General features: G+C 42.4%; 3 protein-coding genes and 1 long non-coding RNA gene across 5 annotated transcripts in view; 1 reads left to right on the top strand and 3 right to left on the bottom strand.

Moving 5' to 3' along the window:
* The window catches only part of CTSO (cathepsin O), a 21,238-nt gene extending 9,442 nt beyond the window's left edge, over nt 1–11,796 (top strand). The window contains exons 4-8 of the mRNA XM_060011922.1: nt 1,076–1,243; nt 2,560–2,681; nt 7,005–7,168; nt 7,736–7,828; nt 9,933–11,796. Of these exons, the coding sequence (XP_059867905.1) occupies nt 1,076–1,243; nt 2,560–2,681; nt 7,005–7,168; nt 7,736–7,828; nt 9,933–9,967 (582 nt within the window). The 3' untranslated portion in view covers nt 9,968–11,796. The remainder of the gene's footprint in view (nt 1–1,075; nt 1,244–2,559; nt 2,682–7,004; nt 7,169–7,735; nt 7,829–9,932) is intronic.
* Nucleotides 11,797–13,933: 2,137 nt separating this feature from the next.
* Nucleotides 13,934–34,237, bottom strand: TDO2 (tryptophan 2,3-dioxygenase). The gene is made up of 12 exons (XM_060011921.1): nt 34,114–34,237; nt 33,785–33,890; nt 32,351–32,441; nt 30,329–30,399; nt 29,203–29,330; nt 27,515–27,701; nt 26,179–26,286; nt 19,023–19,134; nt 18,351–18,408; nt 16,917–16,996; nt 16,254–16,344; nt 13,934–14,519 (listed from the first exon to the last, which is right to left on the bottom strand). Exons 1-12 carry the CDS (start codon nt 34,146–34,148, stop codon nt 14,366–14,368), a joined length of 1,221 nt encoding a protein of 406 aa, XP_059867904.1. The 5' UTR covers nt 34,149–34,237; the 3' UTR covers nt 13,934–14,365.
* A 5,866-nt stretch (nt 34,238–40,103) lies between these two features.
* On the bottom strand, nt 40,104–44,223 carry LOC132425692 (uncharacterized). Its single transcript, XR_009519475.1, has 3 exons — nt 44,004–44,223; nt 43,703–43,860; nt 40,104–40,327 (listed from the first exon to the last, which is right to left on the bottom strand). It is a non-coding gene; the product is annotated as an uncharacterized lncRNA (long non-coding RNA).
* Nucleotides 44,224–81,066: 36,843 nt separating this feature from the next.
* GUCY1B1 (guanylate cyclase 1 soluble subunit beta 1) lies at nt 81,067–128,838 on the bottom strand. Of its 2 annotated transcripts, none has more exons than XM_060011919.1 (14): nt 128,792–128,838; nt 128,154–128,227; nt 115,103–115,203; nt 113,475–113,593; nt 100,052–100,249; nt 96,925–97,155; nt 95,540–95,656; nt 94,437–94,570; nt 89,923–90,120; nt 86,691–86,928; nt 85,626–85,766; nt 83,845–83,999; nt 83,420–83,546; nt 81,067–82,304 (listed from the first exon to the last, which is right to left on the bottom strand). In XM_060011919.1, exons 1-14 carry the CDS (start codon nt 128,792–128,794, stop codon nt 82,281–82,283), a joined length of 1,860 nt encoding a protein of 619 aa, XP_059867902.1. In that variant the 5' UTR covers nt 128,795–128,838; the 3' UTR covers nt 81,067–82,280. The 2 variants fall into 2 exon arrangements, with proteins under 2 accessions (XP_059867902.1, XP_059867903.1); XM_060011920.1 differs by lacking the exon at nt 128,792–128,838 and adding an exon at nt 128,571–128,785.
* Between the last annotated feature and the right edge of the window lie 15,341 nt (nt 128,839–144,179).

Here is a 144,179-nt window from a genome sequence, read left to right as displayed (position 1 = left end):
GGATTAAGACAGTTCCACCCAGTTTCAAATCCCACTCTCTGCCTTTCCTGCAGTTCTTCCTTGTATAAAATTCTTGATACTTTCCTTCCACCTCCTCCCTTTCTTGTAGGACCAGCCCTTTAATTCTTTTGCTCTAGTTTGTCCAGTGAGGGGAAGTTAAGAGTCCCAGACTCAGGAAGATCGTCGGCCAGTATCTCAATGAGGAACGAGCAGTAGAGGTCTCCATCATTGGGACATTTCCTGTGTTGATAACTGTGATGGGCTGAAGAGTCATTCAGCCAGTTCCTGAGTCCGTCCATGAAAGGGACCAACGTAGGCATGTGCGTCCTCACCCCTGCTCACCTCATCCCTGCCTTCTAGCCGGAGGGGGGGAGGTGGATGGCCAAGCAGAGGAATGGAAGAACGGGCTGGGCGTTGGTACACACCTTAGATGCAAGCCACCTGTTCAGTGAACTGGCTCGATTTTTTTTTTTTAATGTATTTTACTGAAGTATAGTTCATTTACAATGTTGTGTTAATTTCTGCTGTACAGCAAAGTAACTTACTTATACATATATATATATTCTTTTTCATATGCTTTTCCATGATGGTTTATCACAGGACACTGAATATAGTTCCCTGTGCTGTACAGGAGGACCTTGTTGTTTATCCATCCTACACATACTAGTTTGCGTCTGCTAATCCCAAACTCCCACTCCATCCCTCCCCCATCCCCTCCCCCTTGGCAACCACAAGTCTGCTCTCTGTCTGTGCAGACTCATGTTTTTAAAAAGACCGTCAGTTCAAGTGTGTTCCCAGTCTCTAAAATTCACTTGTATTCTGCATCGTCTTACCTGCAATAGTGATACTACCAATTTACCTTTAATGAATAACTAGATTTTGATGCTTCCAAGAGAATTTTGGGTTTCGTTTCGTTTTTTCAACTAGAAAGTCGACGGGATTGGCGTTTATATCCTGTGAGCCTGGGCCTCCAGACTGCCCACTTGATTTGATCATCTGAGGTATCAGAGATGTTGGCAGACTTGATTTGCACGTTATTTGATAGCAAGTACTGTTCCTGTTTCTCTTCTGGCAGTGCGGCGGATGCTGGGCCTTCACCGTGGTAGGAGCAGTGGAGTCCGCGTGCGCCATAAAAGGGCAGCCTCTGGAGGCACTGAGTGTCCAGCAGGTCATAGACTGTTCATACAGCAACTACGGCTGCAACGGAGGGTCCCCGCTCAACGCTTTGAACTGGCTCAATAAGGTGACTAGGTCCACAGCCTTTTAAGCTGCTTGTTTAATGCACATTCAGAATTCACAGACAATCTACTCTCATTTACTAAATAATGTTTTCAGGGTCGGCAGTGTAGCTAACCAGAGCTTGAATTAATCAGAAGACTTCCCAGTGTGACCATATCCGGAAATAGAGTCTTTAGGAAGCTCTGGAGGTTAAATGAGGCCATAAGGTTGGACCCTGACCCGATCGGACTGTGACCTTGGACTTCCAGTGTCCAGAACCGTGTGAAAATCAATTTCAGTTTTTTAAGCCAAAAAAGAAAAAAAGAATTGCTTCTGGGCAGGTCAGCCATCAATAGTGAAACCAAAGTATGAAAAATCTTACCTGCAATCGGTGTTCAGAAAAATATTTATGTTTATTTCCTCACATTACTTAACAGATGCTTCTTTTTTTGCAGATGTGTGTCACATGACTCAAAGCTGAGAGCGTATTCATTTCCGTAGAATTTCCGAGTGTTCAGGTTTACCGGGGATTAGCGGTCAGCTGATCGGGTGCTCTCTGTAGGCGCAGGGCTGAGCCCACGTTGCGCGTCAGTAGCTGGCATGGGGCTGCGCCCTGTCTCTCCCCCTCCAGAGGCTTCCCCAGCACTAAACACCCTCTGACGCTGTCCTAGGTCCAGCAGCAGTGGCGTGAAGCCAGCGATGAGGTGTTGTGAAAGCTTGTCACGACAGCGCTCCCCAAGCTCCAGGGCCCCCCTCTTACTCATTTGCTGTGTTTTGAGTCACCGCACACCGGACGCTGATGCTCTGTACATGTTATGGGCAGCAGTGGGTAGAGCGTGTGCCCGTGCTCGCATAAGCCCCGCTCTCCGAAAGGGAGGGTTCGGTCCCGACGACTGTACAGGTGTGTGGCATTTGCCAAGTGAATGGCAGCGAGAGAAGTGGATGGAAGGATGCTTGTGAGCACAACGCAGGACCACTGCCCTGCCTGAGCCTCAAAGGCTTGGCCACCGAGAGCCAGAGCCATGGAAGGAGAGCAGTTTACACGCCTGTACCCTCGGGAGAAGGAGCGCCAGACTTTATCATCAGATCACCGGGGGTCCCGGGAAACGGAACACAGGAAACACAGGAGCCAGAGACAAAGAAAGACATTGAGTTTAAGTACCTAGGATGTCCTTATAAAACACCTAAAGCATTCATTTAAGATTTTCATAACCCAAAGAATACCCACACGATGAAGGTGTGGCCCAGGCTAATCTTATGTTGACACATGGTAATAAGTTCTATTTGATTTCTGACACAACCCCGTGACAGAGATAACTTTGGGCACGCATTTTCTTTTAGATGCAAGTGAAGCTGGTGAGAGATTCAGAATACCCGTTTAAAGCCCAGAACGGTCTGTGCCGTTACTTTTCTGACTCACATTCTGGATTTTCAATCAAAGGTTATTCTGCCTATGACTTCCGGTAAGTGTCTCCCTCTGTTGTGGTTCCCTCTGTATCTCTTAATTTATTATCTATTGATTATTTGGAATGAATAAGTTGATTGACAGCATCACTTCCTACTCTTGTTTTACAATGGCCTTTTTACTGAAAATTGGTAATCAACGTGGAGGTCTATGTACGTTGTTTCTTAAATACAATCTGCTTTCTCCCACGTCATTACAAATAGAAACAACACACTTAAATTAACACGTTCCAATCCAGTTTAAAGTATAACTGACACTCACCACCTCTTACCAAGTTTAAGTGCCACACTTCCCTTAGCGTATTTCAGTCTTACTCATGAATCAATGTAGACTCCAGCTAACGTCAAGCCGTCTACGTACCAAGAAGCATTTTTGAACGCACTCTGTGTTCCTTGCGTTTCTCAAGTGATCAGCTGTAAGGAAAACATGAAGTGCAGTTTTCACGTGAGAGGCAAGAAGGCAGAGCACATGAAGAGCAGGTGACGTAGCACATCCGTAGGCGCGATGGGGAGGCCGGAGAAGAGGACTTGTGTTGGGACTGGAAGGGTACAGGGACTTTGGACAGATTCAGGAGAAAATAATCATTTAAAAATTCTTTAAAAACTCAGAGCCGGCTAGAGAACCATTACGACCATTTGATTTCGTGCAAAACAGGTGCTCAGGGATGAGGAGAGCCACGCAGCGCCTGGCTTCATTTTTTAAAAATATGAAGGGAGCTTGTCACAGCGTTTCGAAACAGAGAAAACAGAAGGATTAAAATCAATTCAGCGAAGGTGACAGGTTGCCCTACTACTTAGTAAATATAAAAGGATCTCTGGGTGCACATGGAGTCTCCCCATGGGATCTCAAAGAAGTCACGGGCGCATCTGGATCCTTGAGCAAAACGGAACCCTACTACGCCAGCGTCCTTGCGTCCGCGGACGGCCAACCGGCCCCGGCTCCCGTCTGCGGGAGGGGCTCTCACCAGGCGGCCTCAGGCCCCGAGGGAGAGGCACAGAACCCGCGATAAACGGGCAGGGTTGCTGAGCACGTCGACCCCCACCTCCCTTGAGGGTGAAGCTCACGCACTTTCTAAACAAGCAAGTGCGTCTCTAAGCTGTCAGCTCCTGGAGAGTCTAAGGGAAGCGTCTGCACACGAAGGAACTGCATCTTCAAAGTGTCATTAGAAAGGACTCAGGGCATCCCTTGTCATGAGGAGCAGACTGAAAAAGTTAGGAAGAAACAAAAGAATAATAGGCACTAGTCTGAGTCAGAGAGAGAGGGAGAGGGAGAGAATGCAAAGGTGACTGCTTGGGGTCTGAAGCAGGATTCCTCCAGCCCTTGGATTAGAAGGCAGAGGACCTTGTGAAATCCCTCACGTTACAGCGAGCAGTTAACTCTGAGAACACAGCGCCAAGCTCACTGCGTTAGACTCTGCAAGAAGAGCTTCCTTTGATTTATTCAGTTATTCGTATTTACTGAACCCTGTTTTAGGTTCTGGGGATTTGGCAGTGAACAAAACAGACAAAAATCCTGTCCTCAGGACTATATTTTAGTGATAGAGACAAGAAATAAATGAAAGAAATAAAAGTATGCCTGGTCTGTTAGATGAAATAGCTTTAAAGAGAACAAAGCAGCCGTGGGGTGAAGAGGAGACACGGGAGGGGTGCACAGTCTCGGGACGAGAGCCCAGGGAGAGGGTCCCTGAGGAGGTGGCCTTTGAGTGAAGACGTAACCCTGCAGATACCTGGGGAAACGTGTTCCCAGCAGAAGGAACTGTACATGCAAAGGCCCTGAGGCAGACAAGGGTCTGGCATAGTTAAAGAGCAGTAAGGATGCCAGTGTGACCGCCACGGAGAGAAGAGCAAGATGGGCAAGTGATGAGGTGACAGGTCGTCAGTGATAACCTGAGCAGTGTTACGAGAATGACCTTAGACCTGGTGGAGACTAAAGCCCCACAGGGTATACGGAGGGATGTTTCTGAGTTTGTACAGAAGAGCATCACAGGGGACTCCGGGATTTTTGCCCTGAAAGACTGAAAGGATGGAGTCGCCATGAATAGAGCTGGGAGAGTCTACGACAGAACAGAGAACATCAGATTTGTAGGAAGTGACCCCAGGAAGCACCGGGAGGGGACTAGGGCGTGAGACAGCAGGGAGAGCCGTGTGTCCTCGGGACACAAATTAGGTCTGAGGGTAAGTCGGCCCTCAGTCCTACTGGGGGCCTCTGGGATGCAGGGCAGGATGTGTGTGTCAGGGACGATGTCCCGCCGCAGTTGGTGCACATCACGTCCCAGGATTCAGTAGCTGAGGGCGCAGCGGAGGTAGCAGTGGGACATGGGCTTGCTTTCCAGGATCTTGAGGGGAGAAGGGCCTCAGGCAAGAGCTGCAGGGTCTCCTAGTGGGACCCAGTCTGCCTGGCCACACCGCAGGGTAAGGGCCGGAGGGTGTGGGAAGGTCCCCAGGCGTCTGCTGTGACCCGGCGCTGGGCAAGCCCCTGCCCTGGAATGTTACCGCTTCCATAGGAGGACCTGAGCCGCAGCCGCAGGGCCTGGTTAGGGCTCATGTCAGGCCAGTTCTGAAGCTCATGCTTTTCCCCCGACCTCTATTTGTACGGTCATGCTCTCTTAGTTTTTGAGTAGTCTCAGACAACATCAGCCCAGGGCACAGCTACCAGCCAAACACTTCATAAAATCTTGTGGTGACTCTAAAAAGATCTAAAAGAAAAAACCACACTGAGTCATAAAAGCAAAATGATCGTTCGTACTCAGGCTGCCTTCTGCATTTTTGCTCATTACACCTCAGGAGAAGCATCTCAGGAGTCAAACTAGGATATGAGCATCACTATTTAAATAAACGGAAGGGACAAACATCACATGATATCACTTAGATGTGGGTTCTAATAAAGCATACAAAGGAACTTATTTACAAAACAGCAACACTCACAGACACAGAAAACAAATTCATGGTTACCAGGGGACAGGTGGCAGGGGGATAAATTAGGAGTTTGGGATTAACATGCACACACTACTGTATGTAAAGTGGATAACCAGCAAGGACCTACTGTAGAGCACAGGGAACTCTACTCAGTATTCTGTAATAACCTAAAAGGGAAAAGAATCTGAAAAAGAGTGGATACTTGTATAGGTATAACTGAACCACTTTGCTGTACACCTGAAACTAACACAACGTGTATCAACTACGCTCCAATATAAAATAAAAATTTTTTTAAATAAAATAAAATATTTATGGGTGAAACAAACAAAAAGGGAAAGAACCTACTACATATAACAAGAGACTGAAACACTAGGAAGCAGTATACCACGCTGAATTCTAGGGAGGTTGAGGTGCAAACCTACACACTTACCCAGGGTCTGCAACAGGTAAGACTCGCCTTAATCACCAAATCTGGATGACAGTAAAGATTAGGAGAATTCTCTGAAGACTGCGAGATTTGTATTTTACTGATGTGTAAAATTGTTAGTAAGCTCATGCAACAAGGTTTGATAATTTGATAGTCGTTCCATATTGGGCTAAAAATGGAAATAAAGATACTGTTCGGAGCATATTTTCACTTGTTTCCAGCCCACACTGCTCTGAAAGACAAGTGACCGCAGTTCTGGGGCTAAATGGAGCCTTTCCCTGCTGGTCTAGACCGTGGCGTGCACTCCTATTTCCTATCTTCCAACAGCTGTGCAACCTCCCTCGTCCTGCCTCGAGCAGAGATGATAACTAAATCGCTTCCATCAGCCCCCAGCGCTCATTGCCCTCCAGCTTCTGTCCCCCCCGCCCTTCTCCTTTCCTCACACCGTCCCTGTAAGGTGTCGTTGATGTCCTGTATCTACTGTATAGCTTTTGTTACCTTCAAAAGGTGGCGGGACTCCCCTGGCGGTCCAGCGGTTAGGACTCCGCTTCCACTGCAGGGGACACGGGTTCGATCCCTGGTCCAGGAAGATCCCGTGGGCCGCATGGTGCAGCAAAAAAAATAAATAAAATGGAAAAAATAAAAGGTGGAGGCAGACTTCCCTGGTGGCGCAGTGGTTGAGAGTCCGCCTGCTGATGCAGGGGACACGGGTTCGTGCCCTAGTCCGGGAGGATCCCACATGCCGCGGAGCGGCTGGGCCCGTGAGCCATGGCCGCTGAGCCTGCGCGTCCGGAGCCTGGTGTCCCACAGCCCTCCTGGACAGCCAGTCTTCCAGACTTCTTTTAGCCTCCATCGATTAGGGCTTGATAATTGCAACCACACCTACTCCTACCCATATACAGATTAAATAGATCACTTTTATAAAGTATTTGTACCTGAAAAACTAAACTTCTTAACCAAACATTTCCTCTTTTGGTAGTGACCAAGAAGACGAAATGGCAAAAGCACTGCTTACCTTGGGCCCTCTGATAGTGGTAGTAGATGCCGTGAGCTGGCAAGATTATCTGGGAGGCATCATACAGCATCATTGCTCTAGCGGAGAAGCAAATCACGCCGTTCTGGTAACCGGCTTTGATAAAACAGGTGAGTGCTGGTGAGATGCGACCAATTGCTTTGCAGCTTGAACTCCAGCTTGACAAGTGATTGCCATCCTTTAAGACGCGGAAACCTGGTCCTATTACGTCTAAGTCCTCATGAGCTTTACAACTTTTCACTAAACTTCCAGGTATACACGCCCTGCGGGTCCCACTGTCAATCTGGTAGATGCCTCGTTGAAATGACACTAAATTCCTGATCTAAATAATGGGCATTCTCCATCTGGAATGTTTAGGGTAACTGCTGGGAAAGAGAAGTACTTATACTTATCTAAGGATCCTTTTTTTTCTTTCTTTTCCTTTTTCTAAGTCCCTGGAAAAGGATGTGTGTTTTCATTTTCTGCAGAAACTGCATTAAGTGAAATGAATTCAAACACATTTTCCATTGATGGGCGTGTGACACTAGTACTGATCAAGTTTACTTGGCTGGTTTGTTAGCAGTTCATTACATTTTTTATCTTTTTCTTAGAGCCACTGTAGTTTTCAATAACTGAACTTTAAATAAACATTCTTTCACCACAAATAGGTTCTCCAGGGTTTGTTTCATGTTTTTTAGGAAGTACCCCGTACTGGATCGTGAGGAACTCCTGGGGAACTTCCTGGGGCATAGACGGCTGTGTCCACGTAAAAATGGGAGGAAACATTTGTGGTGAGTCGTGAGTTGATATTCAAAACTCCAGGTTAAATGTCAAGGGAGAGACTGTGAATAGATTAAAATTATAGCCCATCCAGTCCATAGTGTGCGTCCAGGATACTTAGATCACTTTTACAGTAAGAATTGTCATCCTTTAACTAATTGATAAAAATACAACAGTGTTTTTTAAAAAAGACACTACTGTACACATTCATGTTTTTAAAAGGAAGAGGGACTGTAGTAAAAACCAGTGTAATGAGCAAAACATTGTAAGACATGGCGAAAATTTACCAAAGTTAACTACTTCCAAAACCAGAAAAAACTCCACTTAGGAGGCTGAGCTTTTCCAGAAATGTCTCCAATTCCAAATTTACTTTTTATAATTGCATTACTTTCCATTATTTTATGTATTATAATACCTTCTCTAGGATCATCAAGAATCACTTTTTCTTTGTATCAAAATGGGTGAAAATCTGAATATTAGGGTTGTTTCTGATTTAATATGCCCCTTGTCACCTACAAAATTCTAGCAAAAAATTCTACTCACTGGAATTGAGAGGCTTAAAAGAATGCCAAACATGCTCTTTTGTTGAATAACACTTTTTATTAATTAACAACAAACCAAATTAAGAGAGCTATTTAAGTATGTTAAACGTATTCTAAAATCCATATTCAAATTCTGTTCTAAACTTTTTGATCTAGAAAATCAGCATATTTTCTGAATCAAGTTGGACCCAAACTATGCTGTGTGTACAACTTTTTACAAATTGTAGAACAGCCCAGGTTGTGATATTTATGATAAAAGAGAGTTATGGATGGGCTTCCCTGGTGGCGCAGTGGTTGAGAGTCCGCCTGCCGATGCAGGGGACACGGGTTCGTGCCCCGGTCCAGGAAGATCCCACATGCCGCGGAGCGGCTGGGCCCGTGAGCCATGGCCGCTGAGCCTGCGCGTCCGGAGCCTGTGCTCCACAACGGGAGAGGCCACAACAGTGAGAGGCCTGTGTACCGCAAAAAAAAAAAAAAGGAGTTATGGAAAACTTTGAGAGCTTATATTTTGATTCAGTCTAGCGACGACAGCTCAGTCGTTCCACAGAGCCGCATCCGTGTAGTTTAGTAAATGGCCTGTTCAATCACCCCAGTAAACAATTTTTCATAAATTATTTATTAACAAGAGTCAGCCTCACAGAAGCTTTTCAGCCAGAGCGCGAGCACCCCGCCAGGCCTCTGCGTTCAGCTTCACTGGGGCTCTGCAGATAAAGGGCCGCTGCCACTTCTGGAAGCCCTGCTGCCCCCACAGTTCATCCCCAGCTGCGGAGTGAGGGGCCTGCATCTGGCTGAGGGGCGGCTGCTTTCACAGCCCTGGCAGGGTTGCTGCCAGGACGTGATCCGGATGCTGGTTCAGCATCACTGCATCCCCACCTCTTCCCAGCCCCCGGCTACAAAGGGTGAGTCGGGATCATCTTTGCCCTGTACCCGTCTCCCAGTTTAAGTCTCCAAGGCCTGCCTGGTTCGTCATTATACAGGAATCCAGATCCCTTCTGAAAGGGAGTATTTCCTGAAAGTTACATCCCTGGGATGGTCACATTACTCTCACGACCAGCTGCGGAAGGCAGGTAGCATTCCGTGGCCCCAAGAGATTTCAAAGACGCAGCTAATCACAGAGGAATCCAGTCCTCAAATAGGATGTTTGATCACTTCCGCCACGACATTCTGATCTGCGACCGCAGAGCACGCTGGTGATTTATTGAAATGTTGTTGAAGTTCAAATCTTAGAGTTTAAATTTTCAAATTGTGTTTAAAATAATCCTATAAATTATCGTTTTGCCTCTAAGCAATATGTATGAGTGTGATACAGATCTCAGATACATTCACCTGTTCAGTTCATAAGTCGTTTGGGGATTTTTAATAGTTTACTGAAATAAAAATATTAGGTATCTCTTCTTATATCTGCGTGTGAGGTTGCCGTGTCGCTGTGGACAGGTAGCTATCAATCACCAGTGAGTGATTTTCTTAGTAGATACTAACTCTTTCCGAACCCAAATGAAGATTGTTTTAATTTGCTATTTAAAAGGCATATAAGGAGGAAATAGAGTAGTACTGATCGTTTCCTTTTTCTCAGGTATCGCAGAATCTGTTTCTGCTGTATTCGTGTGATACGTTCTCCAGATCAAGAGACAGATACGAAACCGAAGGCTCGTGATGAGATGTGATACTTCATTCTTGGCAATTTCATCTTTAGGCTTTTGCAACTACCCACAAAAGACAGGCTCCAGGGCCTGGTCCTGCTGAAACTATTGATAAGTTGTAGAATATTCTCTTCTTAGAGAGAGATGGACAAGGTCAGTAGGAAGAAAACCAGCACCATGGCCTGGGACGAAGTCTGTGGGACAGTTTCCTACTGGGAGGACGGTCAGATTAGGAGGTATTTTAGGTCTCTTCACTCTGAAAAGGCTATTGTCTGATTTGTTTGATCATTGTTTCTGTTTGCCGTTTCTTTATTTTTAATGACGTATTTCCAATAGGATTAAAGAGGTGATAAGAATCCCTTTTCCTTTATGGGATAAAATCACCAGCCCAAGTGCCCTGCATACAGGAATAGCCAGCCTAGAACTAGGTGTGCCCCTCCCAGTTGTATTCCCAGCCCTCCAGCATGGAATTTCAAAGGAATGTTGAAGGGCCAGTTGCTCTTCCCCAGCACAGGGTGCCGACCCGTGACCTGCGCAGATCACGTAGAAAGAAGCAAAGAGACAAAGTTACTTTTTAAGGCAGACAGTTAGCCTGATTGAAACTAAATGACCAATATGGCAACCAAGTGATAGGAAAATCTCAAGTAGCCTTGCCTGGAAGACAAATTATTTGGGGGTTTCACGGCCCGGAGGGTTCCAGTACGTTTTATTTCCTCCTTTGTTCTTGCAGATTGAGGAGCGGTGTGTCTTCTCACATTTTCTCACTCTTTCCCTTACTCTTGGCCGTGAAACTTCTAAATCCTCCTGGTGGTGCGGCTTCCCTGGCGAAAGAAGTCTCGTTGTTTACTTTCCGTTTCAATTTAGGGCCATTTATCTGGCTCCAGTTGTCTCTAAGCCTTGATCAGCATCAGGACCTCACCTGTCTGTCCGCCCATCATTTGGACGCACCACCTCTTTCAAAGTTCAACCTCATTAATCTGGTATCAGCCAAAATGTGTTTCCCAGCCTCTGTTGTCCCAGTTTTCTGCTTATTTTTCCCAGACTCCATCCTAACTACTTTTTCGTGCGTCCCTTTGGCTTTCCACGTGGTCCCTGGTCCTCGAGGTCCAACTCCTCTTTCGCAGGGTCATTATGCTTGGCCGTGTAAGAGCCTCAGAGCATGAAAGCTGCTCTTCTGATTGAATACAAGTACAATCGTACTGTGTGAGTTAAATGACAAAGTTGTATCAAGTACTACGTATGTAAGTATCTCCTCTCTCAAATTCTCGGTCGCAGTCCAGTGTAGACTATCTTAAAAGCATAATTGTAGAGGTGGCAATAACCACTGAAAAAAATTGAGACATCCCATTTTTCCTCTCACGGTTGGCCTTTATTTATCACTCTCCTTATTAGAAGAAAATCAAAAACAAGACATTATTTCTTTTCCTTACACCAACAAGAAGCAATTTCAAAAGAGTATGTGTTGACTCAGGTTTAGAAATGACAAGTTGATACTCTGTTTGACTAATATTCTAAATATCCAGCTATGCCACAAAGGACTTGTGTCTTGATTGTTCCAGTTCGTGTTCATGTACTAATTACTGTAACGTGTGAACACTTTTCTGATACTCTTTTACAAAGATCAATATCCTTCTGAATTACGAAGGGATGAATACCTCTCGGCTCTTCTGGATTTTGATAACATTTTTAATAAAACGACCTGTATCTGACTTTGGGTTAAGAAGACTCTGTCCATGTGTATGGCTTACGTTTTGTGAACACAGTGTTAATGCGGTTCACATTCACACAAGAGTTTTCTCAGCTCCAAACCCATATATTTAATGTTTGGTTTTCTCCATAGACATCTTAACTTCCATGTCTGCAAACTATCTCCTTCCCCTCCTCAAAACAACAAAACGAAAAACCTAAAAAACAACAACAAACGCCCACACCTCCTGGAGTCTCCGTTTCGGGTGACAGCATTAGCATCGTGGAATAACCCAATCAGTAAAATTGAGGGAAATCTTAGATGTTCCATCAGGTCAGCTACACCTGAGGACCAGCACCTAATCACCCACCTGCTCTCCGTTTCCTTCCTCCATCCTTCACTCGCTGCACGTTCTTCAGCATCTCGGACCCCCACTGCTCAGGAGTCGACCCACCAGACCCCTTGTCCCTCAGTCTGGGGCTTCTCGAGTACGGCCCCCAGACCAGGAGCCACCCGAGGACTTGGAAACTGTTTCGTCAGCCCCCCGGGTGTTTGTGATGGACGGATTGACGATGCATCTGCTCTGTGTCCCCGGGGTTTGCATTTCTAAAAGACCCCATTTTCATGTTATCCCTCTGGTTTAGCCCATTCAGGGGCTCCCGGTGCCTAAAAGATAACATATCAACTTTTCTAAATGAGCTTTTCCCAAAGAGGCCCCTTCCTGCCTTCTCAGCCTCACCGTCTGGTGTTCCACGTGGGCGTGCGCTGTGCCCCCGCACTGACCAGCTGCTGGACGTTCGCCCTTGAGGCCGAGAGGAGAGCAGTGAAATCTTCACATAATAATTAGGAGTCATAATGAAAATAACCAAGATGTTCCTGGGTGTGATTTCACTGGGATCTCAGAGTAAATACTAAATTAGCCCTACAGGGATTCATGATTCATTTAAGAATTATTGAAAGTGGGTCGTAGGCACTAGAAGCAAGTTTAAATGGGGCAAGGGTACTAACTGGCATTATGAGTGGTTTTGACATTTACATAAGAATTAGTGATACATCATTTGAAAAAAACTACACCTATATAACCTAGTCACACCAAGAAACAGAGATAAAAATAACTAAATCAGATCATTCATTTAGTCTATTAAAAGAACGTGCCTTGACAAATAGCATTTATTCCAGGATTCCAAGGCATCTTGATGGACGGAATATCCAGTAACATATTTCTTCATTACTTCCTGAGAAAAAGCCAAGATTATAAGTATTTTATCCCAATACATAGAGAGGAAACTGGGGATTAAACTGGTAGTTTGGACCAAAGTAGATAATTAATAGATGCATTTGATCTCAAACTTGCTGACTTATTTCAAAGGGAGTGTCATTGGCCTCGCTACTTGTCTCTGGATTTTTCAGCTTAACCACCATCTGGTACCATGTACCTGTCCCTGCACACACACACACACACACACACACACACACACACACACACACACACACACACACACACACACACACACACACACACACTCACACACACGCCATGGAGGCAAAAGCAAGTATATGTAAGTAATGTAGAGACAAACTAGACAATATGATCCTTATAAGAAAATTGTAATTGAGACCAAAGAATAGCTCACTTCCATCAAGAACCTACTGCTTGCTGCAGATGAGCACCCTCGGTCAAGGTGGCTGCGCATTCCAGAGTTCTTTGATAATATTTTGTACTCCCCTCATAACAGAAATTTCACTAGGTATTGACAGACTGAGCTAGAAAAAGAAGAAAGGAACTCCTGTTGATCTAAACTCTTGATCTAACCCATTTTATGCCAAACGAACCGGGTCATTGCTTCCTCTGTTCACCTCTCCTTTCCTCTGGAAAGAACACTCCCCGCTACCTCAATTCTGCAGTGCGCTAGGGTGGGCTCTGGCTGCCAGACACGTGCCTTGGGGCTGGGGGGAGTCCAGAGGTGCAGGAAGAGGGACACAGCCTGAGGATGGAGCCGGTGCCCACAGGGCAGAGCGAGGCCAGCGCCGACAGAGAAGAAGAGGTGAGACAGGTCCTCCAAGGTTTGGGGAATGGCGTTCTCCAGGAGCTGGATCCATCCCCGTGCCTCCAGGCTCCCCAAGCATCTCTCACTTCTGGGAGCTATGGGAGAAACTGCCCAATAAACCCCCTGCAGGTAAGTTTCCGGTAGATTTCTGTCCTTGGTCACCAAGAGTCCTAACAAATACAATGTTTCCAAAACAGTATATGTCAAAAGACTAAAGTTTATTTACTATTTACAAAACTTTTTGACTGAACACATCTTTGTACAGAATGACACATTTTATTGCATAAAATATTTGAAGTAGCTGAAGTTTACAAGCTTATAAGGTATGAAACTGAGAAAATTATTATATTAAATGGTTACATTAAGGTAAACACAGGGACATTGTCTCTAATAGGAAAACACTAGGTACAATGTTACAATGTAACTGAATTTCTTACTGTTGAGTCTGATATCATCACAAACATGAGGTAATAAAATTATTTTTAGGTTGAATCAGTGCTACAGTGCTATATATGCTATATATATGTATAACATATATTACATTAGGAGTCTGCGTAGTCATGAAAATTCATAGACAATAAAGACCGCAGCCTGAGAAATCAATGTTCTTCATAAATTTTTGCAGATGATTTCAATCTGATTCATCACTGCTGAAGTAAGAGCTGTCACAATATTCAGCTGTATAAAGGAACTTATGGATAACTGGGTTCATCTTCGGTATCCAGTGTCGGGGAACCAGATATGTTGAGAGATTAAATAAATCTACAAACACCTTGTACCTGTCACTGGAGAAGCACATATATACAGATGTTTTAGACTTATTGACATGAAAGATTTTTAAATTTCTCAAATAATGATATTTTGCCGTAAATAATTAGTATTCATTAGTATATGTTCCATGTTGTGTATATCAAAGAGTATTAGTATTAAGATTGCTTCCTTTTTATTCCACATCCAAGGTTCATGCCCATAAAACCATATTACGTGTTTCGGTGATCCGGACCAGGCTGGTCCACATTAAAACCTAGAGCTTTATTATTGTCATGCTACCTTCATAGATAAGGGTGTGTCCTAGTTTCTGACTTTTAAAGGACAGGATGCAAAATTATAAATTGAAAGCACACAGAATTCCTAGTTGTTCATCAGAAAATATTTCCCACCCATTAAGTTGTTGCCGGATAAGTGACATGAGTGCATTAATAAATTGAAATGCCATCTTAGATTTATAATAAATATCTATGAGAGTGATTTTCACATTTAAAATTGCCATGTGTTTGTTAGTCAACTATTTTAACTTGCAGTTTTATAGCAGAAGAGCATTTGTCTTTGCAGTCAAATTTGGGTTCAAATTTTGCTCTTTCATTTGCTACTCATGTGACCCTGGGCAAGTTGTCTAAAGCTCAGTGTTTTGGTTTCTAACTCTGTAAGATAAAAACTACAATCCCGTCCTCTAACCAGGCCTTTGTGAAGATTTAATGAGAAAATGACACACCAGGAAGGCTGTTTGTGTTCACTGTTCCCACCACCCCTGATGGCTGTGCTCGTTTCGTACAATCATTTACAGTTTCATGCTGCTTACAGAATTTACTCCCAGGAAAAGAGAAAATGTGTAATGACTGTGAAAATTCAAACCAATAACTTTTGTGACTCATTCAGCCTAGCGTTTATTCCCGGGGAAACTGAACATCTCTACAAATGATGAAAATAGAAACACTGTGTTTTATAACTTAGTCCATCAGGTAGTAAGACTAGGGATGAAAATAGTGAATTATAAGGAATTTTGGAGTCACTTTGCTGTACAGCAGAAATTAACACAACATTGGAAATCAACTATACTGCAATAAAATTTTAAAAAAAGAATTTTGGAGACTAAATCTAATTTATTCTTGATTCTCCTTTCCCACGGGGCTCTGTAAGTTTCCCAGTTTTCAGATGTGTCTGTCTATCTGTATATCCATCTGTCTATAATACTGTGAATACTAAATAAAGTAAGAACATGAATGTCCTAGAAATCTCTCTAGCATGTTTGAAGTGCTCAGTAAATGTTGCTTTCTTTCCTTGTAAACAATATAAAAAGGCAGTCTCCGGAGCACATGGGAGTAGTTTTTATCCTATACAAGAGAGTCATCTCGGCAAACAAGAACCTATTTTCAGCTGTGTCATTCATCTGGCCAGGAGGACTTTGGCGGAATCAATGATACCCATTTTAGTCTAGCCCAGACCTGAGCCAGAATAAGTTGAAAACGCTTCTTGGGTTACCTGGTTCCTGCCCTCCCAGGTCATGCAGACATCGGTACCCCGCCCCCTCGCATCCCAGGATGCAGTGATGAATTTCCAGAACTAAGGATGTTTGCAGTGACCTCCGAAGGCTCCCACAGGAGTCCCTTAATCTAAGGATACATGGGTTGCCGGCAGTCCAGACAGGAGGGAGTATAAGTGACTTTTCCTAGATAAGGCGCTTCTCCGTGGGGAAAAAGGCGATGGTGGGTCCCCGAGATGAGGAGGGATGCCCGGCTTACCTCACTGTGGAGCGCAGGTACTGGTACCCCGAGGACCCGCCGGTGCCCGCCTTGCTGCCCAGCATCCTGTGCACCACGCACACATGGTTGTCTAGACAGACACACACGTTAGCTCCACGTGCGCCAAGGACAAGGGGTCGGTAACGATTATCACCTCCCCTTATCCCTCAGCCGTGTGGAAGGCTCAGGTGTGAGCGGATGAGGGTGCGGGGCGGTTGCCCGGCGCCCTGCCTGGTCCAGGCTGCGCGGGGCGTCCGTCCATCCTTACGCACGCTCAGCCCTCGGACGCCGTGGGCGGAGCCCCTGCGACTTACATGAGCCCTAGCTACTCGTGTCGTCATGGGGCCCTTCCTCCATGAACTCGAACTATTGAAATTATATTTTCAAGTTGTACTGACGCCAAGAGGAGTGCATGGCTATTACAAGCGAAATCTGCTTCGACCCTAAGCCTGCTTGTTTCTTCTGTTTATCAAACACAGCGTCTTCCTGGGCCCACAGAGGAGCCGTGAGCCCTGGGCACTGCGCCTGCCGCGCCCTGGATGGGTCGGCCCTGAGAGCCGCTGCTCGGCTGCTTTTATGACGGAGCCCCACCCCGACCCACAGCTATGGGGGAGGGGAGGGTGCCAGGGAGGGAGCAGCTCTGGGGGGTCCGGGGGGACTTACATCTCCACTTGGTCATGAGCGAGTCCATGTCCATGAGGGAGGTCAGCAGCTGGAAAGGGACCTGGAACCTGGGCTCTTCCCTGGGGCAGAAAAAGAATAATAATAATAGTAAATAATAGTAATAATAAGTGTTCAGGCAAGTCCAGTGTGTCAGGAAGAACACACATTCTACCATCTGTTGGGCCTGAAACAAACATCCCCTTTGCCTCTTAGGAGCTGTGACAGCTCTGATCTCTCTCCCAGGCTTAGTTTCCTCATCTCATAAAAGGGCTTAACACCACTCATGTTGCAGCATGTGTGTAAGAGTCTAGAACATTCCTCGATAGATGTGAAGTGACCCGCCAGAGTCGCACCTCACACCCGTTCTCATTAAAGGCAGACACGGACACCATCTTGGATTTTCTAGCCAATAACAGTCAGAAACTTCTTCCAGGCAAAGATGTTAAAATGTGAAAACAAAGACTGCTTGTTACAGCTCCCTCTGATATATGTTTCCTTTTTCATCTAATCCCCCAGCTCTTTCAGTGCATTTTCTGCCGAGGATACATAAGCCTGAATAGCGTATGCTTACTAACATTTGAGGAAAACAGAAGGGTTTTTTATGCTGCCATTCTGAAAAATAGATGGGACAGGATTAAAAAATAAACCCAAGTAAGTAAGACATGCAGTAAACACAGATTTTTTAATTTTTTTTTGCATTTTACTAGTGTGCTATCTGTTGCTCTGACACATTTAATCTATGAAACACAAAGATGGGCCGTTCACCCACGTGGCTAGGAGGACAGGACGTGGATGCCCCAGACACTGTGGATGGTGAAGACAGACGTGAAATTGCTGAACAAGCAGAACAACAGTTTATAAGGTGTTTTCACTTCATTGTTTTCATCTTACAAAACAGGAATAACAACATCATTAAGTGACAGAACCCATTTCGTGGCTGAGTTTCTGAGACAGATTAAACTTTGTGTCCTTAGGACACTTAATGGACATAACACTCTGCAGAATTTAATGAAAAGGATATTGATTAATTTGTGTGTGTTTTTATGTTTTTTTACCCACCACAGGTATAAAATTGGACTCTTACTATTTAAAATAAAGAAAAACCTCATGAAACTTCACGATTATTTTCTAAGCTTCCCCCCCGCCAAATCTAAATGATTTTTTTAAAACTATGATTGCAATGTATAAGCTTTATACTGGATTTATTATCTGTATCTACTCCTCCATTTTTACTTCTAATTCACCTCTTTTGAGAATTCCCTGGCGGTCCAGTGGTTAGGACTCAGTGCTTTCACTACCAGGGGTACAGGTTCCATCCCTGGTTGGGGAACTAAGATCCCACAAGCCGTGCGGCACAGCCAAAGAAAACCAAAAATAAATAACTAAAACAATCATGCTGTATGCCTTAACTCTCCTCTTTTGATTTGCTTTTACCTGTAAAAGTATATCATCAAGGCCCCCTGAAGTGCTTTGTATGATAGCCGTCTCTCTCCTGCAAGACACATAGCAAGTTTTAATTTAATAGGTAATTTAAGGCGCTCATGTTCACTTGGCAGTCATCACCTTAAATAACTGTGTCACATGTCTTTAGAAAAGAATGTGAATGTTCGTTTAAATATTTTATCCCTTAGCTTGAATTTGGAAAACTATCATTTAAAACATTATTTTAATATTAGATTTTAAAAGACAAATTTAAAAAAAAATATATATATATATATATATATATATATACACATACTTTAAATTCTCAAAACCTTTAAATAGGCAGGGTTAGAAATCAAGCAATAAACAGCCACATACAAAAGGACTTGACCTTTTTTCTTTTCCTAAATACTAAGTTCCTGTATCATTTATGAACACTTTATTGGAAATACTTCAAATAAATTATAGAATTATAAAATAAGGTTTATTAAATATATTTTAAGTCACTTAAAAAAAAAGAGAAACCTGGTATAGAAAATACTTAACTTCCACAACAAATGAAAAATTCCTTGTGCCTATGAGTGGAAATATCAGTGTGCATTTCTTCCCCCCAAGTAAGGTTTGACTTTTTGATCTCATGGTCTTACATTCCAGGGGAAGGATCCTCGGAATAGAAATGCCTACCTTTACTAAGGAGATGCTCATGGCGTTTCTCATCAAATAAGGAGAGTAACACCTCTTTCTGCTTCTGAAATTCAGCCTTTTGTTCCTCCTTTTCCTCTGACTCTTCCTTGGCCTTTGGGGGAAATACTGCATTAATATTCCCAAGAGAGAAGAGATTCTTATTTTAGAAAACATTGCTTGTGAGAAAAAACTAGCTGGGTGCAGAAAGGGTGTACTTAGGATATGTACTATATCATCTAATACTGCAGCTTGGAAATTACGGCTTATGAGACAGGACCTTCCTCATACCACTGGTTCTATACTTTTGTTTAAGTTTAAATGATTTGTTAAATCCAAATACTCTCTTCATAAATATCAAGAAAACTGGACTCAGATGGGCAAAGCTGGAGGTAACTACAAGTGGTCAATGATGGTCTAATTTTAGACAGCAATTATTTAATACAGGCAGTAAAGTAATTCCACTTAGGAAAAATTAAGAATTCCTAGTCAGAGATACTACTAATTCTACTGAAATTCTATCTTCAGTGCAGTATTCTAGAAATACAATTCCGTAGATAGTTTCCACTGTTGTATATTTTTTTATTTGACATCTATTGATTTGTTTAAGGAAATTCTTATTTTCCTGCTTACAACACATGTGCTACTTACAACTCAATTACTTGGGCTGGAGCAAAAATCCGTTTCCCCAATTGTCTTCAATTCATCAGAACAACCACACTGTGTGGTAAGAATGTGTGTGCACACTATAGCCAATTGATTATTGATTTATTCAGTAAATAAGGCTAATGTGATAGAGATAAAAATCATGAGCAAAATTGAGTCCCTTGATCTCTATCTGGTGGGACTGAAACACTGAAAACTTAAGTTAAATTACAACCATAGGCAGTGGTGTAAAGGAACAGTGTTGTCCATAATAACTTATAGTAGCAGAGAGGTTGGGTAAGAACATCCCACAGAAGTTGTCCTTGAACCAAGACATTCAAATTATAGGGGTCCCAGAAGAAGAAGAGAAAAAGAAAGGGACTGAGGAAATATCTGAAGAGATTATAGCTAAAAACTTCCCTAATATGGGAAAGGAAATAGTCAATCAAGTCCAGGAAGCACAGAGAGTCCCATACAGGATAAATCCAAGGAGAAACACGCCAAGACACATATTAATCAAACTATCAAAAATTAAATACAAAAAAAGTATTAAAAGCAGCAGGGAAAAGCAACAAATAACATACAAGGGAATCCCCGTAATGTTAACAGCTGATCTTTCAACAGAAACTCTGCAAGCCAGAAGGGTGCGGCAGGACATCTTTAAAGTGATGAAAGGGAAAAATCTACAACCAAGATTACTCTACCCAGCAAGGATCCCTCATTCAGATTTGATGGAGAAATTAAAACCTTTACAGACAAGCAAAAGCTAAGAGAATTCAGCACCACCAAACCAGCTTTACAACAAATGCTAAAGGAATTTCTCTAGGCAGGAAACACAAGAGAAGGAAAAGACCTACAAAAACAAACCCAAAACCATTAAGAAAATGGTAATAGGAAAATACATATTGATAATTATCTTAAATGTAAATGGATTAAATGCTTCAACCAAAAGACATAGATTGGCTGAATAGATACAGAAACAAGACCCATATATATGCTGTCTACAAGAAACCCACTTCAGACATAGGGACACATACAGACTGAAAGTGAGGTGATGGAAAATGATATTCTATGCAAATGGAAATCAAAAGAAAGCTGGAGTAGCAATTCTCATATCATACAAAATAGACTTTAAAATAAAGACAATTACAAGAGACAAAGAAGGCCACTACATAATGATCAAGGGATCAATCCAAGAAGAAGATAGAACAATTGTAAATATTTATGCACCCAACATAGGAGCACCTCAACACATAAGGCAAATGCTAACAGCCATAAAAGGGGAAATCAACAGCAACACAACCATAGTAGGGGACTTTAACACCCCACTTTCACCAATGGACAGATCATCCAAAATGAAAATAAATAAGGAAACACAAGCTTTAAATGACATGTTAAACAACCTGGACTTAATTGGTATTTATAGGACATTCCATCCAAAAACAACAGAATACACTTTCTTCTCAAGTGCTCATGGAACATTCTCCAGGATAGATCATATCTTGGGTCACAAATCAAGCCTTGGTAAATTTAAGAAAATTGAAATCATATCAAGTATCTTTTCCGACCACAACGCTATGAGATTAGATATCAATTACAGGAAAAAAAATACAAACACATGGAGGCTAAACAATACACTACTAAATAACCAAAAGATCACTGAGGAAATCAAAAAATACCTAGAAACAAATGACAATGAAAACACAATGACCCAAAACCTATGGGATGCACCAAAAGCAGTTCTAATTTTGTTGTGGTCATCCATTTACAGTGCTTGGTGTCAGTTTATTTATCTCTTGTAAAAATAAAATACAGTGTGTGTGTGTGAAAAAAAAAGTAGTTCTAAGAGGCAAGGTTATAGCAATACAATCTTACCTCAAGAAACAAGAAACATCTCAAGTAAACAACCTAACCTTATCCTAAAGCAACTAGAGAAAGAAGAACAAAACAAACCCAAAGGTAGCAGAAGGAAAGAAATCATAAAGATCAGATCAGAAATAAATGAAAAAGAAATGAAGGAAATGATAGCAAAGATCAATAAAACTAAAAGCTGGCTCTTTGAGAAGATAAACAAAATTGATAAACCATTAGCCAGACTCATCAAGAAAAAAAGGGAGAAGACTCAAATAAATAGAGTTAGAAATGTAAAAGGAGAAGTAACAACTGACACTGAAGAAAATACAAAGGATCATCAGAAAAGACACAAGCAAGTATATGCCAATAAAACGGACAATTTCTGGAAGAAATGGACAAACTCTTAGAAAACCACAACCTTCCGAAATTGAACCAGGAACAAATAGAAAATATAAACAGACAAATCACAAGCACTGAAATTGAAACTGTGATTAAAAATCTCCCAACAAACAAAAGTCCAGGACCAGATGGCTTCACAGGCAAATTCTATCAAATATTTCAAGAAGAGCTAACACCTATCCCTCTCAAACTCTTCCAAAATATAGCAAAGGGAGGAACACTCCCACACTCATTCTACAAGGCCACCATCAACCTGATACCAAAACAAGACAAAGATGTCCCCAAAAAAGAAAACTACAGGTCAATATCACTGATGAACATAGATGCAAAAATCGTCAACAAAATACTAGCAAACAAATCCAACAGCACATAAAAGGATCATACACCATGACCAGGTAGGGTTTATCCTAGGAATGCAAGGATTCTTCAATATACACAAATTAATCCATGTGATATATATTAACAAATTGAAGGAGAAAAACCATATGATCATCTCAATAGATGCAGAAAAAGCTTTTGACAAAATTCAACACCCATTTATGATAAAAACCCTCCAGAAAGCAGGCATAGAGGGAACTTACCTCCTCATAATAAAGACTATATATGAGAAACCCACAGCCAACATCATTCTCAATGGTGAAAAACTGAAACCATTTCCACTAACATCAGGAATAAGACAAAGTTGCCCACTCCCACCCCTATTATTCAACATAGTTTTGGAAGTTGTAGCCACACCAATCAGAGAAGAAAAAGAAATAAAAGGAATCCATATTGGGAAATAAGAAGTAAAACTTCTTCACTGTTCGCAGTGACATGATACTATATATAAAGAATCCTAAAGATGCTATCAGAAAACTACCAGAGCTAATCAATGTATTTGGTAAAGTAGCAGGATACAAAATTAACGCACAGAAATCTCTTGCATTCCTATACACTAATGATGAAAAATCTGAAAGAGAAATTAAGAAAATACTCCCATTTACTATTGCAACAAAAAGAACAAAATACCTAGGAATAAACCTACCTAAGGAGACAAAAGACCTGTATGCAGAAAACTATAAGACACTGACGAAAGAAATTAAAGATGATACCGACAGATGGTGAAATATACCATGTTCTTGGATTGGAAGAATCAACATTGTGAAAATGACTATACTACCCAAAGCAATCTACAGATTCAATGCAATCCCTATCAAACTACAAATGGCATTTTTCACAGAACTATAACAAAAACTTTCACAATTTGGATGGAAACACACAAGACCCCAAATAGCCAAAGCAATCTTGAGAAAGAAAAATCGAGCTGGAGGAATCAGGCTCCTAGACTTCAGACTATACTACAAAGCTACAGTCATCAAGACAGTATGATACTGGCACAAAAACAAAAATATAGATCAATGGATCAGGATAGAAATCCCAGAGATAAACCCACGTACATATGGTCACTTTATCTTTGATAAAGGAGGCAAGAATATACAATGGAGAAAAGACAGCCTCTTCAACAAGTGGTGTTGGGAAAACTGGACAGCTACCTGTAAAAGAATGATATTAGAGCACTCCCTAACACCATACACAAAAATAAACTCCAAATGGATTAGAGACCCAAATGTAAAGCCAGACACTTTAAAACTCTTAGAGGAAAACACAGGCAGAACACTCTATGACATAAATCACAGCAAGATCCTTTTTAACCCACCTCCTAGAGAAATGGAAATAAAAACAAAAATAAACAAATGAGACCTAATGAAACTTAAAAGCTTTTGCACAGCAAAGGAAACCATAAACAAGACGAAAAGACAACCCTCAGAATGGGAGAAAATATTTGCAAATGAAGCAATCGGCAAAGGATTAATCTCCAAAATATACAAGCAGCTCATGCAGCTCAATATCAAAAAAAAAAAAAAAAAATCCAAAAATGAGCAGAAGACCTAAATATACATTTCTCCAAAGAAGATATATGGATTGCCAACAAACACATGAAAGGATGCTCAACATCATTAATCATTAGAGAAATGTAAATCAAAACCACAATGAGGTATCAACCTCACACCAGTCAAGTGGCCATCATCGAAAATCTACAAACAATAAATGCTGGAGAGGGTGTGGAGAAAAGGGAACCCTCTTGCACTGTTGGTGGGAATGTAAATTGATACAACCACTATGGAGAATAGTATGGAGGTTCCTTAAAAAGCTGAAAATAGAATTACCATATGTCCCAGCAATCCCACTACTGGGCATATACCCTGAAAAAACCATAATTCAAAAAGAGTCTTGTACCACAATGTTCATTGCAGCACTGTTTACAATAGCCAGGATATGGAAGCAACCTAAGTGTCCATCAAGGGATGAATGGATAAAGATGTGGCACATATGTACAATGGAATATTACTCAGCCATAAAAAGAAACAAACTTGAGTTATTTGTAGTGAGGTGGATGGACCTAGAGTCTGTTATACAGAGTGAAGTAAGTCAGAAAGAGAAAAACAAATACCATATGCTAACCCATAGACATGGACTCTATGAAAAAAATGGTTCTGAGGAACCTAGGGGCAGGACAGGGATAAAGAGGCAGACGTAGAGAAAGGACTTGAGGACACAGGGAGGGGGAAGGGTAAGCTGGGACGAAATGAGAGAGTGGCATGGACATATATACACTACCAAATGTAAAATAGATAGCTAGTGGGAAGCAACTGTGTAGCACAGGGAGGCCAGCTCGGTGCTTTGTGACCACCTAGAGTGGTTTGATAGGGAGGGTGGGAGGGAGACGCAAGAGGGAGGGGATATGGGGACATATGTATACATATAACTGATTCACTTTGTTATACAGCAGAAACTAACACAACAATGTAAAGCAATTATCCTCCAATAAAGATGTTAAAAAAATAAAAAGTAAAAAAGATAAAAAATAAAATAGAATTCGCCTTCCAATGCAGGGCATGTGGGTTCGATTCCTGGTCAGGGAACTAAGATCCCACATGCCGCGGCAACAGCCCGTGCACCACAACTACTGACTGAGCCCATGCACTTTGGAGCCCGCAAGCCACAACTAGAGAGAAGCCCATGCACCTCAAGGAAGATGCCCCACCCTGCAACAAAAGATCCCGCCCCAACTAAGACCTGAAGCAGCCAAATAAATATTTTTTTAAAAAGCAAGAAAAAAAGAAATTTAAGGAGTTAACTAAGCTAAACAGTTGAGGATTACTCGTGTCTTAGCAGATGCTGAAGCAGTGGGTATAAACGAGTTCACTGGTGGAAGAGGACAGAGACGGAATGCAAGGGCTCTGAGCCCTTGTGAAAAGGAGAGAGAGAAACAAGGGCCAGCACACTAGATGAAGACACAATGTTAATACCAAAACCATGGGGGAAAATGTTCAAGAAAGTGTAAGTAGTCATTAGTAGTAAAGCCAGTAGGAAGTGAAGTAAAATGGAGATAAAAGTGGTCATTGGATTTACGTACCAGTGACCATTTGTGAATGACGGTCAGGAAGGCAGACTGAACCGGGGCGAGAATTAGATGGAGAAAAAGAAATAACCATGCTGACTGCTGTTCTAAATACTCTGCGAATATGAACCTCATGTAATGTTCACAGTAATCCTATGAGGTAGATACTCATATTTTCTATTTTGCCAATGAAGGGAGCGAAGCAAAGAGAGGTTAGGTAGCAGGAGGGGTTCAATGGCACAGGGTCACCAAGCAGGGACGGGGGGACTTGACCCATGACTGTGGCATCAGGTCCCTGCTTTAAACACCTCGTGACACAGCCTCTCAAGGTGTAGAATTGAAACAACTCTTTCAAGAAATTTGGTCATGAAGAAAGGATATGGGGCCCATAACGTGAGGGAAATTGAGGAATCTACAATATATATTTTTTTAACTGAGAGAAACTTGACATTGTCTGAGAGCCAATAAGAAGAACTCAGCAGACATATCAGAGTGAAGGGAAGTTATATGGCTTAGTGTATTGGATCACTGGTCCTTTGTGAGCCCACTTCTGTCTAGAACTGGTCATAACATGATATTTTCAATATAAATGAGAAAGGTCTATTAGTCTCATCTATTCAAAGTCTTGCTTACAATCAACTTCTTCATTTAATTTTTATTGCACATCAGTAAAATTAAATCAATCACGTCGTATATTCCAAGCAGATGCATTTGTAAAAGAATATGAGGAAAACGAAAGATTAATAGAAAATGGTTAAAATGAAATTCCCAGTACTTCTCCTGTAGCAAACTTATGTTTACTTATGGCTTCACAAATACCTGAATTCTTGTGAATTCTTCTTCCAGGCCTTTGACAATGTTGTTTTCAAACTTTCTCCAGAAGTTAAATCCATGTGGCTCTAAACCTGGGGTTCTTTCCAGCCATGCCTGAAATAAATATTTTTCAAGTAAATACATTGTAAAATTTAAAATATGTAAAATGCTTTTAACAAACATTTATGAACTTGAAATAGAAAATTTTCATGGTTTTGAGAAACATACATCCTAAGTTTTTTTGTGTGTAAATATTTCTCTTTCCCTTCAATTTCTTCATTTATAAAATAGCAATATTTTATTCTCCTAATCTTAAAAGAAATCACATTAAAGAGATTTACTCTTTATTAAGAAATATATTATTACAGAAATCCCAATTTTTTTCTATAAATCTAGGAACATATCTATATATTCTTTTAATGAGGGCTTCTGGTTTATTCTCAAAATAGTTTATGTCTTAGGAGCTGAAGGAATCATGACATGTATAAGATATGATTTCTTCTAAACGCAGGGACATTGTACACTTAGCAACTTTGAAGTCAACTGACCGCTCAATTATTTTAAGATGCCACAGGATTTTTAATCTAGAAATAAAACCGAATCTGTGCATCTCTGTGGGTTCTCACTTAGCCTATTTTTGGTTTTGAAATTAGCTTTCTGATTCTTTCTCTATCTTTATAAGCCATTAAATAGCATTATCTATAATTTATTAACCTAAATCTACACTTACAATGCCCAGGGGATTAGTGAGCAGAGTATAATTCACTAAAATAAAAATTTAATTTGCAAAGGAAAAGACTTTGTCAAGGAACTCAAGACTATACAATCCTTATTTAATAATTTACTTATGCAAGAACAAATTAATAATTCCTCAAGGTCATTTACAGACCCACAGAGAAGTAAGATATGAAGGGAAAGAATTCTGAAGGATAGAATCTTAGTGACTTAGTTTAATTAAGAAACACAACTTGTGGAACTTCTCAATTATGGAATATTTTAAAGAAATAAAGCTCATTCAATAAATAACCACACCCAATTTAAAAATCAGCTAATCCAATGTTGCTTAGCAGGAATATTTAAAAGGATTGTTATAATAAGATAAGGAGGTTATTAAATATTAACATATCATTGATTATATAAATCTCTCTGAAGTTCTCAAGAGAGCTTTTAATATTTTAATTAGTGGAATTTACCAGCTAAAGTATTTCTATACATTCATTCTTCTCTTATTTACAATGAACGCGACCCAACTTTGATATGAATTTTAAAATCCGGGTGTCGCAGAAGCTCAAGTAACCAGGTGTGCTGAGCTAGGCGTTCCCAGTGGCCTTTGCACACACACCTCCACCAGCTGCAGGAGGGTCCTTTCCTGCTCGGACTTCAGTAGTAGCTCGTTGTCTTCTCCCCTGAAGTTATCACGGTAGTGTCTTCTGTTGTAAGGGACCCTCAAGCTCTGAAGAACCCCTAGCTTGTTTTCTAACAGTCGGAACTGCAGACTCTGGAAGCCTGATGCCGGGGATAAGTACTCTCTGTGAGAACAGGTGGGGTAGGGCAGAAGAGGAGGAAGGAGATTGTTGTCATGGCCAATCGCCGCAAGAGTCTCTTCTGTTGGGAAAGGTGGTCAGTGTGACTCTCCCAGGCATCACCACACACAGACACACAACTGCCTAGCGTTGGACCCAGGACTTGGACTTCACCAAAATCAGGACAACGAGGTCCTAGCCATCATTGTCACTGTCAGTTGATGTTCATATAGTCTGTGAAAGGTCATATGTGTATGTATGTGTGTGTTTATCTATGTGTGTGTATTTACATGTAAATTTATACGTACACATGCAGACACGTACATGCATGTGTGTATACTAAGCTTTCCCTAAGATAAAGACAGATGAACATGGAGCAATATTTTTCATTCAATAGTGCTAAAAGTTTCTTTATATGTATTATTCAAGGGAATTCCCTGGCAGTCCAGCGGTTAGGGCTTGGCGCTTTTTCTGCGGTGGCCCAGGGACAATCTCTGGTGGGGGAAATCCCGCAAGCCATGCGGCCAAAAATATATATATTATTCCATTTCTCTTTAAAGTTCAATTCATTAATCTCACTACCTAGTATTATTATGAGCACTGGTAAGACCCTACAAGTAAAATGAATGGGATGTTGCCTAGCACAAAATAGGGCATCACAAAGTGTGAGTACTCCCACCCCACGTAACTCACATCCTTACAAATTTCCTTCATCTAACTGGTACTAAAACTTCAAGTTGTTAAATATACTACAAAGGAATTCTACCACTTTTCATTTGATCGTCAAATATGTAGAAGACACTGTCTGTTCCATCAGTAAATGCACCTGACGCTCTTAGGAAGATTTCTTCTCAAATTTTGGTTATGAGAAAAGATTTCATAGATAGATAGATAGATATCTTCCTGGATATGTACCTCTAAAATTTATAGTTCAACTGTTCAATAGTCTGTAATAACCTAAATGGGAAAAGAACTTGAAAAAGAATAGATACGTGTCTATGTATAACTGAATCATTTAGCTGTACACCTGAAACTAACACACCTGAGTATAGCTGTTAATCGACTATACTCCAATATAAAATAAAAATTTAAAAGTATTAAAAAATAAAATTTATAGTTTAATCTATAACGTATGCTGACATGTTTCTTTATATATCACTCCTGTTTCTCTTTTATTTTTAGTTTTTAATCATTTAACTTTAGTTATGTGTATTATATCAGCCTTTTTAGCCATTTTGGTAAGTTGTCTAAAATCCTTTGGGGATAAAAATTGGGCACACACGATGAATTGAAATTCACGGATCGTGCTGTGTTCATATGTAAGAGGAAAGGGATGAAGTATTTCCAGTAGCTGGTTAAATGCTTGTGGTGATGATTCCCGAGTGTTCCCAGTGACAAAGTGTCAGCAGGACAGGCTTCTTACATCACACAACACAGCACACACATTCTCTCCAGCCCATCAGAATGGGAGGGTAACCCCTGCGTGTTGACAAAGTCGCGTGCACACCTGAAGTCGTTGAAGTCCAAGGCTGTCATGGTCTCCAGGACGGAAAACTGCTGGACCAAGAGCTTGAGGATCACCCCCACTCGGTGCATTCGGGTCACCACCTTCAGCATGTTCCTCTCATCCCTGACCTGGGGGTTAGGAGATGAACAGAGTCCTCAGGCCTCAGCTCTGGAAGACACTAAATAGAGTGTAAATAACGATGTGTTCCTGTTAATGCCGTCTCTACTCTAAGGAGGGACCTTGGCACTAAAATGTGCCTTAGGTCAACCCTGAACTCATAGCAACTCTGAATTGCGTACAAGGAGCGCCTGCAACCTCAAAATCATTTTTTTCTTTAAAAATAGAAAACTATATGGAAGCAAGTTTTAGGTAAATTCTGGACCACAACTCCCACCGATTCCTTAGCAAATGCCTCTGCTAGTTTTGCTTTAAGGAATAAAGTCCAGGGGAACATGGGGACCCGTGCGTGCAGGTTAAGCAGACCCCTGGGTCCGTGGGCTCCGTCCTGAGGCGGGAGTTGCCGCTGAGACGGATGGGGTTTGCGTTCGAGAAGGGCCCTGTCCGAGGATGGATGTTCTCTCCTCCCAGCCCCCTTGGCGCAGGGGCTCCGAGCTGGGGGACCCAAGGCTGGGTCCTGTGTCCTCCAAGGGCGGAGGAAGGTGTGGGCAGGCTGCGGGCTGGGAGGGAGGCTGCGGGAGCTTCGCGGGGCGCCCCTCTCTGCCCTCCCCCGCATCCCCTCCCACTTTCCCCTCCTCTTTCTCTCCGTCTCCTTTCCTCACCATTGCTCCTGTCTTCCCATGCAGACGTTCAGTAGAAATACAATTCTGGTACCTACTGATGAACGAATCGGCATTAGCTGTCCTGGCAATCCACCGTCGTTCGTCATAACTTTTTTTTAAGGGAAAAATATGGAGTTCTAAGCAAGGGGCTTGAAACTAAAATCGGAAAGGAACCTTGAAGCAAGGTGATGACGAGGCTGGGAAGATGTGACTGAACTCTTCACTACAAACTTTTTTCCCCCGTTAAGTTATAATTCCACCATTTGGTGTTAAACTTTTCCCATTAATAACACTTTCTACTTTCTCCAAGAAAAATATGAAAACAATATTGTGACATGGCAACTCACGTGGCCATGCTGAAAGATCTCGCGAACAGAATCCAGTTCCCAGAGGATCTGCTTAAACCAGAGTTCATAAGCTGTGAGGGGAAAATCATCGTCAGTTGGAAAGTGATGGGAGCATTTTGACCATAGTTATATGAAAGACTCGGTTAACACACTGAAAGAGAAATCAAAATGGAACTTAAAATTCAATGAAGGCCAATATAGCCCCATTTTATGCTACAAACAAATATTAGTGATAAAGTTGTAACAGCCTCCTTTTATTGAGCGCTTGAATATGCCAGGCGTGTTATCCATATGCTTTACCTTATTTTCCAAACGACTTCTCTCAACAAAATATTGTTAATGTCCTTGAGGATACAGCACATAATCTAAATCTAACTTCCCGTGTGGAAGCTGGAGGTGTGTGGAGAAGTGGAAGTGATACTAAACGTCTATAGAGTGAGACCCTAATACACATTAACCTAATGAGTATGACAACGTATTTGTTTCTAGGGACTTGGACTCTATGGGGAGGACAAGCTATGAACAGGATGAAACTCTGTCATACTCATCTATTTCCCACAGTTCCTAGCACAGTGTTTGGCGTAAGATAAATGCTGGGTGATTATTATATAAATAGATGAATTAAACAGCCAGTGTAGTCACTAAAGGAGCGTGGAAACCAATCACCTTAGTGATCGCTAGCGTCTTCTGTTTGGGCACAGGCTGTGCTTCTGTACTAATGAAGGGGATCAAATTGTACCTTTAAATTACATTTAAGGAGACTTTCAGAAATCTGTTTTCCATATGTGGACAAAAAGAGCAAACCAAATGTGTTTTTGGATCAGTTTGTGAGTCACGTTTTCAGGTTTAACTTGGTGTAGCTGGTCCCATGACCCACTGACCACGTGTTCTGATGGAAGGAAAGTCTCCGCATCAGACGATAGGTGCTACCATTCGCTGTGTGTTGACTGTGTGCTCTACCTTGAGCTCAGTGCTTAGTGCACGTTACTCATGTCGTCCTCACAGCAACTCTATGCATGAGAGGAAACAATCATTCTTTCCATTGTATAGGAGGGGAAATGGCGAGAATTACTGGTCAAGAAACCTGACCGAGGTTACACCATCTTTAATGGTAGAGATGGGATTCGAAACAGATTTCTGATTCCCAACGTGTGCTGCCCTGCAGTGATTCCTCCCCTGCTGATTTTGCCTTCGAGCCACTGATAAAAATGGCAACATAAAAAAACAGGAGAAGTAACACATTAGCCCCATTATTTTCCATTTTTAATTCTGTTTAACTCAAAGGAGACGATCATATTAGCCAGTCCGTGAAGAAAACACTCATTTGAGGAAAAGGCACAAAGAATTGATAGGACAAGGAAACATCTAGAAACGCAGCACCGACCCGCATGAGTCGCTGGGCCCTGGTCAGCCAGATGGCAGAATTATGACACCAACAATCTTAGAGGAAATCTAAAGGTTTGGGGGTCACAGACCTCTGAAAGACATGTTTGTGAAATTTTGCACAAAATTTCAAAGAGTTCAGGGACTTCCTCAACTTCCAAAGTCAAGGACTCTACGTTAAAAACCACTACCCAGAAGCAGAAGTATGGAGAGTAGGAACACACATTTTAGACAAAATTCACATTCCTGTTTAGTACCAGCCCTCCGTAGGATATGTAAAGTTACAGTAAATGTGAGGGATCTGTTTCTTGAAAATAGTCTCCTAACGTTCCAGGTGGAAAAAAAGTGACCTCTTAGCTTGCAAATTCTTTGTGAATTCCAAGAGATAGAAAGCCCCCTCGGGTTTAGGGCAGAGTCCTAACTGATCCAACAAGCACCGAGGTAGCAGAAAGAAGACTGTTATAAATCGCGGAAGGAGGTCCTATGAGGACTTACCTGGCAGCGAAGGATTCGCGAGCATACTAACAATGGGGATTTCTTAGTCCTCCCCCATCTTACAGGTAAAAGTGTGGTAACTTTCCTCATTACTGATGGGAAATTCCTATGAATAGCTACTGTCCAACCTTGTGTGCAACTTACCTTGATGAGTTATGATGAAAAGATGCTCATCATGGATTTTATTTCCTTTTATTTCACTTTGAAGTTCCTGCGCATTCAAAACTTTTTCCAACTTTAAACAAAAAAATAGAAACACTGATTTTGTAGAAACTTCCAGTTACAAGATGAATACGTTATGTGGATCTAACGTAGAGCATAGTGATTATAGTTAATGACAATGCATTACATACTAGATCTTAAGTGCTCTCACCGCAAAAAAAAGAAAGGGCTATTATGTGACATGATGCATGTTAATGCTCTGGTGGTAATCACTTTGCCATATATAAGTGTATCAAATCAACGTGCGTGCACCTTAAACTTATGCAATGTTATATGTTAATTATATCTTGATAAAGCTGGAAAAAAGATTACAAAGAAAGACTGATTTTGAAATCGCAAAACTAGATTTTTACCAACTTTAATAGAATACAATACTGAAAAAAGTCCCCCAAATCCCAAATGCTCAGGAACCAATCTACTTTCTTTTAAACAATTAATGTGTCTTCATAAAGAATGAGTTGAATTCATGAGTTTTATTCTTTTCAGAAGAAAGTATATTTGGTAGGAATCTATCGTAACAAATGCTGTTACCCTCACTGAGAAATCATGTCCCTTCCATCTCTTGCCCCATCTCTTGACCCTCATGTCCCTTCCATCTATAAAAGCTTCATAGCTTGCTTAGTCTACTGTGTGTCCGCTGCTCTTTTATTCTCCTAAAGAGTCGATTCTAAGACCTTAACGTTGCCTGTCAGCTCATCCTTAGAAACCCACCAACAAGGGCATCAAGGGCTCTAATCACTTCACGTCTTAAAAATAATCTCCAGGGACTTCCTTGGCAGTCCAGCGGTTAAGAGTCCACGCTTCCACCTCGGGGGCATGGGTTCAATCCCTGGTCGGGGAACTAAGATCCCACATGCCGCGTGGCATGGCCAAAAAAAAAAAAAAAAAGAGATAAAAATAATCTCCAAATGCCTCTTTGTAACATCTTTCTTTCATCTAAACGTACGCCTGCAACATTTCTAGTTTACGATAAAGAATTTAAAAGAGAAAATGTTCTGGCTACATTTGCAGTTATCTAGGCTGGGATTCAGTAACCAGGTCTCAGGTATACAAGTTGTGCAACGCCTGCCAGTTATCTGCGCTTTATCTCATCCCATGTGTCCTCGGCCTGGGTTCTGCTTTCTCTGCTTTCATTGTATTTCTGTCAGGCAGATGAATCTTCACATATGAGTCTCTTGACGTGTTCTAACAAAACTTGAAAAAACATACGTGTGTATGAAAAGAGATATCTTTAGGTCCAGAAAACTATTTGGCGACTGAGAAGACAAACAAACAGACAAACAGAAACCCCAACATGAAAATGTCACCTAGCGCTTAGCAATGAAAGCTCCTCCTTGTGAGGACTCTGCCACTTACTTGCAGGTAGTTCCCATAGATAAGTCCCCCTTTACTGGCTCTATTCACACCCATTTGTGATTTGTCTTCTTCACTGCCTTGTACAGAGAGGTTTTTAAAAGCATATCTGCAGATGAAAAAGTGAGAAGAAAAAAATAGAGCTTGAAAAAGAACAATAACTAATAAAAGGACTGATGAGAATTCCCTTATTGCTAACTTTTCAAAGTAGATTATTAAACAAGGGAAGAAGGATGACAGTGTTCACCCTTGCTTTTGAAATTCCGAAATTAGTGTTCATACTTGACATTCCTAAGAGCTTACCCATACTTAGGATAGAGGTAAATACTCACCCAAAGCTGCTTCCTAAACATGGGCACCCACTCATGGTGAAGACGTGCTGTCACAGGAGCCCTGAGCTTTGCCTCTGGCCGGGTGATGTCTTTGCCCCCCAGATGTTCCACAGCTGCCTTTTATGGACCCTACCCACCCTGCCCAGCCAATCAGCCCCTCTGTGTCTCTTACCAAGGCTCTTGTTTCAGCTGGAACAGAAGCTGAACTTTGGTAAACGTTCGCGTGGATTTGTGTTTGGGACAGTTTGTTTGCTAGAAGTGTGTGTTCTGCCTAACAATATTGGACTTGTCAACTTCTGCTTTCACATCCACAGTAGCAAGGAGCAACTAACTCGGTAAGAGGCAAAGGGAACAACCCAAAGATTTAACTGTTCTGTTCCAAGAGCACATTTTCATAGTGTTTCAGTGTATAAGAGGGTAAGCTTGTACACTGTATGAGAAAAACAAATATTTATTCTCTCAGTCTCACATTTGAATATTCTTACAACTCCTCAGCTACAAACGGACCTCGAATGTCTCTGGGGAAGGAAATTCGTTATGTAACAGACGCAGGATTCATGCTTAAACCCCGTTTCCAGCCCCTCTTCATAGCTCTTCTGGCCTGAATCTCATCTAATGATTAGCAGCAGTTAGGCTGCTGTATTGAATTGGAACTTAAATGCACATTATTAATTTACCGGTCACCTGTCACACCCTGATTACCAGGCAGTGGCAGTCATCCCACTTTGTCTGCAGACAGTTTTTATTTTTATTTCTTTTTTCCTTTTTTTTTTTTCCAGGATACAACATATAATGAGCTTGGTCAGGTGGACGTACATGTTTAATAAAATGGTGACGGTGACATTGCTTTGAGAACACAAAGTTAGCATTGCCGCATCCAGACTCTCACGTTGCCAAATCACGTGTTATGATGCAGTGCAGACAATTTCTAAACGATAATAACGTGCCCAGGGTTCCAAGCAATGTCTGTGAGAAAGTATTCTTTCTAGAAAACATTATTTACTGGACTAACTTCTAAACCGTTGCTTTGAGGCCCCTGGAGCCAGGGCAGAAGCTCCATCCCCCTCCCTACCCGCCTCTGAGAGGCACGAAAAAACACACAGACAGACAGCTTTTCCTATTTCTCTCACCGTCTAAAGGGATGGATTTATGTCATCAGAAGTCAGAAGCTTCATTTCTAGTCTTGGCTGACTAATTTGCGATATGGGAAAATTCACTTAATGCCTGTACACATCAACTTCTTCATCCAAAGCAATGAATGTGTTAAAGTTGATTGTAATTTCGAAGGTCTTCATCCACATGAAAATTCTGATTTTATGACTATAATAAATTGTAGCATCAATGCAGTTTTACAGAAGTATAAACAGCATGAAAATGTTATAAGAGCCGGGAAATCATCTAAACCACATCCTAGATCCCTGTGCTCCACTGGGGTGTTTACAGATACCTCAGGCCATTGCTTATTCCCTGGACTGGGGGTTGTCAGCAGGAAAGGTAGCAATTGTTCCTGGTGTGCTGGCCCAGAGTGTCTGGAAGCAGAAAATATTTAATAGCTCCTCCTTCTCTACGTGGTTATTCAGCTAAGTGTGTGTTTACAAAGAATACAGCTAAATAATTTATTCTACTCTCTTTAAGCCTTTCAGCTGAGAAATGATCTTCACTTACTGGTCCCCATGCTAGTGAAAGAAATAAGGAAATGATGTTGTTTTCACTATATATTAGAAAAGTTAGATATTTTAGAAGCAAAAAAATTTTCTGTCTTTTTTTTTTTTAAACAACATTCCACTTAGATCTCCTAAGCAGTGTCAATTCAAGTGGCTTATCTGAGCAACACAAGAGCTGATTATTCAAAGATTTGGATTCAGTGCACCAGAGAAATCCTAAATTAACCTAAGAAAAGCTTGTTTCCTTCAGCCAGGACAGTAGCTACAATGACAGCGCTCAAATACATGTATTCTCATTCTTTTCTTTCTTTTTTTGGCTGTGTTGGGTCTTCGTTGCTGCGTGCGGGCGTGCGGGCTTTCTCTGGTTGCAGCGAGCGGGGGTTACTCTTCCTTGTGGTGCGCAGGCTTCTCATTGCGGTGGCTTCTCTTTGTTTCAGAGCACGGGCTTCAGTAGTTGTGGCACGCAGGCTCAGTAGTTGTGGCGCACGGGCTTAGTTGCTCCGCAGCATGTGGGATCTTCCCGGACCAGGGCGCGAACCCATGTCCCCTGCATTGACGGGCGGATTCTTAACCACTGCACCACCAGGGAAGCCCTCATTCATTTTTGCAATAGAAAATATTATGAGATTTAGGACTAGTTATATTCTGGTCAGCATCTTGCCAACACTTAAATGTTGCCACTTGAAAACCAATTTGTCAACCTGATGCTTACCCCATACTGAAAACGTTTTCTTCGTGATCAGGTTTAAAACTTCTATAACCAATGTAATACTTACGGCTCCCAACATAGCTTATGTACTGGATATTTTATACAGACCTTCTAGAAATATACTTTAACGCAAAGAAATCTCACGGTAAGAACCTGAGACATTAGAGCAGGTGAAAAGAGGAGACCATATGGCTACAGGCAATGCTTTGTGGTAATCTCTTCTAAACTCTTCACGGGTCCTCAAGCACATAACTCTGTGTACCCATGGGTTACAGAGAGAAAATGCTAGAGGCAAAGCTGCCTGATGTCCATGCTTAGAAGACAAGAATCATGCCCAATCCTGGGCCGAACGAAACCCTCCAAACCATCCAACCTGTAGAAGTAAAAATACTGAAAACGTGGGAGACAAAATAACATTTTTTTCTCAGATATGTCCTAAAAGAATATTAAAGGAATATCAAAAATAACTTGACTGTCAAAATAAAAACCCATGTCTCTGGTTCTTTTCTTGGCCTAAGATTAGGGGGTAGAGAGTGAGCCTGTGAGATGGAGCGAAGGGAAGAATTAGCAAGAGCTGATGTTGGGCGTAATTCAGAAAGTGAGGGGAATTTACTTTATTCCTTCAGCCACACAGCATTGGTTTCAAGCAAAAGGCCACCTGTAATCTGCTGAGGAGTGGTCCATTTCCTTCTCTCACATAACCCTCAAATCTTAGAACTGCCACAATCCCCACTCTACTCTCCAGCCCAACTGTTCCCATTTTTCTTACTCAACAGTTAGAGATGGTGGCAGACATGGAAACACAAAGCCAGGAGGGGACTTCTCATGGATAAATGCCCCAGCATCCTGTTTTTCAGAAGATGATTCTGAAAACACCCCACACCCTTCTGGGACCATCCAAGCGGAATCCCCACTTGTCTACAGCCTTGACCTCCATAAGGAATCCTGATTTTGGTTTTTCCTCCCTCCCTGCCTGTCTCATCACCTCACCTCCTCCTGGGACCAGTTCCCAAAGAAACTCCCTCTGCTCAAGCCCTTGCCTCAGGCTCTGCTTTGGAGAAAACCAAAGCAATATGCAGATCTCTTATTCATCATTTAGGAACGAAATAGTTACCTTTGTTTTTCAAAATCTTTTTCCTCTCCAAGCAAAGAAAGTTCTGTAAACATAGCAGCCATTCAGCAATCCATTTCCATTCATTTACTTGGTATGGTGAATTGCCTTTTGTTGTAAGAAGTAGCCTTTCTTTGTTGCTTTGTTGTTGTTGATGTTTTGTTTGATTCCCATAGATGGGCATCTCAAGAGAATTAAAACCCCTTACCTGGGTGCTTCCCTGGTGGTCTAGTGGTTAAGACTCTGCACTTCCAGTGCAGGGGGTGTGGGTTTAATCCCCGGTCAGGGAACTAAGAGCCTACATGCCCTGCAGTGTGGCCAAAAAATTAAAAATTTTAAAATTAAAAAAAAACACTTTACCTGGAATTTAAACTTCGTTATAAAAGTAGGAGCTTTGCAAAGTCTTTTGGTAAAACTCTGCAACAGCCATCAACACGTAATATTTGCTCAGTTGTAACTTTTACGGCAGACCCATAAGAAGCAGAAAAGAAACGCTTAGAACACGAATTTCAAGGGAAGGGGTACTCAGGTTGCGAATTATGGCTCAATTAAGGGACTATTTCTTTCCTCTGTGTGGATTTAGGATGACTAGCGTCATCAAGAAACAATGCAGAAGGCTGTAATTAAGAAAAGAGATTTGGGGGGCCTTAAGAATCACAATTTGGGAGACATAGATTCAGGTAAAACCAAAAAAGTGTTCTGGGGAAGAGAAAGAGTCAGGAAGACAAAAAGCCACGAGGTTGTTAAAGCTGCCTGGTGAGAGCTGTGATGGGCTCCAGCTTGAGGCAGGAAACATTTGCCTTCAAGGATCATGAGTTGTTTTAGGGCAGGGATCTGCTAAGAAGACAGACCGTCATGAGTTATTTCAGGGTAACAGTCTGAGAAGTATCTCGAGTTTCTGGCAGACATTCTGGATGCCTTCTTTGGACAGTAAGTGGTCAAAAGGTCAGATTTCATCTAGGCTAATGTGCACAGGTCACACTTCCTTCCTGGCCTCCTGGCTCCATTTTGGAGAGCTCTCTTAACAATACCAACTCCATTTTTATTTTCCCTCCTTTGATTGAGAGCTTCCATTAGAAGCACTGATGGTGAACCATTTGGTTCTTTGGCAACAGTATCAACTCCCTTGCTTCCGGGAAGGCTCGTTCTCAGAAAGCATGCCCCACTGAGGGGTGAAGAGGTGGCTGTGTGAGAGGTATGCCCTTTGAGAGTTTATGGCCCCATAGGAGCAGCACGAAGCCATCCAGGAAGCGAGTCTTCGATATAGGCATGTATCTTCATCGGGAGGGGTCTTAGAGGAGTGGTTAGTCATCTCAAGACCTCAAGCTACCATTATTCCTGTGGAAGGGATCATAGCACAACAGCAAAAGTTACAAAGCTTAGACTGTTTAAAACAGCAAAGGGAGAACGAATCAGAAGCACGATTAGAATCACTAGTTGCGATCCGGATCGCAATGAGGCCCCGAGTCCAGAGCGGAGTCAGCTGATTCTAGATGTCAAGGTCAAAGCATGTTTTGCAAGGTCTCTGATGCTGTCATCAGGTGTTTAGGTAAACTTTCTGAGTGGCTCAGATACAGAAGGTACAAAGATTGTCTATACAGACATGATGTTATGGTGGTTTCTCTGAGGTTTATATCAAGTTGTCCAATTTTAGTTCCCATGACTTTGGAAAAAGGGCAGTTTTAGTTCTCAGTGATTCCAAGTGTTCAAAAAATGGGAGAGGAACTGAAAATGTTAGTTTGGAGAATTAGAGCCAGATATTGGAGGAAACCAGAAGAATTCAGGATCTAGTCCAGTTTACAGATAAATAACAAAACCTCACAGACAACTGAGTACTGGAACCTAATATCCACAAAGGTGTATTACTGAAACATAATTTTTCTCTCTCAGAACACCCTCATTTCTACCAAAGAGAGTCAAATTAAGACTAACGTGTTTGCAAAATGTCTGGTTTCAGAAAACTTGATCTGATTATTTATATACATGTAACAACAATAACGATTGACCATACAGGCTTTTTAAAACAGGATTTGCTGGAACTTTTCGTAAGGAATCTCAGATTGAATTTTTTTTTTTTTTTTGACCATGCCCCATGGCTTGCAGGATCTTAGTTCCCTGACCAGGGATGGAACCCAGGCCACAGCAGTGAAAGCACCAAGTCCTAACCACTGCACCACCAGGGAATCCCAGATTGAACTTTTAAAGACCTCTCAGGGCAAGGAAAGACAAGCAAAGGATGGCTATCAGACTTTGCCTGCAGTACCTACAGATATGGGTGAATTCTTCTCTTCTTGAGGTCCCCAAAATGTCTTGAGTTTTCTGCACCTTCCAGGAAGTTACCTTCCTTACTAAGCTGGTTATGCTGCTGGGAACCATGTAACCAAGGTACCAAGTGAATATTTCCAAGAGTCTTATTGGCTCTATAAAGTCAATCTTAGTTCCTTAAAGCTCTCTGGTCACATCTGAGTCTGTTTCTCTCAAATATGACACTCCAGTCAAAGCCTTGGTAATATAACACTTCCATTAGTGTCCTGTAATAAGGAGAACAGATTCTTATTGAACTTATGCAAGTAACTATGTTGAAATAAAAATAAAAATACTAAGAGTTTCCGAATTCTGGAGGAATCGGGTAGGGAGAATAAGATAAATATTTCATCTTTGTTTACAAAGGTATACTTTACCAAATTGCTGCAAGTCATAGACAGCTTGAGAGAGGAGGTTTCTTTAACCCTGGAAGAGCAAAACATAAATGAACCAGCAAGGTTTAAAAAAAAAAGTCATAAATATTGTAATCATCCCCATCAGTTCATTCAGTCCCATGGAATAAATTCTTGGCCTTTATCTTTTGTTAGCAGTTATATGAAGTCATCAGTTTCTTCATTAGAGTTTCATAAATTCTTTCCCAGTTCAATGGTATGATCTGAAAGTTCATTAGAAAACTGTACTCTAGATTAAGTGTCAGAGTCCTTGAATCTGTCTGAAGATGAAACATGTTTGTAAAAGCATCAATGTAAAACAATAACTGTCTAGAAATGACAAAAAACTTAAAATGACATGGTTAAAGAGCTGAGTACAATGCAATTGACAAAGGAAATTAGGTTATTTCCTCTGTGGTATACAACATTTTAAGACAATACATAGAATTGGCTGATAACATTTACCAGAAATATCAAATTTCTAGGAACTTCACAGTTTCTGAAACACTTATATGCCAATAAAGAAATCTTAGCCTTTCTTGCCCATGTACTTTAACATATCAAATAAACTTAATTAACGACCCTTTTTTATAAGGAGAGAGAACAAATCTTTGAGATATTTCAGGGGCCCTCTGAAACATACCTCAAAGTTAGTTCTAAGTAAAAAGAACAGAATTTGATTTGGAGAAGTTTGTCAAAAATATCAAAAAATTTAAAACACTTGTTCAAATTGGATCAGGGGTCACTGTGAAACAATGCTTAGTTATTCATTTAACCAAGATAACAATTAAAGATGCCACAGGCAAATATAGATGGTTATATAGTTGTAAAAATCTTTGTTTTTCCAGACAGATTGCATTAAAAGTAAAGAAAACCTTTGTTTACAATTTATCATTAAGACCAGAACAATAATCTAAGAAAACTTTGTCTTTTAACGGAGAGAAAAAACCAAACTTTAATTTTTCACCAGCTTACTTTTGTTATTAAAACTCATTTACTAAATTAAAGTTATTCTGATTTTATCCAGATTGGCCACTCATAAAATTCCTTTCTAAAGATTCCTTTTTTGGGCTTCCCTGGTGGCACAGTGGTTAAGAATCCACCTGCCAATGCAGGGGACACGGGTTCGAGCCCTGGTCCAGGAAGATCCCATATGCCACGGAGCAACTAAGCCCGTGCGCCACAACTACTGAAGCCCGCGCGCCTAGAGCCCGGGCTCCGCAGCAAGAGAAGCCACAGAAATGAGAAGCCCGTGCACCGCAATGAAGAGTAGCCCCGCTCGCCGCAACTGGAGGAAGCCTGCACGCAGCAGCGAAGACCCAACGCAGCCAACAATAAATAAATAAATGTAGAAAAAATATATAGATTCCTTTTTTAAAAACCTCTTACAACCTTCTAATTCCATTTTATTTGCCCCTTGTTTTCTTTCTCATTTACAAATAACCAGCTTTAGGACAAAATCACTTTTTTTCCCTTAACAAATGCTCTTCCATTCTTTATACCTTTTTTAAAAAGTTTCCTTTCATTCAAAGATGCTTTCCTTATAATTTGAGGAGTTTTAATTACATATATTAAGTAGAATTCTTAATACTTTGAAACCCTAAATTTTTTTTAGTAAAAATAAAGAACTAAACAATTGTGAATTGTATTAATGTTACGTGGCTTGGCATACTTATAAATACATTTTATAATTTTTAAAAGGATGTGCTAATTTATAGGACAATCTTTTAATAAGGCACAAGATATACACATTTACTTATAGACCCAATAGTTTTAGTCTATCTGAAAAAGAGGTCAAAAGTAGGTAAACTTAGACTTGTTTAGCAATAAAGCTTTCAGTATTTTGACTTTTAGCAAACCTAGGTACAATAAAAGTATTATACTTAATGCTGATAGCTCTAACGACATGTCTGTATCAATTAAACCAGCCAACTTTAACAAGTTTTACACCAAATGTTAATTTAATACCAGATATTTCCCAGACCACATGAACCTGAAATTCATTTGGGCTAGTTTCTATTATATTTCTGAGAATTTATGTAAGTACTTAATTTTCTTTAAGTCAATTAAATAGAACTCTTTACAGATTAATTTTGGTTATACCATCTAGAGGTAGAAAAAAATACCATATCTAAAATGTACATATCTCGACATACAAAGTGATAGACACAGACACAGACAGAGATCTCACAGCTTTCTTTTTAAAACTTTAGCCAGGGAATTCCAGTGGCGGTCCAGTGGTTAGGACTCAGTGCTTTCACTGCCGGGGCCCAGGTTCAATCCCTGGTCAGGGAACTAAGACCCCACAGGCCAAGTAGCACCACCAAAAACAAGCAAACTTTAGCCATAAATCAATTATAACACAAAAGTCACTAGTTTATAAATTACAGTTGGAATAAAGTAAATCAACTTGCTTAGATGGCTTTCATAATTTGTGGGGAAGACTTTTAAGATTTGTGTTTGTCCTTGACAAGCAATTTTAAGAAGGCGGTTTGGACAAGAGAGTTCCGTTAGGAGTTTGTGTTTAAAAAGACCCCTTTCCTCAGTCTTTTAAATAAATCTTCAGTCTTAGGATTGGTGATGATCTAAAAAAGGGTTCTTGAAGTACTGGTAGAACATTTACATTTCAAAGGCACAGGGAGAGAAATGCAAGCTCCTCCTAGGAAGACTTTTGAATAAATAGTATTTTCGCAATGATCATAATAATCATAGACAATGTCACCAGGCCATTGGATACATTGTTGCCTTCTATGCGGGATCAATCTTAGTGTTATAAGAAATACGTTCAGAGAGAGGTGGGCAGCAGGGCGGAGAACACTGCGGTGGACATTCAGAGGAACAGGAAGAAGCAGGGGTGGGGTGGGGGGAGGAGGGAGACTTTCAGAAGCCTCAGAGGACGTTTTTCCAATCTGGAAATCCTTTGAAGTAATCGTGAGTTCGTTTCTCTGAGGGAAGCATTAGCGGATTCATTAGTGTGTTTGGGGCCCTCAAAACACCAATTGAAATGTGCTTCCCTATTTTGTCTTACATCCTTTTTTCTAACTGACTGGGCACATAGACTCACAAATAAATTAGATAAACGAATAAATAAATTAGGTAAACAATTCAGGGATTTCAAAGGAGCCACAAGTAGGTCAATTTAATTGTTAATCATCCCAGGTAATCACAGTCAGCAAAACAAATACTTGCAGGGCTGGGGTCCACAGTTCTCATACGAAAACCCAGCAGGAGTTCCAGAGGGATTGCTCGGCAGACTGACCCTTAGAGAGTGAACTTTCCATATTTCAACAGTAATTACTCCTCAGACCAAACAGAAAACGACATCTTGAAAACAGAAGTCAACAACAGAGGACAAAGAAATAAATTAGAACCTCTACAAGGTGAGAGCCTTGAGTAGAAGAGCACCCACCAGCAAGTCCAGGGCCACGGAGGAGACGCTGGAGCGCCGCGCACTCCCGCGGGGGCTTCCCTTGGATCCGAGGTTGCACCAGAGCTGGGGCTGGAGCAGCTGCCCTGTAGCCTATTCATCGGATGCCGTGAAAAGTCGACCCCAGAACAATGCAGAGGCTGCAGTTAAGAAAAGAATTTATTTGTGGTCTTAAGAACTGTAGCTTGGAAGACACAGATTCGGGTAAAACCAAGAGTGTCCTAAGGAAGAGAAAGAGTCAGGGGATTGTAAAGACAAAAAGCCACGAGGTTGTTGAAGTTACCTGGCGAGAATGGTGATGGACTCTTGATGTGGGTCAGAAAATACTTGTCCCTGAGGAATCGTGCGTCGTTTTTGGGTAGGGGTCCAAAAACACATGGACTGTGGCGAGTTATTTTAGGGTGAGCGTCTGGAAAGTGTCTCGAGTTTCTGGCAGATGTTCTGGACGCCTTCACTAGGGCGATAAGCGATAAGTGGTCAAAGGTCAAATTCCATCCGGGCTGAGACACACTGAGGCCACATTTCCCCAGTGGTCTCCGGGCTCCATGTTGGAACTCTCTTAGCAGTACAGACACAATGATGATTTTCCTTCTACACTCGTTTCCAAGGGAAAAGGAAAACAAGAGAAACACTCGTGGGAGACGTGTTTGTGCAAGGCTGCTCTAGCCCACTGTGTGGAAATGGCTTTTGTCCACTATTGCTGGTGTTATTTGTCATGAAATTCCCACACACATTTTAATATTCATTCTTTCCCTAGGTCAAACGTGATATTTTGCCATTTAAAATATGTCCCCAGATTATGCTTTTCATTATATAAATTAATATAATTTTTTAGATAAATGTACTATTTATACAATGAGAAATCATTCAAAATTGTCTATATAGTATGAGTTGTACAAAACAAATTTTATGATATAATCTTCATGTATCATATAATTTTTAAGAGTACTAAGAACACATTTTATAATCAATTGGATAAAATAATGGAAAAGTTTAGGTATGTAGCCATAATATATGGTTTGAATCACATGAAATTGTTGCTTTTGTGAGTCAGAATAGTTGAATAGCAACTTCATATAGTTCATGTTATCACTATTCAGGTAATACTTAGTACTAAACATAGAAACATTATTAAAGGGGGTTTTGAGTCAGGAAAATTTGTGAAATGCTCAAATAGACAAGTCAATTCTTTGAAAAGGAAGAGGGAAGCCCATTCTGATGCTGCCAGGTTAAACATATCTTTAAATATTCAACAAAACCTGCATCATAACGTATTAGCAGAGAACCCAAGATTTCACCCTGTTACTGATTGTGCAATTTTCAGATATTATTTCCCATTGCTTCCAACCCAAACATCTCTTAATAAATCTGGAGCCCAGTGACTAAGTTCTGCGGTTTCCTGAGTCCTTCATTCTTAGCGCGCTCGCGCGACTCCCCCACTGAACTCTTACTGGTTCTTTAAAACGGCACTTCCTCCTCTTTGCTTCCATGCTTTCCCGTGATAACCCCAGTGGAGCCCTGTATTCACCTCCCCAGTGTTCAACAAGACTCTGTACTTAAATTCTTAGACTTATTATCTTTGATTTTGAACCTAGGGTTTTCGGCCTGATTTGCTCACTAGGCTGTATTTCCTCTAGGTAAGTTCTGTGTGTTCTCTCGCTTGTGTCTTCGGCCTGCAGCATCCGCCCAGGGAAACAAGGATGCAATGAACGTTCTACCAAGGTGAGCCTCCTCGTCCCATCACCCCTTGTTCAGCAGAGATCAATCTAAACGCTTAGGTACTTAACAGAGAAGGAGCCTGTCGATAGTACTTAGAAACATGGGGACAAACATGGATAACCTTTGAAGAAAGTCAATGAGCTTTGCTTTAAACTTATGAATCTCAGGTACTGGGGATTGTATATTTATAGCAAATATTTGCACACAGGCGGGTAGGTAAGTCAACAGGGTGCTGAGCACCTGTCAATAAAAGTCGTTCCAGTGCAGTTCACTATCTTCTGTGCACTTTGAATTCTCGTGAGTCCAAGATTAAATTGATCACTCCCAAATCATTGGCCAATATGTGTGAAGTGATTTGCACAAATGGATGGAGAAAACACGAAAAAGAGAAAGAGAAAATAAGTATGTAATTTTTGTAATGCCTATTACGTCCCAGACACTGCATTAGGGTTGTTTCACAGATTCATGCATTTTTGGTCCCCTGAGAACCGAGGCTGCATATGTTGGGAGATAACAGAGCTGCGTGTAAACCAGACTCTCATTCCGAAGTGCTGCCTTGTCATTCCCAGCTGGTAGACTTCAGTAATGCACTGGGAGACTATAGTTCCTGGCACAGAGTTCTTGAAACCTTGTAATTTCTCAAGTGATAAGAGTGCTGGGAGCATCTTTTGTTCCAATATTTGGCCTTTGACCTCAACTCCTGACACAGCTCCTGAAACCCTTGTCATTTGCTGGAGGACAGGAGTGTCTTTTGTTCTAAGGAGGCGTCTCTGGGTGGGGTCCTGGACAAGGGTGGGTCACTGGAAACGCTAAGCCACCGTTAGAAGCTGGGGATTTTCAGGCCCAGCCCCTTTCTCTTGTGAAGGGAGAAGGGCGGGAAATGGGGTTACAGGTCCATCACGCCTGTGTGATGAACCCTCCACGCAATCCCAAGAGTCTGGCCTCCAGCAGGGGCCCGGTGGGTGCACAGGTGGTGGGAGGGTGGCACTCAGCGGGCAGCAGTGCTCTGCACCCGTCCGCACACCGTGCCCTGCAGCTCTCTCCATCTGGCTGGTCATCTGTACCCTTTAATAAACTGGTAAACACGAGGCAGTGCTTCTCTGAGCGCTGAAAGCCATCCTAGCAAGTAATCGGACCTGAAGACGGGGTCAGGGGAGCCTCCAATTCGTAGCCAGATCGGACGGAGGCTGTGGGTGACCCGAGGAGCTACTGCTGCAGCTGGCACCTGAGTGGCAGTCAGAGGCGGTGCTGTGGGGCTGATCCCTAAACTGGGGTACCTGACGCCGTCTCCAGGTAGAAGCCATTAGAAGCCGGTGAAATCGTAGGTGTCCCGCCTTCCTCCTTCCTCCTTTTGGGTGCGTTTTGTCCTTGCCCCCTCTCGTGACTTTTGTGGGGAGCTCTTGGTGGCCTCTGCACCGAGAGCACCTGTGCTCTGGGGCAGAGACCACACCTGTGTGGGCCGTACCCCCAGTAGCCCTCGTCGGGGGGCAACGAGCCCGGGCCCTGGCTCCCCGTGCCCCCCACCGGCTGATCTGCTGCCCACCCTCTCCCCGATCTCGCCCCACGTCCAAGTGGGATTTTTAAGTCTGCGTTGGTCGAACAACAGTTATCAGAAATTCCAAAGGAAAAAAAAAGAGAATCATTTGATGGGGTGAAAAACCTCCACACATCTGGTGACCAGAAGTAAAGTGCTCTGTGTGAGAGTAAGGGAGACACAACAGGTAAAAAGCGTTTTTTCTTTTACATCCCTTTACTCATTCTCCTCTTTATCAAGGACCAAGTTTTGCATTTCTGTAAACCTAGGAATATCTTTAATTTCTTACACAGCAAAGAAATCAATTGTTATGATAATGAGTTGCTGATTTGACTTTGATTTGAACTTTTATTTGCTTAAGTGACAGAATTGCAATAACCAGAATCTGACCCGTAAGTCAGGTTTATTAGTTCTCCAGGAAGTAAGGCATTTGTGACAGGGTAAGTCTCACTAGTTCCAAGGTTGCTTCAAGGCTTGGATCTGTTTAAACAGCCAAATTAAAAGAGATGCGTCCAAACTTAATAGGATAAAATATCAATAGGACACCAAAGACTCATATCTCTCGTATAAAAAACAAAGTGCTTAGAATTTTCTATGTAGCATTTGTATTTCATAAGCTCCGGTATTTAAAATACAGCCTGGGTTTTAGAAGTTAAAATCGCTTAGTTCATCATCCGTCCAACCTTTTAAAACACTGACCCAAAATATAAACAGTCTTAAGTGTTAAACTATGTTATTATAAGGTTATTTAAATTTGCTCTAAAAACATTCATTCAGTCACAATATTGAGCACGTCGAGTACGTTACGAGCAGTGTTCTAGGCTCAGGGGTTCACATGACGAGCGGCACAGAGAATATCCATCCTTTCATAAAGATAATACTCTTAGTAAGAGAAAAATGACAATAAAAATTAAGATGAATTAAGAAAAAAAGATGATGACTTTAGATCCCAATGAATAAAATAAAACAGGGTCATGAGACGGTCCAAGCAGGGCTGGGGAAGCTTGACTGACAAGGAAAGGGCCCTCGGAGAGGTGTCACCAGCGAGCCCAAGCCGTAGGAGGGAACCAGCCAGGCCCAGACCTGGGTGGACATAATATCAGAAGCTTGACTCCTGTAAAGGATTTAAACTCCAAAGCAAATGTATAAAAAGGTACCAGTAAAATTGTATATGCAGCAAATTTAAAGTCACAGATCTAACCTCATGTCTGTTGAAAGTGCGTGTGCTTGGCTCCAGTGTGGCTGCTCACACTTGTTTCAAGGCAGGTCTTTCTGAGTGTTGTTTGCTGATGGTGACGGGGCCCAGTGATGCCTCCATCCTGCCAGCACTGCTGTCTGTCCCTACGATTGTGAACACCTTTCCCAGCACAGCAGAGGATAACCTCGCGGCTGTGCCGGGTGTGAACAGGCAGACACCTCCGCAGCTCACCTGTATTCTCGTCTCACCTGCCCAGGACAGAAGTACGGGGTGCGGGTGATGACATGAATATAAACACAAGTGCACACATCCCCACATCACAGATGACATGGAACCAGAGCCTTCGTCTGCCTGCATAGAAAGCACCTTCAAGGCTGGGGGCTGGGCAGACTCCTCACGAGCCCCACCTGTTGCAGTGGAACGTTCTTGCCACGAGCATGTGCGCTGCAGTCAGCTGACATTCTGAAAGTAAATACAGCAAGTCCCCTACATACGAACCTTCCAGCTGTGAACTTTCAAAGATGCAAACGTGCGTTTGCACGTCCAGTCACGTGAGTTAGTTCACGTGTCTGGCGTACATTGTCACGTGCGTGCAGCCTCCACAAGGGGTTGTGCTTTTGTGTACTTTACTGTACAGGACTGTATAGGGCACAGTAATACAGTGTCTTTATTTCAAGCCCAGGATGTCTGGAAGCAAGCATAAAAACAGTGGCATACAGCCGATTGTGTTAGTTGGGTACGTAGGCTAACCTTGTTGGACTTACGGACGAATTGGACTTACGAACGCGCTCTCGGAATGGAAATCGTTCATATGTAGGGGACTTACTGTAATGCAAAACAATTGCAGTTTCCCTGTTGGTGGGAATGTAAATTGATACAGCCACTATGGAGAACAGTATGGAGGTTCCTTAAAAAACTAAAAATAGAATTACCATATGATCCAGCAATTCCACTACTGGGCATAGACCCTGAGAAAACCATAATTCAAAATGAGTCATGTACCACAATGTTCATTGCATCTCTATTTATAATAGCCAGGACATGGAAGCAACCTAAGTGTCCATCAACATATGAATGGATAAAGAAGATGTGGCACATATATACAATGGAATATTACTCAGCCATAAAAAGAAATGAAATTGAGTTATTTGTAGTGAGGTGGATGGACCTAGAGTCTGTCATACAGAGTGAGGTTAAGTCAGAAAGAGAAAAACAAATACCGTATGCTAACACATACATATGGAATCTTAAAAAAAAGGTTCTGAAGAACCTAGGGGCAGGACAGGAATAAAGATGAAGATGTAGAGAATGGACTTGAGGACATGGGGAGGGGGAAGGGTAAGCTGCGACAAAGTGAGAGAGTGGCATGGACGTATATACACTACCAAACGTAAAATAGATAGCTAGTGGGAAGCAGCCGCATAGCACAGGGAGATCAGCTTGGTGCTTTGTGACCACCTAGAGGGGTGGGATAGGGAGGGTGGGAGGGAGACCCAAGAGGGAGGAGATATGGGATATATGTACACGTATAACTGATTCACCTTGTTATACAGAAGAAACTAACACAACAACATAAATCAATTATACTCCAGTAAAGATGTTAAAAAGAAAAAGACTATAGGCTGCACGTGACTTTGAAGATTGAAACAGCTGTAATATCTTTCTATCTAAACATTGGAAGCGTCTGCTTTTAATTATAATTGTTGTGATTCTTCTAACAAAAAAAATAACTCGTACAAGTCATCCCTACTTGATAATGTGGGCTAATCTATAACAGTCATTGCTAACAAGTATTGAGCTCACCATGGAGCAGACACATTACCTCATTTAATTCACGGACAGCTTTATGAGAAGCCATTGTACTTGATCCGAAGGAGAATCCGAGGGACATTTTCTGGCTACACAGCCAGTCAATGGCACAGCCAGGCCATTGCAAACACTGTGCGCGTTCTACTCTGCTAGGCTGCCTTCTCTTAATAAACTTACTTTGTCTCCTAGAAGAGATTATTGTCTTGATATTTGCTCAAACTGATTGACAAAGTATAACCCACTTGATAAACCGTAATAACCGCAAGTAGGAGAACCACAAAATGTAAGAGAAAGAAATTCTATTAAAACAAACAGAAAAATAAGGGCAACTTTGCATATGATCCACTCCTGGGCATATACCTGGACAAAGCTATAATTCAAAAAAGATACGTGCACCCCCTATGTTCGTAGCAGCACTGTTCACAGTAGCCAAGACATGGAAACACCCTAAATGTCCATCAACAGAGGAATAGATAAAGAAGATGTGGTACATATATACAATGGAATACTACTCAGCCATGAAAAAGAACAAAATAATGCCATTTGCAGCCACATGGATGCAGCTAGAGATTATCATACTAAGCGAAATCAGTCAGAAAGAGAAAGACAAATACCATAGGATACCGCTTACGTGTGGAATCTAAAATATGACACAAGTGAACTTATCTACGAAACAGAAACAGACTCACAGACATAGAGAACAGACTTGTGGCTGCCAAGGGGGCGGGGGGGAGGGAGGGATGGACAGGGAGTTTGGGATTAACAGATGCAGACTATTGTATATAGGATGGATAAATAACAAGTTCCTACTGTAGAGCACAGGGAACTATATTCAATATCCTGTAATCAACCGTCATGGAAAAGAAAAAAATATATCATTTATCTTGATAAAAAAGAAAAATAATGGCAACTTTAAACTTTTTTTAAACTCAAATTATCACTCAGACTTGAGCGAGTCGTGGCTTATTTTACGCAAAAGTTTTCAGTCACCTCAAGCTACAAAGGCCATTGTAAAAGAGCCATGGGCCTGCGCACCATGGCTGCTGGCCCCAGCCAGGGGCAGACCTCATGTCACAGAAGGGAAAGAACCATTGTTGTCTCCTCAACTGACGGATCAGTTCAGCACATCAACAGCAGCTCTGCAAACACGCCTGCACCCACAGACTCCAGCTATCTTTATTTTTATTTTTTTAATATTTATTTATTTGGTTGCACTGGGTCTTAGTTGCTGCAGGTGGGCTCCTTAGTTGCAGCTCGCCAGCTCTTTAGTTGTGGCATGCAAACTCTGAGTTGCGGCATGCATGTGGGATCTAGTTCCCTGACCAGGGATCAAACCCCTGCATTGGGAGCGTGGACCCCCACTGCACCACCAGGGAAGTCCCCTCAGCTGTCTTTAGCCACCTGCTTTGGTAAGTCGTCTGAGAAACACATTTGTCCCGGTGAAAGCTGGTTTTAGCTTGCGTGCAGTGAATGCTCAGAATTGTTACGGAAGGGGAGCAAAGAGTGTTCCTCGACCCTTTGAGGGTCCCTGGCTGTGTCTGAAAATCAAACTGCCGTATTAACAGGAGAAAAGTATACGAATGTTGTTGAACTTGTACATGTACACGGGAGCCTTCATAAGGGAACGAAGCCCTGAAAGGACCAGAGCAGGAAGCTTTTATATTTTTTAGACCAAGAAACAATAAGTTTGTGAAGAATTGACAAGGCAAAGGGGTTTGAGGTAGTAAATAGTGAAGAAGTAACTTGGGATATAAGGGCGAGTGGAGTAGGTTTTGTTTGCAGATTTCTCCGGTGACTTCTCTGGGCTGCTAAGGGTGAAAGGAGGATTTATTTCCTGCCTTTAGGCAGAAAGTGGGGAACTTTTCCTGCATTTACTGCTTCTTAATCGCCTTCACTTCCATATCACTTTTATGTCAAAGAAGCATATTTGGGGTGATATATTCTGGCGTTTCTTTCATTACTTTGGTCACTTTGGTTGTCCTTTGTATCTATTATCTAACTTGGTATCACACAAACACACACACACACACACACACACACACACACACACACACACACACACCCCCCAATCTCATTCACTTAACAATTCTTTTGAAAATTCCATGTTTTCTTCAGGAGAGAGGTTATATCAAATTAAAGGACCTCCAGGAAAGAATAGGTATTTGAATTTTTCTTTATTCAGACAAAAATGTACACATTGTAAGACAATATTGATACAAAAAGAGCACCACGTCAAAAATGAAAGTCACCAGGTTCCACCTCCCAGAAATGACTGATCATTAACTAGAGTCAAATACTCCCCGAATTTTCCCATGTCTAGAAAAACAATTATTTTAAATATTATAAACTTAGTCAAATCTTTCTTTACCTATGTTGAAAAATGTAAGTATGTGTATGTTACACAAGTTTTCAACCCCAGCAAAGACCCTCTCACCTCCTAAGAGCTGTAAGCAAACCAGTGTCTGTTGATTAACAGGTTGATTTCACTTTCCTGAAAAAACATCCCCTAAAGACATTCATCCCCAAAGAAGCCCTCTCCAACAAGGCTGCTTCTTCTCTCCACAACCCCCTAGGCCTTGTACCATGGGGAGCGATAGAAACTCTACTCCCTTTCTTTAAATTTAATTTTTATTTTATACTGGGATATCGTTGATTTACAATGTTGTGTTAGTTTCAGGTGTACAGCAAAGTGATTCAGTTATACATATATCCACTCTTTTTTAGGTTCTTTTCCCATATAGGTCATTACAGAGTATTAAATAGAGTTCCCTGTGCTCTACAGCAGGTCCGTGTTGGTTATCTATTTTAAATATAGAAGTGTGCATACGTCCATCCCAATCTCCCAGTGTATCCCCCTCAACCTTTCCCCTTTGGTAGCCACAGTTTTGTTTTCTATGTCTGTGAATCTGTTTCAGTTTCGTAAATAAGTTCATTTGTATCATTTTTTTAGATTCTACATTTAAGTGATATCATATGATATTTGTCTTCCTCTGTCTGACTTACTTTGCTTCGTATGACAACCTCTAGGTCCATCTATGTTGCTGCAAATGGCAGAAGTTCGTCTTCCTCTGTCTGACTTACTTTGCTTCGTATGACAACCTCTAGGTCCATCTATGTTGCTGCAAATGGCAGAAGTTCGCTCCTTTTTATGGCTGTGTACTCACTTCTTATTCTTGTTTTCAGACTATTCTTCTTTCTTTCTTTCTCTCTAAAAACTGCATCACTCCTCACTGTTGCTGTGATGGACAGAATCCTGCCTTGTCCTCTCATGTGTCCAAGAGATTCTACCTACCTGCTTATTGGTTTTTTCTTCAGAGGTTCTCCTTTGTTTATTCTTGGAACTTTCAATACACGTCTAGACGGTCCTATGAGCAGCCTGGACTTTCAGTTCCTCCAGTCACTTCCGCCGTCACCACCTGCATCTGCACCACCAACGCTGTAGCCATTAAACACACATTATTGACACTTGGAATGTGCTTAGTCCAAATAGAGATGTGAGTGCAAAATATACACCAGATCTTGAAGACCAAGCGCTGAAAGCAGAATGGGGACATGTCTCCTTAATAGTTCTTATGTTGATTACAAGTCCAAGTAATATTTTTAAATTATGTTGTTACAAAAGAGCCATGATTAAAATTAATTTCACCTGTTTCTCCTGTTTTACATCTACAGGAAAATTTGAAATTACAAATGTGTCTTGTCCTAGTGCCATGTTACTGGGTTCACTTTAGAGTCATAACCATGAACCTCAGGTGGGCTCTTCACATTATTTTCATCTTCTCCTCTCTGCCCTACCCCTAGAGCACAAAGGAGCAGATCCAGTATGGAGTCAGAGTTGTTCTTCCCCGTTACACAGCGACTTCCCCCTTTGTCACCTTCATCGCACTGTCTCCACAGACCTTTGATTTCTCCTGCCAGGTTTTACTTCTTTTATGCCCCTAGCACACTTCCTCCTCTAACGCGTTGGGTAACTTACTCACTGATTAGGTTTACTGTCGCTTGCTGCTAAACTAGCAGCTCTACAAGATTCGTCATCTCTGTGTTGCTCGTGGATGCATCCTACAGAGCTGGGAGCAGAACCTGGGCCACATCAGGTGTCCTGTCTTTGTTGAATGAAAACAGCTACCCCTGGGAATTTAACGCAAAACCCAAGCACAGTGTAAAATACTTCTCATTGTTCTTGACGGACTGAAAGCCTTGCAGAGGTTCTGGCCTTTTGCTGTGACATAGACGTCATGAGGTGTTTCTCTCCATCTTCTACATCCTTCCTGGCATTCATCTGGATGGTCACATTCGTTTTGCTCTAGAGCCGCAGAAGAGTTTCACATCGTGTATAAACTCACTGTTCACTTTTGAAAACTAGGCTTTATCGTCCGGCTTAGTTGCCAGGGAACCTCACAACGCTTTTACAAGTCCTCAGTTAAAATCCGTCTGATTTCTCTTCAGTGTGTGTGCGGGTTTTTTAGGACTGCTGGAACAAGTTACCACAGGTGCGGTGGCTTAAAACAACAGAAACTCATTCTCTCACAGTTCTACCAAAATCCCAAGTCAAGGTGCTGCCAGGGCCAGGCTCCCGCCAAGGCTCCAGGGAGGAATTCTTCCTGCCTCTTCCAGCTTCCGGGGGCTCCTGGAGACCCTTGGCTGACGGCAGCCACACTCCAATCGCTCCCTCTGTCTTCACACAGCCTCCTCCCTGGGCGTCCCTGGGTCCCAAACCCAGATGGTTTCGTCCTGAGAGTCTTAACAGATCACATCTATCCATAAAAAGACTCTCTCTCCAAATAAGGTCACATTGATGTTCCGGGTGGCCGTGCATTTTTTTTAACCCCACTGTAGTGTGTGAAATTCACAGGAGAAAAAACTAAATCGTTTCTATTATATCATGCCCGGTGATCTACACCTCGTGAATGTTCAGTTTTTAAAATTTGCCGTCTTTGAGTTCTTTTGTTTTGCTTTCTTTTTGGAAGATGCACTAAGCACACAACTTCTTTAGAATAGTTCCCAAAGGTATGAAGATTACGGGAAATCAATATTTTTGTTCTCAGTCGTTGGAAGGTAGGTACGTTTCTCCCAAATGTTCTACTGTGCAAAGAGATAAGAGATCAGAGTTGAGAAAAGAGACAGGAACATGATATTGCCAGTACAATGTTTGGATAGTTTGACGCTATCCGGGTAACCTTGACCCAAGTGACACATGATTTTGCAACCTCCTGGACCTGCAGGTTAAGCACTAGTGGAGCCCGTCCCTACCTTGACCAATTTCAGGAACAGTTGCAATGCTGGGAAGAAAGCCCCAGAGGTGCTTATACAGAGGCTGTTTCCCTGGTGGCGTCGCAGCAGCTGAGTGACAAACAAACCTCCCACAGACTGGACCAATGGCAGGTGTGGCAGAGCTGAAGTGAAACTCACCAGCAGTCCCCCCAGACTTTCATTTTCAGAAGGTTGAACACACCAGCCGGGGATGGGCTTTTTGAACACATAAATAATTAGGATATATCCGAGGTGCATTTAATATGTGATTGTTAATGATGGTGTTACAGATCTGTAACATTTTCCTGTGTGTATTACTCCTATGTGCATTACAAAACAGTTGCTTCCTATATTTAAAAATCGAAGGATGGGCATTTCATTTAATCAGTGCACAAAAATGCAAATCAGAAGAATTCTGTTTGGATAACAAGTTCAACATCTCATTAAATATCAAAAAATAGGGGCTTCCCTGGTGGCACAGTGGTTGGGAGTCCGCCTGCCGATGCAGGGGGCGCGGGTTCGTGCCCGGGTCCGGGAGGATCCGGTGTGCCGTGGAGCGGCTGGGCCCGTGAGCCATGGCCGCTGAGCCTGCGCGTCCAGAGACTGTGCTCTGTGGTGGGAGAGGCCGCAGCGGTGAGAGGCCCGCGTACCGCAAAAAAAAAAAAAAAAAAAAAAAAAAAAAAATATATATCAAAAAATAGAATGAAGAAACAGAGAGTCTGTGACTCGATTTTGTGTTGATCCAAGAAGTTTTGTTTCTAGTATATCTGCTAGAAAAGAATAATATAAATATAGCAGAGGAAACAGAGTTATTTAAAAGGAACACCCAAAAGTTAGCATGTCTATATGTCGCCTTACCACTCTCTTTATAACCACCCAAGTAACTGAGAGCCAAAATATCATGAACTCTATCTCCTTTCTACAGCTAAGTATTTTGGTGCTTTGAATTGATTGATCTGAGTACAAAACATCACAAGTTTGTGTTCTCAAATTAACAATGTTTTTCGTCTAAAATATATTTTTGAGTTACTAATTTTAATAGATAACTATTGAAAATGAGATAGTAGTAAATACAGTAAATTTATTTCCATTAGTTCTTCCAGAAAAGGTGCCACTTTAAACAATTTTTTAAAAATAGCAACTACGGAAATAGGTTTTAACGTACAGGATAATAAAGCAATTCTTTAATTTTTTAGAAATAAGGGAGATCAGAAGTTAAAGCTCCACTTTAGAGAAGAATGCCAACAAGAGATAGAAAGAAAGATAGAAAGAGAATATCATCATTTTGTAAACACCATAGCAATAATTAATTAAGACGAGACTCACTGATTCATACTAAAATCACTGGGTGAAAGGCTGGGGACGAGATAGGCTAATCTCCCACAGATTACTTATTAATTACAGAGGGAAAAGGTACGTTTACAAAGGGGAAATCTGACTGACACACCTTAGCCGAGAGATCAAGCTTATTGTCACCAATAGGAGGAGAGACTGAGGTCATGTGCTCTTCGATGTGATGCTTTGTGAAGGACGCTCATCCCCGTGTGGTCCCAATGACCCTAAATGCTAGACCTGAGCCTAATGACGAAGAAGAAACTGTACAACCCCAAACTGAGAGGCATTCTGCAAAACATCAGACATGGATTCTTCAAAATTAGCAATGCAATGAGAAGACAAAAAAAAAAAACCCAAAAAATAAATTAATGGATAGGGAACTGTTCCGGATTAAAAGTGAATAAACAGAAATGACAAGGAAATAAAACCTGTAATCCTTGATGGGATGTTGAATTGGGAAATAAAACATTATAAAGTTTGATTGGGGAAGAATTTAGAAATGTTCAGTATGAGATGTATACTAAAAAAGAGTGCTGTATCAAAGTGAAGTTTCCTGAATGTGATTTTTATATCTTATTTACACAGGAGGATGTCCCTTTTCTTCAGCAAGAAGAGGAAGTTTCACTTAACGAGGAAGATAAAGCAAATGTGGGAAAATGTTTAAAATTAATGAATTACAGTAAAGAGTACATAGGTATTCACTGCACAGTTTCTGCAACTTTGCTGGAAGTTTGCATTTTTGAAAATAAAAGGTTGGAAAACTTACAGTCGTTTTCTCATATCATGATGGCATGTGTGTAATGAAAGCAGTGCAAAGCTAGGGCAAACTTTTTATTCATTCAACGTATTTCCCGAGTGCTTCCTACCTACCAGATGGGTGGATCCACAGCACATACAACGGAGCAGCCAAAGAGCCCGGACCTTGTGGGATTTACACTCTTCCTCTTCGGGTCTGAGCTTTCGCCACTGTTGAATGAGTGAGGGTGGCAGTGGCTTACAGGGTTGGCCTTGGTGGCAACATAGCGTCCCTTTCTGCACGAAACACTATCGTTTTAGGTCTGTGAATTTATTTGCTTTGAATAGATAGGATAGAGTGGCTAATTTCTTCCATTTAGTATTTTATAGAAAATATTGTAATGAATACAAAAACAGTAACCCACAATGCTTACATACAGGGCATAAAGAAAATAGCAGTTCTGGTTTTTGTCTTAATACAAACCCAAAGCAAGGCAGCATTAAAGTATTTATTAAGAACATGCTAAGCTGTGAGTTTGCTTTGCTTTTCCCTTCCAGGATTATTAAGAAAAATATCTACTTCCAATACAAGAAAAGGTATTCCTTACACTGTCTTCCTTTGCAGACCCTGTAGTCTTATCAAAGCTGTCTAAATCTAAAAGAGAAATTGCATCACTATTAATGGTTATGCGTTGCCCCAAAGAGAGAGTAAAATACAAGTTTTAATTCAAAGCTAAATTTAAAAGTAGTAGCTAAAGATAACTTTTATGTACCTTTAGCTGTATGCATATTCAATCTGATCAAAAATTTTATTAAAAACACATAAGATTTTTTGAAAAACACCATAAAAATGTGTCTGTATAACTGGTGGTGGGCCAGAACATACTTCTCTAGACACTGCATAAAATTCTTTTTTTTTTTTTTTTTTTGCGGTACGCAGGCCTCTCGTTGTGGCCTCTCCCGTTGCGGAGCACAGGCTCCGGACGTGCAGGCTCAGCGGCCATGGCTCACGGGCCCAGCCGCTCCGCGGCATGTGGGATCTTCGCGGACCGGGACACGAACCCGCGTCCCCTGCATCGGCAGGCGAACTCTCAACCACTGCGCCACCAGGATGCCCTTATTTCATCTTTTGCAGTCTTCCGTGGTAATGAGCGGTTTTCTGCTGCTGATGCTACTTGTGCAAGGGTGGTAGATAACACTAATTCAGAACCCTCTAGATTCTCCCTGGGTTTGGCTTTGTCATTCAATTCCCCGTTCTTTTGTTTGTGAGCACGGTGATGGGAGAAAGCTGAGGATGGATCTTTGGCCAAAGGCATCTGCTCTGCAAACCAAGGGCATGAGCGGGGGAAGCAGGAGGAAGGAAAGCGGGAGGGTCTGTGTTTTTATTGAGCTACTTAGAGAGTTAATAACAAAGAAGCAAGCAGAGGGCGTTGCGGGGGGAGGATGCTGGGCTTTGATTTCAGACAGGGGCAATGCAGGCAAACGCTGGGGTAGGGGCGGCATTTCCTCGCCAGGCAAAGAGGGAGTCCAAATTTACTACAAGTCGCCACAGTAGAGGGCGGTGACGGTGAAATACTTTCTAAATGAGCGGAGACGAAGAAAAGGCAACAATGTTCATCCTAAAGTCGAAGAGGCATCGATGAGACGGTATCAGAGCCCTGCAAGCGAGAGCAACCAAAATTATCTATTTTATTTTTATTTTTACTGTTCAAAACCATTCTATTAAATAGTTGGTTTACAGTGTTGTGGGAAATCATCATTTTTAAATGTCACAGAAGAGAGGAACACGTGAGCAAATAAAAATAATAGGCTTTTTAAAATTGAATTCTTTATCAAGTAAAGGGTAGGCACGACGGGAGAGACCTTGCTGGCCTTCTTTCCTTTTTGTGTTTCACTCTCTTTTTTCCCTTTGCCCTGAGGCCCTACGCGGAGGCAACTAAAGGTTGTGAGCTAGAAAGAAGAGGAAGTGAAACTGAAAGGAACGTCAAGAAAATTTCTGGTTATGCCTGAGCCTTGGTTAAATCACGGTGCAGGTGAAATATGGCTTTGTAGGGCCTCTTTCTCTCTCTCGAGTTTCCTTCCAGCGCTTTCCCCCCAGGGCACCCATGTCCCCCTGCCCAGGTGCATTACTGGCCCCCGCAGGCAGTCTGTTCCCAAACTGAAATCAGCCAAAGACTCTGCACCTAGAAGTCCAGTGAGTGACTGACAGGACACTGACATGTAACCTCCAGGAATGCTGTGGAAAGATGCTAAGAAGAAGAAAGGAAGGGCGGCTGGCAAGAGCAGTAAGGGCGATGAGGTAAGTCAGGAGAGCCTGGATTTTAACAGACTGTACCTGAAGCTGTGATTAACCCCAGGGAGAGCTCTCGAGGGGAGAAACGCGTACGTCGTCGTAAGATTGACCCTCTCCCTGAAATCTTTAATTGGATGCTTGGGGAAGTCTCCCTAGGACTTTCATTTACATCTCTTGAAATTTCTTAGTTTGTTTCCATATAAGACTAGTTTCAACTTAGAGTCCTGAGTTTCCAAGAAAATACTTGTGACTCATACATGTTAATGGTTAGAGGTTATATACCTGTAAAATGTTACCGTGGCGCTCCTAAAAGGCTCTGAGATACACGCAATTCCTCAGTTCTGTCAGGAGATGGCGCCATTTATACGCAACAATGCATATTCTCCAGTTTATTATTTAATATAATAAGTTTTAATAATTTCTCAAAAGTGTTCATGTGAACCAATAATTAGCCTTTGTGCTTTACTGAATTTGAATGCTTTCAGCAATCATTTCTTCTCGAGGAAATATTCTCTGGTGCTTCATTTTATCATTTTCATTTGATTACTATTTCTGTTTAAAACAGTTTCATCTGCGATTTAGAAAGAAACTTCAACAAGGAGAAGACGTCTTTGTCCCCACAGATTTCACTCCAGCTGCATTTGGATTCAAAGTGAGGTAAAGAGAGGTAGAATTAAAAACTAAGGAGACGATCTCCGGTGAGTCTCCTGAGATTCAATTAGCCTGGTCAATTAGAGATGATTCTAAAACCACAAGTATTCGTAGAGGTTGTCCCTCTAATTGTGAGAAAATGGTTGCCTTAATTATGTTTTTTGGCTTCACTCTACAGTAGCTTCTCCCAAGTCCATCAATGCCCATAGCTGGTTCTGCCGGCGTTTATGGGGCAAAACATAGCAACACAAACATTGAAACTGCCCCACGTTTCACAGCCTCGACTGCTGTATTTTATGCAAAGGCCACAAAATGAGTGTGGTTATTGATGAAAATTGGTTAGACCTCAAGGACTCCTGCTCGCTGAAATTGGGGGTGGAGCAGATTGAGAAACCAGAAGCCCAGGCTGAGCAAGGTGTAAAATCCTCAGAACAGTTACAATTTTCATCTCTAAAAGCGAGAAATTAGCAAAGGAAAAGGGGGTTATATTTTTCATTGGGGAAATTTGACCTCCAATATTCCCTGGATATACGTCATACAGCTTCTGCTACTTAGGAAAAAGTCATTCATATGAGGAAGTCGAATATATGTAGCTTCAAAATATTCCTATATGCTAGAACCTGTTTTTTGTTTTATTTTGTTTGGTTTGGTCTGATTCCTATTTATCATGTGCCTACAATTTTTATTTCAAAACACAGCAAGACTTGTTCGATGTTCCTCAAAATGCTTCTGTAAAGATCAGTATTCAATGCAAGGGCCACTTGTAATAATTACATAAGAAGTATTATTGGGAAGGTAAGAAGTTTCCTGCTTTGTAGGCTGCTAGGCTCTTTATTAAACCAGTTCTAATCTTCCTCACAGTAATACATCCCCTTGTTTCTTCGCCATTCATCTAAAACAAGATTTTTGAAAACTCTTTTGAAACCCTAGCAAAAGATAGAGAAGACTCCAGGAAAGCCAACGCAGTTGTCAAAGGGTAGATTTATATTAAACGAGCTGATTTTTGTGTGGTTTTGTTTGTTTGTTTGTTTGTTTGTTTACGGTACGCGGACCTCTCACTGTTGTGGCCTCTTCCATTGCGGAGCACAGGCTCCGGATGCACAGGCTCAGCGGCCATGGCTCACGGGCCCAGCCGCTCCGCGGCATGTGAGATCTTCCGGGACCGGGGCACGAACCCGTGTTCCCTGCATCGGCAGGTGGACTCTCAACCACTGCGCCACCAGGGAAGCCCAAGAATTTCTTATTTCTAACAAAGATCTGGATCCAGTGACTCCATGAATTCAAGGGTAACGTCTTTGTTTTATATTGTCTCCTCTGACGTATTTATACTAAAATGTAAATGAAATATAAATACCACTTGTTAAGGGGGCAGTGATTGAACTTGTTAACCACTGTTTTAAACATTGAAAGTGAAATGATAAAATTTTGAAAAGCTCTGTCCTCCCCACTGTGAAGTAACCCTCTTGTCTGCGTACCCTGTCCTAATTTTCATTTCAGACCACACTGAGGTTAGGGGATTATGTACGATGGGAACACACAATTCCAGCTGCCCTGTTCCCCGTGAAGAAGCAGAATACCCTGCTGCCGTTTCTTATTCTGCTTTTCCGAGTCAAAAAGCTTTGAAACATCTTTCCAAGAAGTTGAATCAAAGCCAGCAATATATCAGGTAATCGTTTTAGTCTTGTAAATTACTTGTAATTAGCATACATATTTTCTTTACTTTCAAAGGCTCAGAAAATGAAATTCTGGTCACTCACAGGAAGCCACAGCTTACAGCAATGAATTGTCAGTGAAAGCTTAGAATTTGAAACATAGAAAAGATCGTGTCTTTCGATCCCTTAATTTAATTTAGTGAAAAGTAAAATGAGGTCTGTCTGAGTAATTTGCTTATGACCTTACATTTTTGGCCCAACTGGGGAATAATGCTGACTAATATCACTTAGTGTGTGAAAACATAAAGTTCCTTACCTGTATATTATATAGTCTGAGTCTTCTAATAGCTGTGTCAGGGGGAATACAAATTAGTCTCATTTTACAGATGAGGGAACTGAAGTTACGGTGTTTCAAGTAACTGTCCTGTGAAGGTCCTTAGTGGTGCACAAAGAATTTATGCCCCAAACCTATGCCTCTGGTCTCCATATATTTTCCACAGAGACATATCACTACAGTTTTGATGAACTGAAGATTATATTAGGTCTCTTTCTGCTACATCACACTACCCATCAGAAATTACAAATCAAACTTCATAAAAAGCTCTTTATTTAAAATCAGGGAGCAAATGTAGCATTTCTCTTGGTATCTTATTTATACTTTCAAGCTGAGGGCCTGAAATAACAATATAGTACATTTGGTGTTTGTACTTATATGTATTATAATAAAGTAAATTCACTAAATAAAAGCTGATTTACTTCTGGACAGCCAAGTATCTAACGTTGAACGAATGTTTTGATTCCAGTTTTAAGCTGGTGTTTATTTTAATGAAACAAACAAAAAAAACATGCTCCCGGTATAAATGCCTAGACAATAAAGCGATCTTTCAAATCAGGAAGAAAACGTCTTTTCTTTAAGACAGGGTGGATAGCATAGCACTTCAAACGCTTGGCAGATAAAAAGATGGAAAGCTGGAAGATTTGCAGCTATATCTCTGTGAGTACTTCTGTCTCCAATCTAGATGTCTCTGTATTTCATTTTAATATGGGAAACTGATGTGCTTATAGTGTTATTCCTATTATACTTAAATGTGCCTGAGAAGAGCACTTCGTGTGACATTTGGCTGGAAAGAACCTTCTAGGTTTCTTATTTGGCCTGCAGAGAACGTAGGCGCCATTTTGGAGACATACTGGTGAACCAGAAAAGAAACCCCCTGTTATACAAGGCAAGCTTAGCGAACACTGCTGCGTTTTTTCTCCTAAACCTTGTATTATTGTAAGTAGTTATGCAATCCACCTTCCCGTGTAACTGACACATAGGGACCTTGCATGCTTGTGACCAGCAGAGGCCAGTATCAGGAAGGCTAAGGCAAGGGCCTGAACAAGTACGGCTGGACGCAGGGGCGCCCAAATCCTAGACAGAGCTGGGGTTAGGATCACACATATAATTAAAAAACTGGTTCGTGCACAGGGACCAGAAATCAGAGTAGTAAATCAGAAAACGCACATACAGTTTGTCAGGAGAGCAGATACAGAATCTTAGCATCAGTAGGATTTAAAACACCCCTAATTTAATTACGAAGCCCTGTATGTTTTTTCTTGGGTACAAACCAACCCCAGACTATGACCAGCACAGAGCCCCACGTGGCAATTGCCGGACTCTGTTACGAAGGTGATAAGAAGCTTAGTCTGACTGAAGCAGGCGATGGGGAAGTGAATTGTGGCTGAAATTAGGCCAATTTCATTAGCAAAACAATATTTTCTGTTTTAATTGAACAAATTTTCAAGTAAAATGTGTATAAACTGGTTTGCTTTATGCAAAACAAATTTATTCCCCTTAATCCAGCACTCAGACTCAAGCACGTGAAAGCGTCTTTTTAGTGTTTAGTAAATGCAATAAACACTGTTTTTTCTTTGATCTTCTTAGCCTCATTAAAATCCAGATTTTATTTCATAATTGTGCCTCTCCTGACATAAACCAATATTCCTGGACTTAAGTCCTGAAAAATGTCGCCATCACCATGAGGTGTAGATTCAACGAGACCCAAATTAGTGGGCAAGTCACACACCGCAGAGAAGCTGAGTAAACCTCGGCACATTTTTGTAGGGGACGAATTTATCTTCTCGCAAAAACACAAATGGATAATGCTGGGAAATGGCTATGAGTTTTGTGCTTGGGAAATTACACAGTGTTATCAGTTTACACGCACATTAGGAGCACAGTGGAGCACAGAAAGATTGCAGTATTACTAAAATTTCTGGACTTCCAAAATAACTTTATTACTTCCTTCGCTTTGGCAACTGGTTCATTATTTGCAAATATTACAATATCCCCCTGATTAGCTATTTAAACACAGTACACTCTCCTGTTACCCAGGGTTAAACCAATGGAAATTAATTAAACATATTAATGGTATATTTTGAATTAATTATATTTGGGAATACTGATTTCTAAACAGTAAACCATAAGGAGAGTGATTTATAGCCATGCTTCTTAGATATATTCAAGACATCACATGATTCCGGGAAACATTGCTAATGGGATCTATTTTTTTTAACTTTTTATTCTATATTGGACTATATAGTTGATTTACAATGCTGTGTTAGTTCCATGTGTACAGCAAAGTGATTCAATTATACATATACATATATCTATTCTTTTTCAAATTCTTTTCCCATTTAGGTTATTACACAATAGGATATATTCTTAATGAAATTATTGTTGTGTCTGAAAATCATCAGGTTTCCAGTTTCCACCTCAGCTTATAAAACAGACAGTTAATATGTACTTATCTATTCATTCCTGGCTTTCAGTTTTGATTTGTTCCCTTATTTGTCCATTTCACAAATAGGTCATGAGTGCCTAGTGTGTGTCAGGATTCCAGGGGGCACAAAAGACAAAAGCCTGCCTTGCTGCACTCACTCCCCGTGGAGTGAAGATGGACGGTAAATCCGTGAGGGCATGTCAGTGGTGCTGAGTGCCGGAGAGGAAAGGGGCAGAAAAAGAGGCTGGAGGAGCCAGGTAGGGTCGGGGGGAGGGTTGCTCTCAGCCTGGAGGATTGTGATCAAGTAAGATCCTCCTGTGAAGGTGACAGCTGAGCAGACCCAAGCCAGTGGGTCTCAGACTTTTCAGTGTCGAGGTCCCTTTGCATTCTCATAAATCACTGAGGGGTCCAATGAGCTTTTCTTCATGTGGGTTTTAAGTAACAATATTTGCCATATTACAAAAGTAAGGTGTGAATTTTTTATTTTTTGATTCATTTAAAACAATAATGAACGTGCTATACGGTGACGTAAAGAAAAGTTTTTTTTATAAACAGTGACTATTTTCCAAAAAAAAAAAAAATTTAGGAAGAGGAGTGGTGTTATTTTAGGATGTTGTAGGTTTCTTTGGTGTCTGGCTTAAGAGAGGAGAGCTGGACTCTCATTTTTGCGTTTAGTCTGTTGGTTTATGTCATTTGGTTGGAGAACACAAAGAAAACCTTGCGTGGAACAGAAGCACTGCTCGAAAAGAGGCATATTTTAATAGCCTTTATGGGTAATTGTGATACTTTTCTTTGATTACACATCAAAACTCAACAAGAGGAGCTTCTCACGTGTTAACTGTACTACATGTCTGTGGTCGCCCCACAGGACTGGGGTCAACTCTCCACTCAACATTTGGTGAGGCTGCTGGGGTCTATGCTGCCACACGTGCATCAAGAGGGTATGAAAAATGTACTTACTGCTCACGTAATGACACTTTCTGGGAAGAGTAATGCAGGCTCCCAGGCAGAGCCTCTCCTGGTTTGAGAGAACAAGGAAAGGCAGCTGGCTTTACCTGTCCTTGTGGTTTTGAGGTAGGACGTGGACGAGCGATCCCAGATGAGGGTCAGAGTCTGTGTGCTTGAACTTTCCCAGGTGCCGAAGCAGGAAGCCTTCTCATCAGCGTAACTCTCTGGGGACAAGAAAAGGGCAGGGTGACATTTGGAAGCTGTGAGCACTGAAATGTCAAAACATCTCAGTGAACTTTTCGTACTCAATTGTGTTTATACTCATTGATCTTGCACTTTGGATCTCTTTCTCATGCATGATTTGGACATGAGAAGAATTCTCTGGGCTATGCAGATTTTCCAAATATTGATCCACTTTATTATATAATGCACATTTCAATTTAATACCATTACTTATCCCGCCATAAATGTCTTTAAAAATTGAGTTGTCAAGCTCATCATAGCAGACATAAATTTTCCAAAATTCTCACTTTAGCGTAAAAGTTAAGCTTGAAATTTACTGTGGCTGCAGGTCTTATCTGTTATTTTTCTGGTGCAACAGTTCGTTTTGTTCATTATGAACAAATGTTCGTTTTGTTCATCATGAAAATGTCCCCCAAATGTCATAGTCTGAAGGACCGTAGCTTGTCAGTCGTTCCTTCAAGTGAAAACGGTGCGCCACATCGAAAGTGGCTACTGCAGCTTTCTTGAAATACAATCATAGTGAAGATGTCAAATAACACGTTAGTACTTTATGAAAATAATTTTGACTTTGTGAACCTCCCTAAAAGATAACGGGGGCCCCTAGGGGTCTGCAACCACACTTTGAAAACTGCTGACCTAAAGGCAATGTAAGAGTTGGCCTCGATACTAATGGGGAAAGGACGTTTCAGGAGGGAAAACCACACGCAGAGGAAGGTCCTAGGCCAACAGCATGCCTCGTGTGTGGGTAGAATAGCTTGGAACTGGATGTGTCAACAGGCAGAGTAGGTGATGGCCAAGGATGGCCCGGGCGTGGGTCGCTGGTGGACAGAAATCTCTCAGGGCCACAGAGGGTTTTCCTTGGCGTATTCTGGGAAGTCTCTGCGGAGTTTGGAGAAGGAGAGTGATGGATCTGCAAGTTGCATAAGTATTACGTTGGTTCTTGCGTGAAGAGCAAAGAGTGAGTATCTATTGAGATGGAGTACGCCAAAGTCAGAAGCAGAAGGACCAACCAGAAAGCGACTGGAAAAATCCAGGTGAGAGATGATGACAGCTTAGGCACAGGTGGTAGCAGTGAGTGGGTGAGAGGTTGGAATCTGGGCATATTTGAAGGTAAAACAAATATTTATTGATGAACTGGCTGTGCAGTGTTATTGCATTAAAATGGGGAAATATCAAGAGTTTGGCTTGGAATATTTGAAATACCTATTGAACAACCAAGCAGAAATACCAAGAGGTAACTCAATGTACTAATGAAGTTCAAGGTGGAATCTGAGCTGGAGATGGTGAGAGTTCACAAGTTATTTAAAAATATTGTTTAGCTACTCTGGTCACATATAACGACTTGCAGAATGTATTAAGAAAGCAGAGTCTCTGTCCTAATATATTAAGAATGTCAGGTAAGTGACCACCATTCATTAAACACCCAGTACATGCAGGGTCTGGGCCAGTTCTGTCCATACGTTGTTTAATCGCTTCTTGCCAGTCTAAAAGCCCAGCCACAGACGGAGCGCCGAGACTCGGGAAAACCGTGTGCCTTCTCCAGGACCCTGTAAGTCACACGGGACAGGACCAAGACTTGAAATAAAATTAGACACACACTCAATGTTTGTGGAAAGGAATCCATAGGGCTTGTCATTCGCCTGCCGCATAAATCTGACATCTTTCCAGCCCCTTGAGTCGCCTGCAGCAAACTCACAGGGGTGCTCGCGAGTAAAGGCCGGGGCTCATCATGTCCTAGTCACGCTCAGCATCTCCTTCCCCTCAGACGTACCCCAACCCATGTCGGGGTCGAATGTCAGCGACGAAGACCTCTGCACAGAACTCCAGGCAGATTGGGCTGCAAAGAGCCTGAACAAGCCTGAATTTATTAAGTGCTGAGCACTTTACGTTCCTTCCGTCCTTGGCAAACGTAATTGCTGATTTCCTAGATCTCACCGCCTACTGGGAGGTCGTGGAGGAGACAGAAGAGGGCATCGGAGTCAGGCAGAGGGAGCGCAGTCAGGCCCTGGCAGCTGAGCCCCTGAACAGGGAGGAAACGCACAAATTCCTCAGCGCTCGCAAAACAGCATCGTCCTAGGCACGGCCCAGGCGAGGAGCAAAAGATTAATAACGTATCTCTTTAAGAAGGCAGTGCTACGGCAGTGAAATCCGTAAAGACTAACGAAGGTGGTGGGTACAGGGGGCTGGGGGAGGGGCGAAGAGCTAGTGTTTCATGGGGACGGAGTTTCCGCTGGGGAAGATGAGAAGGTTCTGGAGACAATGGTGGCGACGGTTTTACAACAATGGCTATGTGCTTCGTGCCTCAGAACCGTACACTTACGATTGGTCCACATGGCAACTTTTATGTTATACCCATGTTACCACAAAAAAGCACAAACAATAAAATCACATAGATGTTTAGAACTTCTTAAAAAGAAGGCAGTGCTGTGCTAATATATTGTCGTATAACGAAATACTGCAAAAAGAAATCGTTTGGACACTTGACGTCACAAAGGGCTTGGAAATTTGTTTCTGGAAAGTATCATTATCCAGTAATGCCACCCTAATGTCCAACTTCTGTTCTCCATTCAGCACTTAGAAATGAATTTGTACTTGTCTAGGAGGTTTTATGAATTTGCTGCGATTTAATATCCTCCAAAGTCTTCGAGTTATATTTCTGGAAATGGATTTTATGTTTGCCTTTTCTCTCTTTCTTCTGAGATAATATTGAGACATATTCATTGCTGTTGCATTATTTATACCAAACAATATGATACCGTTAACTCTTATTCATATATCAGTTACTATTCACTAATTAGCTTCAAATCATTTAAAAATTAGTAATGTTTAACTTGCTTTTCATGAAAAAACATGATTTATTCACTTTCTTTATTGGTTTTATACCAGCAGATCTCAGACGTCTGCTGGGCCTATTCTGTGGGCCAGCGTGATTACAATTCCAGAAATCACTGAGTATATAGTCACCAGTTTCTACTGGATATGCATTTTGTTCTTGCTGGAGATCCCTGAAAAGAGCCGGGGGCTGCTGCACCGCAGATTCATCTAGGGAACAAAACCAGCGCATAGGAACGCTGATGTCCACTTAGGACAAAATCTTTTGCTGTTCTCTTCATGATACCTTCAGCTCAACTCGTGACTAACTCACTGCTTTGTGACTTTATGTTATAGTTCTGGGGGTTTGGTAAAATCCATTGTAGATACTATCTCTTTATACATATCTTCATCTCTGTGTCTGTATTCAAGTATATATATATTAATTTATATATAAAAAAAGAAACAGGCACTGTCTTGTTTTTGGGTTTTTTTTTTCCACCATGGAATTCCCTGCACCTAGAACAGTAGCGATTACGTAGAAAGCATTTTGGAAATATTTTTTAATGAATGAAAGTTTGAGTAATGGAAAAAGACATACTTTAGGGCTAACTCATCTAAGAAACTGAGGCTTTGGATTCCCACCCCAAGAATAATGCTTGGATATTTACAGACTAACGTATGGCCAATCAAACGGGCCCCCAGTAACTGAACGATTAGGAATATCTCTCTACGGGGAAGGCAATCTTAGAAATCTGTGTTGGAGAATTTTAGAAATCTGAAGGAGAATCAAAGTGGATTATCAGATGCCCACCTGAAGACCCTGTGTCGCTGCAAATTTGTTTCTTAAAGGTTAGGGTATGGGATGCTCTACCAGCCCAGATGGGCCTGAAGTTTAGTGACCACTGGCCTCCGGTGAGTCCTGTGCTAACCGGCAGTGCATTTCAGATAGAAAGAGATCTTTGGGTGAAAGTCTGAGAAGTAATATTAACTGAGATGCGTTATGTAAAGCGTATTTTTAAGCTCTCCACAGCAGCTATATGTCATAATAAAAGATTCACAGTTTTACTTATAAACCTAAATGTAAATGAAACTTGAGTAAACTATAATCTCAGGATAAAGGTATGTTTTCAGGGGTTAACCTAAAACTCCCCAGTGATGTCATAACTCATGAGATTGATTGGCCAGAGGAAAAAGTAAATTGAAGTTTGGAAAAGTAACATATGGAGTTGAATTCGTCCATCAAACTCTACTAAAAGGTGCAAAAAAGAATGGATTACGGAGGGAATTGAGTCATCCCAGTGTTTAAGGGCCATCAGAAAACCTGTGAGACTGGTCATCGTCAGCATGTTTCGGAAAGGAAATTCCCACCCTTCACTGGAAGCTACAAGTCCTGATTGCCGTCGGTGTTTCAGTGGGTCTGTCTCTATGGGTCAAATATTGTAGAAATTGCTGCAGTGAGAATTACAGGCATAGCTGGGGAGACGGGGCTGAGGATGAACTCTTGCTTCTGTGGCCTCTCCTCCAACAGCAAAGAGGAATTACCTTGAAACTCAGGGAGTTTATGGAAGTAAACTTGGCTCAGATCCAAGATAACTGAGCATTCGGCCAAGGACTGTGGGTCCTGGGAAGCACCTGCGGCTGCATTTGGGGTTGTTCATTGAGCTGCGCGGGACCCAAGCGCTGCCACACACCCTGAGAACCCCTCACGACCGGTGACGAGTAGAAGCTGGAGGAGCCGCAGGGCTGAGGGCGTAGCGCCGGCTTGCACGACGGTGCACGTCCCGAGTGCACAGTGTCTGGGGCACACTGCAAACTCTTCCTGCAGTCACGAGACCTCTTCAATGCTGTGAGCATGAACTCGGTTAAAATTCAATACCCCAGGGCTTTCCTGGTGGTGCAGTGGTTGAGAGTCCGCCTGCCGATGCAGGGGACACGGGTTCGTGCCCCGGTCCAGGAGGATCCCACATGCTGCGGAGTGGCTGGGCCCGTGAGCCATGGCCGCTGAGCCTGTGCGTCCGGAACCTGTGCTCCGCAACGGGAGAGGCCACAACAGTGAGAGGCCTGCGCACCGCGATGAAGAGTGGCCCCCCGCTCGCCGCAACTAGAGAAAGCCCGCGCACAGAAACGAAGACCCAACACAGCCGAAGAGAAAGAAAGAAAGAAACCTCTAAGTTTAAAAAAAATTCAATACATCTTGAGCCTCCCTCCCACCCCTCCAGGAGGTCACAAAGCACCGAGCTGATCTCCCCGTGCTATGCGGCTGCTTCCCACGAGCTGTTTTACATTTAGTGGTGCATATATGAGGAGATATGGGGTATATGTATATGTATAGCTGATTCACTTTCTTATACAGCAGAAACTAACACACCATTGTAAAGCAATTCTACTCCAATAAAGATGTTTAAAAAAAAATCAATACAAAATGGAAACCAAGCTTGAGGATTCCCAGAGCAGACAAAACCACTGAAGCCACTGAGAAGCTCCCGGTTCTCGAGCTGTTTTGTGCCCACTAAACTCTTACTAAGTACTGTTTATTGAGCTGGTGGTTTTAATTTTGCTGTTTCTGGATTGTTGACAATGCTCGGTTCCTGCAGAGCGTGTGTTCCACCTCTAATCACAAAATCCTGTCCTTTCTCCTTGGACATGTTCTCTCCTTTCTCATTTTCTCTCATGCTCCATGGCCACTGCCTTAAGGCAGGCTTTCATTCCTGAAACTGGACAATAAATAGTCTCCCAGAATTCAACACGTCCTCTCAACAATGTAGTACATGAGAACGTGTCTTAGGTATTACGTTTCTCTTTTCGTGGCATTCTCTCATCCCAAATGATTTTAGAGTTTCCAATTTCCCATCGCCCCTTGCAAGCTGTCCATCTTACGTAGTCAGCATCGTTTTTGACTTCCTTCTGGTCACACTAATCCAGGGCAGCTCTTTCTCTGTCCCACAAAGTCACCGGGATGATTTGTTCCTCAGTAAATCTCCTCATCTTCTCCTCTTTTTCAGCAATATCCTTCCTTTTCATGGAAGTTCTGAAATCTTCCGCACTCTTCAAGGTTCTGCCTTCTCTGTTTACGTTCTCCCAGATTCTTCAATCTCTACTTAGTTCCTTTTTGTGTAAATACTGTGTGACATTTAATCAGCACTCATTTTAAAATTACTTAAAGGTTATAATAAATCGGTAGTTAAATAAGACAATTGAACACTTTATATAGAAATTAACATAGAAAATGAGATATATGCAATTGACACTTTTATGATTATTAAATATGAAAAATTTAAGAAAATAATAAACAGCCACATGCCTACCATTCATATTTAACATTATAGTTTGCCCTATCTCCCTCAGATTTTACATGGATTGAGTCAGTGCTATATATGTCAGTCTAAAACCTAGTCTTTTTATTTTACGTGTTTACTGTGTATTCATGTTAACACATGAAGATCTAGTTTGTTGCACAAAATTACATCAATAAATATACCATGATTTATTTACTGACTTTTCCCCAACTAATTCATATTTACATAATTTCAGTATTTTACTATAGCAAAGATCTTGCAATGGAACTGCACATTTCCTTTTGGTTATGTTATTAGAAGCGAAATTGCTGGGATTTTCTGGAACGTGCTTTTCCACTTTGACTGTCCACTGCCATGTCAGTCTCTGACTTTGCTGTCTTAATTCACACAGACTGTGTTTCCCATCAGATCATAACGTGAGCCTTTGAAGTGTCTTTTTTGTCCAATCTGATGCATATGCATCTTATTTTTGCTGTAAATATTCAGTAGACATTAAGAGGCAGGATGGAAGTTGAGATTCTCTAGAGAACAAGAAATTACCAAAAAGTAAGGAGCTACTGCAGCAGAACCATGACCAGGATCTGTGTAGCTCTGATTGGATTCAGAGGATGGTAACCTGCTAGGGAGACTGTGATGCCCAGAGGGTCAGTGGGACGGGCAGAGGGTCCTACCTAAACTCTGTCCCCTTTAACATGAGGGAGTAAGTATTGCACGGCTCTTAGGCTAACATCAGTACAGGCATCGGCCGAATTGTCGGGTTGTTTTGGCGAGTTGTAAGGCGAGTGATCCGGGTGAGTGTGGTAGTTACTGGAAGAAAAACTCTTCTGACTGAGAATTTATCCCCAAAAGTTGCCGGTCAGTGTATTCTGTTCTGATAATTCCTTTGCGAGTAGTCATCACCCGAGATTTATTGCAATTTTCCTTGTCATGAAGAAAAATAATGAGAAACAATGTTTAGGAAGAGGAACAGTTACTTTATTTCACTTATTTATTTTAAGCTCCATAATACATTTTATTTTATTTTTATTTTTTAATGAGCATTTTTATGGTGAATATTTTTTCTTTTCTCTATTTTTTTAAGAAATTTTCATTGAAATATAGTTGATTTACCATGTTGTTAGTTTCAGGTGTATGGCAAAATGATTCAGTTATACATATAAATATATTTTTTTCTTTTTTTATATTCACTTCCATTATTACAAGATATTGAGTATAGTTCCCTGTGCTACACGGTAGGTCCTTGCGGGTAAGAACAGTTATTTTAAATCATTCAGAAAACAAATAAGTCCATTTGTTCAGCAAGAAATGAATGGCTGACTTTGGAAAAAATGTATCTAATGTAGGGACTCTGTTACTTATTTTGTTAAATCATCTCATTACTAAACTTCTGAAAGCCTATTGGAGCATCACTCTTCATCTGAAGGCAAAATGAATGTTGGCATGTGAGTAATTACTTTTAGATTTAAGGTGATAGAAAATTTTCTTCTAGGGCTTAGCAGGAATAAAAATGATCTCACTGGAATGCCTATATCCAAAATCAGAATGAAGAATGGGGAGTGGCAGGAATACAAGTCATACGAAAAGGGATTTAGATCTACAAATCCAATTTAAAATCAATTGACACAGATTTTTCCAGAGTTAGGGGTTTTGAGAAAATAAGAAAGAAGATGAATTACTGCAAAAGCTGCTCAACAATTTCTACATGTTGGTCGGTTATCATCCACACAATAATATGTGGCAGCTTTTATGCAAATCCATTATTCCACGTTCTTAACATCTGCAATAAGTAAATACCTGTGGAAAGAGGAAGGAGTAGCTCAGATGACTCAAATATCAATTTTCAATGACATTCAACTTTTCATATGGTAACAACCACAGTATATCACCAATTAAGTGTGACTTCTGTCAGTGACCATTCGGATGTTCTGAATAAACTAGTGCATCTTTCTAAAGCGCTGGCAAATTTCTATCTCTATTAAGAGCAAATCAAAATCTCCTTGGAGCTGTTCCCATATCCTCTTGAGGCCAAAAAGGAGCTTTCTTACAATAAACAGCCCTATATTATTTTTGTTTTGAGCAGGAGGGAGAGAGGGGGAGAGAGAGAGAGAGACAATGAGTGAGAGTGAGAGCCAGAGAGAGAGAGTGAGAGAGAATGAGGGGAAGGAAGGAAAGGAAAGGAGGTACCTACCCCTACGACATGGGAAGTGCATGAGTCTCATCTCATGCATGATTCTTTGAAAGATGTCTACAGCACTCTTTTTTTTTTTTTTTTTTTTTTGCGGTACGCGGGCCTCTCACTGTTGTGGCCTCTCCCGTTGCGGAGCACAGGCTCCGGACGCGCAGGCTCAGCGGCCATGGCTCACGGGCCCAGCCGCTCCGCGGCATGTGGGATCTTCCCGGACTGGGGCACGAACCCATGTCCCCTGCATCGGCAGGCGGACTCTCAACCACTGCGCCACCAGGGAAGCCCTACAGCACTCATTTTTAAACATGATTTAGGGAAGCAAAGGACACACAGTTTTGCTGCACTGAGGGATGCATGGTCTTATAAGCATGATGCAGGTAACGGTAAAAGAATTCAGTCTCTGTGATCTGGGCATTCCGGAGACAAAAAAACTCCACGTAAAATACTTCTGCTACACAGATATACGACTCTCTACACGGTCAGAGATTGTCATAATGTCTACAAGACAAGGAAGAGAAATCCACCAGGATATTATGCTCAACCAAAACTAACATTACAAAAGGAAATGAAAATTAGGGGGAAAATACTGTGCGTGTTAACAGAACACTGATATCTCTATTACATAGTGTGTTCCAAAGCGTCCATAAAAACAAACATCCCACCCATAAAGAGGTCAAAGAATGCAAATATGCCATACCCACAGGAAGAGAGAGATGAGAATGGCCAGGAAATAATGCATATACTAAAACTCACTAAATAATTACAGAAATACAAGAAAATAATGAGACAGAAATCAGGGCTTGAAAGATTTAATGAATATAAAAATACTAACAGTACTCTGTCGTGTTGACAGGAAAATGAACACTGTCCTAAAGCACTTACTGTCTGTCTGAAGGGTAATTTAGAAATACATTAAGAAGCATTAATTATTATCAAAAAATTGCTCTTCTTGAGTGTATCCTCTGAAAATAATAAGAAAAAAGCACAAAAATTTATGAGACTCATTGCAGCATTATTTGTAATGGTTAAAAAGTGGAAATAAACAATATTAAAATTTTGTTAAATTGAATTAATGACTTTTTTTTAATGACACGGGAAAATTCTGAAAGACTTAAACGGTGTATACAATATTCAAATTTTGTGAAAGAATATAGGAAATTGTATTACACAAAGGCTTAATGAGGAGGCAAACTTGAGTATCTGTCAAAGCATACAGAATATGGAGGACAGAAAACAGGGACTTGACATCTGGGAACGTAAGAAGACTCCCGAACGAATATACGGTGTGCTAGACACAGCATCATGTAATCTTTAATACAACAAAATATATAAATATGAAAGGGGGATATACCATAAATACATTTATAGTGTTGCTCCCTGAACATATTTTGAGAAAAATGAAATTTTCTATTATGCTAAGTAGACGGTAACACAGCGAGTTATTTTTAAGTACTCCAACTACTTTTTACAGTGAAGCGAAACTCCTAGCCAAAAATATGGACTAAGTTAGCTCCAGGTACCTATTAATTAATTTGATTTCATTTTAGATCTATTATTCAGACTCTCCAGATTTTTCTCTTTTATCCCCAAGTAGCTGATTCATTCGTAATTATTTCTATTGGAATTACTCCATAAGGAAGAGTTGTCCTATCGCCCTCTTTTATTTATTTTTTTTCAGTCACTGATTTAAATCAGCATGGATTCAGAAAGGTTTTTTTTAAATACTTTGGTTACAATCCAATATTATCATTATTTATTTTATTGCTCAAATAAGATTGATAATAAGAAACATTGAAGAAGTCAGGTCCCTCCTTTTCTTGGAAACTGATATAACACCAGAAGAATGAATAAAGATTTTATATTTCAGTGTCACAGAGATATCTGTTTTTAGTCATCAACATTAGAACAAATAGAAGAATGGAAATGGATTACATCCAGGCACAACAGAAGATGGGAAATAAAGGAAATGTCTTGTATATTTCTGAGAGACCTTGTTTGAAGCCTTAGAAAGGAAAGTCAAAAACGTTCCCTTGGTCAGCAGCCCTCACAGATAAATAGAAAATGCTAGTGATGGGGGCAGGTGCAGGACGGTGAGGTCACCACCCTCTGGAGGACTTCCTCTACATCCAGGGAGCCAGCAGTCTGCACTCTGAGCAAGTCCCTTCGTGGAAGGACTCGGCCAATGATGCTCTTTTCCTACTCCCCCTCCAGCCCAGCAGAGCCCCCTCTTGAATTAGTCGGTCTCACAGCCTGAAAACTCTAAGGTCAATCTGGTCTTCAGGCACAATGGGGCCAATTACTAACAGGACATCTCTCCTGGTGCACACCATATGGGTTCTCTTGTTGTATCCTGTGATTGCTGCCTTGTGTCCCTCTCTAGACCTGCACTGGTCCCTTGCCTGTGCCTCAGGCCTCCAAATCCTGTTCTTAGTGTTAGTCATCAGATGCGGGACCAAAACCACCTGTCATACCTCCTTCACGCTCTCTGTCCACCTGTCCAACTAGAACTTTATTACCTGACCGACAATCTTCTAACGTTTGGACACACACTGGAAGTTCATCACTTGCCGCTGCTCTGCTCACCTGTACCCTGAGAGACCTAAGAGAGCACTGGTTGGAAGCACGGGCTCTGTATCTGGTTACCGTGTATAATTACTGGTTCTTCACTCATTCTTGTCTGACCTTAGGTGAGGAACCCAAACTTTATGTGCCCCAGTTTCCTTCTAAGTAAAATGGAGGTGATAATAAGGATATTTACTCAATGCCTTGCTACAAGGATTCAACACACACAAAATGTTCCAAACAATGTTGGGGACAAGGGCATTCTGTAGTGACTGTAGTATTGCCCCCTGATTGCCACCTGGTGATGTAGGCTTTGTCCTAAGCTTCAGGGACAGCAGGGGATCTGATCATCCCTTAGCTTGTTCTTGTCTTCGAAGTTCAATTAGTAGTTTCAATACAGAAAACACTTAAAGAAATGCACATTTTTAAAAGGAGTGTGTAACTTTTATTATAGCGTTAACACTATTTTTACAAGAACTCTTTTTAAAAGGGATTTACCTGTTAAGGAATACAAAGAGCTGTATTTAAAGAGTTATGAATCTCAAAAATACATATATCGGGAGCAACTTTTTGGTAAGATCACATAGAAGAGCTTGCGGTTAGTGTGGTAAGGACATTTGCTCCCACTAAAGTCTGAAGAGTCCCTAAAGTTCTGGGACATTTTGTTGAGCACAAGCAAAGTAAAAACTGTTCATGTATATACATGTGCAAAACTTCTAGCAGCTGCCTTTTGCATAATTAATTTTTAGTTAATACCTGGGTAATATTCCTGTCAAATGCAAAAATAGCAGGTTGGGTCGACAGGGAAAGAACAATCTTTAACAGGAATACAAATGAACAGGAGAATGGAGTGTGGGTGGTACCTGAGTGATGAACTAAATCTTTATAAAGAGTCTTAGCTTTGTCAAAAGACAATAGTGTTTCATAATTGCTTCTTATGCAAAAACATTGCAAAAGAATCGTCACGTGAAAATGGAAGGTCCTTTATCATCTGAAAACGCTAAGTTGCTAAATGTCAGCAACTTATAAAAAGGTCTAATTTCTTTTTCCTTAAATATTTTTCTAAAAATCTCTCAGATAGAACTCATTTTTCTTTATTACAGTTCTTATCACCGTTTCTACTGTGTCATAGTACACAGAGTGTTTACGTTCAAAAGAAATGCTCTATTCAAAACTGCATATTATAAATGAAAAAGTATGAGCATGCATATATTTTTTTCTTTACTTAATGACCACTTTCAACTATTCATCTACTTTTCTTGTTTTGTTTTTATAAATAACAAGGTATGACTCAGTGTACTGACAAGGAGCAAACAATCAAGTATCTAAAAGGACTATTTGCTTTTCATAGAAGATCTGAGCACATGCATCTGAGCACATGTCTGCTTCTATGAGTTCGCCCTTCTTAGATTCCACACATAAGCGAGATCATGCAGTATTTCTCTTTCTGTGTCTGGCTTGATCTCACTTAACATAATGGCCTCAAGGTTCATCCATGTTGTTGCAAATGGCAGGATTTCCTTCTCTTTAAAAACTGGACAATATTCTACTGTATATATGGACCACATTTTCTTTATCCATGTACCCACTGATGGATATTTAAGTGGTTTCCATCTCTGGGCTACAGATTTCTTTTTTCAACAGGAAATATTTTGCAAGTTAATACAAAACGGGCAATACATTTTATTGGTAATAATTTTTTTTAAAAACTATATGTACCACTCACTGACACTTCCTGTCTTTAATTTTTAAGAGGTTATCTTCTACTCAGAAAGATTACTGCTTGAAATAGAGGTACATTTTCTCCCCTTATTTTTAGAGAATCAAAAGCCCAGCTCTTTACTAAAGAATTTGAACTTAACATAATTAGGGAAATATTATAGGGCCAGTTTTTAATGCTTTAATACTTGTATACACTAATATGACCTAGTCATTCTGATTTTAGCTTGGAATCAAAAGTCTTCAGCAGGTGTTTGCCAGAGAGTTGTTTATTTCTTAGAAATTAGCTTTAAAATCACCCAGTTGATCTGCTCATTGTTACTTGACTTAAAAAGAGTTAAGACTGGATTGTCTTTCTAAGAATTCCCCAGAGGGCCAGGCCAAAGTCACAGCATCCCTGCCCTGAAATTTTCACCACAGAAATGTTGGAATTTTGGAGCAAAAATTAACCCTAGACATCATCTTGTCCAGCTCCTTCCACAGATTAGGAATCTAAGATGCCAAGACCACAGGGTTGGCCTTGCCAGAACTGGACTCAGGTTCTTGACTCTCCGGACAGTGGTTTTTGCTTTTGTTTGGTTTTTTACATCTACCCTATACTATTTCCTCTCTCCAATATGGTAGAAGCAAGAGAGAATCATTTAAATGCATTTTTTAATGCAAAATAAGGGGTTTTCCAATTTTCTTCTTGTCTATTATAAACAATATTTGTATTTGATAGATTTTAACATGAGCTACATGCAACTTAGCCTGCCTATAATGATTCTGGACGAAATTATAGCTTCTAGTACAAATGGCCTGTTTGACACGTTTACACACCTTTCTACAGAATCAGCAGGAAAAATGTGGGTGAAATTTCTGAACATGATGCATAGGAGTAGCTTTCCTGCTACACAAACGGTCATAATGGCGTAAAAATAATTACTTTCATGACGTTCCTTTGACCGAAGGGGACTGTGGGAGGGATGAATTCCAGATTGCACGCAGGGAGCGGCCTTCGGTCCGGAGCCGAGCCACGCCAGCGGCGCTTCCTACGAGAGCCCCGTGTCCTTCCCCTCCCCCCTCCGCCCGCCCCCTCTTCGATTCTGCACGGCCCCCTCTGCTGCCCCCTAGCGGTCCTAAGAGCCGGCAGCGAGGCTGCAAAGAGAAACCTACTTAATGGTGAGCAGAGACGTGACTCTTTTCTTCCCCTGTAAGAATCTGCACCCATTTACAGTGTGAGGTGTTTTCCCCACCACAGAGCAACTCTCAGGACTCCGGCCGGGTGTCCTACAATGCAGCTCAGTCCTGACACCATCTACGCCAAGATCGCCTCTGATTCCTCAAGTTCAGGGCTCAGCCCTATAATACGCACCCACTTGGAGACCAAAGCAAGGCCAGGTTGTCACCCGCGCTTGCGACCAACCGGCTGCAGACCCAAGGTTCCCTGCTAGAGAGAAACACAAACCGAGGGACCCATTTTACTTACTAGCTGCCTTGTAATTACAAGAGGCTGTGACTCAGAACAGCCAGATGGGAGACACGCAGAGCTTCAGGCCCACCGCTGCCTCGCCCCGTGTCCACCAACCCGGAAGCTCTCCGACCTTTGGGCTTTTCTGGAGGCGTCATCACACAGGCCCGCTTGATGAGATCACTGGCTGCTGGCAAGCATTTAACCTCCAGGCCCTCTCCCTTCCCAGGAGACGCGGGTCAGGGTGGGACTAAAAGTTCCCACCCTCTGAACTCCAGGTCGGTTCACCTGGCAACAAGCTCCCCCCAACCCAGCGCAGGCCCCGAGTCACGTCACTAACATGATGAAAGACACCTTTGTCATTTTCCTCACTTAGGAAATTCCTGGAGTTGTAGGAGCTCCGAGCCAGAAGGGGACGGGGGCTAAGACCAAACGTATACACCTCTTATCACAAACCACAACGTCACACCTTCCACGACGAAGAGACAGAACATGTCATCTGGTGACTCAATCAAGATTTCAGTAAAATGAGATAACGAACTGGCCCTGAAATATATTTGTGCATGGGTATAAACTGCTATTCTTCTGTAGTTTAAAAACATGTACCTATTACCCTCAAATCAAGCTGAGAAACTCTTACCTTTCCATAACATTTGGTTCTACTGGTGCTACCCAGAAGGGCTGAACGGATGGGACCCAGAGGCACTGAGAGTAGGCTTCTCCAAGGGACGCATTAATTTACCTTCAGACAAAACCATCACAAAACCCAGCTGGTCTCCCGCCGACTTCTTCCCACCCCACTTGCGTCCTCTTGTTTCTCACGCTCGGAGTATTCTTTCTGTGGATTGAACATATTTCATTCATCACTATGAATATCAGACGGTTTGGCTATTTGTATGTGTCTTTCACCCCTAAAATGCCGGGAGCTCGTCAGTGTCACTTCACACGTATCTGTGCAAATATCCTCCCCACCCCTGCCAAGGTTGGTCTTGCCGCTGTCATTGGAGAAAAATACCATCTGGGAATAGGTCTGAGGAAGAGGGACCATTCAGCTTTATCCTAACAGCAGGGAATCAAAATGAAAGCCTGTAACAGGCAAAGTGACAAGATGTATTCCAAAAACGGCACTAATCAATCAAATGACCAACAAGACTATTCATTTCATTTTTATTGAATTAAAAACTGTCTAGAGACAAGTGGAAAAAATAATTTATTGCAAGATCTCTTACACATGAACACAGAACATTTCACACAAATATCAATGTGCTGATAGGAAATGCTAAATTTAAAGACAAACATTTTTACACAAAAGTAATTGTACTATATTTTATAAAGATAGATGTTAATAAATTATCAGAGATACTGAAGGACGACAGGCTAACGAGTCCAACAGGAATGCGTTCTATGTTGGAATTAAAGTAAGTTTTCTGAACACGATGCCCTGGATATAGTCACATTCTTGTAAGCTAAGATAAAGGAGCTAATTTCTGGGAATAAAGGGCCAGCAGGGGCTCTGACGAACAGGAACACCCCAGCCATGCTTCCAGCTTTTTCCTTGGATGTGGTCAGAGCCCCTAACGTTTACCCCAAACTAACGCAATAGCTCGTTGTGAAACAGTGCCGCTTTAAGAGCTGCACGGGAGTAGTGAGACTTATAATTACACAAGGGGCACAATGCAAACGACAGCGTTTTAGAGGAATTATAATTGCCACGGGATCTGAGTGAACAACCCAATAGTTTAATAACAGAAATGTGCATTCTCTATTTCTGAAGGAAAGTGAGCATAATTCAAACTAGTGAGTATTTTCTTAGCATGATATATTAATTCTTATTTGGGGAGTCTGAAAATAAATTGCATTTTTTCCCTAAAATTCTGAATTCACTCCTTTAGAAAATGATTTCTATAATGATATACACCAACATGACAAAACTTTTTTATATGTTATAGTCATTAAAATATACATATGCATATATAGAGAGCACTGAACAGATATGGAAAACCATGGAGGGGGTGTGTGTGTGTGTGTGTGTGTATAGATAGAGAGAGAGAGAGAGAGAGAGAGAGAGACATGGCCAAATACTGTTCTGTTTCATTTAATTAAATTCAACAAATATTTATTGGGTGTCTACTACTTGCAAGTCACCATGTTAGGTGATGCCTGTAGTAGATTTTAAGACACGTGAAGCTCACATCACCCACACGAAGCCAAACTTCAGATAATATACTAAACCTTGAAAATACTCACAAGCAGAGCTCAAGCTGAATAATGAACAAGGAAAGAGATAACCAGGAGAAAGGCTTGGGGAAATGGAAAAGGACCAAGGGAGTGACTGCTCCCAGGCTTGGCAGGAGTTAGGGGAAGACTGGACCTCACCCCGTCCTCTTCACCTCAAGGTCCAAGATTCAGTTGTCATCCTGCTTTGTTTCCTTTACAAAGTGGAAAAAATAGGGTATTAATTTTCAGTGATAATAAAGCTTGTAGGACTCCTAAAAGATTTTCTTTCTCTTTTTAAGTAAAATTTGATCTGCATTCATATCTACAGTTTTTCTAAGTCATTCCCAGCATCACGCTGGATGAGACAGAAGCACCCAAGTCAAATGAGCAATGCTGGCGGGAAGCTAATTTATCAGAACATCGGGAAGCAAGCTAGCACCAGAGGTGAAAACAGTGAAGAGAAGATGAAGATAAGTATTTCAGAACTTGGCATTCCATTCCTTTCAGGACTTCTACTCTAAACGTATTTATAACGAATGTGTACATCCAGGAAAAGACATATAGTCAAGGAGTCTCCCCCCCCCCAAAGAACCAGCGCATCAGCGGGGAACAAAGCATCAGACTTGTTTCTGATGCAACCCACTGGGAGGGGGGAAAGCTGGCAGGGCCTCGGTGTCACGAGCCACCCTGGGTCACAGGACCACCGAGCGAACCCCAGAGTTCTGAGGCCCCCCAGCACCTGGGTTCAGGCTGGAGTACACCCAGGGAACGAGCAGGCACCTATAGCCTCCCTGCGGAATCATTTAGATTCCGGAAAAGTATAGATCACTCTTCTCTCCAGGAAAGACACACGAGGGACCAGGATGTCCAAAAATGCCCAAACATCCCCCGAGGTGACAGCGTGGCCCTTACAAGGAGCTGGAGCGTCATGGTTAGGAAACCTCCCGCGAAGGCGGCCCTGTCTTGGCCCTGATGGCGCCCTCACGACAGCTGAGGGCGCTGGGGAGGGCCCGGGGGCGCCCCTCACCGCCCACTCCCCAGCTGGGTCTGAGCCAGATTGCGGAGGAACAACCAAAACCAGGTCTCCTCCGTCTACTGCTTTGGTTTTAATCTCATTAGAGGACAAAACCAGCAACCATAAAGTCTCCGCTAAGAAGTCTGTATAGTTCTTACCGGCTCACTAATGGTTCAGTATTTCTGCTGCTCTACTGAAGAGTTCGCGTAAGCAAGAATTCTTTGCAAATGAAACGTGTTTTCAGTGATTATGATTTAGCTCCCATGTTTATAGTCTGTCTTAAAAAAGGAATTACACTCTGATGAGTCATACCTCTGTTCCCGTAATTTTTCTGGATAGAAACCAAACTTGCATTGGCTCTTTTTTGCCCTTCATGGACACTGGGCCTCTGTGCTCCAAATGGAATTGTGGGTCTGAATTTTCTGGTGTCATGAGACATCTAAAGGGGACAGGGAACAGGGAGAGAAACGTGGAGCACGGCTGCACAGAGAAAGTGACACACATCAAAGCTATTTAAAGGCACCTTGAGGTTTTAGTAACAATGATCATAGCAGAAACTCCTAAGATGGTGAAGCATCACTTAAATTGGAAATAATGACACCATCTTCTCAAATAAATAATAAATAATCCTAAGAGCAGAGGTGGTAAATGTTAAAGGCAATAAAAGCACCCAGGGAATTAAAACACATGCAAAGAGACATTTTTCAAATCAGTAAACACCTAGATGTGTCTCTTACCTGTATGTATATTCAGACACATTTATTTTTCCTTTTTGTCCAGTGGTTTCTGTTCGGCTTGTGAGGTTGACAGTATTTCCAAAAAGACAATAGCGAGGCATCCTCTGTCCTATGACACCGGTGACTACCTCCCCTGTGTGAACCCCTATCGTTATCTGCAGAAATCAAAGCTCTGCCTTAATAAAGTCAATACTATGAATTATTGCTTCCTCTATATTAAAGAATAATGCAGAGTCATCATATAAAAATCATAAGAATTCTCTAGAACTCCAAGCATATTACAGACAAAAACCCTCACAGAAATCTTTCAAGAGGAACATTCTTTTTGCCAAGTTTGAAGCTTTCAAAGATGTGAATCTGGCAACTTACATGAGACACAGGAAAGAGATTTTAAAAAATAAACCAGAAGAGACAGGGGTTTTTATCTCATCCTCATGACTTTCAGTACATGGAATAAAGAAGATTTCAAACAGGTGGACAGGTTTCCCATTTCTATGGAAGAATGTAATACAATGGGTTCAATACAATATGAGTCTTTGTTTATACAGATGGCCAAAAGGCACAAGAAAAGATGCTCAACATCGCTAATTACTAGAGAAATGCAACTCAAGATTGCAACGAGGTATCACCTCACACCAGTCAGAACAGCCATCATTAAAAAGTCTACAAATAAGGGCTTCCCTGGTGGCGCAGTGGTTGAGAGTCCGCCTGCCGATGCAGGGGACATGGGTTCGTGCCCTGGTCCGGGAGGATCCCACATGCCGCGGAGCGGCTGGGCCCCTGAGCCATGGCCGCTGAGCCTGCGCGTCCGGAGCCTGTTGCTCCGCAGCGGGAGAAGCCACAACAGTGAGAGGCCCGCGTACCGCAAAAAAAAAAAAAAAAAAAAAAAAGTCTACAAATAACAAATGCCGGAGAGGGTGTGAAGAAAAGGGAACCCTCCAACACTGGTGGTGGGAATGTAAACGGGTGCAGCCACCATGGAGAACAGTATGGAGGTTCCTTAAAAAAACTAAAAGTAGAGCTGTCATAGGACCCAGCAATCCCACTCCTGGGCATATACCTGGAGAAAACTATAATTTGAAAAGATACATGCACCCCAGTGTTCACTGCAGCACTATTCACAATAGCGAAGACATGGAAGCAACCTAAGTGTCCACTGAAGGATGGATAAAGAAGATGTGGTGCATATATACAATGGAATATTACTCAGCCATAAAAAAGAATGAAATAATGCTATACGCAGCAACACGGATGAACCCAGACATTATCATACTCAGTGAAGGAAGTCAGACAAAGACAGATATCATGTGATATCACCTATATGTGGAATCTAAAATATGACACAGACGAACATATCTACGAAACACAAACAGATTCACAGACATAGAGAACAGATATATGGTTACCAAAGGGAAAAGGGAGAGGGAGGATAAATCAGGAGGAGTTTGGGATTAACATACACACACAACTCTATATAAAATAAATAACCAACAAGGATCTATAGTATAGCACAGGGAACTATATTCAATATCCTGTATTACCATAATGGAAAAGAACATGAAAAAGAATACACGTTATATATGTGTAACTGAACCACTTTTCTGTACAGTAGAAACACAACATTGTAAATTATACTTCAATTAAAAAAACATTAAAAATCTTAGTCTTTGTTGTCAAGATGTTATTCCTTGTACATAATTAATGATTAGCTGGTCAAGAATATAAATCAGTTGTCCAAAAGGTCTATTACTACCATTATAATATCTGTTTTATCTACTAACCTGAACAGATTCACCATCTACCTGGACCTGGCCGGCAATTTCCATCATGTCCAAAGCCAGGTGGCAAATGGAACGTGCATGGTGGATGCAGGGCTCTGGTAACCCACTCACCGTCATGTACTTATCACCGACCGTTTCCACCTAGCAGGGCACAGATTGGTCAGTACAAACATGACTGTTTCACTTGCTACCCTTACACAGAACATGTTCTTCCAATTGCTATCAATAACTTTCAACTTTCCTCCCCTGAATCTCTTAAAATTCTGATACCTTCAACTCCAACAAGAAGAAACGTCATTATTTGAAATGTACACATCTGGCACTTGGAGTCTGGTTACAGGCATTATTTTTCCTCTGGTTAAGTCCCGGTTTCTCAGCTCAGATATGCTTACTACCCAGTAGAACAATTTACTACCCTATTTCCCCTTAAAACACTGATGGTTGGATGGGCCAAAGCTCCACTGCCCCCAGTTCAGTGATTTATCCTGGTCATTAACCACAGATTTTTATGATGTGCTCACCAAGTGTTACACTGTTCCTCGGAAAAAGACTATAAAATAAATAGTCCTTGTGACACTTCTATGACTCCAGATGCCTGGGGGTGGTTTAGTTCACATTCTTGCCTTTACGAAGCAATATTCCACTGACTGCATTTTTCCAATATTATATTTGTTACTAACTGAAACCAAGGGCAGAAATGCCTTATAAACGTTTCCCTTCAAGCTGATGTTATCTAGAAGCAGGTCTGAGTCCCCTTCTTATGCTCCATGGCTTCTTTACTGTGCAAATCACTTTTACCTTTCAGTAAAAATGTCGCTTGGAGACCAACGACACAAATGCCATGTTTATATTACACGTGATAAACCACCTGCACGGATTTAACATTTTATTTTAACTAGGGAATCGTCTGTTCCATTCATTTGGGTTACAAGGAAGAGAATGTTTTAGAACGAGAGGTATTATTTAAGAAAATGGTAAATAACGAAGGCATGAGAGCTGCCCGTACCAAGCCTGCAGGGCTACAGTCAGGGAATGGCACTGCATTAGGGCAGGACCTGGACTTGCCTTATAAACAAATGGATTTTTCCGGGAATCCGTCAGAGTGTCGAATCTGGTATAGAGGTCGTTGAGGAGGTTGACAATCTTCATGGCCCCTTCCCCAGACGCATGCTTGCTGCAGAAGGCGTTGAAGCCCACGATGCCGCTGAAGAGGATGGTCACGTTGTCGTACCTCTTCGCGGGCACCGGACGCTTGTGCCTCAGCTCGTTGGCCACGGATGGAGGAAGGACAGAGTACAGCAACCTGTCCAGAGGGGTGAGGACAAAGCCACAGTGAGAGATGCTGAGAGCAGCTTCAGTGCCTCTCCGGCCCACTTCGTAGACTTCAATGCCATGTGCACTGTGCAGGCTTGGGTTCTGACAGGACACCCGCTATTAGCCATCTTTGTAAGTCAAGTCGAGAAAATATAAATAATTGGTTTGTTTTAATCCCACAGAACATCCCCAAATCCAAACCAGTTCAAAGCAAATCAAAATAAGCCAAACGAAACAGAGGACTGACACCGGGAAGTCAAAGTTTTCTTGCGTGGTCTTGTGTGTCGACGCTCCTGCTGGGATATTCACAGGGTGAAAGAAGCCATTCAAGCACTTAGCACTGTTTGGATCCCACAAAACCAGGGATACGTTCACCTCTCAGGGATAAGCCATCTGCCTCAACGTTTGTCATCTGACGTGAAAAGCAGATTTCCCCAACAAGGACCTACTGTACAGCTCAGGGAACTCTACTCAATATCCTGTAAAAACCTTTAACAGAAAAGAATCTGAAAACGAATATGCATATATGTATATATAACTGATTCACTTTGCTGTGCACCTGAAACTAACACAACATTATAAATCAACTATACTTCAATGAAAGAAAGAAAGGAAGGAAGGAAGAAAGAAAGGGCAGATTTTTCTGTTTCATTCCTGCCTCACTCCTTCATGGAAGAAACGGATAAAGCAGGTAGAAATTGGTCTAGACAAGAAAAGATCCTATTTCCGTTGACAATCCTGAGACCACGCTGACGGGACCAGGGGCTCTGGGGAGCAGGGAGAGTGGTGAGCACACGGGAGGAGTGAGAGCTGAGCAGAGAAGCGGAAGCAGGCAGACCTGCGGTTCCTTGACGTGACGGCGCACAGGAGTAGCCACCACCTCCGAGCCTCTTCCTCCCCTAAGCCAGACGGCACCGGTGCCAAGGTTAAGGTGCAGAATGGTGCTGAGGTCTCAGTTTTTCGCTACCTTTAGTGGAATTTATTCAGTGTTTCACTTTTCACTTTCAAACAGAGAACATTTTATACAACATTTTAAAGCTGTATTTGAATATTAAATGTGACCAGTACAACTACTTCATTTCAACAAAAATTCATAGTAAATGTTTATCATTAAATCACCTTGAAAACCAAACACCAACGAAGATGGAAACCTTGGTGGTTTTCTAATATAACAGCCGAGCAGGGTCCGAGTAACTCAGACTTACAAATCCAGGTGACTGTGAGCCTTGGTGCTAAGTGCTGTCTTACAAGCGCCATAAAATGTGTTATTTTTCATGGGGGAAGCTGTACCACAGACTGATAAATATACATTTTGAGTGGTTTCTCGAGCAGTAGGAGGAATCTGACTGGCCCACCTCATCCCACATACTTTTGGAAATTTGCCAAATACCGGACCGCTTAAGGGGTTCCCTTCAGGGCCGTGAGGAAAGTAAAGTGGTGTCGAAGAAACTAGTTTTCAGCTACATTATACAAAGTAGGAGAAGGGCAGGAAGAAGCTAGGGATGAAGACAGACGTTTACGTGGATTCTCTATCCATCTAGCTGCCAATAAACAGTTAATTGCTGTGTTTACCTGTGGGCACAGCATCCAACCACAGGCAACACACACACATCAATGCAAGAAAAGGACAGGAAGTGGTGCTGTTACCAACCCTATGGTGTCAAGTAGAGTGACACAGTTCCTCCACGAAGGAGGATGAGGTCAATTCTCCAAGACAGCTTCCTATTATACAAACGTTAAAAATGAACACGCAAGACCACCGGAAAAATCCTCTTACGAAAGTCAGTGATTTCATGCCTTTAATTGATTTTAATTAATATACTCAAGCAAGGCCAAGCAGTATGCACAATGTGTATCTGTTTAAATGAATTACCTGAAAACGAAATATTATCTTAAATGTTACTTGCCCAGTAGTTCATAATTTAATCCACCATTCGTAGAAAAATAAGTTTTGTGTTTTGATACCTTTGTTCATGTATCAAATTACAGATGCAATTGCTGTCATCACAGATGACACTACAGTCTGTCAGGCTCACACCTGCTGAACCCCAAAATAATCTGGAGTCCAAGAACAGAACGCTTTCAAAATATAATGGCCAAATCTAAGTTCAGTGTTCTGTGACCCCCAGCACCTGGGCAGCCCTGGCACCTAGAGGTACACCTCTTGTGTGAAGAACTGGACGAACGGGTAGTTGGACTTGAAATATGCACTTGAATTATTCTTCTAATGACTTCCAGAGACATGCTTTGGCGTATATTCTTCCAGCTTGGTTTGTAAAATTACTATTAGGACTGACTGATTTCTGTGTGCGTAACTTCTATCGAAGTGATGTGTTCGAGTTTACCTAGGACTCCAGACCTACGGCAGGTCCCACGCCTCGGAGTCCTGTTATAGGGAAGAACCTCTGTGTTCTATTACAAGCTAATCACTAACGGGGTGTTGCTTATCAGATTAAATTGTACACGATGGCCCATCTCTGGGAACCCTGCTCCCCAGGTCACGAGCCTTAAGCTAAATACCTTTGTTTAGCTACCAGGAAACAGCCTAACCAGGTTCACCAGGGAGCGGCCGCAGGAAGGCAGACATTCACACCTCCCAGCCCCAGACGCGGCCAGGAACCAGGAAGTGCTTAGCCTTAGCCCCGCCCCTTTGGCGGGTCCCACCCACCTTCGGCTTTAGCCCCGCCCCTTTGGCTGGTCCCACCCCCTTCGGCTGGTCCTGCCCCTTTTAGTACAAAAGGAGCCCGAATTCTAACTCAGGCCAGATGGTCGTTTGGGACACGAGCCCGCCATCTTCTGGGTCTGCCGTCTTTCCGACTACGATCGCTGTTCCTTGCCCCAGCAACTTGTGTCTGGATTTACGGGCCTGCTGCGCAGCGAGCAGCCTGACGGTCAGTCTTAACTACGGCAGGGCCACCGGCTACCACGCAGGCCAGCCCTGCCAGCCCTGCCCGCCCTCTTTAAGCACAGGGCACGTGCTTACGTGTCTGTCTTCTTCTTTTCATCTTCCAGGGCACGCAGTGTGAGCTGCAGCCTGTCCGTGAGGATTTCCAGCTCCTGCGTCAGCTTGTACTCCTCTCGGAACTGCTCCCCCAGCAGCACGAGGTCCCGCGTGGCATCGTGCAGGGGGATGTCGCTCAGGTACAGCCCTCGCCGGGTCAGGTCGTCCAGGTTCATGACACTGTCACAGGGAGAAGGAGGCACTGTCAGTCCCCAGGGTCCCCACGATAACACTGCCCTGGCTCCTGTCCAGGAGTCTAATCCCGCCGCCTGCCATTCAGCAGGTCAGGCGGAAGAAGATTTGGAGAAAAGCGAGAGGAATGTGCTTCATTCTTCTCAATATTTAAACATCTGTCAAAAGAGCAGTGAACCTGACATGCAGTGAACCTGACATGCAGTGGACCTGACATGCAGTGGACCTGACATGCAGTTTTGCCAAATGGCACTGTCTAAGGCCATCAGCCTAAATTAAAAGATAATGTGAAAAACTGCCCTACGAAACCTGCTCGGGTTTTTAACACAAGCCTGTTATACTTATTGCCACAGTTTTCCCTCATTATGAAGAGATGAAGAAAAAGTTATCTTTCCTCTCTTTAACAAGGATAACAGTGTTTCTTCTGAGAAGCTAGTTCATTGTTGCCTTAGGGGTTCTATGACGTAACTAGGCATCTTCTCTTTCACAGACAATGATGAAAGGTTTACAGCCTGATTTATGACCCATCTTCAACATGACTTTTCTGTACTCATGACTTTCTAACATGCACTTTCTATTCTGCTCTTACTTCTGGCTCTAATTTCTCTACTACTCGTATTTTCTTTGACAAATTTTCTCATTTATTTGAAACAGTATTTGCTCTTGCTGAATTTGATGCATCTTCATAACTTAAGTCATTCTTAGAACAACATGATATTTATCGATTCGGTGAAGATCTACCAGTAAAAAGTTGACTTTTAAAAAAATTTAGTATTTCGTTAAAATGTCTGAAGGTTACATTCTTGGTTTGAATTCTTTAAATGCAAAGTAATTATTTCCAGTTGTGCATAATAATAATTTCTCTAAAATGACATAACTGTGTTGTGACTTTACTAAAGAAATTGGGATTAATAAAATGTTTCCCTGCAATATATTCTCAGCAGAAATGTCCATAAATCAAAGCAAAAGTTAGCATGCTAATAAAGAAAAATAAAATGATCAGTTTACTATTGACACACACCCTTCAGGAAAGAGGCCAGCTCATCCAGCAAAGGGTCTACAAGACCTGCCAGTGAGCAGAGGAAAAATGACTATAACTGTAAAACGAAAATGAAGGGTTCAAATGCTCATACTGAGTGAGAAAACTTAATCAAATTACGTCTCATTGTTCTCAAAACATATTTATTATTTTAATGAGCTATTATTTTTTTTCCTGTTTTTTTCTTAACATCTTTATGGGAATATAATTGTTTTACAATGGTGTGTTAGTTTCTGCTGTATAACAAAGAGAATCAGTTATATGTATACTTATATCCCCATATTCCCTCCCTCTTACATCTCCCTCCCACCCGCCCTACCCCACCCCTCTAGCTGGTCACAAAGCACAGAGCTGATCTCCCTGTGCTATGCGGCTGCTTCCCACTAGCTACCTATTTTACATTTGGTAGTGTATATATGTCCATGCCACTCGCTCACTTCGTCCCAGCTTACCTTCCCCCTCCCTGTGTCCTCAAGTCCATTCTCTACATCTGCGTCTTTATTCCTGTCCTGCCCCTAGGTTCTTCAGAACCATTTTGTTTTTTTTAGATTCCATATATATGTGTTTTCATACGGTATTGGTTCTTTTTATGGCTGAGTAATATTCCATTGTATATACGTGCCACATCTTCTTTATCCATTTGTTTGCTGATGGACATTTAAGTTGCTTCCATGTCCTGGCTATTGTAAATAGAGCTGCAATGAACATTGTTGTACATGACTCTTGGAATTATGGTTTTCTCAGGGTATATGCCCAGCAGTGGGATTGCTGGGTCATATGGTAGTTCTATTTTTAGTTTTTTAAGGAACCTCAATACTGTTCTCCATAGCGGCTGTATCAATTTACACTCCCGCTAACAGTGCAGGAGGGTTCCCTTTTCTCCACACCCTCTCCAGCATTTGTTTGTAGATTTTTTGATGATGGCCATTCTGACTGGTGTGAGGTTATATACCTCATTGTGGTTTTGATTTGCATTTCTCTAATGATTAGTGATGTTGAGCATCCTTTCATGTGTTTGTTGGCAATCTGTATCTTCTTTGGAGAAATGTCTATTTAGGTCTCTGCCCATTTTTGGATTGGGTTGTTTGTTTTTTTGATATTGAGCTGCATGAGCTGCTTGTAAATTTCAGAGGTTAATCCCTTGTCAGTTGCTTCGTTTGCAAATATTTTCTCCCATTCTGAGGGTTGTCTTTTAGTCTTGTTTATGGTTTCCTTTTCTGTGCAAATGCTTTTAAGTTTCATTAGGTCCCATTTGTTTATTTTTGTCTCCATTTCCATTTCTCTAGGATCAAAAAGGATCTTGCTGTCATTTATGTCATAGAGTGTTCTGCATATGTTTTCCTCTCAGAGTTTTATACCGTCTGGTCCTACATTTAGGTCTCTAATCCATTTGGAGTTTACTTTTGTGTATGGTGGTCCAGATTCTTCTAATTTCATTCTTTTACATGTAGCTGTCCAGGTTTCCCAGCACCACTTATTGAAGAGGCTGTTTTTTCTCCACTGTATAGTCCTGCCTCCTTTATCAATGATAAGGTGACCATATGTGCGTGGGTTTATCTCTGGGCTTTCTATCTTGTTCCATTGATCTGTATTTCTGTTTTTGTGCCAGTAACTGTTTTCCTCTTGGGGTTATTTATTTTGTAAGTAAAACTGCTTTCAGTTGATCTCATTTCGTGTGAGTACTGGTTTCTCTATACACAAGAGCAGGTCCCATATGACAACGGGTGAGTGTGTCACTATGTAGCCAATTTCTGCATATGGTGATTAGCAAGTAGACTCTAAACTTCCTGCTTCTATTTCCAAAGAAACCTTTCTCTCCATGAGTAGAAACTGTCCCTATTGAGAAGCTGTCATTCTACCGATGCTCAACTTGGAAAGAGGCCGAAGGAAGAACACTTATTTATAGCAGTTGAAGATATATAGTTAGATCAATGGAGTTTATTAATAAAAAATATAAAGAGTTTATATTCCCTAATTTTGTCTCTTTTATTTTCGTAATATATATTCTCAGGGGAAAAACCCATCATTAGTCTTATAGAGTCTTTAATACCATATTAATAATTTCCAAGGAACGTGTTACAAAATTCATTTGATTTTTCAGAAATTTGAAGACAATATCTTTAAATGAAAAGTGATCAATTGGACTTTAAACTAAATTTTTAATCAACAGCCCACCAAAACATCCTTTCTTGAGTGTTACTAGATAATGTGCATACATTTGGCCTGCACAAAGTTATCACCTAACAACAAGTTCTCTAGTTATCTGTGTCTACTGCTCTCAAGTAAATTTAGATATGTGTTTCTTATTCTAAATTCCCACGCATCTTTTAGTAGAATGCTTGTCACGTTGGGAAAATACCAACCTACAGTTTTACTTCCCTCTAATGTTTATTATATCTATTTTTTAAATTAATTAATTTATTTATTTGTTTTTGGCTGTGTTGGGTCTTTGCTGCTATGCACCGGCTTTCTCTAGTTGTGGTGAGGAGGGGCTGCTCTTCGTTGCAGTGCACGGGCTTCTCATTGTGGTGGCTTCTCTTGTTGTGGAGCGTGGGCTCTAGGCACGTGGGCTTCAGTAGTTGTGGCACGTGGGCTCAGTAGCTGTGGCTCGCAGGCTTTAGAGCGCAGGCTCAGCAGTAGTGGCTCACGCGCTTAGCTGCTCTGCGGCATGTGGGATCTTCCCGGACCAGGGCTCGAGCCCATGTCCCCTGCATTGGCAGGCAGATTCCTAACCACTGCACCACCAGGGAAGTCCCGATGTTTATTATAAATAACGTTATTTACATAAATGTCACCTTAAAACTATATTTTGAATAGTATATCTCAGTTAAAGTAGTGAAATAGTTTTAGTATAAAATAGCTTACATCCAGAAATCAGTAGAAAAGTAACTTCGTGGTGCCAAATATAACCATGTATTTCTGCCATCGCATTACATGCTTTATAGGTTTGCTTATGGACATATGATGTGTCTTTGGAGGGTACAAAACTACAGAGTTAGCTACCTTCAGATTAGGTAACCCCGGATCTAATGGCATAAACACTCAGCAACTTGACTAAGGCACGGCAAACAAAACAGAAGACATGACTCCTTCCGAGTTTATTGCAAATGTTCAATGAAGTTATCCTTGTTATAGAGAGGCGTATAAGAAGAGTTGTGAAGTCTAAGCATACTTTGTAGAAACAATTGAATAAAAAGATATTGGACTCCTTCATTAGCGCCAGATGGGTACTTCTATCTATTATAATTCACCTCGAAGTGATTACCTTGGTGAGCACAGGAAAAGTATGCTGTCTGCTTCAGGTAAGTAGATCATCTGGCCCTTGAGCCGTAAGCAGCTGATCTCAGTGCCCGTCAGTTCATCCTCACACTCTGATTTCTCTACATCCAACAACCCTTCCTGGAAAAGGCAAGACACAACCGTCCACTCATGCCTTTGTCTCTACCTAACGACTCAGCCGAGGAGGACACAGAGACCCTCATTCCCACCAAGCCGTAAGGGAGAACATCGGCCCAGGTAGAACAGGAGAGGCGTTTCACCAGATTCCGCCAGGTAACAAGCAGACAGCCTCACATCACTGCAGAAAAGCCAACTGACCGCTTCCTTTGAACCCAGAAAGACAGTAGCTGTGCTACTTTCACATCTTTATGGAAAGCTGCAGTGAGTCTTATTTCTGATTTTCCACCATGGCCACAGCACGTAATCCCAGGCTCTAGCAAAGACCAGACCCAGTGTCCCCATGCCCACCCCTACACTACATGCACAGAGCAGCTGGAAGCAGCTGGTTCCAAATACAGGAAGCAGGTGTGGGGAAGACCTTTGTAGGTGGAGGGCGGAAGGGAGGGTGAGCTTTGTCCTCTGGAACACTGGCTACATCAGCCCGAAGAACAGAAACTACGAGATCTGGGTACCACCAACTATCAACTGAATGAAAATGTTATCACTTGTATTTCCCCACAAAAATGCCCTGAAGAATAACAGACAATTTAGGGAACAACAAACCAGCGGCTTTGGGTGAAGTTTAAAAAATCTTTATTAGTTCCCCAGATTTCTAAAATAGGAGTCTGTAGCTGTATATTGAGTAAAAGGTGTTGGTTTCATCGTGTGCACCCGGGCAGCCTGGGCGAGGCCTTCTCCAAACTCTCACGCGTTTATTCTAACCAGAGGAGAGGGTCCCACTTCCCTACAGGCAAACCCCAAATCAGCACCGTTGCCTTTGAAATAGGACTCCCTTCGGGCTCTGGTGTTTCTCTCTCTACACCTTCTGCATCTCACAGAATGTTTTCGCAGCTAATTATCCCTGTGGAACACTTCTAATCTGTAACAGACCTTACTTTCTCACATTTACTGAAATAATATCTCAATTACCTTGCTTCTCAGTACGAAGACCGTATTGATGTGTGAGAGGATCCCATGGAAACTGATGTCAATATGAGGACGGACCAGCGAGAAGACAGACAGGAGGCTGCAGGTCCCAGGCTGGAGCTAAAATGCAGATGAAAACAAAAGGATACTTAGTCAATAATTCTTATGATCTGATAGTAGTTATTAGATCAGACCAGCTCAACAGCACTTGAACATAGAAAATCGTAATTATTTCGTAGGAAAGTGACCTCAACTGTGGACTCACAGCATCATCTAAGCAGCTTGGCGACTAAATGAACATCCAGTAGTTGCCTGAACATGAAACCTAATATGGAATCAGGGGACTAATATTCAAATATAAGCTAATCTAAACAAGAGAAGAATTTTTGAAGAAAAAAGAATGGAACTTAGCTTTTAAATTGTAGCATGAGGTGTTAGATGTCCACGGCCTAAAATGAAATTTAAATAGCAAAACCACCCACGACACTCATAGTTTATCGGGAGACGGCTAATTATCAATAAAAGGGAAAGTGGGTGACTGCTTACACTAAGTGATGTTCATCCACCCTCTAGCCTCACAGTATAACAAGGGGAGAGCAGGCCAAGAGGGACGTGACACAGTCAAGGTCATCAATGGAGGAGAGGCAGAGGCAGCATAACAGCCCAGTCCACACATGGTTCTGCCTCCAGATTTACGGGTTCATGCCAGATCCCATGGGAGTTCATCCTGAATTAAGAGTCCTTAATTAGAAGCAAAAAGTATCTCTAGACACATGTCATGTGCAATTCCAAAAGTCAGAAACGGAGAGAAAAGAAAAAGTAGGAAGAGAGGACTTGACAACAGGTCTGAATAAGAAGATAATGTAATAACAATAATAATAATACAAGTCAAACGTACATTCCTGGCATCACCCAAATGTTGTCCTTTGATGCTTTTTCTACTAAACCCCACGGTAACCTCTATCGCTTTCCTCTTTGGTGTATTTTAAATTCCTTCCTTTTCCCTGCAAATGTCAGTGGTTGATTTTGAAAGTTATTTTCAGACAGTAGATATTCAGTGACTATTTGCTCCATGTTGAATAAATTAAGTGAAAACTGATTGTTACTGGAAAGTTACTCACTTCCTCATTAAAACAAGTACACTATTCCCACAGAATTCTCCCACTGCCCTTGTGATTAAAACAGAAAAAAATAAGTAGCTGTCCTAGGCCAAGCTGCAGTATGCTGAAACACACTTAGTGTGCAGTTACGGAACTTCCGTGACGTACCGTGTGCTCCACGTTACCTGATACATAAGCAAAGGGTTAAAGGTATGAATGGTCACCTGTAACGATAGTGTCTTTGTGGCCTTCTGTCTCAGGCCCCAAGGGAGTGTGATGTACTCTTACCTGGGGAAGGACTCTGTAGATGGCATTGCCACACTGAGTGACCACGAGATCCCGGTTGAATATGATGTGAAAGGGAAAAGCTTTGCAGAAGGTATATGGGCTGATGCGTGATTCCTGGGTACCATTTTCTTCAAATCTGTCAAGATCTTCATAAAAATCCTCTTCTTTTGACTCTTTTTCTTCAATCAAAAATTGAGTATGATCACATTCTTCGTTTCTTTGCTGAATAACCTGGATGCCAAAAGGGGAAATGGTGTTAATTGTCTGCATTTAGTTACAATACCTAAATACCTAAGAAACTGGTGATGAGAACTTCCCTTAGCAGGTTAATTTTAAAAATTCAATATATGCAAACACTATACATGCCTAACATAGAAAACTATTGCTGGACATTGATTTATGAAACCTGAAGACTGACTAAGTAAATTCACAGAAAGATAGCAAATCTGGTACGAGTCCCCTAGTGGTCCATGCAGCCTCTTTGGTAGAATTTGGGGGAAAGCACCCCCTTGTCCTGGTGGGCTCAGCACCCCTCAGCCAGGCACACGTACAGTAGACGCCCTGCACATCATACAGAGTGGTATGTTTAATATGGTCAAAAATGACACGCACAAACAGGGAAATGAAATGACAGAAATACGTATTTAATATGCCATGTCATTTTTTTATCCATCAATCGGCAAGTATATAAAAATTACAGTACCACATGAGGTAGGATACAGAAGAAGAGTCATTTCACATGCCACTAATGGGGTATTTTGACTAATCTTTCTGAAGAATAGATCGACAAAATGCATAAAAATCCCCCCTCCCCAAATTACCTTTTTTGATTTAATTCCAAGTCTAGGACTTTATTCTATGGGAGTAATCATGATCATGAGCGAAGCTCTCTAAAGAATAACTACATTTCTAAATATTATTCACAGGCAAATAAATGATTAAGCTTTAAAAAAGATTTTTCCTTTCGAGTTTAAGAAACTTCAACCAACACATCCTCTTATAAAGGGAAAAAAACCATATCTCAAATTGCGGCCAGATCAAAATGGGAAATAGTTGAATGACTATTTCTTCAGCTGCAGCTAAATGAAGGCAAAACATTGCTCTTTTTCACTTTTTTCCTTAGTTCACTGCAGCCAATTCTGACACTTAAGAACAAATCTCAATTAATATGGAGGCTATTGTATATGTTTTCCCAAATGTAGTTTCACGGTGAAATCAGGATATTACTACTAAAACTGTCACACTGATCTACTACACTGCTGAAAGATTAGTATTCTTATTTATGATTGGAAAATTCTGCCCCATGAAGATAATTTCCCTAAAGTCTCATAAAGAAAACAAAACAATCTTAAAATTTTGATGTTCTGCTGTGTTTCCATTTCAGCTAGAAGAACTGAATTATATGCAACCTAAATTTACTAATGAATTCCTCAATTATACCCTTTTGCCTTGGTTAAATCAGCGAAATGAACAGCTCTTCTGATCATGTTTTTAACCTCTCCTTCATATATCACCTTCATGACATGGTCTAATATTCCTGAAGTAGTTAAATTGTCTGGTAGCTCTGGACCTATTAAACTTAGGGATTCAACATAAGAATACCTCAGGAAATTAAAACAGTGCCTTTGAAAAACATTAAATATACCAAATATAATTACCAAATGCAAATATTTCAGACATCTATATTGGAATACTTGAATAAATGAAGGTCACAAGACAACCCACATTGTATAAGTGGGATGTATAAAGTGAACCCCATAATTATACAGAGCGCTACTGCTGTCAACCTCCCATACCAAAGGCTCTAATAACCGTGGCAACTGCAGTTTCCAAGGGTGCCCAGTTTATGCTGCTTTCCTGAAGTTTCTATGCCCTTACTTCTTGCTCAGCTTGGCTACGTAATGAACAAACCAAGAGCAGACCCAGTGTTTCCAAAGCCCCGTGATACAGGCTCACATACTATAAGTGAAGTGTTAGTTCGGTGTCAGGATCCAGAGCTGGAAATGAAAGGCGTATACAATTTTAATTGAATTCCAGTGAGATTCCTAATCATGGGTGAATTTCAATCCTTGACCCAAGTTTTTAAATGTCTCTGGATTTGATAATGTTACATTATCCATACTCCCACTTTCTAGTTGTAGAGAAACTAAGGATGCACCTGGGGATCACGTAAAAAACGACACCAACTCTTGAAAGTAAAAACACCCGTGAAATCTCATGTGACATTACCAGATTAAATATACGGCATACTTTTCTAAATTAATCAATTTAAATGTTACAATTTCTATTTGTGTAATACTGTACTTAAAGTGTGGGCTTCCCACACATGTTAGAATGTAACTATAGATCTAATAAAGCACTGCCTGTTAGATTTTCCATAAAGAAAGCAAACCGAAATAGGGTACCCTCGGTCCAATTTTCTCAAACCTAGGGCCACTGAAAAATGTCTCTTGGGGCTGAGCACACAAAACACAGCTCCCTGGGAGCAACTCTCTGGATTAGAAATAAGGAAAAATGATAGCTCCCTTCATTGCACAGCTATTGTATCAGTACCTTGAAATTATCACTCAAAACTGACAGGGGGAATTAGCAACAGCAACACATTTTTTAAAGTCTGAGACCAGCTTCTTTTACCAAGTGATCTAATTTTAAAAAAAAAAAAAAAAGCAAAGGTTTTAGCCCACAAAAATGAAATATTCAAACCACATTTCAGGGACAGACCAAAAAGTCCACACACACACACAAAAACCCAGTAAAATAATACTTCATCTCATATTACTTTAGAATGTGTCCATGTTACAGGGGTTTTTTTTTTGTATTCTGAAGGCCACAGCTCAGCCAGACAAAGGTCCTCCTGCTTCCCAGCTAGTGTGAGCTCACAGGAACTGCAAATTAAATTTCCCGTTGCCTTGAGCAATATATATAATTAGAAAGAAAAATCTGTTCCCACAAGGAAAAACTACCCTGTGTGTGCATTCCAAGCCAAATATAGAAGACTGCCAGTGTTACGGCTGGTACTACCTCTGCTGAGCGCCAGTAGCAGCGCGACCAGGGGCACGTTCAGAGCACCTTTCTAACACCCCGCATGTCACCTGTGCCCAGAAGAGCCCCAGGTACTGACCATTACCTTCATGTCTATTTCAGTGTCGTGGATCTGCTGAGCTACCGTCTTAATGATCCCGATGACAATGTCCTGCAGGCCTTCTCTCTCTGAGTAGTAGTGCAGGATGAGCCCTTTGCCCTTCTCTGCATCGGTGCACCTAAAGGAAGGTGCTCGCATGCCCGGGTAGATGGTAGCAAGGTGGTCGTGCAGGGCATCGAGGTTCTGCAAGGAAGGGGACAGAGTGATGAGTAAGTCCTGCTCCCATGTGGCAGCTGCCCTCGGGAGAGAAGGCTGAGGAAGCAGACTCAGGTCTGAGCTCAGGCGCCCACGGGCCATGCGAACATGCACAGGGCACAGCCTTCCCTGCTGCATCCAGACGTCGGTAAGGCAAGAACCACAGAGAACTTGAAACTAAGGTGATGAAATTAAGAAGAACATCTGTGTGAATGGATAAAGAAGATGTGGCACACACACACACACACACACACACACACACACAATGGAATACTACTCAGACATAAAAAAGCATGAAATAATGCCATTTGCAGCAACATGGATGGACCTAGAGATGATCATACAAAATGAAGTACATCAAAGACAAATACCATATGACATCACTTATATGTGGAATTTAAAATATGACACAAAAGAACATATCTACGAAAGAGAAACAGGCTTACAGACATAAAGAACAGACTTGTGGTTGCCAAGGCGGGGCGGGGGGGAATGCACTGGGAGTTCGGGGTCAGCAGATGGAAACTACTGTGTATAGGACAGATAAACAACAAGGTCCTACTGTAGAGCACAGGGAACTGTATTCAATATCATGTGATAAACCATAGTGGAAAAGAATATGAGGACTTCCCCGGTGGCGCAGTGGTTAAGAATCCGCCTGCCACTGCAGGGGACATGGGTTGGAGCCCTGGTCCAGGAAGATCCCACATGCCACAGAGCAACTAGGACCGTGTGCCACAACTACTGAAGCCTGCGTGCCTAGAGCCCGTGCTCTGCAACAAGAGAAGCCACCGCAATGAGAAGCCCGTGCACCGCAACGAAGAGCAGCCCCCGCTCGCCGCAACTAGAGAAAGCCCGCATGCAGCAACGAAGACCCAACGCAGCCAAAAATAAATAAAATTTAAATAAATAAATAAATAATAAACCTTTGCATTAAAAAAAAGAATATGAAAGAGAATGTATATATATGATAACTGAATCACTTTGCTGTACAGCAGAAATTAAGACGGCACTGTAAATCAACTATATTTCCATAAATTAAAAAAAAAGAAAAACATCTGTGACTGCTAACTGGAAATATTTTAAAGAAGGTAAACAAACAAGGGGGTGTAAAACGGATACCTGAAGCAGAAAAAAGAAACACAGTTATGAGCTAAGACAAAGGTATGCATATTTGCAAGAGTTTGGGGCAGTTGTACATTTATGTTATGATAACCAGCATGGAATGCCCAAAGTGATCACATATTACACTTTGTTTCCACTACAATCCTAAAACTTGACTATTAATTCAAAAACTACATCAGAGTTATAAGCATATGAAAATATAAGCATACTCTTTGTGAAATAATATTTTAGTAATTAAAATTATTTTGGAAATTATATCAGTATAATTTCTTCATGTTCATTTATAGTCTCCAAGCAAGGTACAGCCTCATAGCTAACCTGTGAAACTGAACCTTTTGGAACTGAAGTCTTGGAAAACTAATAAATTTGCAAATAAATATTTTCTGTTCTGATAGCCTTGTGATTAATTTTTTTTGATTAATTTAGAATATACCAAATTCCCCACTTTCTTGTATTACTCTCTAATATTAAAAAAAAAAAATTTGTTTAAAGATCACCAGAAGAAATGGTACAAACTATACTACTGACTGGGTGCAACATGGCTTTCCAACACTTAATTCATAATGCGTGTTGTGTGTGTGTGTGCTGCACAAATATAGTAGTGCACACACATAGCATAGCATGGTACAGGAGTTAAGAGCAAGGTGGCTAGAAGGAATAAAGACGGAGACGCAGAGAACGGACTTGAAGACACGGCGGGTATGGGGAAGCTTGGACCAAGTGAGAGAGTGGCATGGACATATATACACTACCAAATGTAAACCAGATAGCTAGTGGGAAGCAGCCTTACAGCACAGGGAGATCAGCTCGGTGCTTTGTGACCACCTAGAGGGGTGGGATAGGGAGGGTGGGAGGGAGGGAGACGCAAGAGGGAGGAGATATGGGGATATATGTATACGTATAGCTGATTCACTTTGTTATACAGCAGAAACTAACACACCATTGTAAAGCAGTTATACTCCAATAAAGATGTTTTAAAAAAACCCAAATATAAAATTAATCACTTATTATAAAAAAAAATCAAGCTGACTTTGGGAATTTGCTGGTGGTCCAGTGGTTAGGACTCTGTGCTTTCACTGCTGAGGGCCCAGGTTAGATCCCTGGTTGGGGAACTAAGGTCCCGCAAGCTGAATGGTGTGGCCAAAAAAAAAAGTAAAATGAAAAAAAATTCAACTATTTAAAAAATAACTAAATAATAATAATAAAAATAATCAAGCAAACTTGGATTTAAATCATGACACTGTCATTTCATGATAATGTAGCCAACCTACCCGACCTTTCTAAGGCTTGATTTCTTCTGATAAAATGGAAATAACTGAGGTGATGTATACAAAGCATGAGCCCACCCCAGACGCAGCAGGCAAAATAACGGTGTCCCCAGGATTCCAGACCTCGGCCCTGTGAACATGCTACCTCACGCGGCAAGAGGGATTTTGCAAATGGCGCTAAGCTTATGGACCTTGCTTGGGAAGATTACGGTTGGGCCCCAGCCTAATCCCAGGAGCGACTGAGTCCTTAGGTGCCAAGACCCTTTCCTGGTTGCAGGGAGGGACGTGGGAACTGAGGAGGAAACAGGGTCTGAGGAACAGGACACCGCACGCAGGGCCTGGCGAGAGCCTGGGGCCTTACAAGGCCCCCCCCCCCCCACCGCCCCCCTATGGCCGGTAAGGAAACTGGTCCACAGCCCTACGTCTGGCCCCGGGGGCTGAATTCTGCCTACACCCGAACGAGCGAGGAAATCTTCCCCATCCCGCATCCCCATCCGCAGCCCTGCTGGCCCCCTGACCACGGTCCAGGGAGACCCCTATGGCCTCCCAACCTACGCAAATGCAGGATAATAATGTGTGTTGTTTTAAGCACTTATGGTTGTGGGCATTTGTCATGGTAGCAGTAAAACAGCTAATTCACCAAATAGGAACCTGTCAATAACTGGTGATTATTACTAAAGAGAATGGGAAAAGCAAAACGATCTCAGGATGCCCTGAGCCTCGAGGAGCGCATCTGAAAAGGAGGTGTGGAAAGGGGCCAAAACGGAAGGACGGTTCTCGTTCCGGATGTCTCAGAGAGGCCAGTTTAGGGAAACAAGGATCCAGTAAGACGTCAGTTAGGACGCGGCGCGAGTATGGCAGGAGGTGGCTCCCTGAGGGCACGTGCGGCCCTGCGTCACCAAACACTCATCCGTGCGCTGTCTGTGCAGCGTATAAAGCATGTGTACTGCGCATGCGTCACGGAGGTTGTGCGCTGCAGCCGGGGGCAGGGGGCAGGGGGCAGGTCCGGCCCAGATCTGCACCACACGGACCCGGACTGTAAGCGGTTCATGGTTTAGCTCACAAACCAATGTGCAGGGTGGCTTTGGGTGCCTACAAGGGTTAGGGTTAGACTAAAGGACGGGGTCCAAAGACGCAGAGTGCAGGTAAGAGCTGAGGTCACAAAGGCTGACGTTCTGATTGGGATACATGGCTCAAGTCCCCTCAACTGGTGAAGCGGCTTCTTTTTGAAATGCCTTCAGGCCTAGGGCTAAAATTTGGTTTTCTGCCCCCCAGTTCCACCTGTTATAATCAAGTCAGGCCAGTTCTTAACTCAAATACCAAGTGGTCCTGATTGCTCCACAGGCTGCCGTTGCCAGGTAAGAGGAACCCAACACGGAAATGCTAAGGGCGGACAGTTTACAGAAACCTCGAGGCCCTGAAGGCCTGAGACGACTTCACTTGCTAAGTAACACGGAGGGTTTTCCTATGACGAGGTCTTCCCACGGGAACCCTTTCCTGGGAAGGGAGACATGAAGACTGCCCCTCATAACCCTGCCAGACCCCTTACACGTCTGCTGATGCTGCAAAAACGCTGTCATAGAAAAGCTGGTGAGAAAAAAGATCATCAAGAGAGTTCTGTATGTGTTTCCCGCAAAGTCAAAATTCAGCCTGTTGCTGCTAAATTAAATTTCCGTCCTTGTTCCTAAAATAATTTCCTAATGTAGTCAGGCCCGGGTACTGTGTTGTGGCTCATTTTCATGAAAAAATTTAAAAATGAGTCAAACAGTAACTTGAAATATGTAGGTTTTTTTTTTTCAATTTCTTTTCTATAAAATGTTCACATACAGTACATCTTAAGTCAATATGCCTAGATTACTTTCACACTCATCTGTTTTCATCTTGTGTCATATTATATGAGCACATTTCTATACGCAGATAAGCAGATGGCAGGAGGCGGTACCGATGGTACCATTCACCTTCTCTGCATCACTGATGCTAAAGAAAGCGAGAGATGGGCCAGGAGTCACACAGGGACATGCACTGCTCCCTAAATGTGGGGACATTTTAATTTAAATAATTCAATCAAATAATGCCATTTTAATTTAATATCTGCCTTAAAGGTATTGTTAATACTAAAGTATTAATAATAAAATGTTGCTTAAATTTATCAATTCAAAGCAAGTGGGAAATCAAGACACATGAGGTCATGTCAATCTTTTAATAAGTCTCTGTGGTAACCAACTCTCCAGGGATTGACTCTTTTGTTGAGTTTGCTATTAATTAGACAACTAAAGTGCTTTCCTGGAGCATAAAAGATTTAACACCACTTAATGTAATATTGATTTTCTTTAGGTAGTATCTAACCATAAAAAGTACTCCTGGGATTTCTTTAGTTACAGCTTCCCTTACTGGGTCTTACTCTCTCAAAATTGAAGTGATTACCACTGTCTATTATGAGAAATGGAATTCATGATTATATATTAAATTATTTTCAACTGAGTACATCTGTACTGCTAAAAATGTACTTTCTTCACAGACTTCACAGATAATTGTTTGCAGGAACCTCAAAGGCCACAACAAAGATACTCAAAATAGCCAAGAGAAAAACCTTGTCTGTCTACATTTTATAACACCATCTACACAAAGGTAATTATTCGTCCACATGGTTGTAGCAATATATTTTGGAAAACAAAATATATTTTCAATTAAAACTGGTTTTGTTTTATTTCTAAATATACCCATGGAGGTGGCTATACAAAGAAAAGAGCTGAATGGCTAGTTACAAAGAAGTACACAAATAAGAGAACGAAAAAAATATAAACGCATGTATTTCTGCACAAGTAGATTCCCAGGAAACAGTAAAGCAAACCTCAAATACGCTTTCACGTCATTCTCCTTAGCTTTGTGACACTAGGAAACAGGAAAGGAACAGAGAGCAGGTTCATTCATCTATTTTGCCTCAAGATGCCAAAAGGCTGGTCTGAGGTTTCCATTTCATTTCTCTGAATGTCCTGGTATCACTTTACTGCTTTTTCTACAAGCAAGATGAATGTACTGTTTCTCAGGAATTCTGCTACTTATAAGTCCTCCAGCCTTTATCATTTACAGAAGAAAAAACTAGTGCCGGCGTCCTGGGATTTAGTACACCCCACAGATTTAGGACCAAAAGAGACTTTATTAATCCTTTGAGAAATATTACTTTGAAGTTCCATATTTTTAAAGATCTTGGAATGCTTCAAAATAAATGCAAAATTTCTCTTTGTACTATGCATGGCACAAATAAGCTTATACATACTTACAGAGGCAAAGTTTTCCGGGAATTAACGACCTCATTCCCGTTTCCAGGGCATCTAATTAAAAATTCCTAAATGATGCACATAAATGGGTGTAGTAAGACCCTGCCTTGAAAGTGTTGAGAGAGAGAGAGAGAGATTTTAAAGCATTCAAGAACCCTTATTCTAGGGAGGTCCCCGGCGGCCTGGTGGTTAGGATTCCGGGCTTTCACTGCCGTGGCCTGGGTTCAGTCCGTGGTCGGGGAGCTGAGACCCCGCAAACACAGAGCCAGAGTAGCATGGCCAAAAAAATCAATTAACTAATTAAAAGAAAAAAAGAACCCTTATTCTAGGGGATGGGGAGAAGGGAGCTGTCTGTGTTACTTGAGAGCATTACTGCAGTCAAGAGCTGGAAAGAATCTTAAAACTCAGTCACTGCAAACCTCCCTGTTTTTAAGGAAAGAGGATGAGGGACAGCATTTCCTTCCTTTCTATTCCTCACACTTCTGAAAAGCAAGACCAACATCAATACTTACTTGTGAGAGTCGTGCACTTTGAAAAGCATTTTAAGTTTCAGAAGCAAGATGTTATGTTAGAATCTGAATGTGAAAAACGGAAACGAGCAAGACGCAGATGAAGCGGAAAAGTCACCCCTACATACCGGGAAGCAGCAGGTCCGGAAGTGGAAGAGTCACCCCTACATACCGGGAAGCAGCAGGTCCGGAAGTGGACAAGTCACCCCTACATACTGGGAAGCAGCAGGTCCAGGCGTGAGTAGCAGAAAAGTCACCCCTACACACCGGGAAGCAGCAGGTCCGGGCGTGAGTAGCACGAGCTCACAGCAAGTAAGGGGCAACGTTTAATGATACTTTTGTGCCTTTTCTACTTAAAGCTGCTCCTTGAGAAACAGCCTTCCAACCGAAAAGCTACAGGGAATCTTTTTTAAAAGAAATAATGTAAGGCCTTATTTAAAAAGAAATTGTACCAGAGTCACTAAAAATATTTAAATGGTGATATTTTTAAAACTACTTATAGTTATCATTACCATCCTCTCAAGAGAAAATTTAATTTTTTTAAAAAAAGGCAAAGAGTCATAGAATTACCTGTGTAAGCTATTTCACTTATCATAATACTGCCTTTAAATTCATGTTTAAAAAAATCTCGTTCATATACAACTTCTGACAATCGATATCTTGTAAAATTGTGAAAATATATACGAGTTATTCAAAGAAAAAGTTCTTAGAATTCTAAAATATTATCTTCCTTCAAGAGTTCTAGCATGTCGACTTTAAAATTGCAGATGCCAACTAAGGGATGTCACTCCTCACCTGGTTCTACAAGAATTTAGTCATTGAGCCCCTGCAGTTGCTGACCTTCAATACACCCAGGAAAGAATTCAGAGTGAAGATCAGGGATGAAAAAAATGTTAGCACAGGCCCTCAGGTAGTTAGGAAATTCTGATGAGCCTGGATTCTTGCATCTTCCGCCAGTCAGAAAAGCACTAAAGCCATTAACTAAGATCCCTGCTCCTGGTGGCCAGCAGACACCTGGTACCGAGACGTGCGCCTGACTGCACATACCCCTTCACCGACACCACATACACACTGACCTGCCCCTTCCATCTGTGCCACGGTTTCTCAGAGTCACCCGAGAGGCTGTGTCCCTGGCTACAGTCCTCAGCAAGACACCGAATCAACTCATGGCTCTCACATTGTGCGTTTTTTTTTTTCAGGTAGACACAGGTTATAGAAATTGGTGTTTGGGATTTTGAGAAAAGCTCTTCTTGAAATTCAGAAGTTAAAAATAAAATGAATGGTGCATTTTTTTTCTAAGAAACATTATAAATAATTTAGGGAAATATTAGAATTTCACAGCTGTTCAGGAAAAATCCCATTTCCCGAAATAACACTTTGCACAAACATTGAAGACTTTCCGATCAGCCATCAACCCCAGATTGCTCCTGGCGGGCTGGCCAAATTACAGTGTAGTCTTTTAGAAGCCAAACCCTGGAGCCGACACAGACTGAAGAAGATCCCGTTGCAGGCTGAACAAAGGCCCTGGCAGAAGACTCTGAGGTCTATGAACTGGGAAAGTAAGTGAAAACGCCACCAAACCCAAAGTAGTGGAAGAAGCCAGTGTTTCCAGTGACCGATGACAGAATATTTGTTTGCTTATTCCACTGAGATTCCTATGCATGTTTAAGCAGGCTCATAATTTAAATCCTGACTGGTCTCTAAGATTGCACATTGCTCCTTTATTTTTCAATAGTCAGCTTTCCACGCTCATTTAGGTTTCATTTTACCTCTGTAAAATTATTGGGGAAGTAAAAAATATATAACATAATAAATAACAAGACACCACTGGAAATGAATCAGTAGCCCTGCTGTGGACTGACTTGGGTTCCAGACCCAGAGGTCGTATACCATCTTATCTCTTCAAACATGGACAACTCAAAGCTCTACTCATCCATCCGTAAATACAGGTACACATGTACACACACACACTAACACAGACACAAAACATAAAAGGAAAAACCACACACACAGTGCTGTCCCAATTATCCACCGCTGCATATCAAAGCACCCCAAACTTACTGGCTTAACACGCTAATATTATGTCTCATGGTTTTGTGGGCTGTCTGGACTCAGGTGGGAAGTCCACTCGGGTTGGAGTGAGACAGGCTGGGACGGACTCATCGTAACAGCTGAGAGCGCAGCCAGCAGCGCTGTCCGAGGGCCTGCACAGGCCCCTCCTGTGGCTTGGGCGTCTCGTGTCATGGGCTGGGTTCCTACAGGGAACCTCCCAAGAGCAAATGTTCCCAGATACTCAGATGGGAACTTTAAGAGTTCTTATGAACTAGCCTAGGAAGTATCAGAATGTTACTTCTGCCATATTCTACTGGCCAAATCATCACTAAAGCCAACCCAGATCCAGGGGAAGGGGACTCCACCCTTTCATGGGGGAGAGGCACAGCCACACTGCAGCAGAGCGTGTGAGATGGGAGACATCAGTGTGGCTAGCTGGGGAAAAGACAATCTGCAGTAATGCAACAGGGCATCCGAAAGTAAAGGGGAGCGTGACTTAGGCCGGGAATACCATCAGACTGGACATTCCTTACCAGCTGTATGTTTTATGGGGCTTTCAAGTCCCATCTGTTCTCTGCATTCTTTTAATCAATACACTAGAAGCTTCAGATAGAAATTTACTACAGCAGCAGCATGAAACCACACTTTATTCCTAAATTAAGAATAAGAAAGCAGCAGAATAGGGAAAAAATTCTTGCTGAAATATAGTCTTACCTTTAAGACAATAAATCCAGATAAAATGTGTAAAATCCAAAAATCTAAATCAAAATGTCTTCCTATTCTTGTTTATCTCTTTTTTTTCTTCTCTACTTATTATTTTATTTTATTTTATTGGCCACACCACATGTGGGATCTTAGTTCCCTGACCAGGGATCGAACCCCCTGTACCCCCGGCATTGGGAGCACAGAGTCTTAACCACTAGACCGCCAGGGAAGTCCCTTGTTTAACTCTTTTTGATAAATCATGTTTTCGGTTGCTAACTCAGCAAAAGGATAATAATTAATTGCAAGGACTATCTACTTTTATCAATAGTCCACAAACTGATGGTTTCATAGGACATTTAACAAAAATCAATTCCAAATTGTGTGATGTCTTTGGAAGAATAATGTTTCTAAAAAGTTTCCTCTGAAACCTATATTTTATTACATTATCCATTTAAGATGTGTAGCTCTTTTCGTGAAAGTCTTGAGGTAGACTAAAAATAGGCATGATGTAAAAATTCTTAAAATGACTTTGAAAATGCAAGGGAGAGTGTGTAAGCAGAGCCGGGAATTTGCTATTGGCAGCAAAGCCTTTCAAAGGAGAACTGTCCATTATTCAAGCTGGTAAATTGTTAAATTGTTTAAGTTCACTAATCAAAGGAAATGACAAAATCCATGAGAGAAACAAACATTTTTCCGGAACTAAACTACAGATACTATCTATACAGCATCTCCTTGAGTATAAAATGTGCATAAAGGAACAGAGGTATTATCTGGACAATACAGCCTGGGCCAAGTAAAAAGTATACACATAGAACTCAGAATTAACTAATTCTACCATTTGAAGACTCTTTATTGACTGACTGTTATATGCTGTGCCTGGTACTCAGAAAACTTAAAAATTATTTCAAGAAAAGCAAAAATATGTATATTTAATAGGGAGTCGCTGTTAATAATGTATCCCACTGAGAGGCCGGGAGAGACGCCCCCCAAGGAAGCCCTCCTCAGAAGGATGGGAGTGGATGAAGGAACCCAGCCTGACGCATGGCCAGTGGTCTCCCGTGGTACAATCTCAGTAGCTATTTTCTTGTTGCCTGAGAGCCTCAGATGGAAATATTAGAACAAACATTTTAAAAGGTTCAACAGATACAAGTAATGTCACTTGTATGTTAATGAATAAACAGTAATATGCCACGCCCGCATGAAGAAGAAATTGGTCTAGAGTGTGTCTATTCGTCTATATTTCAATCTATAATCAATCTCTAAACAAAGTTATATAGCCTCACTCAAAATGGGTTATTATTATTCTTAATAAAAAATTAATCTTGAGCTATTGGGGTATTCGCTTCCTATTTTTGTATAAACATCAAATATTCATTTTAAAAAATGTTCTTTCAGTCCCAGACAAAGTCTGTGATGATACCATCATTAAGAGACTATACACGACCTCTGGCCTCATGGCATTTACATTCCAGCCCCAAACAGGAAATGATCTACGGTGCGAGACCTCCTATGGGTGAGGAAATAGATGTACTGTGAAAACATGAGAAATGTCAGTTCCCTGATTCAAACAGGGTAGAGCCAGGAGAGAGGAGGGGAGCCTTCCTGGAAGAAGTAATTTGACCAGCAGGATGACGAGGACAGGTCCAGCTGAAAAGGACCACGAACAGTGTTGCAGACAAAGGGAAGAGCAGGTGCAAAAGCTCAGAGGACAGAGAGAGCAAGTTTGAAAAAAAAAAAAAACCGTTCTGGAAGAAGTCCTGTTTGGCTGGGCTGGGGGGAGCGTAAGAGGAGAGACAGACGGGGATGTGAGTAGTTTCAATTATTTTAATTGCTTTTTACATTTCCAATGAGCAATTGGGAATCACTGAAGGGTTTAAGCAAGTAACTGATGGGAGGAGATTTATGTGCATTTCAGAAAAGTCACTAGTTATAGAATGGAGAGGAGATGGAGGGGTCATGCAGAGAGATGGGGAAACCGATCCGTCACTGTATATAATGGTAGACTGTCCCACGGAAGGGTAGGGAAATGAAGAAAAGTGGTAGGATTCTGAAAATTCAGTACTTACGACGTAGAGTCTAAGGATTTAGTGACTGTGTAAAGTCAGGTGGTGAAGGACAAAAATAATCTTTTAACTATCCTTAGAATAAAGCCCAGTTTATCTAACTCTTTAAAGTCTACCGTGAAGAATGTTTTATTATTTTATGTAATGAAGAATGTCAATTTTTAAATGCAAGCTAGGATCTTAAAACAATTTAAGAAAATCAGTTGCTTTATTTCATAGTCAGTTTTACAGAAAAACGGTCCATTTAATTTGTTTGTAATTAGCCTACTCATAACACAAATATCTACTTTTAAGAAAAGCAGTATGTTAATGTAGCCAATTTGCCATTAAGATATTAATTTCAAAACCAGGAAAAAAAAGATTCAATCAAAAATAGACAATACTGATGAAAACTTTACAGTATTCTAACTTTCCAGTTTCCTCATTGTTCGCACTGGCACTGAAAGAAAAAAATACAATAAAATCGTGTGTAATTTAAAGGTATATTAACTAAAACTGCCTATTGACTTTGAGGAAAACAGACTCAGGACTATTTAAAATAATGCTGCCCAGGGAAAATAAAAGGCATTAACAGCCATTAAGGCAAGTCACAAATATTAGTCTTCAGGTCATGTTAAATTTTCTAGTGGCCATGTTTAGAAAAGGAAAAAGAGCCGCGTGAAATAAACGTCAATGATACATTTTCATATAGCTCAGCGTTTCCAAACTTTTGCCATTTCACCATGTAATCGACATGAACTAGGTACGAGCTATTTGCATTCTTTTCGAAGCCTGGTGTGTTTTACCCAGAGCACGTTTCACAGGCTGAGCGTTCACGTGGAGACCATCCTGCCGGGCAGGGCAGCTCTAGAACAGGAGAAACCTCCGGAGCTGCCCATCCTCTGCTGTCCCACTACACACCTAGCAGTCGGTCACAATGAGTAAAGGGTAAAAAAAAAAAAAAAAAAAAAAAAAGTAAACCGTTTGTTGACACAGATGTGGCCACTGACAATGTTAAAATTAAGGGAGAGGAACTGCAACTGAAACTTAGCTGAGGTGACAGCAGTAAACAGAAGTATTAAAAATGGAAATGTATTCAAAACCCCCAAATCCCAAAATACTTGTACATCTCAAACTTTAATCCATGTAAAGTAATCCATTTAGATACAACCTGTTAAAGGTTAATTTAAGTATCTCCTGGCAGCTACTTCGTTTGGAAGTGGCAGCTTTTTCGGACACCAGTAGTTTCGTAAATCCATGGCAGGGACCACAAACCAGTTTCCATCTTGATTTAAGGCTGTTTTTAGTTTATAAGGAAAATGTCACTATGTAAACCACCACCATTTTGATGAAACACTACAGTCCTTATTTTGGCTGTTAAATCGGTAATGCAGCCGGATCGCAAGTAGTTTACATTCCCCCCAAACTGGGCTCCGGTTCAGCTAGTACTGCATTGACATCATTTTCCAGCAAGACCTGGCTGCTTTCAGTGGCCAGTTTAGAAACATCCTTTACAAACAACCACATAACATTCAATGTTAACACATTTCAAGAAGAGGGTCTCACAAATGCCTGTGCTTAAAATAGGGCAGTCAATCCCAAAATAGTCTCCCACCTAATGTGTCATTTGCTAGTATAATAAAAAAATAATAATAATAAGGTAATTGTAACAAGAAGACAAAGGCCTTTGACGTCATTATTTACCTTTGACTTCACCTGAGACTGACTTTGGACGATTTCCTATTTTCCTCTCCAGAGTAGACTGACTAATATGTAACCGGCAGCAATGGTTCTCAAACTTGTTTTGGTGGCCGGCACTTTCCCCGAAACAGCGAGCTTCAGGTAGAACATCACAGGTACTGATACACTCTTTAATTACGCTATGCAAACTCGGAGTGACTTGCAAGTAGAAAGTAAGCCCACGTTATATACATAAAACCACAGCTACCAGCACAAAGAACTAGTTTTAAAAAGGCAGCTGCAAAGATCACAACATGTTGAGTCTTTCAGAGCCCACTACTTCACAACTTAAGTATTCAGCATCAGTACCAAAAATTAAAGGAAAAATGCTACAATGTATTCAGGACCATCCAATAATTATTATTTTACGTGAATGAGGAAAAATGTCACTATGATTCCATTTCAGCAGTTAGACGCTCATCCAGCTGGCTGCATAAAAGGATTCTAGAGACTACATTGGAAAATGAAAACCTCCAGGACCTCGAACTGCTCACCTGCAGAAATTCTCTGACGTTAGATCCCAGCACACGCAGGATTGTGTCGTAACCAGATTCTTGGCAAAAGACGAAAAACATCTTCCCAAACATTTGGAGGATTTCTCCAGCATTGAGATCTAGTTTATAGATTTGAGAGGCAACAGAAAGAAAATATATTAGAGATGGAAAATTGTTAGTGGGAGGAATGAAGACAAGTGCATAATAAAAAATGTTAAATATCCTCAATTTCTGTGCAGAGTGAACAGATCACAGGAAAAACATCTGGCCAGGAAAATACAATGAAATCTGAGAAGACAGCGTATTGACGTGTTAACAGGGTAAGTCTGTACTTACAGCAAAGCAGTTTCTCAGCTTGCATGACAAAATTTGGAGCTTTTTTAAACTTATACTTAAGGTATAACCTACTTTTTCCAAAAAAATACAGAAGGATCTTGAAAATCATCAAGAATGCACATGATAATACTGTGGTGCAAAATTATTTTTCTTTATATAAATATCCATATTTAATAACTCGGTTGCATACAGTATGTACCCTAAGACCCTGTGTTTTTCTTAATATTCAATTATAAATATTTCCTAAAATTTTAAACTTTTTCTTAATATCAATTTTAATCACTATTTTATCCAACACAGATATGCAACAATTTATTTCACCAATGCCTGCTTGTTCAAAATGTAGGCTTTTCCAATTTTTGATAATGTAAGTAACTCTGAAATGAAAACACACATAAATCTTAATGTTAATAAATCTAATCATTTCTTTAAGAAAAATTTCTAAAGGATTTGAACATTTTTTAAAAGATTTTGACTGATGACGCAAAATTATCCTCGGAAAAAACTCTTATCTTACCAACAGATTTTAAATGTGCACCATTTCCTCTTTAACTCTACCCTTGACTACACTAGATATTTTTTTTAATTGCCAAATTTGTATAAAAATTATTTCACATTTGTGTCAATTCTGATTACCAATAAGGCAAGATATTTTTCTTCTTATTATTAACAATTTACCATACTTTTGTTTCTGGTAATTCTTGTATCCTGCAAAAGGTAGCACTTGCTCTTCTAGCTGTATTTGACAAAGCCAAAAACCATCCATCTAGTCTATCCGACCTGTAGCCTAGCTGTAAATTAAGTGCCACGAGGATGCGAGATACTACTCTGAGAACAACATTTTTCCCATGAAGTTTTTTTTTTGGACTTTGCCTTCCTTGCATGAGTTTTGCCTGATGCAGACCTCAGTTTGTTTCTTTTATCAATACCTAACAAAACCGGTGATTACAACAGAGATTTGGAGATAATATTTTCTTTATTCTACACTTTTGAAATTACTGTGCTGTTGACATGGCAACATTAAATTATTATATTATTAACTTATTACATTAAGTATCAATACTTTTTTTCCTTCCTCAACACATGGCTTTTTGTGGGGAGGGGCAGAGAGCTCCTCTCTTCTCTAAAGAGTCTGTAAAAAGAGCAGTGGGACTCAGTGTGGCCTGAGGCTAACATTACACGTGACTGGGCCCCAGTGGGGCTGGGCAGCACGCGTCCTGCGCAGCTCACACCGCGACCTTGGGCCACGCATGCCTTTGGACGTCTACGGTGGCGAGTCACATTTAACTTACTGAGGACTTTGCTTGCGGCAGCAACCAGATCATATGTTTTAGAATCTTCGTATATTATTCGGACAAGAAACTGCCCTTCTTCATCTAACTGTGCCTCTCTTCTAGAAAACAAAAAGAAGACAGACAAATAAAAGAACAGCTACAATGATCATATAAGAAATGGCTGCATATCTGGAACAGAACTTACTTTTGGCAAATTTGGTTAAATCAGTGACAGGTACCTAAAAGTCTAGTGATTGCAAAGATCTTACTTCACATCCCCCTCCCCAAATTAAAAATGATACATTTAAGTATGTTTTAACAAGATTAACATTTGTATAGTACTCTAATGCCCAATACCATGCCTGATATTAAATATGATCATGAAATAACTTTTGGTGAAATAAGCAGCAAATATGTGTTGAGTCCCTCTATGTGCCAGGCACAGTTAGAGGCACTAGGGATACAGCCTTTAGTAGGAGAGAGTACCAACCTCTTGGAACAAATGTATTCTAGGAGGGGAGACAGAAGGGCATAAAACTAAGATAGAACAAAGATATACATACACACACACACACACACACACGCACACATATAATAATGGCAAGTAGTCTGGAGAAAAGTAAAACTGAGCAAGGGGGTAAGGGACTCAAGTACGACAGCCGGAAGCATCACTGAGAAGCTGGCAATGGAGTCAAGTGCGAAGCATGCCTGCAGGGAGCCCTGAGCAGCCTGGGAGCCCCGGACAGGGGAAGAGTAGGTGAGAGCGCTGGCAGGGGCAGCCCAGGGCCTTGGAGGAGGAGCAGAAGCTTCAGTGAGGGGACGGATCCTAGGGCTGCACAGAGCATGGATGGAAGGCATATAGGACGGAGCAAGGTGACAGCAAGGTCAGAGCAAGGACAAAGAGAGGACACAGCAAGGTCACAGCAATGACAGAGCAACGTCAGAGCAAGGACAAAGGCAGAAAGGTCATAGCAAGGTCACAGCAAGGACAGAGCAACATCAGAGCAAGGACAAAGAGAGGACACAGCAAAGGCACAGCAAGGACAGAGCAAGGTCAGAGCAAGGTCAGAGCAATGCACGCAAGGACAGAGCAAGGTCACAGTAAGGACAAAGCAAGGTCACAGCAAGGACAAAGAGAGGACACAGCAAGGACAGAGCAATGTCACAGCAAGGTCAGAGCAAAGACAGAAAGGTCATAGCAAGGACAGAGCAAGGCCACAGCAAGGAGACCAGGTTAGAGGCCACCGGGACATTCAGGCGAGAAAGGCCCGTGACCTGAGTTGGGGTGAAAGCAGTGGAGGGAGGGAAGTGGCCCAGATCCTGGTGTACAAGAAGGTTCCACGTGGCTCGCCGATGAAACGGACGCAGGACGTGAGAGAAGGGAAGGACACAAGGATGACACTGAGGTTTTGGCCGGAGCAGCCAGAAGGATGTTGCCACCAGAGGCTGAACTGGGACAGACGGCTGGCCGTGGACCAAGGGGTAAGGCCCGGAGCTCTGCATTAAACACGTGAAGTTTGAGGTGCCCGGTGGACAGGTAGCATTGTCCACCACATCCTCAGCGTGTTAAGTGCAGTAACTCAAAATACACGCAGGATTAGTGACAGGAAATCACAGCTGCCAGTTAAATAGTGGTCATGGTTATATATTCATTTTGATGGGATTTAACTTGTTTTTCTCAAACTAGTGTCTAAACGGGAGGAGAAATCCATCGTTCAAAACACTGCCTGCCCTGGAAGAGCGCAGCCAAGGTCCCAGACACCCCGTCCACATGAGATGCACAAAAACGGGCGGCTCGGGGAGAACGTAACTGGGTGACGTTTCACCACATCGTGGGGCGGGGGGGTGCTCCTCCGCACCGCCTGGCAGCCTCCTGCCTTCTGCCCCTCAGAAGTGGGGTTGCCACAGTGGCCGCCCGTGGCTGTGACACCAGTGTCTGCTCCAAATGGCCGCACAGCTTGGGTCCAGGGAGGATGGACATTTCTTCAAACACCCTGTGTTCTTCAGAGCAGTCCAATTATTTGCCTGCGGTTACGCGTAACAGTGCACGTGGGGGGAAGAGCATGATTTTGGTGGGCACGAAGACGTGAATTTCAGAGCCCAGGATTTCCTAGTCGAATGAACTTGGACAAATCACATAAAGCATGTGAGCATTAAAACCCCTCTCTCTTGGGGGAAAGAAGGATTGGGAGTTTGGGGTTAGCAGATGTAAACTATTATATACAGAATGAATAAACAACAAGGTCCTGCTGTAGAGCACAGGGAACTATATTCAATATCCCGTGATAAACCGTAATGGAAAAGAATAGGAAAAAGAATGTATATATGTGTAGAACTGAATCTCTCTGCTGTACAGCAGAAATTCACATTGTAAATCAACTATATATACTTCAATAAAATTGTTTTCTAAAACCCTCTCTTCTACAATGGGAGAAATAATATACCCCACCTTCCACAGCTGTAGTGAGATGAAGAGGGCAAAAGTGTGTTCTAAGCCGCTGAAGCATTTTATGTATATAACCGATATGTATAACTGATGACCGCAGTGCTTGCCATGCCTAAAATCAAAGAGCTACACACAAGCTGTGAAACTCTCCCCTCGGCCGAACATACGCTGCTGTTAAGTGAAAGGAACACATCTTCAAAACTGCAAGTCTTTTTAATACCAAAAGTCAGTGAAATATTCCCAAATCATGAAAATAGAATGTAAAAACACTTACTTATCTTTTGATAAATGCTATTGTGTAACTTACACATTCTAATTTCTAACTGTATAAAAATATAAAGTATATGAAATGAAAAACTTAAAACAATCCTCCACTATCCTGAGACAACCACCGCTGGTATATTCAGGTTGCTTATGCTTGAAAATAATTGCGTATATAACACACCCCAGATCACAATGCTTTAAAACCTCCTTTAGTGACTTAACTGTTTGACGGACATCTTTTCATGTCAATAAATATACCTTTCTGTACCTTGACTACATAAAATTGCATTGGTTAGGCACACTGAAGTTTTAGTAGATATTAAATTCCTTTTATTTTTTCACAAGTCCAAACAAAATGTTGTGATGAATACCTTTGTAGCATTATTTATACTTCTATGTAAAAATTCTAGATTTAGAGTTAAATTAAATTCTAATATATACTAGAATAAATTCCTAGGAAAGAAATTACTGATTTGTAGGATACGGAGAGTCTAATTTTTCTCATTTTGTCACTACCATTTTATTATGAAACAGCATTGGTCTGCAGATTGGAATTCTGAAGCCTCTGATTTAGGGCCTTCTAATAAAATATAAATAAATTTTAATTAAATATATAATAGAGGACAAATTAACTCATGCTCTCACTATGCCCTATTCTTTTTCTTCCAACTGAGATAAATCAAATGACATAAGTTTTTGTAATGAACTCAGTTTCTCAGAAACAGTCACCAATTCATAATCGTTAAACAGAATACAAAGTTCTTTTGCACAAAATAGAGAAATGGCCATTTCCCTAGAAATCCCCTAACCATGAGTCAATGCATTCCCTCTTTTCTTTCTCTTGCTTTAATAAAATAAGCGCCCGTATCTTTTAAGCTTCACTTCCTGGAATAATCAGCCCAACATGCTCCCAGGAGGGAGGCTGAGATATAAATTAAACAGCAGTACGTGAAAGGAAATAATCGTCTTCTCAAAAATCTCACACTAAATTCCAATAAATTATTCAAAATGATTAGAATTCCTTATTTACATTTGTCTTAGAAATCTTTGGGAACTCTGGGTCACCCTTTGGGTCCTTTTCCCCCTGGGGGACGAGTCTTGCCACAAATAACTGAACACTATTATGCTCCAAGCCCTTTCTGAGCACTTTTAATAGATGAATGAACGAAACAGATGAAGATTCCTGCCTTCAAAGAGCTTTACATTTCAGCAGATGGAAACAAACAACAAGCACGTATCATTATATTCACGTATTATCATATTTATATATTATGTTCACATAATATATATGCACTTTTATAATTTATTACGAGGTGATAAATGCTACAAAAGAAAGGAGATTAGGATAAACGGGTGAGGGGAGGGCAGCGGAGGAGGGGCAGTATGCAAGGTTAAGCTGACCACAAGAGGCTTCCTGAAGCTACCTCTCAGCGAAGGGTCCAGAGGCAACACTTTCACCTCTGGGACCTCGTCTCTCTGGACCCAACGCACGTCCTTCTGCAGCCCATTCTTCAGACTCTTCCCTTTTCGGGGTAAAAGCTAATTGGAGATACTGCAAACACTTACCGACAACTGGTCTGCTCCATTACACTGAACAGGAGAATTTACAGAGCCAAAGCAGTCATACCCCAAAATTAATTTCTGGCAATACGGCCATTGAAGCCAGTAGACATTCTGAGTGAGTGTCTCTCAATTCTCAACACTGCTTTTCTTCTAACTTGGAGGTAAACTTAGGTGCGTTCAGACTCTTTGTTGTCAAATGTTTCGGCCTCCAGAGAGCACAGTCGTGATAACAATAATCTCTCAGTTGTACCTGTTCTTGGAGGGAAGAAAATTTTTTCACCAGCTGCCTGAAATCACAGAGGGTGACCAACAAATGAAAGAAAGGTTGGGAAGTAAGCTACTATTCGGATTACATAAACACCGTACATAATTCAGGTAACATCCCCTTATACTTCTCTATCCCTCATTTTGTCATCCCATAACTTTCAAGTTTTTTTTTCCTCCTTAAAAGCAAAGTAAAGGATGACTCAAATACACACATACAACATTTCTAACAATATTTGACTTATTTTCTTGATATGTAGAATTCCTTTTGTGCTTAAATTATCCAAATTCAGCCATGCACACGACCAAATTTTCTAGACTCATTCATTATTCAGAGTATATTTTGGGGGCAGCAATTTTGTTTAGAATGTTGCGTTACACAAGACAATTATATAATTCCCCGTTATTTAAATTACATGCGGTTTACATGTGAGGAAAACACAGGCTTCTCTGAGAAACATGATTGAAAATTTTCCCCAAAATGAAACACTTTGGACATGTTTTTTTTTTCCCCCCAATAATTTTTAGTTGACAAAAAAGACCATATCAAGCCATAGGCAAACTGGATTAAAATGTATTCAACGCTGTTCATCTATCAAATGGCAACCGATGAAACACCATCATCAAATATCTTGCTGTGTGTGTGATCACACTCTGTTGTTTCCCATTATGACCGTAACAACCCCCCGGATAAACCCAGACGACTACAGTCTCCCACTGTTCCCAAATAGTGGCACTGATCGTAGTCTGTGTTATCTTTCCCTGTACACTTAACAACTGTGTTTGGTGGTTAAGCATTAGATCTTTCTACTTGGATCCCTGAAAGAGGTCAGCAGACAATAATAAATATTTAGAGAAGGTTTAGTCTTAAGTTTGCCTAGGTGAGGTGGGGTGAGGTAAAAAGGCGCTTTCCTTGACCATCAAGTAAACCCAGATGGAAAGAAGCTCAAGTGCTTTCAACCCAGGTCACAGTCTCGCCTTGCACACGCCGGAGAGGAAGGACCCCACACGCACCGCCCCGAGGATGGGCGCGCTCGCCTCTCACAGGCAGAACCGCGCCACCTGGGGCCGTGCTGGTGGCAGACGAATCTAGGGAGAAGGCCTCCCACATTCGATGTCCCGAACATCTAACTGACAGTAGTCAGCAGCTGAAGACGACGAAGGCGGGAGGACGAGGAAACGGCGAGTGGAAGCAGCGGGGACAGCGCGGGGAGAGGTTTCCACTCGGCATCCGAGCAGTTAAGCTAAGGTTGCACTGAGTGTGCCGCTTAGCGGACAGGATTTCTTGCCTCAGACAGCCAAACCCAAACAGGCGCCACCTCTCCCAAGAGCTTTAAAAATAAAGCTCTAACCTGCACCTGGAAACAAAACCAGAAATAACTCTTCTATACATGTGTAGCCATAAGAAGTATTTGAAAATTGAGTCTGTATACGTGAAAAAAATGTTCCCAGTAGCAGTTCATTTCCTACTTACTTTTAGAGGTGGCTATTCGTTGGAATTTAAACTGATCATTTATTTACACAAATTACCTTTCCCCAAAAGGGTCGCAGCTATTTTTATTATGGTGGGGGTTTTATGGTTTTGTTTTTTTAATCACTGGTGCCTAACCCAGATACCTGGATTACAGCATGCACTCTGTGAATGTGTGCGTGTTTGAAAAGAAGTGAATGAATGAATGAAATACATTTCCCTCCACGTGTTTCCAAACTCCCTACCAAAAATCAATCACATGTTACCGGCAGTTCAGAGTTTGTTTTCAAACTTGGGAATTTTTTTATTTAAAGTTGTCAGAAATATCCAGGCAGCATTTCTCACAACTCCATACCTACGGAGATATTCCTTATCTTCAAAATGTGAATGTACAAAACTGAATTCATATTCTGACACTGAGCTCCTGCTATTATTATACACCTTTCAAGGAAGTTTAGGATACTACAGAGACTGCTGCCTAGTAGGTAAAGAAGCTTCCCAGCGAGGTACGAAAACGGGAATTCTTAGATGGGACAGGCTGAACACAGGAGTTTCAAAATAAGGTCTGGTCTCAGGCAGAAAAGGTCAACACACGTCAAACGATCAACCTGACCAACGACAGCTCCCAGGGGTGCAGATCCTGTAAAAACCATTATCCCAGCACATGCTGTATTAAAGACAGTACGCAGATATCGTCGTGACGATAAATCCTAGGACGGTCCATTTTAGGGAGAGGTAAGGACGTTCAAGGCTGGGTTGTGTCCATCTGGTATTAAAATTAAAACCTCCCACCACAAAACAAGGCAATTACGATGTATGACACCTGAAAATTAAAATTTTACATCCCTTTATTCGGAGCGGCTGTGAAGCATTAACTACCTCTCCATTTTCAACAGCACAATCGCCAGTTCCCAAAGTCTGCGTCCCCAAAGGAGAGACTAAGTTTAGGGGGTTTGGAGAAGAGAGGCCTCCTGCTTGGACCCCGTTCCAGTTGGTGAAGGTCAGTCCTCTCAAGCCAGTGTCTTCACTCATCCAAGCCCTATAAACGGTGACAGTCACGTTCTCACAAGTGACACGGATTTAGACAAAGTACCACTCTGGATACATCATGGTATTTTTTTTCTGGCTGTGTCCAGCTTGCCATGAGACAGCCTCCTAAGTAAACTGCCCCAGCTCTGGAAACACAATCACAAACATTTCAAAGGAGCTCTCGGCAGCAGCTTCATCACACCAGAGTCCCTCAGCCCTGTGTGTCCTTGACCCTGAGCACAGCGGCCCAGAGCGCTTCCAGAACTACATAAACTGCTCAGAATTTCTGAGGCTCTGATTTTCTTTAGTAGAGGTCCTGTTCCTGAATAAAACCGCCTGTAAAAACATAACAGCCACAAGCACCTGGCAAGCACGTGAAAACAAAAACAAAGATGGTAGTAGTAACGCACATATATGTTGCCCATTTCCTTGCTAAACTGTCTTTGGAAAATCGGAAAGGAGAAGCTCCTTAAGTCCTTGTTTGGGGAAAAGCACATAATATGATCATTACAAGCCTATCTGGGTCCAAATCTCTGCTCTGATGATTGACAAATGAGTGGCCTGAGGCAGGCGTTTAAAGTCTTGAAGACTCAGTTCCCTTATTTATGAAATAGAACAAATCTATCTTCTATGGTGGATGTGAGGATTAGGTGAGTTAACAAGTACAAAGCTTTTAGGACCACTACTGCGGAACATATGGTAAGTGTCCAACATGTATGAGCTGTTCATTCAACACTGAAGGTTCTGGTGAGCATTCTCATCTGGTTTTTAAATTTAATTTCAGCATCACAAACGTCTACTTACAGTCTATGATACTGACTTTAAACAGCACCTTTGAGACACTTGCTAAAGGATTCAATCTTGCCCTGAATCCAACCCAACAGTGTCTTGGGGTTTATGAAACTGGTAATCCAACAGCAGTGTTCTTAATCCTTTTATTATATCCATGTGTGAACGCTGACCCTCCCAAAAAGAGACGTTATAATTTACTGCTACATCTTCTGCCTTTGTTAATATCAGAAATGCCCATCTCAACGGAGCTTATATTTTATTAAATAGTAGTTGAAGATGTCACCATTCTGACATAATAAATCCTGGTTACAGAAAAAAAATATTGAGTGTGATGAATATACACGTGCTCTATTCTCTGGAAATTAAAAAATGAAAGATAATTCATATATATATTATAGATAGATAGATACAGAGAGAAAGAAGGCTTCTGCTAGTTACAGAGGCTAGACTTTAGTGAGATAAGACAGCTGGTCATCAAATAATACTACAAATAAGTAATTATAAACTTGTGCATGTTCTATGAAGGAAAAGTACAGCTGTGGAGGTGAAAGAGGTCTTCCCTTAAGAAGTAAGATTTGTCTTGCCATCTCAAAGCTGGGAAGTATTTCCATTTGCAGGACAGAGTGAGGCATGCGGAGAGGGACCCTACTGAGCACAGGTGTCCTCCCTCCTGGACGGGAAAGGCCAGCCTGGCTGAGGAACTGACCCCCGGCCCATGAGGGTGCTGAGAGTAAGCGGGCCGTGTGGACTGAAAGGCCCCACGTTTGGGTGATCTGAAGACTGACCACAAAGACTTTCAATAGAGGAACAAATCATTCTGCAATTTACAAGTACACCTAATCCATTCATCATACACCTTAAACTTACACAATGTTATGGGCCAATTACATCTCAATAAAGCTGGGAAAAAAATTGAGGTAGAAAGGCCTTTCTTATTTCAAATGGGTATTGTGGCACTCATGTGAAATTAAAGAGGAAAGGACTTTGGAAATTTTAAACAGCTTTTATAATAAAAAGTACTGTTAATATTTTAAGACCTACTTGAGCGAGAATATAGGAAGGTATAGAAATTGAATTATATCGCCTCAGGAATAGGAAAATCTGATTAAAACATGGCAAAATGTGGTCCACTATTTGGTTTTAATTTGTTTTGACAAAATGATTAAGAGCATATGGAAGCAACCTAAGTGTCCATTAACAGAGGAATGGATAAACAAGATACGGTAGATATACACAATGGAATATTACTCAGCCACGAAAGAGGACGGAATAATGCCATTTGCAACAACATGGATGGACCTGGCGGGTATTACGCTTAGTGAAATAATGCACTACAGAAAATGAAAGACAGATACTGTATGTTACCACTTATATATGGGATCTAAAAAATGAAACAAACTAATTACTGATTTTTTAAAAGAGCATATGCTGCATCTTCAAATAACAGCACACTTAGAGGGACGTGGCATGTGGATTCAACGGATTACTCTTATGTAGGCGGAGCTGGGGAAGGGACGAGCTGAAAAACTGGATCTAGAGTGAAAATCCTTAACAGCTACCATTTATTGAACAGTTATTTATCGAGAACTGTGTTGAGCGCTTCACAGGCATCATTCAACATACGACAGCCCTATGAAGTAGTTATTATCTGTTTCTTTATAGAGTTGAGTCTTGGAAAGTTTAGGCAACTGGGAAAGTCGCATAACCAGCTTACGGCCATGCATTTGCTTATATGAACTATAATGATTAATTCGTGATTAGCAAATTCAAGGAGATGCATTCGTTTCAAAACTGGAAGATCAGAATATGCTATCCAACAGCCAAATGCTTCCATGTTTGAGGTACACGCAGAAAAATCAAGATATAATAAGATTAGAAATATCCTGGTATCTCTAGACTCGATCTGAAAGCAAGGATTATGTCAAACATTTTCCCATCCTCACCACCCGAACACTAGACTGTGCTCCTTAAAACTAAGCTTAACTAGAGAATGAAAGCAGGTTTGAGTCACTGAATGAAAAAGTCCGCTGCCCTGCTATAGATAAATCTCCCAACACATACCAAACACGTCTGCGTTCTTTCCACAGGGAAGTAATCATCTTCCTGGCGGCCTTCTAAAGGAACACACTCCAATATTTATCAACTAACAGTGTCATTACTCCACTTGCAAATCACATACCAAGATTCTGGACCCAGTAATTTGACGCAATGCGAGCGCAGCCAGGGCCGACGGCAGGGTGACAGAGACGGTCATCAAATCCAGTATTTAGGTGCTTTTCTAATACGTATATCCTGACTTGATGTTCTTCCTGAAATGGTGACCGATATTTCTCATCCCTTAGGACCCACGGCTCCCAGAAAGGGCCGTCTCAAAACTGAAGGGACGCCAACACAAGATCTGAGGTAGATCCAGAGGTCTCTTTGACTTTCTTTACATATATTTATGGTCTAGATCAGAGGCGCAAACTACAGTCTCTGGGTCAAATCTCAACCAACACTGGTTTCTGCTCTTTGGGGATCTAAGAGTGGCTTTTCCATTTTTTAAGTGGTTACCCTTCAATGGTTACACAGGTACGCATAATATCATCAATATTGACTCGTGGCCTGCAGCACCTAAAACATTTACTATTCTGCCCTTTAAGGGAAAGTTTGCTGACCCTCAGTCTTGACCATTTTTCATTTTCTTACAAAGAGGAATTTAAAACTGTTGTGAAATGGTTATATTGTTGGTAACGGTGTAAGTGGGTACGGAGTTTATAATGAAGCATTTCTGGCTCTAACCCACTTAGGATTTTCTGTCTGGAATCTGTTACTCAGGATTTTACTTGTCCTTAAATGTTTGGCATATACTTTCTGAAGAAGGATGGATGGCCACTTCCTCCTAAACCAAAACAGTATTCTATGAAATTTTATAAACGTCAATTTAGACAGTTTCTCACAGAGCAAAACGGAAGCTACAGGAGACTGGAATTTACTGAGACAGAAACGTTTTCTTTCATATATTCAGTTTCCATAAAAAGGTAAACCTGAAAGTATCTTGGACCAGTGACTGCAGCAACCCTCCCTGGAGCAGATGGTGAGGTCAGAGGAGGACTCAGCATCTCCAGGGAGCATTTTAAACTTAAACCCTGCCAACCTCTCCTGTCCTGCCCTCCGGCAGTGAGAATCTCTAAATACTCCTCCAGGGAGCACACGGTGATCCCTCAGGGGTCCTGACAGCGAGCTGTTCTGAGGTCCTCCATGCAGAGAGCTCAGCAAGGTTCTCTCGTCCAGATACTACAGCATATCCAAGACGAGATGGGCTCCCCCAAGAGGGATGCTGAGACAAAGGAGAATCCAACTTAACACCTGGATTGCCAACACAGTATAACTAATGGCATTTCTCTTGCAGGGGCACACGATCCTTGAGGTCATTTTGTAGGAAAAAGATCCATGATTTGCTTCACTTCACCAGAAAAAAAAGATGTTTTGTATGATTTAAATTATTAGCACTTAAACAGATGAAGGATACTGCTTGATGCTACTTAAAAATAAATTCATGAGTTAGACGATATTGATGTTTAATTCAAAATTAATACATTTTTTAAAGGAAAATGAAACAACATTCTTAGCGCGATTTGGTAGAGTTAAGTTCTCACATCGAGGGGATTTGTAAATTTTTAGATATTTTTTTACCTTCTCTGTGGAAAATACGGCCAACATAAACAAATCACTCGATACTTTAATTTTTAAATTTCCGACACATTTCCCTATGAGGTATGATTTTTCATTTCTGTATTTGACAGTGATTGAAACTGATAATGGGTAAGACACACGTTCTAAATCCAATAAACATACATAAGACTGTTTCACCACAATAGCCATCCTGTGCTCTCAAAATTCTAAACATATTCATTGCCATCGCACATCCACCGGGAAATTTGGGGACTTCTAGCTTACGGATGAGACATTACCACGTGGGAGATATATATGGTGCTTTCATACCTTCACAGAGAAAGCGGCTTAAAAACAATCCTACACTGAGGTTACATCTGTTTAACATCTTCTCTTGATGCCTGCTTTCTCTATAACTCTGTCTACGAAGAAACATAAAAATTATGAAGGTATTAATAAGGTGGATAGAAAGTTCAAATCCCAAAGTAAGCTTTAGTGCCTAGATTCTCATTTGATTGAACCACATAACTCTCAAATCCCCACTTCTCTTTATAAGAAGTAGATGTGCTCCGTGGGCAACATAAGTGGCTTATGGAACGTGAAACAATGCTCAAGGGTACAGACCCGAGGGGAGGAAAAGCTGCATTCTACTGCTTAATATTTAATCCTGGGCATTTCCTCGGAAACAGATCTGTAGAAGAAATCACTATCGCGGAACTGCATGATAGAGCCTGCTGGCATTCACTGCCACTAGCTGTAATACATTTAGGAGCATACAGCATAAAGCATCACCTACGTGACGCAACAGAAGGAAATCCGTGAGCACAGGCAACGAGAGTGAATAACAGTAAGGTATTCTCTGTCCACAGGGGAAAACACCCTCTCTCCCTCTGGTTGCCTGCGGCAGTCGCACTGCTGTCCCGGGATGCAAATCCAGATAGTACTGGGTGTCGGTGTGGCGACTTGGCTGCGGTCATCCATACACGTTACACGCAAATTTCACCAGAGTGAGAGGGAGAAAAGGAGAGAGCGCTGCTGGACTGCAACGCTCAGGGGTCCACAGGGACGATGCCCCGGTCGCTGCAGCAGGTCTAAACTCCCAGTGGCTGCGGTATTTCCGCGCACGTGCAGAGCACTGGGCTCACAGCTCTGGACAGAAACTAGGGTGCCCTCCTACCGCTGACAGCCTTCACCACAGCAGAAACCAGACGTAAAAGACGGGGCGGGGGGGGGGTACGGGAGAGGCGGGGAGCGGGAGAGGTGTCCCTTCGTTTCAGGGGGAAAAACGCGCTCGGCTCACAGCTGCTCAGAAGGGAGTGTCCGCAGCCCGGAAAAGCGTCCCTGCCGCGCGTGCCTGCGAGGTGTGCAAAGGGCCCGCGAGCCGGTCTCGGTCCGCTTGCGAGGCCCCGCCATCCCCGGGGCCTCTCCACTTGGGAGCCGCCGGGGCGCGGACAGCGCGTTCCCACGCCCGCCGGGGCGGAGGCCGCGCGACCCCGGGCTCCTTCCCGCCCGCCCCTCCCGGCCGGCTCCGAGCGTGGGATCGCGGCGGCCCCGGGCAGGAAGCGGGGCGGCGGGCACGCACTTACTTGATGTCCTCCCACACCTCCGGACCGTAGTTGCGGATCACCAGCAGCTCCAAAGCGTGATTCACGAACCCGTACTGCGGGGCCAAGGAGAGCCGAGCGTCAGGGACCGGCTGCGGGGCAAGGCGCCGCGCCCGCTACCCCGCCCCCAGCTTCTGCCTCCTCCGCCGATGCTCGGCCGGGGGGCGCGGGAGCGGGGGAAGGGCGGCCCCGGCGCCGGACGCGCGCAGAGCCCTTCGGTCACCGTGCTCCCCACCCCCAGGCCGCCGAGAAGTGCTGGGCCTCCCGAGGGGGCGCGAGCCCGCCCCCTCCCCGGCCGCCGGCCGCCTGAGACGGGCGCCCCCCGCCTCGGCCGCGCGCCCCCTGCCCGAGCTCGGGAGGCCGCGCGCCCCCTGCCCGAGCTCGGGAGGCCGCGCGCACCCTGCCCGAGCTCGGGAGGCCGCGCGCGGTGTGGACTCCGGGAAGCCGGACACCGGTCGCCCCCGCCGCGACCCCGGCCGTTCCGGTCTGCCGGCTCCGGACGCCGGCGAGCCGCCAGGCTGCCCCGGGTCCCCGCGCGTCCGCGGCGCTCGGCCGGTCCCCTCGGCGGCCAGGCCCCACCGGCCGGCGGGACGCGCGGCCCGGGCGCCGAGAGCACTCACCATGATGTCCGCGCCCGCTCGGCCGAGCGACCCAAGCGGCGGCGCCCGGCGCGCCCAGACGCCGCCCCCGCAGCGCCCGCGCGCCGAGCCCCCGGCTGCCGCCGCCCCCCGCCTCCCGACCAATCCGCGGCCGCGCAGCGCAGGGAATTCGGTGTCTGCGGTGCCGCCCCTCCCGCTGACGAGCTTTCGTTTGAGGCCGCGGCAGGGACGGCGGAGCAGCCGCAGCGGCTCCGCGCACCAATTCTGGGGCGGGGAGATGCAGCTGCTGCGTCCTCCCACCAAACGTGTTCTTATGCAGAGGTCTGCCCCGGGGGGGAGCACCTACTAATGAGGGGTGTGTGCGTGTGTGTGCAGACTAAGGAGGGTGTGCGTGTGTGTGTGCGTGTGTGTGTGCGCAGACTGAGGGTGGGCGTGTGCAGACTAAGGGTGTGCGTGTGTGTGTGTGTGTGTGTGTGTGTGTCTATCTTGCAACGCACACGCCTTGAAAGGAATACGCCCTCGTGGCCAGCATCCTCCTGTTTAGTGTAGTGCTGCAGATAAACGTTTCCTCTGTGGCCTGTGCCCTCAACATCGTTTATAGCAAACTGAAAGCTAGTAAGACTGCGCTCATCACGTTTCACTTTTCGTCAATGAGACTAGTTGAGAGAGCTAAAATTGTCAGTAACATAGTTTGGATGAGCGTCGTGTCAACCAGATCTGCCCGTTACTCAACTGCCCTGCCAGGTCCAGGGGGCGCTGGACTCCATCCGGGTGGGACACCTGACCCCGCACCACAGCCAGGAGCCACGACTCCAGGGAGTCCGCAGCTGGCCACAATTTGGCCTCTGTTGCACATTCTCCGAGGGAACTGCTGAACTGGAAAAGGCCGGGTACCAAACGAGCAGACTTTTAATTAATCTACTTCCGGTCTCCGTTCTACCAGGCACTTAGGTTAGTTACTGCCCCGAGCTCCACCGCGGAGAGAAGATGACCGAGCAGGAACTGTCTGCTGGTTAACACTCTGTGCCCGAGATGCATGGACACGGTTGGCTAGTGTTAGGTCAAGAGTGAGGAAGGAAAGACAAGCCGTGCTTCCAGGCACCAGTCTCACTGGAGCCAAGAAGCCAGGATGAGATTCTATGAGGAGAATAGAGAAAAATGTCAAAGCAATAAAAATTGTACTGACGTCTGTACCCAGAGACGGATGTTGAAACGTAATTGACACAGAAATGCTATATAGCAGACAAATAAGACAACAACCTATAAAAGTACTAATTTCTATCACTAATGGTGGATTTTTAAAATAAGTTAGAGGCTTTCATACCTTATATAATTATTAAAATATTAAACTGTTATTTAATATTAACTACAAATTTTTAACCATTAAAATAGCCCATTACTCTATGCAATCATAAAAAAGCTAGCTACATATTGATAAGAAAGATGCATTGTTGAATAAACACGTGGCACATGTATGTAATCACCTTCAATTTTTTAATATATAAAATCATTGTATAGAGTAAGGTGCTATTTGGATAATAAGAGCACACACATTGCTATAAACATAACCTTCTGGGAAGATGCCTAGGAAAGCTTTGAGATGACTATTGTCTGTAATTAGAACCAGTGGCTGGAGGAACCAAGATTTTTACTTTTTGTATCATGACCTTCTGTACCTTTTCATTTTTTTCTATGCAGATATAATATTTTATTTAAAAATTTTTTTGGAGTATAGTTGATTTACAGTGTTCTGTTAGTTTCAGGTGTACAGCAAAGGGAATCAGTTATACGTATACATATATCCACTCTTTTTTAGACTCTTTTCCCATACAGGCCATTACAGGGTATTGAGTAGAGTTCCCTGTGCTATACAGTAGGTTCTTGTTAGTTATCTGTTTTATATATAGTAGTGTGTATATGTCAATCCTAATCTCCCAACTTATCCTTCCCCTTCCCTTACCCCCGGTACCCATAAGTTTATTTTCTACGTCTGTAACTCTCTTTCCGTTTCGTAGATAAGTTCATTTGTACCCATTTTCTATATTCCACATATAAGCGATATCATGTGATATTTGTCTTTCTCTGTCTGACTTACTTCACTCAGTATGATAATCTCTAGGTCCATCCATGTTGCTGCAAATGGCATTATTTCGTTCTTTTTTATGGCTGGGTAATATTCCACTGTATATATGTACCACATCTTCTTTATCCATTCCTCTGCTGATGGACATTTAGGTTGCTTCCATGTCCTGGCTATGGTCAATAATGCTGCAGTGAACATTGGGGTGCATGTGTCTTTTTGAATTATGAGAAAAGACAGTCTCTTCAATAGCGGTGCTGGGAAAACTGGACAGCTAATGTAAAAGAATGAAATTAGAACACTCCCTAACACCATACACAAAAATAAACCCAAAATGGATTAGCGACCTAAATGTAAGGCTAGATACCTTAAAACTGTTGAGGAAAACATAGGCAGAACACTCTCTGACATAAATTGCAGCAACATCTTTTTTGATCCACCTCCTAGAGTGAAGAAAATTAAAACAAAAATAAACAAATGAGACCCAATTAAACTTAAAAACCTTTTGCAGAGCAAAAGAAACCATAAACAAAACGAAAAGACAACCCTCAGAATTGGAGAAAATATTTGCAAACATAGCAACCGACAAGGGATTAATCTCCAAAATATACAAACAGCTCATGCAGCTCAATACCAGAAAAACAAACAGCCCCATCAAAAAACGGGTGGAAGATCTAAATAGACATTTCTCCAAAGAAGACATACAGATGGACAACAGGCCCGTGAAAAGATGCTCAACATCACTAATTATTAGAGAAATGCAAATCAAAACTACAATGAGGTATCACCTCACACCAGTCAGAATAGCCATCATCAAAGTATGCAGATGTAATATTTTTGTAACGTGTTAAAAAGCCCTGTTGTTATATCTCAACCTGTCTTCCTCTGAACAACAGTTGTGTTGTGTCTCAGTCCAGAGCATGCTGCAGTGTCCTGCACCTTAGACTCTGCAAGTAAAAGGGAGAGCACATTGCTCTGTCGTGGTGGAAAATGAGGAAAGTTCACCCGGAGAAAGATGGGAGAGGAAGTGAGCGATGAGCATCCCTGCCAACTGTTTTCCCTCTCTGAAGTTCACACTTCCGCCCACATGGACCTTTTTGTCCAACAGCCATTTGCATTTGTCAGTATATTATACTGTCTGCTTTTCTAATTATCTCATAGTCACCTGAGTGTAAAGGAAACTTTGCCGATGTTCCTTTGGCCCACGGGTACTACAGAGGATGTGACATTTAGGGAGAGAAGGGAACCTGCCAGCCATGAGAGCCCCAAAGCGGGTCGCTAGGCTTCTGCCAGCGCCCTACCCACTGTCGCCACTGCTGCCATGGGAGCGGAGCAACCGGGTCACAAGTAGATTGTGCTGTGTTCTCGGAAACAATCTGTTACCGGGCTCCCTTCTGGACGGCCAAACCGAGGAGAACCAGCTACAGAGGAAAAGGAGGTGCTTGGGGAACAGCTTAGCCTGCCCCCCCCCCCCGCCCCGGAGTTAATGCAAACTACTTGAAGATCAGTCTAATGCATGAAAAATAAATAAGTGAAAAGGCAATATGTGGCTTTCCAAAATGTCAGCTGAAATGACTCACATTTTCAGCTGATAAAAATAAACGCGTTGGGTGAGTTAAATATTAAGAGTGTTGTAAGCATCGTTCTCAAGGCTTTTCCAGCGATGGGAAGATAACGAACCTTGGGTTGGGGACAAAGAGGAAACCTTCGGGGGCTGTTTTCGGGTCTGTGCGTTGTTTTTCAATGCTTCGGTGTTTTTCCTACCAGGGAATTAGGGCTTCTATTTTTGGATCATGTCGTAGAGCATCGTGTGCTTTAATTTCAACAATTCCTTATACAATGTTTTGCTTGAAATTCACATGCTTCTTTCATCTGGATGGCTCAGAGCCCGATTATTTTTTTTTTCCTCCATAAAGCTTCTGCTGCTTAGTGCTGGGTAAGCACAGAGTAATCACCCCTCCTGTGATTTTCACTAATACAGCCACTTCAATACTTCCAGCAGAGAATTCAGAATGCTTATGAGCAAAGAGGAAAGTAAGTTCTGGACGGCATGTTATGTGATGGGGTTCTGGACCAACGGAAGAAAGGAGATTCAATAATTCAGATTCCCAAAGAGGTGGCGTTCAGATTGCCTTTTAATTTGCAAATTAACTGTAAGTTTAGTCACATGAAAAGGGTATTATTGAATATTAAAAGAAGCACTTTCTGAAGTTACTCTTCTGTACCAAATTCCTTTCGATGTTTATAGTGCCATCAGAATTTATAAACAAACAAAAAAGTGCAGTCACACACATATACATATATATGTTCACGTATATGTATATATATACGTGAATATATATATACACATAAAATGCTCGAACTCTGTAAATAAATGGAAAGAGATTTGAAGAGAATTTAAAATGATGCTTCGTATTGATGTTGTAATAATTAGAAGCTTAAAGGTAAGTCAACTCATCACCTATATTTATACTGAAATATACGTAATTAAATAAAATATATTTTATTTCTGAGAAAAGCTTATGAAAACCAGATTCAGCTCTCATATGCTTCTGCAGTCAAATTGATTAAAATAAAAACTCACTGAGCTTACCTTGGCCACAGTCCATACTTACAGAGTTTTTTAAATAGAAATAGATCTACCACGAACATGTCAAAGATTCATCTACTTTGAGCTCGGAAAGTTATTTTAAAGGCCATTTGGTAAAAACCTTCTTTCTCTGTATCAGGAAAGCTCTATGCACTTTGCTTTGTCAGGGAACAATGAAAATTTTAAATGTCAGCCATTTATTTAAGAAGTAATAATGAGCAAAGTAATGAATTATTGTCCTCAGAAGCCCTGGAGGATTTTAAGATTCCCACGAAGCCAGGGCTAAATATACTTTCCTCTTTTCTCATCCACTAGTGGTTGGAATCTAGCACTTAAGCTCTGTGTGTCTTTTTCAAAGCGGTCCACAGCATTAAGAAGCCTCTAGATACCGCCTTAAACTTTCTAGTCTGTGTTCAGTTACAACTGAGCATCACTGATACAAAAGGAAATAGGGGAGAATGAGAGCCACAAATTCAACTGTTTGAATACCTTACTTTTTATCTTTTCTTAATTGAAAAAGAAAAGAACAAGGTCAGCTCTGGGGACAAAATATAGTGTAGTAGTTAATTGCACAGATTCTTTAGTCAGACTGCTCGTTTCCCACCACTTAGTAGAGGACTGGCACTGAACAAGTCACTTTATTTTTCGAACCATCGTCTTCTCTCTAATCAAATGGGGAAAATAACAGATCAATACACTCCAGTGTTGAGAAGATTAAAAATATTACCAGGCTCACAGGTTTATTGTGAACAGCAAATGGCTTAATGCAAGTGTGATGCCTGAGCAGTGAAAGGCAGGTCTGAAGTGCTCAGAAACTGTGCTGACAGTGCTTTTGACATCGGCTGTTGCTAATATTGCTGTTTCTAGAATCAACCACTACTGTGGCGAAACTCATAGTGTCCACCTTATAGAGGTGTGATGTGTCCACTGGCACCAGATGCACAGTGAAAAGAGCTGACACCTGGCGGTTTCAGCATCTGGATCAGCACGGCTGGTTTCCTGCTTGGCGAGTTAGCCGGGGTCTGCAATCCCCCCTTTTATAACCATGACCAAAGTGCCTGGCCCACTTTCCTCGGTTAAGGTGCCAGGGGGATCAAAGGAGACCTGTGTGAAAGCGTCTCACAAACTGTAAAGAGCTGCCCACTCTGTCCCTTACTGACTGGAGTTCGTAAGTGAGTGAGCCGAGGACTCAGGTCGGAAGCAGTGGCTGACAAGGGACAATCTGACGATCTCTCGGCTGCGTCTACCTTTCACCTCCTGAATTCTGTCCTTTTCTCCTGTGTTAAAAATTAAATCCAAACCTAACTAAAAGATACAATAATATTATGAATTTTCTAACAAACAACAGTTAAAAATAGTGAAGAGGAAGCAAATTATCCATTAATCCATTCATATAGAGCACGAGCTTTTTTTCCGGAAGGGGTGCTTTATTAGCAACGTAAAAAAATTGAAAATTATCCTCTGCTGATGTGATAAAAACCTTCCTCAATTTCACTGACATTTGAAGCAAAATAACTGTGTTGAATATACCCACTAGTATGTTTATCAAACATATGTATTTATTACAATGGCAGTTAGAATGTATTTTGCAGGATCTTCCTTCACATGACAAAGAACATGAAACCTAAAAATGGGCAGAAGACCTAAATCGACATTTCTCCCAAGAAGATATACAGATTGCCAACAAACATACAAAAGGATGCTCAACATCACTACTCATTAGAGAAATGCAAATCAGAACTACAATGAGGTATCACCTCACACCAGTCAGAATGGCCATCATCAAAAAATCTACAAACGATAAATGCTGGAGAGGGTGTGGAGAAAAGGGAACCCTCTTGCACTGTTGGTGGGAATGTAAATTGATACAGCCACTATGGAGAACAGTATGGAGGTTCCTTAAAAAACTAAAAATAGAACTACCATACCACCCAGCAATCCCACTCCTGGGCATATACCCTGAGAAAACGATAATTCAAAAAGAGTCATGTACCACAATGTTCATTGCAGCTCTATTTACAATAGCCAGGACATGGAAGCAACCTAAGTGTCCATTGACAGACGAATGGATAAAGAAGATGTGGCACATATATACAATGGAGTATTACTCAGTCATAAAAAGAAACGAAATTGAGTTATTCGTAGTGAGGTGGATGGACCTAGAGTCTGTCTTACAGAGTGAAGTAAGTCAGAAAGAGAAAAACAAATACCATATGTTAACCCGTATACATGGAATCTAAGAAAAAAAAGAAAATGGTTCTGATGAACCTAGGGGCGGTTCAGGAATAAAGACACAGACATAAAGAATGGACTTGAGGACACGGGGAGGGGGAAGGGTAAGCTGGGACTAAGTGAGAGAGTGGAATGGACATCTCTACACTACCAAACATAAAATAGATAGCTAGTGGGAAGCAGCCGCATAGCACAGGGAGATCAGCTCGGTGCTTTGTGACCACCTAGAGGGGTGGGATAGGTTGGGTGGGAGGGAGACACAAGGGGGATATGGGGATATATGTATACATATAGCTGATTCACTTTGTTATACAGCAGAAACTAACACAGCATTGTAAAGCAATTATACTCCAATACAGATGTTAAAAAAAAAGAGTGTTGATATGGAGAGAGTACCCAGGATTTTCTGAGCAGGTCCAGTGTCATCACAAAAGTCCATGTAATAGAGCGTCGGGGGTGTCAAAGCCAGGGAGGATGTGCTGGTAGAAGCAGAGGTCAGAGGTGTGGATGGCAGTGGAAGGTCTCCCGCTTGTTCCACATGTCCTGTCACTATGTGCATCTGTCTCTTTTCCCCTGTTGGCTGTGCTGTGATTCAGAAGTACATCTCAGTGATGTACCTTGTATATGATGTAGGACACCCACCCTGGAATGGACAGCCACAGCCTTCTCTGAAAGAAGGATGTTTCCCCAGGATTAACTGTCATGGAATTTGGTCTCTCCATCAGTCAGAGTTCTGTATTGCAAGCAACAGAATCTTTGGCTGACTTAAATGTAAAAGAAATTTAGGAATAATGAGAATCATGAGGAAGACTATGAAAATAGTGGGGAAAACGTAAATTATGTGTAATTCTACTCGTTTCCTCCTTGAAAGGTGACCCAAAAGAGTCAGTTGTGTTGCATGTATTACATAAGTATGTGGATTGGGGAGGGGGTGACTTTTTTACAAGGATATAGCGTTATTTAATAGTTTTTGGTTTGGGGAGTTCTTTGTGCTGGTAGGTGCATTACAGGGTCTAAAGTATTTTCCTGTCTGTCTTTTCACCATCAAAATCCTTGGTCTGTTTCCAAACACTGTTTTTTTAATTATTATTATTATCACATTTGAACATCAGGAATATGTAAAGGGAGATGGCTCATCCCGAGAAACAGCCAGCAGTGAAGCTCGAAGGCTGGGAAAAGAGAGAGTCAGCAGCAGATGAAAGTCTTCATCTTGGGGACAGAGAAAAAACCCACAGGAAATGAGTCACGTTTCAGGGATGAGCTTGGGAATACAAACCAAAAACTGATTTATCACGGATTGCGCTGAAGATACTGATGGTACAATTGAGAACAAATGCAGGAAGAAACCCCTGTGGGCCCATTGGTTGGCATTTCTAGATCCTGGTTCTACTGTTTCATCTTTGGTCTGTGGCTTAGTGACCACCCCGTGGCACAGGTTCTTACTGACTGTCATTTTGTCTTCCTGATGGTGTGTGGTCCAGCATGGACGGTCTATCTCTTCTGCTCTAGACTCAGGGGACTGGACCAGGCGGACATCCCTCTAACCTACTGAGCCGGGGAGAGAAGCCCAGAAAGCTTGAGGTCCCTCCACCTCCGTGACTGTGGCTATGACCCAGGAAGCAGGGAACTGCGGGTTGCAGTGCTTACATAGCAAAATCCACGTGGCTGGAGAGGTATTTGCGGTTAGCAGACCCTGCCATCGGTGGGTAAACACTGGCAGAGTTACCCAGCCCTTTGAGGAGGGCTGCAGGGGTCTCCTGGAATTGAAAACTCTGATTAAAGAGATCTCTTGAGGCATTTGGTTAAAATGCAGATTCTGGGGCCCCGACCCTGCCATTCTAATTGACGGGTCTGTGGTTGTTTGTGCAAATCCGCAACTTCACCAAGCACCCCCTTCCTCCAGTGATTCTAAAGCAGGTGGTCCACATTTAGAGGTCTTCTGTCTGGTTCCCAGGGTACGTCTCATGCTCAGTTCTCCTGGCTTCTCTCCCTTGATGCCAAGGTTGGAAAACGAACGGCAGGAACTCCCCCTGGAAAACTACAAGAGGTTCATAAGCAGGGTGTATCGGCGACCAGAAAGTTCTGTGCAGACAACATCCAGCCCTGGCAGCAATAAGCTTCCGTTAGCATAGCAGTCGCTTGGCAGGCCCCTGCTCTTCGTGTGACACTCATCCTGGGAAGACACTTCCCTCAGCGTGCAGCGTCCACGGCCTCCTGACGCGGGAGGGGGGGGGGCATCCAACTCCCTCCGTGGAGGAACGGGTGGGTTTGGCCACGATGCGATTCTCTCTCTGTCACCTCCTCTGCGGGTGTCACTGCTCCTGGCAGCACTTACGACGGGCCTGGTCCGGCCCACATCACTCATCTCCTCGTACTCTGGAAACTTCCAGTACCGTGTAGCACTTCTTCCTGGCGCCCCTTCCAGGGAGGCTGGCCACGCCCTAGGGTTCCAGCCAACGGAGGGGCATGTTCGCCTCCAGCCCTGGACATAACCCTCCACAGGGGCTTGCCCGTTTTCTTTCCCATCTGCCGACGGGGTGGGTGTCTGTGCCCGGGGGGACACTGCGGAGGAGAGCGCTTCGTCGGTCAAGCCCTGAATGGCTGGTTATGTGAGAACTAAACGGCTGCTGTGGGCGCCAGCCCTCGGGGGTCTGTTTGAGGATCCGCCTGTCTTAATGAACACGGCACCGGCTGGCAGCCTTGCCAAGGGAGGATTGCTTACGCTAGGGATGCTGCTGTTCTCTGTACCGCACACAGCCTCCCCGGGGGCAGGAAGCTGAAGAAAGGGTTTCCCCCAGGCTTTGTCCGTCCAGACTCGGGTGGGCCTGTGCCTGCCCTGACGTCAGGGATCCAGACTGCAGTCAGGACGGCTACTCTTTCCGTAAGCAGGAAGCACGGGTGTGAGCTGGGACTTTGGTCTCAGTCAGAGTCGTCAGGCAGAGGGCTTGGGATGTGTCACGGCAATCGAGCAGTGGACCCTCTGAGGACTGAACCCAGGGCTGTTAAATCCTGTACTATGGCCAGTTCCAGGATGCAAACCGACCACCACTGCGGCATCTGCAAAAGAGACACACACAGCTGTCTCCTGCCAGTACTAGGGCAGAACTGTGTTAAAGCGAACCTCATGGTACAGAACCTGTATTCTCGACAACGCACACAGTTCTCAAGACCATGAATCACATTTAGTCATGCCAAGGGGAGAAGTTTAAGGCAACCCTAATATGAACTATGGGAGTCGACAGAGGAGGGCTGTTGACATGGTGAACAGTCCTTTTTCTCATAATTCTCACAGAGCAGGTTTTGCTCTACTAGGGAGGTATGCACAGACCATGGCTCTAAAGCCCACGGGGCTGCAGGGGATGGAATCTGATGGGGCAGTGTGGGCAGGTCTGTTACCCAGTCCAAGCTCCTACGTTCACCGCTGGACAGGCCAACAAATCGAGAGCCGAACTGTTGGCACGAGGAAAAACGCTGTTACTGGGAGGGCCAGCAGACAGAGCAGATGGTGGGTTCGTCCCAAAGAACCATCTTCCCCACGTTAGCATTCAGGCTTGTTTTACACTAAAAGGGGAGGGGGTGTGGCTAGTTGTTGCAAACTTCCTGGTGTCCGAATCCTTTGTTCTTGCAGCTGTTATGCTCTGCTCTGCAATTTTTTATCTCTATTTGAATGTAAAGTGTTACCTTTAAAGGTCAAAGCCTTGAGAAGAGGCTACCTTGTATATTTCAGGCTGTAGGCAACATTCTTAACTTGTAGCAAAAGCAAAGGAATACACAGGTTACAGTAAAAGAAGCCGCTCCAAGGTGGGGTCTGTTCTTCCCTAGCACAAGTTTCAGACGACAGGGAGTGTTGGAGACTGCAGTGGGCTGCCGAAGCCTTACCAGCCCAAACGCGGCAGCAGCGATTCAGGGACAGATACTCCTTGATAGGACAGTGATGCCAAAGGTACTGAGATTCCCGAGTGAGATCTGTGATCGAGGCTTCTGTGCAAAATGGTCTCATTTAAAAATGTTGGCACCCTATCCTAACCACATCCCACTTGCAAGCCAGCAAGTTAGCCTAAGGCTGTTTCAAGGATCCTGGCAGAAGACACGACACTCCTAGAATGGTGGTAAGCACTGTATTCCTCACAGCCACGGCGGTAGCCAGAGAGGTCAGTTTCCCAAGTCCCAGTTCCCACAGGGAGACACAAAGAAGGCCAGAGGACAGCTGTGCGTGCAGTGGGCTTTTTTCCAGGATAGCATCCCAGGGCTTAGGGAGTTGAATCCTATATACTGGATGGTAAGCATCCCCCCCTCTGCTCTAGAGGGAGATACTGTCTGCATTTCCAAGGCACTTGGCTATACACACACCCTTGGAAAGACAGTGTGGACCAAAGGCAGTCAGAGCCTCTGGTCATAAGATGTGCACACGTATGAGGGGCCCATGGAGAGCTGTCTCGCGATGAAATCTACCCCTCGTTCTACACCATTGTGGCATCTGGGGAAGTCTACCGATACAGCACTTGGATCAATCTGACTGAAAGATCTGCACCTAGATTTGTTCAATTTGCCTCATACAGCCTTTAAGTCCAGGTACTGTCAACAGGACTCCAAGCAGCTATTAGGCCACCCTGCAGGGCTGACCCTAGGCACGCCCCGCCCCCCGATGCTCTGGACCCGGCCGGCGGGACAAGTCCCAGCGACCGCCAGGCCTGTCTTCCAAAGCCTGCGCTCTCCAGCCGGTCCAGCTAGTGATGGCTCAGACTCCACACTGACCGCAAGGGGAAAGTCCAGAGCAGTGTTAGCCATCATTCCTGAGGACCCTGACCACTGAGCTGAGCCTGAGTGGAACGCCTCCAGGACCTGGGTGGTGTCTCTGATGTCAGCTAAGACCAGCCGTCTCATCACAGGGGTAACAACCTGCAGTAGATGCATAGAGAATGCGTCAGTCGCCCTCCCTGAGTAGCCAAGGGTGGCCTCACTCTGGAGAGATCCAGGGCCTCATGTCCAGGCCTCTTCATCAGTTGCTGGTGGTGCACCGAGCCCTTGAAGATTTGGTGTTTCTTCCTAATTCTTGCTGCCCGGCAAGCTGGTGGGCGTGAGGGTTCCTGGTTTAGCTGGAATAAATGAGTCTAGTCTTTTCTGATGGAGGCCCTGCCCGAGGGCAGCTGGCCCTGCGTGCGTGCGTGCCCTGCAGACCCACACCAGCAGCCGAAGACAGCCATTTGGCCCCGGAAAAGTCCAAGCAGCAGCTACAGGAGTGGGTGGGGAAGACATACAGGTGTGTAGGCGCTGCAGAGCTGGAGCTACGCCCTGCTGCGCCGATAGAACGCGTCAGGTTAAGGGGAACGGGAATTAAATCACGTTCAGAGTTGCCTGGCAGGAAACGGCAGCCCCAGCAATCAATACAATTCAATGCATTTAAAGCAGTTTGGGTAGCCACCCTGGGGCCTTTTCCTTTGTGAGAAAGGCTCCAGGGTTGACGATGGATGATAAAGACCATGAATACCCTTCGCTCTGCCGCATCTGCCGTATCTCCTGGGGTCAAGGTGCTCCCCCCACAGGGGCCACTGACCACCATGGCTGCTCCTCGACCACCCACCGTGAATCTGTGGTCCTATTTCAGTAGCCGCAACTTCAGCCTTTTCCCAGTTCTCCCAGACCACTCACCTGGAATAATCAGGTACAGGAAACACAAGGGCATTTTTTATAAAACCTAGAGACATGGGTTCTGTTCCCCGCTCGTGCCCGGGCGAGCCACTGTACAGGGACTCGACAGGAGGAAGCTCAGTCAGGAGCCCTTCACCCCTGTGATCTGGGGCCAGGTCACTCCCGCAAGGCAACCCAGGCGGATGAACCAGAATTAAGTCTGAATTTTCTAGGTCTTCTTGTATCTGGGCTGCCAACCCAGAGGCTGTAGAGCTGTGCTGGCCTGGTTTCTGCTGGGAGACAGAGGGAAGCATCTTGTGCAGAAAAGCTCAGAGGAAAATCCAAAATTTTCAGATGACGTGTCTTTTTCCCATTATCCTTTTTTATTGGAGTGTAGTTGATTTACAATGCTGTGTTAGTTTCAAGTGTACAAAGTGATTCAGTTACACACACATACATATATATACACATTCTTTTTCAGACTCTTTTCCCTTATAGGTTATTACAAAATATGGAGTAGAGTTCCCTGTGCTATACAGTAGGTCCCTGTTGGTTGTCTATTTTATATATAGTAGCGTGTATATGTTAATCTCAAACTCCCAAGTTTGGTAAGTTTGTTTTCTATGTCTGTGGGTCTGTTTCTGTTTTGTAAGTAAGTTCATTTATATCTTTTTTTTAGATTCCGCATATAAGTGATAGCATATGATATTTGTCTTTGTCTGGCTTACTTCACTTAGTGTGATAACCTCTAGGTCCATCCATGTGGCTGCAAATGGCATTATTTCGTTCTTTTTCATGGCTGAGTAATATTCCATTGTATATATGTACCACATCTTCTTTATCCATTCCTCTGCTGATGGACACTTAGGTTGCTTCCATGTCTTGGCTATTGTGAATAGTGCTGCAGTGAACACTGGGGTGCATGTATCTTTTCGAATTATGGTTTTCTCCAGATATATGCCCAGGAGTGGGATTGCTGGATCATATAGTAGCTCTACAGTTAGTTATCCTTTTCATCCTTATCATTTTCACTACCCAGGAAGCAGCCGAGGGGAGATGATTCCTTTCTTGAGACAACTGCACTTAGTAATCATGCTTCCTTATCAAAGTGTGTAAACCGGGAGGAGGTGATGGGGGTGGAGCCAAAAGAAATTTTAGTCGATTTCTGAGAAGCCTGTTCCCGTGATCAGCAGTCCCAGGCGCTGGTGGGTGTAGGAAACAAGGAAGGCCAGCTGAAGAACTTACCTGTTAGCACATAGCTGAGTGGATTTTGCAACAAAAATACACCATTGTTAGACTGTAGATGTTCCCCAAACCTGAAGACGATATTCAGTTTACTTTCAAGGGCTATAATAATGTGACATCAGTGAGTCGATCTGCCTGGAACTTAAGCACTGTGACCTGAAAAGTGTCAACACTGATGGTGCAGCCCGGTGGCTTCACGCGGGGTCGAAGTGTGACGTGGTCTGTCTGCAGGAGGCGGGGAGGGCGGGTGCTCCAAGCCATTTGGCCACTCTCACCAGGAGACAAGTGGGGCCACTTTCGGCGGGAATCACAAGCCTAGCGGCAGGGGTAATCTCTGACTCCGAACCATATTGGCGCCTGGCCTGCGATGGCAACTGTGTTACGTTTGGTACGATGATGGATCCAGGCGGTGATGGCGGGAATGTGCGTGCAGCCTCACTCAGCCCCGGGAGTCCGGGCGGCATCCTCGGAGAACAGGCCCTTGTCAGAGGCACCTACACGCGGTGCAAATAGCATCAGAAACTGTGACTTGTTTCCACCGTCAAGACCCCAAATACGGGAGCCTTTAGTCTGCTGGTGTGTAGTTTTTGAAGGAGCTAGAGTATTAGCAGCAACCCAAAGATAAGGGAAAATACAGCAAGACCCTGGGTTTCAGCTCAGCTGAACCATCAGTGAACCAGGCCCAGACGTGTTGGAAACCCCTGTGAATCGAGGGCTCGGTTGAACCAGTAGCTTTGCTGTTAAGTGGCCGAGGGCGTGTAAAGCTGCCCCCAAGGTGACAGTTGCCACTTTTTCCTGTGAAGCTGAGAGGCCGAGGGGCCAGGCTAGTTGTGTTCCTGAACAAGCCATTTCCACTTCCCAGGGGAGGCTGTGGGCCCTTCCCACCCTGTTACTTGTTGAGACTGAGTCAAGCTGCCCCAGTGGAAGCGGAGGCTGGAGAGCCCCACGGCCCTCCGGGTCAGGCGTTCGGCTTTAACAGAAGACCCACAGCAGCAGACCAGTAAGGTGGGCAGTAGGGGCTGCAGGTTGCTGTCGGGGGTGACAGGTCTGACCCTCAAGGAGGACTCTCGCGGCGAAGGCTGACTCTCTGTCAGGGCTCTAATCACCAGAGTTATCAGACCAGAGACCTGCAGCTGCTGAGTCGTGGTGTGCACGTCGCATCAGGCGAAGCCCCTCGGGCGCTGAGGCACAAGGAAGCAGGGGGCGGACGGGTCAACTCCAGATGGACATTCGGACAGGCGTGTAACCTCAGTACAGTGAATGAGCCTAAAAGGCCCCCCACGGGGCGCATGTGCGTCCCTTTTCCACTGTGATTCTTGCCTAAACCCATTAATGTAATTCCCATGCCCGTCCCACCGGGGAACCAGCTGGGTGGGCGACTTGTAAACAACACAGTCGTAAAACCTCAATTCCCTTCACTCTCCCTTCCCCACCCCCCAGTATTCAGACCCCTGACTCCACCCACACACACACACACACACCAGGGGCAGGGAGACCTGGGCCTCAGCCCTAACCGGCTCTCTCCTGAAAGAGGCGCGAGTAGGAAGGGCCAGGGGATGCAGAGGGGGAGGGCCGCTCCAGCCCGCTGAGCAAGGAGCCTTCACTTGTAGTTTGCAGCCAGCTCGTGGCTCCAC

The sequence above is a fragment of the Delphinus delphis genome, chromosome 5 (genome assembly GCF_949987515.2).
Source record: "Delphinus delphis chromosome 5, mDelDel1.2, whole genome shotgun sequence".
NCBI lineage: Eukaryota > Metazoa > Chordata > Mammalia > Artiodactyla > Delphinidae > Delphinus > Delphinus delphis.
This window is presented reverse-complemented; position numbering and strand designations above follow the sequence as displayed.

What these genes read in the sequence shown, in the direction of transcription:
- GUCY1B1 (XM_060011919.1), bottom strand. An exon ending in GAAAAGAAGAAGACAGACAC is followed by an intron (nt 86,929 to 89,922) that starts GTAAGCACGTGC and finishes CCCTCTGGACAG; the next exon opens with GTTGCTGTACTCTGTCCTTC. An exon ending in AAAATCCATTTGTTTATAAG is followed by an intron (nt 85,767 to 86,690) that starts GCAAGTCCAGGT and finishes GTGCCCTGCTAG; the next exon opens with GTGGAAACGGTCGGTGATAA.
- TDO2 (XM_060011921.1), bottom strand. Translation starts at nt 34,148, where the DNA reads ATGAGTGGGTGCCCATGTTTAGGAAGCAGCTTTGG. An exon ending in TTGGACTTCAACGACTTCAG is followed by an intron (nt 27,702 to 29,202) that starts GTGTGCACGCGA and finishes CTGTTCTCACAG; the next exon opens with AGAGTACTTATCCCCGGCAT. An exon ending in GCTCATGACCAAGTGGAGAT is followed by an intron (nt 16,345 to 16,916) that starts GTAAGTCCCCCC and finishes GTGTCTGTCTAG; the next exon opens with ACAACCATGTGTGCGTGGTG.